General features: G+C 44.1%; 1 pseudogene; it reads left to right on the top strand.

Moving 5' to 3' along the window:
* The first annotated feature begins 37013 nt into the window (after positions 1-37013).
* On the top strand, positions 37014-134104 carry LOC127219828 (spermine synthase-like; annotated as a pseudogene).
* Positions 134105-144179: the final 10075 nt, after the last annotated feature.

Genomic DNA, 144179 nt, shown 5'->3' with positions numbered 1-144179 from the left:
TATCATCTTGGGATGTGTACTTTTTACAATGTATTTTAAGCTAACCTCATTGATGGATTCTCTTCTAATTCTCAGCATTTGTTGGAGAGCACACTGTATGTGACATAGGCTCTTTGTAATTTTTTTATATTATTTTTGTGACCTGACACAAATTTCAAGTTTTATAATGTGTATTCTGGGCCTGAAAAGAATGAATACCAATGCTTTATTGAAGTACAGCTCCACATTTATCTATTACATCAAATCTTTTAATTAATGTGCTTCAGATAACCCATAGCTTTGTGTTTCTTGGTCTGTTTCTGGGGGAGGGCACCAAGTCCTTTCTGTATGATTGGATATTTGCAATATCTCCCTGTAACTCTGCCAATTTTTTGCTTCCCGTGTTTAATACAGGCTATTTGAATTTATAGAACTTCATGATTATTATGTATGTTTGGTGGAGTGTGTTCCCCTTATCAGTGTGTATAATAATGAGTCCATACTGAAGCTTTTGTTTTACACTTTGGCTTCCATTAGCATTGCCAGATTTCCCTTCAAGTTTGTCTAGGATGTTTTCTTTTCTGGTTGTTTACTCTGACTCTCTCTGTCACAGGAAAGTAGCATGCAGCTAGATTTTTAGAAGTCTGATCTGATAGCCTGTCCTGTAATAGCTGACGTCTATTAGTCACACCTCTTGCTGACAGCTAGCATGTCAGACTGTCTTAATTTGTGGTTTGCTTTAGTTCTATGGTTCAAGTCTTTATTAGACTGACAATATTTACTTTTATTCATTTCTCCCCACGTTTCTTGACTTGAAAACTACAAACTGGACTCTTCTAGCTTTGTCAATGAGCTTTGCATTTCTAGCACTTCTGTTTGTGACAAAGTCAAGAGTTAGTCTGCAGATAACTACTTAACATACTGTAGTTAATTTCTCAGTTTTTCTCTTTGATAGGCTGAATTCTAGATGGTGTTGTAATTTAGTAATTATGCAGTAGTGAAGTAGCAATTAAAAATTTAAATTACATTGTGTGTGTGTGTGTGTGTGTGTGTGTGTGTGTGTGTGTGTGTGTGTATAAAGGCCATATGTGTAAAGGTCAGAGATAACTTGTTGCAGTCAGATTTCTATTTCTACCATGTGGGTCCCAGGGATCCAATCAGGTTGTTGGGTTTGCCAATAGGTGCCCTTGCTAGCTGAGCCATCTTGAAGGCCCATGAAATAACATTATTTAGACAATAATTAAGTTTATTGACATAGTCTCCTGATTTCTGTGCTTCACTTTGTTTTTTACGGGTTTTATTTCCAGTTTCTCTTTTCTCCTCGCAAGTTCATTCTTCACTTTTTCTTTCAGTTAATTTCTCAGGATGATGGTCTTTTATGTCTGAAAAAGTCCTGATTTCACTTTCATCATGAGTGATAGTTTAGCTGGGAATGTAATTCTAGGCTTCTGATGATTTCTTCTTAGAAAGACTTCACTGCCTTTTGTCCTATCTTCATTGAAGAGAAGCTTCAATCATTACATTGTTTTGTAGATGATCTGCCTTTATTTTCTATCTAATTTAAAAACAACGTTCCCTCTTTTACATTCTTACATTTAACTATGACACAGTGAAATAGGTAGATTACATTGCCAAACAAGAAGCCACAATGCAAACCAGAGGTCAGGTAGGTTTAGGTTCAGGCTTTCATATCAACTTACTCTCCTGAAAAATTTACTTCAAGAGACCAGCATTCCCCAATAACTTAAGGACTTTTCTTTAGGCTCCACCTCTTTTATAAGCCTTTAATCCCAGCACTCAGGTGGCAGAGGTAGGTGGATCTCTGAGTTCCAGGCCAGCCAGGTCTGCAGACACAGAAAAACCCAGTCTCAAAACAACAAAAACAAAAACCCCACAACCAAACAAAAAAGATTTACTTGTGTTATGTTCTTGAGAGAGAGAGAGAGAGAGAGAGAGAGAGAGAGAGAGAGAGAGAGAGAGGGCACCAGCCAGCCTGAGGAGGCCAGAGGATTCAGATCCTCCCTGGAGCTGGAGTCACAGGTGGTGTGGGCCTGTTGTGAGTACTGAGAACTGAACTCAGTTCCTATGAAAGAGTAGAAAGCACTTGTAACCACTGAGCCATCTCTCCAGCCTCCTAGACTCCACTTCTTAAAGGGTCCACTGAATGCCAAGCTGTTAGTACCTGGCCCTTTAGGAGGCAAGGTATAGTCCTTATTTCCCCTCTCTCTCACATTTGTCTTGTGTAGTCTTTTTAACCTGGCTGCTGAGACTCCTGCTGCCTTGGTGTCTTTAGCTCCTGGAGGAGAAAAAGGAAGAGTGTGGGGCTTGGCTGGTCCGCCCAGACTCTGGCTGGAAGGCTGTATCACCATGCTGCCCACCTTTCTCATGCAACCATGACCCTGACATAGGAACACATCCTGGAGGAGTTGGATTGAGAATCCCTACCTCACACATAGTTATTTTGGTCCCATAGGAAAGGATATAAGCCTCTTCTCCCCACCTCTTGGCTGGCTAGACCTGCAATTCACCCTATCTTTTCTTTTTGTCTTTCTCTGCCATTTCTAGACCAGAAAGACATTTATCTTGCATTTGAAAGTGAGTGCCCCACTATTTATGTTTTATCTGTGAGTACCATGTGTTGGGATCAGAGGGAGCTCTCAGAGCAGGAACGTACAGCAACATCTTGCCTGTAAGGTTCTTTTAGTGTTTAAACTGCACTTAGTTTTTTACAAAAATATTATTGTAAAGAAAACATCCTAGCTAATAAAATAATCTGTCTCTTCAAACTTTTGAGGATTAAGTGGGACTTTCCAAAATGAGTACTGTCTGCAAAGTCTACCACAATCAAAAGCAGCTATTACTGCAGAAGATCCTGTTGCCTGCCTCCCCCCCTCCCCCGCAATGCTCCTGTGTGCTCAAGGTTCAGCTTTCTCCCATGCTCCTGTGCGGGTTTAGCCCCCCCCCCCCCCAACTCGTTTTGTGCTGGATAGTTTCATGTCAACTTGGCAGAGGCTGAAGTTATCTGAGAGGAGGGAACCTCAGCTGGGAAAATTCCACCATGAGATTGGGCTGCGGCAAACTCATAAAGTATCTTTTTCAATTAGTGATCCATGGGAGAGGGCCCAGGCCATGGTGGGTGGAGCCATCCCTGGGCTGGTGGTCCAGGATCTCTAAGAAGGAATGTTGAGCAAGCCATGGAGAGAAAGCCAGTGAGAGCACTTCTCCACGGCTTCTTTTGCATTGGCCTCTGCCTCCAGATCCCTGCACTATTTGAGTTCCTGTGCTGACTTCCTTCCACAATGAACAGCGATGTGGAAGTGGAATAAACTTGTCCCTCCCCAACTCACATTTTGATCACGGTGTTTCCTCAGAGCAGTAGAAAGCACAACTAAAGTCACCCCTGGTCCTCTGGGGTCAGCCTTTCCTCCAGGTGCCTGCACACTCTGTGTTCAGTCCTCCTCCCATGCGCCCCTGTACTGTAGGTTCAGGTTCTTTCCCTCTGGTTCCTGCATATTCTGCATTCAGCCCAGCCCATCTCCTAGAGGACTCCACCGGGCTGCATCTGCTCTGCCTCAGGCCCTTACCTCCATCAGCCCACTAGTTTCTCTTGGTGCCTTTTCTCCCTATGAAGGTTTTCTAAGTTTGACTCTTCATAATTATTTTTGGCTCACTTATTAATAATAATTTGGAAACACAACTCAGCAAGGAGTGCTAAGTCATTGGTGTAAGCCAGCCTGTGATATTTTTGGTATGACCTTGGCGACAAACACTAGACTGTAATCTCTACAGAGGCATGGGTTAAACCTTAGCTCTGCTGCTCACTGACATTAATGTCTCCTTGGGCAAAGGACCTTACTCTCTGAATGATTTTTTTTTTCAATCTATGAATGGAGGTCAGAGTACCTGCCTGATAGGGCTTCTGTTGTAGGATCAAAGACACTGCATCCCAATCTCTCTTGCAGCCATGGTGTCCAAATAATATGAAATGATTATACCAATATACTACAATGTAGTACTAGTCAAATAATTCTAAATATAGTCAGTCCTTGGTATCTTCAGAGGATTGGATCCTGCACTCCCTCATGACACCATAATGTATGGCATCCTTTCTACAAAATGACATTGTATTTGCAAACAACCTTCATGTGTTCTTGCACACATTTTATTCTTATTTTTTAATAAATTTGTTTAATTTAAATTTGAAACAAGCTTGTTTACATGTCAACCCCAGTTCCCACACCCTCCCGTCCTCCCCTGTCCCCCAGCAACCTCCATCCTTTCTGCTCCCTAGGGAGGGTGAGGCCTTCCATGGGGAGTCTTCAAAGTCTGTCATGCCATTTGGAGCAGGGCCAAGGCCCTACCCTATGTGTCTAGGCTGAGGAGGTATCACTCTATGTGGAATGGGCTCCCAAAGTCCATTCCTATAATAGGGATAAATACTGATCCACTACCAGAGGCCCTATAGACTGCTCAGTCTTCCCAACTAACACCACATTCAGGGAATCTGGGTTGGTTCTATGATGGTTTCCCAGTTATCAGACTGGAGTCCATGGGCTCCCCCTTGTTTAGGTCAGCTGATTCTGTGGGTGTTTCCAGCTTGGTCTTAACTTCTTTGCTTATCACTTCTCCATTTCTGCAACTGGATTCCAGGAGTTTGGCTCAGTGTTTAGCTATAGGTATCTGCTTCTGTCTATCAGCTACTAGATAAAGGCTCTAGGATGGCATATAAGGTAGTTATCAATCTCATTATAGGGGAAGATCATTTAAGGTAGCCTCTCCACTGTTGTTTAGATTGTTAGTTGGGCTCATCTCTGTAGATCTCTGGACATTTACCTAGTGCCAGATTTCTCTTAAAACCTATAATTGTCCCCTCTATTGTGGTATCTCTTTTCTTGCTCTCCTCTATTCTTTCCCTGACTCAATCTTCCTGCTCCCTCATGCCCACCTCTCCCCTCCTCTTCCTTCTAACTCCCTCTCCCCTCACCCATGCCCCAAATTTGCATGGGAGATCTTGTCCCTTTCCCCTTCTCCAGGTCTCCCTGAGGGCAGTCCTTGTTTCCTAGCTTTTCTGGTGGTGTGAATTGTAGGCTGGTAATCCTTTGTTCTATGTCTAATATCCATATATGAGTGAGTACATACTGTGTTTGTCTTTTTGTGACTGGGTTACCTCACTCAGGATGTTTTTTTTTTTCTATTTCTATCCATTTGCCTGTGAATTTCAAAATTCCATTGTCCCCCCTTCACCACTGAGTAGTACTCCATTGTGCAAATGTACCACTTTTTCTCCATCCATTCTTCAGTTGAGTTGTATCTAGTTTGCTTCCAAGTTCTGGCTGTTACAAATAATGCTGCTATAAACATAGTTGAACAGATGTCCTTGTTGTATGAATGTACATCTTTTGGGTATATGTCTAAGAGTGGAATTGCAGAATCTTGTAGACTGGATCTCATTCTCCTGAGGAACCACCATACTGATTTCCAAAATGGCTGTATAAGTTTGCACTCCCACCAACAGTGGAGGAGTATACCTCTTTCTTCACATCCTCTCCAGCATAAACTATCATTGGTATTTCTAATTTTAGCCATTCTGACAGGAGTGAGATGGTTTCTCAGTGTTGTTTTGATTTGCTTTCCCTGAGCACATTTCTTAAGTGTCTTTCAGCCATTTTAGATTCCTCTATCAAGAATGCTCTATTTAGTTCTGTACCTCATTTTTTAATTGAATTATTTGGTGTTTTTATAACTAGCTTCTTGAGTTATTTGTATATTTTGGATATCAGCCCTCTGTCAGATGTGGGGTTAGTGAATATCTTTTCCCAGTCTGTGGGCTGTTGTCTTATCTTGTTGTCTGTGTCCTTTGCCTTACAAAAGCTTTTCAATTTCAGGATGTCCAATTTATTAATTGTTGATCTCAGTGTCTGCTACTGATGCTATGTTCAGGAAGCATTCTCCTGTACCAATTCATTCAAAGTACCTCCCACTTTCTCTTCAAAGAGGTCCAGTGTGGCTGGGTTTATGTTGTGGTCTTTGATCCATTTGGACTTAAGTTTTGTGCATGGTAAAAGATATGGATCTATCTGCAGTCTTCTACAAGTCAGCATCCAGTTATGCCAGCAAAATTTGTTGAAGATGCTTTCTTTTTTCCATTGTATAATTTTAGCTTCTTTGTCAAAAATCAGGTGTTCGTAGGTGTGTGGGTTAATGTCAGAGTTTTCAATTTGATTCCATTGCTCTTCCTGTCTATTTTTGCGCCAATACCAAGCTGTTTTCAAGACTATAGCTCAAGTAGAGCTTGAAGTCAGGGATGGTGATGCCTCCAGAAGTTCCTTTATTGTACAGGGTTTTTTTTTTGTTGTTGTTTTTCTATATAAAGTTGAGTATTGTTTTTTCAAGGTCTGTGAAGAATTGTGCTGGTATTTTGATGGGCATTGCAATGAATCTGTAGATTGCTTTTGGAAAGATTTCCATTTTTGCTATGTTGATCTTACCTATCCAAGAGCATGGGAGTTCTTTCCATTTTATGGTATCTTCTTTAATTTCTTTCTTTAAATACTCATTATATAGGTCTTTCACTTGTTTGGTTAGCATTACCCCAAAGTATTTTATGTTGTTTGTGGCTATTGTAAAAGTTGATGTTTCTCTAATTTCTTTCTCAGCCCCTTTATCATATGTATGTAGTAGGAGTACTGATCTTTTTGAGTTAATCTTGTGTCCTGCCTCTTTGCTGAAGGTGTTTATCAGCTGTAGGAGTTCTCTGGCAGAGTTTTTTGGGTCGCTTATGTAAACTATCATATCATCTACAAATAGTGAAAGTTTGACTTCTTCCTTTCCAATTTGTATCCCTTGATCTCCTTTTGTTGTCTTATTGCTCTAGCTAAAAATTCAAGTACAATATTGAAGAGATATGGAGAGAGTAGACACCCTTGTCTTGTTCCTGATTTTAGAGGAATCACATTGAGTTTCTCTTCATTTAGTTTGATGTTGGCTGTTGGTTTGCTGTATATTGCTTTTATTATGTTTAGGTATGTTCCTGTTATCTATGATCTCTCCAATACTTTAATCATGAAGTGGTGTTGGATTTTTTCAAAGGCTTTTTCAGCATCTAGTGAGATGATCATGTGTTTTTTTTTCAGTTTGTTTATATGGTGGATTATACTGATGGATTTTTGTATGTTGAACCATCCCTGCAACCATGGGATGAAGCCTACTTGGCCATGGTTAATGCTTTCTCTGATGTGTTCTTGGATTCCATTTGCCAGTATTTTATTGAGTAGTTTTCCATCAGTGTTCATGAGGGATACTGGTCTGTAGTTCTCTTTCGTAGTTGTGTCTTTGTGTTGCTTGGGTACTAAGGTAACTGTAACCTTGTAAAAAAGAGTTTGGTAATGACCCTTCTGCTTCTATTGTTTTGCATGCATTTTATATTGCTTATAGTACCTAGTGTGATATAAATATTATATAAATAGTTGCATTGTGCTGATTAAAAATAAGAAAAAGCTTGTATTTTTAATACACACAATTTATTTTAGAATATTTTAAATCTATACTTGGTTGATCCATGGTGTGAAGCCCTTGGATATAGAAGGTGACAGGTGTGAAACCCAAGGATGCAGAGGTAGGAGGGTTGGTATGTCCGGTTAGTTTGATTGTTATGACATGGGAAGATGCACTGGAGCCCTCTCCCCTCATCATTTTGGGTAGATGAATGTGTGTGTGTGTGTGTGTGTGAGAGAGAGAGAGAGAGAGAGAGAGGAAGAAAGAGAGAGAGAGATGAAACAAGAAACTAACATCTGAATTTGGACTCTGCCCTCTGAGAGACTGTCATTCACAACCAGAATGCAGAGTTAAATGCTTCTACTGCATGTGCCCGAGTCATTTTTCTCAAAGGACAAGGTCACTGTTGTATTAATAGAAGCAATGATCTTTTGTCATGTGGGAAAAATTATCACCTGCTATGATGCAGTGTGGTTGTGACTTACATAAGCTTGTGAGGCAATTGGCCATGGGACACCTGAATAGAGTTTTCGGGTCCATTATGTTTGGCTGGCTCTTTTATCTCTAAATAGATGTTTCACTTTGAATGGTTTTAGGTTTACAGAAAAGTTGCAACAATATACTCACCCGTGGCCAGTTTCCCTTGGTTACACTCAGCTTTGTGACTCATAAGATTGAGATAGAAAAGTGCCCTTGGAGAAAGACTGAGTCATTAAGGGAGGAATGTTGTGTTTGTTTCCCCCGGTTTATGTGTTAGATTCTTGATTTCCAATGTGATAGAATTAAGAAGTTGTAGACTTAAGAGGTGGAGGCAAATGAGAGATGCTTAGTTTACTGAGGGCATGACCACTAGAAGTGTTAATAATGATCTCATGGAATGACTTAGTCTGTTTGGGAGTCAGTTGTTAGACTCCTTCCCCACTGTCTATCTGGCTATATGATTTTCCCATCATGATGTCATCTGCTGTGTTGTGAACTGTTGAGGTCATCTGTCATGTTGTGAACTGATGGGGCTGTCTGGGCTTGCACTTTCATTCCCAAAAGTACATCTATCTATTTTATAGTTATCTAGTCTTGGGTACATCCCCCCACCAAATGTGGTCTGTCTGTGTAGTAACCCTGACTGTCTGGAACAGGATCAGGCTAGCCTCAAACTCAAAAGACCCACCTGCTTCTGCCTCCCAAGTGCTAGCATTAAAGGCACGTGCCACTACCACCAAGCTGGGCATTTTATTATAGAAACAGAAAATGATTCATACAAGGAACTAGAAGTTGGGAAGACGGAAGGGTAAGGAATATCTCCAGATGCAAAAAGTGTCAACAGACATTGAATTCCCCAAATATCCAGCCCTGTCTCCACCTCACACAGGCAATGGAAAACCCATTTGGAACATACTAGGAGGGGCTTTGCAACACTGGATTTATATTTCTTACTATCTCCATAGCAGGTGGCATAGGAAATACCTATTGCTAAGTGGGATGTTCCCAATTGACACTAAAGTGCACTTAGGAAAAAAAATCTACCTTTAATGCTAAAATCTCAAAGGATATTAATATATGCATTATATGTATAATAATCTACCTTTCAAAGCCCTGCTTTGAGGTATGAATCTGTTACAGGGATTTGCAAATCCTAACAGGGGCAAGCTTACCACCTGGAGCTGTTTCTGTGTATAGTCACAGGACAGCTACATGGAAAAACTAAAGTTTCTTATTAATCTCTCTCTCTCTCTCCCTTTCCCTCTCTCGTGTGTGTGATGTCTATATGTGCACTTATATGTACATGACATGGTAGTCTGAGAAGGTCAGGGGAAAGGTGGGTTCTCTCTAATGTGTTTTTGAAGCACAGATTCTCTGTGCTATGTCCTCTAGGCAACTGGCCCATGAGCTTTCAGCTCATTCTCCTGTCCCCAGGCCTTGCTGCAGGAGTTACAGTGTGTGACACAACATCAGGCTTTCACATTGTTTCTTGGGATCAAACTCAGGCTGTCAAGTTCTTACAACCAGCACTTTGCCCATTGGCCCATCTCTGCGGCCCCTATGGGAAATTTTAACTTGAGAGTAATCATATTTGCTTAGTTAGCATTGTTTTAACCCGCTGTTAAATCCTCTCTGAGATCCTTTCAGACATTGGAGGGATAGGATAAGTAAGGGGTTCCTGAGAGGAAGGTCTGTGTGGGTTCAAGAGCTGGGATCAGATGGGCACCTGGATAGGAACCAGCTGCCCAACAAATGTAGGGCCAGTGAGCAAGCTGCAGCAGTGCTCTTGTGGGGGGTGGAGATGACTGTCACCTCCTAAAAAGCCTTACCTGGGCTGCCCCTGTTTCTCCCAGGATAACAGAGATGTTCTCTGTTAGGCATCTCCACTGGGCTTCAACACTTACAAATCATTCCTTCCTGGGAGCAGCTCAGGTGATTCTCCAAGGCCCTGTTGGCAAGCGACTGACAAGACAATTTGGTCTGACAATTTTGTGAGATGATTTGTCCGCTGAACGAGGCTTGTTTAGGTTTCTGGAAAACTGGATTTGAGGAGGGGAGGGAGCTGAAGGCATCTGGAGGGAGGGAAGGAGTATCTTTCCTGGATGGTCTGAGGGGAGGGTGGTGCAGACCCCCACCCCCAGGAAGCTCTAGGCCTATAGAGATGGGAGGCTGGGAGGTCTGCCATTGTTCTCATAAAGCACCTCTGGGGTTCTCCAGAGGAACAGAGTGGAAAATGAATATATCATAAAAAAGATACTCTTAGATTGGCTTTCAGGATCCAGCCTGGGTATTCAACCCCGGCTATATTCACACTGGAGATGCTGGGAAGCCACTAGCTGCTCACTCCACAGGATAAGATGCCTCCCTCAGTAGCTCCCATATGGCACTGAAGACCTGGAGGGATACTGGGGAGTTTTGGTCTTCAGTCTGTACTGGAATCCAGAGAAGCTAAGTTCTGATGTCAGTGAAAGATGCCTGAAGCACCAGCAGAGCGGCTGCACTCTCCAGCAGTCTACCCCTCGGGCTTCTTTCCATCCAAGTCTCCATTAGAAAGTACTCTCTACTCTGGGGGAAAGGTCATCCTCCCTCAGGGAATCTTTCTAGAAAATTCCCTGGCAGATTTTCTACCAGGCATTTCTCTTATTCGATCCCAGTTAAGTTGTCACAAAGTTTAACCATCACAGTGGGAAGCACCAAGTGTGGCTGCTTTTAACAGAGCCACATGGCTCACCCTGTGGCCCATGGGCTCTGGCTGACAGTGTGCCACTGATCATAGGTCCTTGCTACCACTGGACTGGTGGGAAAGATGAAAGCAGCCTTTGCCCAATTTTTTGTTTGGCATGTGGAAAGGAAAAGTGGCCGGTGTCCTTTCATTTATAAAATTTGTTCTTTGGCAGAATTATACATAAATCTAATGCATTCTGACTCTTCTCAAACCTACCCTACTTCCCCTCCCTCCCATCCTTATCAAGCCCCTTTCCTTCCTAGCTACAAGTCCCTGTAGTGAGATATTCATTTTGTTTGCACCTGTGGCACTGGCCACACCCATTGGGGGGTGGGGACAAGGGCAGATGTTACCTGGGGGAACTAGGTCTGAGGAAAGGGTCCCTGGATCTCTCTCTTGCTTGCAGCATGGGGACAGAAGAGCATCCAGAGGTATCCTTGGGACAAGAAACCTGCTGGTGTTCATCTGTTTCTGTTGTAAGTTACTTCTCCCTGAATAAACATCTTTTCAGCCTATTTGTTTCTCCTGATCCTTATTAAACCACAATAAGTCCCCTTTCCATATTTATGTATTTTTGTTTTGTCTTGTGACACAGTGAGTTTAAACAGGGCTGTCTGTGTGACTATGGGTCTGGGACTTTCCTTGGGAGCCTTGTAGGCAATTACACAAGTTCTAGCAGTGGCTTCCCATGATCAGAGTTTATCAGTGGCTAGCAGTTTGTTGCTGGTGGTGTGTAGGCAAGCATGGTTGCATTAAGCCATTCCTAGAGTAGTGTAAACCGTTGGCAAACAGTGAGTATATTCAAGTGTCCAGTGATTTCTTTTTAGAACTCATGAAACATGTGCATGTGACTCAACTGTGGACCTGGGGAGTGTCCTAGGTGCCACTTCCATCTACTCCACACCTCTGGCTTGCTCATGGGAGTGATGAAGAGCTCACACTATTAAAGGTTCAGTTGAGGCACAGAGAGAAAGTGTGGTTCTGGGGGCAAGCAAGTTAGACTTTATTTCATTTCTGGCTCTTAAGAGTCAAATGAGCCTGTTCCTGGCACAGGCTACCTGCTGTCTCTGAGCTGAAGCTGTTCTGTGGATGGCAATTCTTGCTTGAATTCTCATTAAGGCTGTTATGAGGGCATGACAAGGCTGGAGATGTGGGGATGCTTTGTAATCCCATAGGATGTGAAGTGCAGTGAGGGATGGAACCTGGGGTCCTGCCACTTGTTGTCAACTGTCATGCTCCGTGCCATCGCGTTTTCCTGGTATCCTTGGCTCTCAGCTCCTTGGCAAGGGGACCTGGCAGCTTTGTGTTCACCCTTCTCCTGCCCAAAGGTGCCTCATGTTCACATTCTCAGCACTCCCTGGGCAGAGCAAACCTTTGGCACCTTCTTAGCTCTGCAGATGAGACTTGGTTTCTAAGTGGGTTCCTTCCTGGGACACACTACATTGAAAGCTTGTAAGAGTTTTGTCTTTGCATGTTAGCATGAATAAGAATGATACCTTCCCAGAAAGGTAAACATCTCTTGTTTTCTTCCAGTAAATCAAGGTGGGAGGTGCATTTGTTTAATAGCCCCTGTCCACAGTTAATCCAATTTGGTAAGTGACTTGGGAAAATGCTGACCTGACACTTTGGAAAGTGAACTCCAAGGAAAGGCCTTGGGAGGTAACACATGCAGGACTGTGAGCAAAAGACCCAGAAGTAGATTGCACATGTGGGCCAGGGTGTCCTGTCCATTCCCAGTACAGCATGACTTCACATATGTATGCATTTGCATATACACATGTGCACATGTGGAAGATGGCCTTTCCTTCTGGATCTCAATTTGAATTTCTATCCATATAACCATTGACTGTCTGACTATTAGAACTACAGCTTCGAGGTCCAGAAAGTAATCCTGCCCAAAGTAGTTAATGAACAATGGCTTTGTAGGAACAGGCATACATTTACTTCAAATGATAAGGACTATGGTAGACAGAACTATGTCTTAGTCTTCAGTGAATATGTTACATTATATGCAAGGAAATTTTTGGTTTTCTTTTTTCATATTTATTTATTTGTTTGTTTATGCTGAAATAGGCCTTACCACACTTACACACTTACATTGTCCTAAAAATCAATACATGGCCCAGCCTGGCCTTGAACTCATAATTTTCCTGCTTTAGCTTCCCTAGTGCTGGAATTGTAGATGTTTGCCACCACACCCAGCCAAGAAATTTTTTGAGTTAATGATCTCCAGACAAGAGAATCTTGGGTGGATGATGCAGGTGAGCCCAGTATAGTCACAGGAGTCCCTATAAGAGATGCAGGGGAGGGGCAAGGCAGAGAGAAGTTGTAATGATGGAGGCAGGAGTCTGGGTAATATGCCTTGGAGAGAGAAAGGCAGTCATGAATAGGAATATAAGTAGTCTCTTTAAGAGAGAGACAAGGCAAATTGGGTCCAGCCAACCCCACTACAAGTGGGACATCCTCAGAGGAGACAAGCCCCAAAGACACAGTGATGAGGGTCACCACACCCCAAAGAGATATACAGGTTTTTAAACAAAGTTTAGGGACCCCCAAGAGAAGTATTTGAGCCACGTGGGCTCCTCACAGCCTGGAGCTCTAGATGCAGGCTGACAAGTGCGGAGTGCAGTGGGACTCTTAGCCACATTGATCCCGACACTAAGCTCCTATTAATGGAGTCAGAGGAGGCAATTGCTTTCTTGGCAGCCGCAGGCTGCTGACAGCTCACACAGACCTTACAGCCAGAATTACCCTGATGGCCCTGCAGGAGCAGATGGGGGCATGAAACTTGCATTCCTCAGCCTCTGAGCCCAGTGTGGCTGCCTACTGGCCTGTCATGTGGGCTGTCACTTTTTCTGGCAGACTATTCTATGTTGAGGACCCTCAGCTGGGCCCTTTACATGGACCTAACCTACCTAAAAGGCAGCAGGGACCTGTGGTGTGCTGACTGACCACAACACTCCCTCCCTCCCTTGACAATGTTGCCACTACACTAGCCTTCCTTGGTTTTTGATCTTCATGGCTTGTGTCTGCCCTCTGTACATGGAGGCCCTTGCTGATCTGTTTTGTATACCTTCTAGGTCCTGTCTCCTCAGATTCACTCCAATGGGCCTGGTTTGAGTTTTGACTTGTGATCTTGTACACCTTGTCTGGGGCTCAAAACTACCCCTTTTCTCTTGCAACAAGGTCATCACAGGCAAAGACCCACCCACCCCTCCCATCCCTTAGCTGCACCCTCTCAATCATCAAGGTCTGCCTCTTGTGAATCCATGATGCTTTTTGTCTTTGCTAGTTTCTCTCCATTGATGCTTGGCAGGATGCTCCAACTCATGCCACCCCTCATTTGTGAACCTGGTCCACTAAGGAAGCCCAGGAGATGTCACCATCTGTCTCACTGACTCAGTGACATTCTTATCCAACTACAGACAACTGGAAACTGATTCAGAGTTCATTTCTCATGGGTTGGGCTGCAGAACAGTGGGTGAAGAAGCCAGTATATGAGACCCATTCTTCATTCTGCTGTGTGATGGCGAAGCCCTTTGCTTCATGAGAGCTGATTCTTATAAGGGCTCATTGTTCATGGCTGTGAGGCTCAAGCGGGACAGTAAAGGCTTCTCCATCTGACATTCCCTGCTACTTTGTACATAGTGTGGCCCACCAAAGCCCAGGCTTGTCATGGTTGAATTAATAATCTCTTTGTAAACCATGTTCTAAAATGGTGAATTGGGCACTTGAGCCAGGCTATGAGGCCCACTCTAGCCTCACTAACTGGACAATTGCTTCATGTCACCATTGTGCATTATTCTGTCCTCTTGTATAATTCATGGTCTTTAAAAAAGAAAATTAGGATCTGTCAAGCATCATAGCACAGTGATTCCAGCCCAGGGCATCTCAGAGCTTCATGTCCAGTAATGGCTTAGGGGATGAAGTGTCTATCTATGGCATATTTCATGTGGAAGGTAGCCCTCAGAGAGTCATCTCCCCTCAAATCTCTGGAAGTTGCCTTGAGGTGTGTGAAATGTCCAATGAAATGATGAACTCTCTAGCTTGAGGAATAGGGTCTACTTCTAAAGACACTCTGAGCTCTTGGCCTGTCCATGGAGAAAGACCAAAGAGCAGAAGAGTCTCATAGGCCCCCAGAAGGAAGAACTGAGTGACACACTAACAAGAATTCAGTTACTAAAGTTCCTGTGTCCTCTGTCCCATGATGTCATAATGTCATCCCTCTAACCTTAACAGGAAGGCCCCTCTTATGGATGTAGAAACAGTCTCGGGCTAGCCTGAAATTAATAGATCCTGTTCCCAGAATGTATGGCCTTTCCATGTGTCATGCTATCTGCCCTCTGTTGCAGAAGGTTCTTCCCATCAACCTGGTCCCACAGCTGCATCAGCCTCAAATGAACACATGGATGCTATATTAGTTATAAATCTGTTGGCTGGTGGCTTGAGCTCCTTATTGGCTAGCTCTGTCTTAATTATTAACCCATTTCTATTAATCTATGTATTTCCACATGGTCTTGGCTTACCAGAGAAGGGTCTGGACCTCTTAGTCCTTTGTGGTCTCACATGGTAACTGTCTCTGCCTTCATTTCCCAGAATTCTTCTCATCTTCTAGTCCCACCTATCTCCCTCCCAATAAGAGAAACATATACACAGAAGGCCATCCCTCCCCCCATCAGTCCTCATCCTGTGGTTTTGTTTGCTTGGCATGAAGGCTAACAAGGGTGTATTTGTTATGCATGGACCAGTCACTCAAGCCACCTTTTTGTGGCCATCAGGAGGTGACAAAGCAGGCCCTGTGGAAGCAGTGGCTAAGAGCTGGTGGCTGGGTGTATCCAGCCTTTTGACAATGCAACACAGTGTTGTCATCTACAAGGCTTTCACTCAAAAACTGCATAATTGAGTCACAAATGAGTCACAAAAATAAAAATGAAAAAAATAAGACTTCACAATGTCCTAAGCTTACGATTTTGTGTCTGCATTCATGGCTATTTTTGGTTGCCTGAGTCTGAAGGTTGGACACAAATTTAGTTACATGATGCTCAGCATCCTGGTCAGTGCCTGAGTGGTCCTCAGTGGAGTATCTACTTCCTTTAGCCCACCCATACACATTTTCAAAGTGGCTCCTTGGAAGTCTGCCCATCCTTTTTTTGTTCTCTGCCCACTTTTCAGTCCCATTCTCTCCCTTTGTCTTTCTCCTTCCTTCCCTTCATTGTCTTCCTCCATCTATTTCTCTCTCCTTTCTCCTCTCCTCCCTCCTCCCCTATTTCATGCCCTCAGCTCCTCACCAGCATCATAAGGACCTGGCAGGAGGCAGAGCCAGCCTAGCATGTGGCAGAATAAATGCTGAGCTGTGACAATCTTGTCTGCCTCAGAAAGAGAGGTTTTATGTAGTTTTTGGCATTTACAAATCCTTTGTGAAAAGGTCACTCTGTTCTTGGAATCTTTTATTAATGCTGAAGACTGGCCCCGGAAATGTCATGTCTTTTTACCATGATATTTACTCAAAAAAGTATGACTAAGCATCTGAAATTCTATCAGCAGCTTGACCCCAGCCAGCTGAGGACTCTGTGGGGACAAACAGATGCTGCTGCTTTCCCTGGAATGTGGGTGCTCCCATCTGTGAGAACCCTAGGTGGAGAGGAGGGAAGGACAAGAATGGGTGCTACCTGGGTGTGCACTGCTACTGTCCCCACAGCCCCAGAGGACAAGTAGGGCATCCGCGCTGGAAGGGAACATTGATGAATGCAATTCTATGTCCCTACCTTATGGATGTGGAGACTGATGCTGAGATTGGAAAACACCCACTGCATCAGCTAGCAAGTCAAATGCAAAATGGAGACTGAAGGCTGAGACTCCTGCTCCTGTGATGGTGGGTGGGGTTCTTCACTGCAGTCCAATGTAGCCTTCAGGGGAAGGAACACAGGCCTGAGCCACCCTATTCCTCTATTGCCTCCACTGTCTCCCTGCCTTGCTGCTTGGAGCAGCAGACATCTTTCCTCAGAGCCCTGTTGCCCTTTCAGATGGTCTCAGGGGCTTGGGCAGGGAGGGGTCAAGGTCTATTCCATCATCTTTTGTCTCAGATTGCCACAAGAAATTCAGCAGACTGGGGACTCTGACATCAGTCACTTGTTTCTTCTCTTGCCTCCAGGCTACAGGTCGAAGATTGAACTCCGCACGCCTGGTTGCTGGGCTCTATTCCTGGCTTGCAGATGGATGCTTTTCACTGTGTCCTCATGTGACCTCTTCTTTGTGCTTGTCAGGGTGGGGAGAGGAAGCTCACCCTTTCTAATGTCTCTCCTTATTGCATTCATCCCATCTCAAGAGTGTCACCTTCATGACATCATTTAACCCTGGTAACCCCAAAAGCCCTCATTTCCACCATCGTCACACTGGCTGCCAGGGCTTCAATACATGAGTTTGGGGGGGCACACTTAGCTGTCAGCACTCATCATTTTACAGGGACAAAAGGAGCTGACAAAGAGTGGGAAATGAACAAGTAAACTGTCTGTTGTGTGTCTGAACATTCGTTCTTATCGTTTTGCCTCTAGATGAAGCCTGGGAAGGAAGGAGAATTCAGCTGTGTCTGCTCAGTCCATCAGGGAAACTTTCATCTCGGGGAGGAAGGCAATCCTCAAGCAAGGAGACCAATAGGCAGAGAGCATAGAGAGGAGATTGCTTGTTATTTTAGTATTAATCTCATCTTCAACTTCTCATCTTCTCTGACCCATTTCAATGGTTTGAATGAACCATGAGATCAGAGGTTGAGTCATGACAGCCTCCCCAGCCTGTGGCCATATTTAGTGCTTCGGGCTGAGGGTGTGACTCCTGCATGACTAGTTAGAGCTATAGGGACATGTGCTATGGGAACATTTGCACAGACTCTGAGTTCCTTGTGGACTTGAACTTGGAAGGATGCAGCATCAGTCAGTGGTCATCTAAAGTGACGCAGGTTTATTCTTCATGAGATAAAAGAGTTTAGTCTGCATACCAACAAGCATACCCGGAACCTAGAAGTCTCAAGATACATTTGTCAGCAGTATATTTTAGAGCACCTATATCTAGCCACACCTGCAACAAGACTGTTTCTAAATGTTGTTTATGTAAGCCCACATATTTCTTCTTTTACTTAAGCCAGTTTAAGTCAGATCGTCTGGTCACTTGCAACCTAAGTTGATTAAGGTATGAGGTTAAAGACAAGGAACTGGCCCTACCCTGATACAGGTTGGAGAATGTAGAGGAACTCTTCCTGGGTGCTCCCTCTGCTGGTGGGTGTTGGAAAACCTGTTGGGAACAAAATCTCTGGTGGGTTCCTTGTGACTCACTGGATTGGCAGACTATTGGGCAGGACCTAGCACTGAGACCTAGCTCTGAGACTTCCCTGGCCTCCCTGGGGAAGGGGATGGCCCAGACTGACATTATTCCTGTAAGGTACATTGCTATCCAAAAGTAAAAAATAGCACCAGCACATTACGAGGGTTTTCCCTCGTCCACTAACAGGATGCCAGCTCCATCTGTGGCTCATGTGGTCCATACCACAAGGGAGCACTTGTGGTATGGACCACACACATGTGAGTACAGCCATGAGCAGGGATTCCATGCACTGTTGCACAGAGCCTGCTCCAGGAAGTTTGCTTGTTTACAGAAATCCACTGAGCCTGGGCTACTGTATCTTGGCTTAGAGAAGATGAACAGTAATGAGGGGCCATGGATCTTGGCATGCCATATGCTTTAGGGCTAGTCCAGAAAAGCTCAGTGGCAGCCTGGCCTCTGCTGTTGCAGGTCTCCTTCAGAGACAGGGAATCTTGAGGCCCTGCCTGGTGGGTACTCAGGGGCCTGGAACAAGAAGGCAGGATCCACTGGTAAACGGTATCACCAGCCCTGTCACTGCTCTTCCTGTCTCTGTCTCATTCATGTAGTGAGCAACTCCTCCTTTAGTAAAAAAAAAAATGAGGAACCAGGCCAGGCTGGGTGACTCAGAGGTACTTTCAGACACGTATTGGTTTCTTGGTGTGAAAATAGGCCCAGGGAGGCAGGAAATGTTACACTAATAGGATAAGGGTCTGCCATTATTTCACAGTGAGCTGGACGAGCTGTACTAACAGAATAGCATGTACTTCCCTCATAGGCTAGAACATGACATCTCCAGAAGGAAATCAGTTCTTTGGTGGAAAGAATGACTCTGCCCTTACCTCGTCAGGGGAAGACTGTGGATGGCCTTCTTGGTTGATAGGATGAGCCTGGCATAGAAATGAAGCCTGTTCCTCAGCCAGAGGAGGGAGGGCAAGTTCTGTGACATCTAGCTGCAGTGTAGTAGGGTATGAACTGCTCGATGGACAGTCCAAAGGAAGAATGTAGACACACCCTGAAGATGGGGTCAGACTTACTGGTAGGGCCATGCAGAAAGTACAGAGAGACTGGTGAGAGGGAGAAATAAAACAGAGGAGTGTCTAAGTGAGATCTTATTTCTTTCCCTCTATCCTGTGACATGTTAAGATCAGGCTGCAAGACTAGAGATCCCCACAGTGCTGTACCAGGTGCCCTGGAGGGCTTGCAAATTATGGCTTGCTGGGCTACACTCCAAGGGTCTCACATGAAGCAGGTCTACCATGGAGCCCGAGAAATGGAATGTCTAATAACTGCTAAATGTTGCTAAGGTTGCTGATCAGAGGCACACACTTGGAGAGCTGCTGGCCCTACTGTTGAATGCCCTACTGCTGCTGGCTGCCTGTGGATGCTTGAACACTTTAGGAAAGAGCTGCTCATATGGGCCTTGCAGAGAGTGGCCCGAGAAGATAGAATATTTCCAGGGAGAGTATGGAGGCCTTTTTTCTCTCAAAAAACAGACTGACTACAAAAGACTGATTCCCAAGTCACCTATGACCCCAGGCAGGCAAAGATCCTCCCTTTTGTAGAACATAAAGAAGGACATAAAGCTCGGGTGGTTCATTCCAAGCAAGCCTTGCACCCTGTGCGAGGTTTGTGGAGGGTGCAGCATGTTGAAGTAGGAAGCAGCCCAGGGACATAGCCCTCAGTCTAGGAATTGGTGTCAAAGTTCATGCCTGTTCTGCCTCCCCTGTGCTGTGTGACATTGTGTGGGCAACACTTAATCTGCAGTGCCTCGATCTTCCTATTTATAAAATGGAGCAAAGACCTACTCTATGGTTCACAGAGATTGCTTTGGGAGAATGAGGCCGTGGATTGGAAATTAATATAAATCATGGGCAATGATAAATCATGGCCAATGTGCTCTTTATTATATTCTGGATTGGGTGATTCCTTCCAGGGCCTCCCTCCCAGATACCAGAACCCACAAATGCTCCAGTCTCTTACATAAAATGGAATACTGTTTGCACAGAACATGCAGACATCTTTCTGCATGACTTAAATAAACTCCAGGTAACTTAAATATCCATTGCAATGTAAATCACATGTAAGTAGTTGTTAATACTGTATTGTTTGGGGGGAATGATAGCAAGAAAAACTCTCTACTTGTTCAAGAAACACAATATTTAATTTCTGAATGTCTTAGATCTATGGAGGGATAAATCCAGTACTGTGGATAGAATCCATGCTTTCTGGAGCCCCAGTGGCACAATCAGTAAGCGCATGGTACTTATGCAACATCAGTTTTAGCCAGGGGAGAAAAGGGGGTGTTATGTGGGGGAGCCCTATAGTCCATATGGTATGTTTCTTTTCCTTCTGTCCATATTTTCTGAGAATTCAGATTTTAAAAATAATTGCACCAGGCAAAAGTACCCACTTGAGCTCTATCCTGTGCTGGCCATAACCAGGACTCCCATGAACAAGCAAGATGGGAGTGAGTTCTTGGAGTCTGGGAAATGTTGGCATGTTCTGGGCTCAAACTGTACAAATGTTCCTTCTTTTGAGGTTTGATGTTAATATCATAAGGTTCTGGTCCATGACAGCATCCTCAGAGATCACCCAAGTGTAAGGACAAGTGACCAGCTTTGTGTTAACTCTGTCTTATTGAACCCCTTCTATCTAGTGGGAACTTCAAAGCTTACCTTCAGCTTTAAAGGCAGGCACTGATGTACCCATTTGAGAGATGAGGAGGCTGAGGCCATGGGGTTAAGTTCCTTAATGAGAGTTACAGTCAGTGGGCATCAGGGTCCTTGCTCTTTGAGTGTCTCTCGCTGTTTCCAGACATCAAGCTCTAAACTGTGCTGGGTTGAAGAACCATAGCAAGGAGCTGCTATCACAATATCCCTCCATTGACTTTTAGTACTCAGAACAGTTCTCCTGATCCTTTTATGTTCCTAGTTGAACAAATATCCAGCTACTTGTCTGTATCGACAGCAACAGCATAGCCTATAAGGCCTCATTGGTATCCTGTACCCTGGGTAACAGATCCTCAGACCCAAGTGATCACAGATATCTGAAGGTTAGAGGGAAGAGATTTTTACAAGTCTTCTTGATTTTTTTCTCATTAGTCTACTGCCTGAGAAAAATTCCCAGCTTGTCCCCTCTCTCCACTCCCAACCCAAAGCCACTTTGTTGCGCTGGCATAATTTCTTACAATAACATTAACATATCACTGGAGCTCATTACCTTTGGTGTAATAGTTCCCTATTGAACTGTGTCAGACTAATTATGTCAGTTCCTTTTCATTCCAGTTTAGTGCTTCTCCAGAGAGTCACAGTGCAGCGCTAGTAATAATAATTAAACTGCTGTCTAATGCTCCACTGGATGGCCAAACCAAACATGGAAATTCCTTGCTGAAGATTAGACTCATACAGCCCCACACTTGATGCAATTTGCTATTTTAAAAGCCATTCCCTGGTGGCCATTTCTATGTGACATTGCAGGGCTGGCATTATCGGGAATGAGAGGACAAACCAGAGAAGGAAATAACTTTTCAAGACCTGAAGTAGCCAAGAGGTAGCTCAGGTGCTTTCCAGTGGCCCAGGGAGCCGTGGAGTTCTGATGGGGACCATTTGGAGCCAAGCTCTGCAGCATCAGCCTGTGGAGAGAGGTGGGGGTACAGGAAGAGGCCAGGGTAATGAATCAGGACAAGCCAATATCAAATGCTTAAAGCTCTGTTGCTGGTGTCAGCTGAAAGAGCCCCAGGAAGATGAATGAAAATGAAGTCATTTTCACCTTCCGATAGCAGTCTGGGAAAGCTCTTTGCTGGGGCTTGAGTGGAAGATGCCTTTGCCTTTTTGCATAAAGGAAAGGAATGAACCTTGCACTTTGGCAGGAGCTGTGACAAAGGGTTGATGCTCTTTACCACCCAATGGCATGCAAATCTGTTCTGAGAACCCATCACCCATTATTATGATTCTAATAATAACAGCTGGCATCAAATGAGTGGCTACTTTGTAAGGCATTGACTTGAGCTTTCATTTAAGTCCCAGAAAGAACTTTATGGGAGAGTGTCTCAGAGCCTCATTTTGTAGATAAGAATATGGGGTGTAGAGAGATTAAGTAATTTAAAGTCACTCCTAGAACCTCCATATTTGACTACAAAGGCTAGAATATATAACAAGTCATATTCTCTCATCATTCAACCAAACAATGAGATTAGGATCTTCTGTCCTCCCTCCTTGAGTTGTGTCCTCAGATACTTTGTGAGCATGGTGGACACTACCTCTACCTTCTTGGGTCAAGAATCAACAGATACTATCAGTACAGAATGGACCATTCTGTAAGAAGTGAGGACGGAAGCAAAGAGAACAGTGCATTCGTTCCATCACGGTGGCGTGGTACACACCTGGCTACTTGGGGGTGTGTGTGCAAGGGATGCTGTGATCAGCAAGAACTGCCACTGAGTTGCTTTCCCAGGATCTGAAGTTCACCTTGTAGCAAATGACTAAGGCAGGATATTGGCACCCAATGGATGGTTCTATGCAAATATCCATCGGTGTGAAATTGGCCCTCAAACGGCACACAGTAGAGGCTGGAAGAGTGGTGGAGTTGCATGCCAGTGGAGGCCTACATTGTTGTAAATGGACGGCTAACGGTGGTTCTGGTGGGGACTTGGGAGAAAACATGGAGAGCTGCAGAGAAAGCAGTGGCCTTAGAGTCTATTTGAGGCATCAAGAATGTTGGTAGAAGCATAGATGGTTCTTAGCTTGTTTCATGCTGTGTCACAAAGTACCAGAGACTGGGTAACTTAAAAAGAAAAGAAACTTTGTTGTAGTTCTGGAGGATAAGATGTCCAGTGTCAGGGTTCCAGAATTCAGCAGTGGTTTTCTTGCTGCTTTGTCTCATGGCTGAAGGTGAGAAGGGGTCAAGAAAGAAAGGGCAAGAGAGTGTTGAACTTGAAGTTTTCAACAGGGAACCCACTCCCATGATAACCCCTTCTTCCCACTCAAAAGCATTTGTCCTTTCATGAAAGTGGCATCCCATGGCCCAAACACCTCTCACTAGCACTCCCTCCAGCTAGTGCCACACATGGGTTTCTAACCCATGGACTCTGGGGCACACATTCCTATCAGAGTAGGTGGTACAGGCCGTTCTGATGAGGCCTAGATCGTAATGAGCATGTTATTGACCCGGGAGAACCAGCCAAACTTGTTACCGCTTGTCCAGGAACTTGCGTGAGTTATTCTTGCATCTTAGTGTTTTATGGAAGGGAGAGCTTGTAAGAACACAAATTGGGTGGAAATTTGGCTGAGAAAATACTAAAGCAGATGTTGAAGAAGTGGCTTGGCATCTCCTAACTGCTTATATTCTGAGGCAAGAAGAGACAAACGGGTCAAAGATGGAATTAAATAAATAAATAAATAAACCTGAAAGGAGGCCAAACTTAGAGATTGGGAATTCCTAGGATGAACTGCAAAGGATGAGAAAGTTTTTTTGGGGGGACAGTTTGTGGCCATATATCTGATAAAAAGGTTTGTTAGCCATCCAAGTAGAAGCCAGAGATTATTGTTTAAGAACCATCCATTTGAGACCCCAATGGCACCCCAAACAATATAGGTTGTTGCTATTACTCTTGGTTGCCTAAAATAAGGAGATGAGAAAGCCCTACTGCTGAAAATATTACTTGGAATGCAGAGCTTGAAGTCAACACTGACTGACAGGTAACTTCCTAACTGATAGCTAGCCTACATAGTGTCAGAAGGTGCTGTGCACGCTGCGGGGGAGGAACAGCATAGTCTCACACAGCATACGACCCTGCATACGACAATACTCACCTGCCTGGCAAGATATACCCACTATTGCATATTGGCATGACAGATATGGAGTAACCAGTTACCATGTACCTGGATATTAGGCTTGCTCCCTGGTAGAGATCTCATGCCTGATATGTTAACCTGGTCAAAAGCCCATGATTGGGGAGATTATAGGCTCTAGGGGCAACCTACTGTTGTTATTATTGTAAATAGCCATGCTATCAAACTGTCTTCTAAATATTTCTGCTTTTAACCACTGATTTGTGTTGCCCTCAACTTTGATCTTCTTCTTGCAGTGAGTAATGATTAATGCAGAGTCTCATAGTCAAAGTGCTGACTGTTAGTAATTGTGAGTGCTCAATTGTGGATGGGTCATCTCTATCAATCTCCTTCTAGCCAAAGCTCAGGGAACACGGTGAAGAGTGGATGGGAAGAATGTCAGAGCAGACAGATGAGAAGACCTATGAAATGCCGACTTCTGGACATGTTATGGCTATTGCCCATATCAACTCAACAGCATCTGTGATTACCTGCACAAGATTTTCATAAGATCAAGCCAGTCAAGATGCCAGCATGAGTGGGGCTTGCAGAGAAGTTATTAGCAGTCGATGCTAGCTAAAGAAGGTAAATTTGCTCTTCTTTGGGAACGTGGCCATGCCCCAATGGATGACTCCACACCCATGTGCATACAGGCAACATTAATTGCACATAGAAGGTTATAAATAACAAAAAGGAAGACATGCAGTTGGGCAGGTGATGGGTATGTGGCACTATGGAGAGATGGAGGGAGGTAATAGTAGAGGGATATGATCAAAATTCATTGTATAAATGTATGAATCTTTCAAAGAATAAATAAAAATACTACTTTAAAAAAGAAATCTTATGTAAAGCACTTAGCATAGTGCTGAGTGAGTGTAGTTGTTATGCTTATATTCCAAAATAAACTCACCAAATTTAAAGTATTTTGGAAAAAAAAAAAAGATGCACAAATGGCTAGTCACAGTCAGATGCTTTTCCAGAGAGAATGTTAGAAAGCAAACTAAAAGTTTGGGCTGTTTTATAGTTTGATGAGTTCAGTGGTTGCCAGCAATTATAATAAATTGCTTAAGATCTCAAATACTGGAGTTAGGCTGCATGAGCTAAAGTGTTGCCAAGATGGATGAATAAATCAGTTTGAAAACAACTATCAATTCCTTGAGATATTAAATGCAGAAAAGGGGTAGTTTCACCGTAGAAAGCTCTTTGCATTAAGTGCCATGCCACTGGACAGGGGATCCAGAGACTGAAAGACCATTTCAAAGGAGGGGCCACAGGTGCCGCTGGTCACCACTCTGGCTCCACTGGCTCCAGTGGGCCCCAGTGTGGCATGGGCATCACTTTTCTGGGAGTCACAGGTGACTGACTTTTCATTGAGCATGTGCATATCCATAGGACACAGCATGGCCACAGGGTTGCCTGTCTGAGAATAGAGCTGCTGGGGGCTGTGGGAGTAAAAACCAGGTACAGAACTAGAGAGCTGCTGCCAGGCTGCCATTTAGCAGGACCACAGGAGAGAGGCTGTCTTCAAGAGCCCAAGACAGCAGAGACCTAACATTAGAGTCTAGCCTTCCAAAAAAACACATGCTTGTCTCTCTAAGCTGTGAGAGCTATGGGCTTGTACTAATTCAGCAAAGCTTTAGGAACTGAAACTTTGGGGACAAGCCTCTACCCTGTAAGGCTATGTATGGGGATAGGACCTCCACCAAGTGGGCCAGTGGAAAGTCTGAAGATATTTCCAAGTTGTAAGGTTTTGTATTTGCTTAAGATCCATCACCTTATCCTAGCTATCTATGCTATCTATCACCTATCTATCTACTTACCATCTATCAATGAATCAGTCAATTGTTATAATTTATCTAGCTGATATCACTTTGCTGCCTAGGCTGACTTTGAAGTCATGGCTCAAAGACCCCTTCTTACATGTCATTGCACCGAGCCTTCCCATCCTTTAATGCTTCCCCTTTTGGAACAGGAATCTCCATCCTGCCTGAACCACCATTATACTTTGGAAACACAGATCTTGTTTAAGTTCACAGGCTCACTTGGGTTTTACTTGTATTTGATTTTTATGATAACCAGGTAACACTTAAAACTCCAGTTCTGTTAATTGATGCTGAAATGGGTGCAGACTTTTATCTTTATTTATTTATTTTAATTAATTAATTAATTAATTAATTATCTTTTATTATTTAATTTTTTCTCATTTTTACAAATCAATCCCAGTTCCCTCTCCCTCCCATCCTTCCATGCCCCCTACAGAGCCCCCCATCCCACTCCCCTTCCACTCCCCAGGGAGGGTGAAGCCTTTCATGAAGGATCATCAAAACCTGTCAAGTCATTTTGGAGTACCTCTCCCATGTCTCTAGGCTAAGAGAGTATCCCTTCATGGGGAATGGGCTCCCGAAGTCTGTTCGTGCACTAGGGATACATCCTGGTTCCATTATCAGAGGTCCAATAGACTGCCCAGGCCTCCTAACTGAGACTCACACTCAGGGAGTCTGGGTCGATCTTATACTGGTTTCCCAGCTATCAGTCTGGGGTCTGTGAACTCCCCCTTGTTCAGGTCAACTGTTTCTGTGGGTTTCCCCAACCTGTTCTTGACCCCTTTACTCATCATGTCTCTCTCTCTCTGGGTGCAGACTTTTGGTTCTACTAGGATGCAATATTTTTTTTCACTGAAGAAGGACACACAGTTTGGGGGGTCTGAGGGTGGGATACAATGGGATGTATTGAAATCTTAGGCCCAACATATTATCATCAAGAAGTTTTTGGGGTAGAGGTTAGGTTGTGAGGACAGAACCCTATAAATGGGATTCATGCCCTCATGTGGTTAGGGAGATGGCTCAGTCAGTAAAGTACTTTCTATGCAGTCATGAGGACATGAGTTCAGATCCTTAGCACTAATGTAGAAGAGCATGGCGTGGGTGTGCACACCATGTGCTTGGGGAGACAGGAAGATCCTTGGAACTTGCTGGGTAGCTCAGCTAAGCAAAACTCCAGATTCAATGAAAGACCCTGTCCCCTAGAACCTAAGGTGGAGAGTGACTAAAGATGACTGATTTTGACCTCTGACCTCCACACACATGAGTGCACAAACACATCTGTTCACCTTTGTGTCATGAAGATATACTGAAAGAACAGCCACCTGAAGTGGGAATTGGCTCCTCACCAGTCACTGAATATACAAGACCTTGATTTTAAACTTCCAAGACTTTAAAACTGGGAGAAACAATTGTCTATTGAGTAAAGCTGTCAAGACTTTGGCACTGTGATATAGCAGTTTAGTGTACATGTTAGAGCATCTCAGACACAGCATCAGGGAGGGAACTTTGGAAACAGCATGCTGGGAAATGATGGTCAGTCAGTCAACTGAGAAGTGCTATGCTCTGAGACACTGCTCACTCTGGAGCAGCATCTTCTAGAAAGAGAAAAGGGTATGATAAAATGCAGATTCTTGGATCCCACTGGCCTTTGACAGTGGAAACTGGATTCTCTGCCCATAGTAGCTTTTTCTGGGATATGTTCTTGATAATACTAAATTTACAGGGATTGATTACTTGACAACAGAAAATGTCTTGGGCAATTCTGAACAAATTGCAATTCATATACATACATACATACATACATACATACATACATATCATATAGCTTGTGTACCACCTATGTGTCTGTTGCCTAAAGGGGCCAGAAGAGGATATCAGATATCAGATCCCTTGGAACTGGAGTTATGAAAGGTGGTGAGTTGTGACATGTGGGTACTAGGAACTTAACCTAGGTCCTGTGTAAGAACAACAAGTACTCTTGATTACAGAGCCATATCTCCAGCCTTGAGATTCTTATAATTTAAATACAGGACTTATCAGGGTCTTTCTACAAAGCATTAGCCTTGTAATGTCTTCCCCACACTCTCTTGTGGGGCTGTTTCATTGAGACATTTTTCCCAGGGAGAATGTAAACTAGACCTCCCAATGTCACACCCCCAGCAACTGGGCAGGTAGAGGGGGTGATGGACACACATGGGTGTGAGTAAAGGGAGTGGTGAGGGCTTGGAGGTTTGAGCCTTGGAAGGAGGAGCTTCTGAGAATGAAAATAGAAGGATCCTGGGAGGGAGTGGCTTGGAGGTGATCTTGCAGTCAGTGTCTACTGAGCTCTGAGTAAGGCCTGGGAGGTGACAGAGGCCAGCATAGTGTGCTTGCTTTAGAGTCAGAGCTTCCCCAGGGTGCCCAGGGGTCAGTGAGGTACACAGAGAGGGGCTGGAGATGTCCCTGGGGGCACTGACTCTTGGGCCTCTTTCTCCATCTCTAATGATCACACGGGGAGCCTAGGAATATAGAGTGCCTGGGGATCTTGCTAAGCTGCATGTTCCAACTTAGCCGGTGTGCAGTGTCTCCTGGTTCCTGGAGGTGTCAGCAATGTTGAGCACTGACTAGGACCATAAGGCCTAGGCTGGCCAACCCGAGAGGAGCTCCAGCCAGGTCCTGATTCATGGTAATTGTGTTTTGTTCTGAGCATAACAAAGGACTTATTTTTCTCATGGTAAGGTATGGATTGTGCATGTGGGGGAAGGTGTCTATTCCATCAGAACAAGGGAGAGGAGGGGATATGATTCTGCCTCTGTGTCATCAGATTGTGAGAGTGGCAGAGGGGAGGGGTGTTTCTGTTTTATCACAATGGAGGGGGAAGAAAAACAGCTTGGCCCCTATTTCATGAGAGTAAATTCAGCCCCCTTTCTGGAACAGGGGCATCATAACCTCAGAAATGTGAGGATCTGGGCTCTAGAACCAGACTGGCTGGCTGTTTGATCGTCATCTCTGCTGACCTCTCTCAAGTTGACCCTCTAGCCTTGAAATAGAAAAATGATGGAACATGTTTGAGGCTGGTTAGGGAGATTGTGTGAGTGCATAGGGTGGTGCCTGAAAAGCTCCTCATGCTCTGAGAACTGGCCCTGATGGTTGAGGGCTGGAGCACTTACTCTGTGGGCATGACAGAGCATATCTGGCTACAGAAACATGGGAGAGAACTGAAGAACACCAGCTTCAGTGACACGGCTGGGATTCCAGTTCCAGCCCTGCACATCTGGGGTTCCAGTTCCAGCCCTGCTCCAGTTCTTCATCTACAAAATGGGCGATGATAGCAGAAGTGAAGTTTAGCTAAATATGCAGGGTGTTGATGTGCATAGTTATATAAAACCAACCCAGTAAATGGCAGTGTGAAGATAACAGTCTGGGTCTCTTGCAGAATCACATTTATCTTTTTTTTGGGGGGGTCACCCTTGTTAATATGCTATTTAACAAATAGCTCTCCCTAGGGAAAATACAATAAACATGTAAACAGCTTCTGGGGGGATGAAAACCACATGCAGACACCATTTCATATCCACTTCAGCAACTTGAAACAAAGACCCATACAATGGAAAGCCTTGATAAGAATACAGCACAACAGGTGGCTGTTTGCACAAACACCGTGGCAGTTCTTCGAAACATTGAAGACAGTCCACACGACCTAACGATTCCACACCTGTATGTCTACTCTAGAGAAATAAAAACATATTACCTATAAAGAGATTTAAAAAATTACCGTCTATGTAGTAGGTGCTGCATGCATGTGTTCATGGGGGTAGAATTCAGAAGAGCTGAACAGGTGGAAGTGCCCAAGTGCCCATTATCTAGGGAACAAGTAAGCCAAGTGTGGCATATCCATGCAAGGCAAGCTCATGTGACAATGAAACAGACCTAAGTCCTGATTCAAGCCCTGACACATGAACATCAAACACTGTGATGAGTGAAAGAAATCACACAGAAAACCCCACATGTTATATGATATCATTTTCATGAAAGGTTCAGAACAGGCATGTGTACAGAGATAAAAAGTAGGCTACTGGTTGGTAGTGCTTGGTGGTGGATTTCTGGAACAATGGAGTGAATGCTAATAGGCACAGCCATTCCTTTAGGGAGGGATGGGAACACTCCAAAATTGGATTGTGCTGCTGGCTGCACAGCTCCGCAATAAACCAACGATCAGGGAATTGTGCCCTGAGAAAGGTGAATTTTATGGTAGGTAAATTGGACACCTCCATAAGGCTTTTGAAAGAAACAGAAGAGAGGCACCTTGAAACTCTGAGCAGGATGCATTATTCCCAAGGCTGCCCCAGGAGAAGAGCCTCTCTCTGGCCAGAGGGGCTAGCATTCTCCCCACAAAGTGTGACCTCATACCCTGAGCAGACCTGTTTTCTTTCTCTCATTTGATCTGAGCGAGCATCTCGTACAGCGTTGATCTCTGGGGGCAGAAGTCTAACTTCTTTATTCACAGTCAAAGGCGCAGAATCTGGGTCAGTGGAAAGCTTGCTTTCTCCTGAGGATCCGGGTCAGGGAGCAGGTGTCAGTCCCACAAATGATAAAGGAGGGCACATGCAGGCAGCAGCATATGGGGGTGGGTTGGGGGGAACAGCAGAAACAAGCCATCTGCCTCCTGGCTTGGGACTGGGAAGGTGCTTCTATTCAAAAGCCTGCTCCAGCAAAGGGCCCTGTTAAGGGCGAGCAAGTGAGGTGGGTGAAGCTTCTGGAGAACAGATGCAGAAGCTTTTGTAGGCTTGCAGTTTGGGGAAGTGAAGGGTACTCCATAATGGATAGGCACTGGAAGAGCTCAGATCAGGTCCCTGCTGCCTGAGATTAGCATGGGTCTGGGCTCAGCATTAACTGGCACTGAGCTATCAGGGGCAGAAGAGGAAGGGGGCTGGGTTTTACTTATAATCCCGTTGTCTTAGTTACTTTCAATTGCTGTGACATAACACCATGACCAAGGCAACTTACAAAAGAAAGTGTTTAATTGGAGTTACAGTTTCAGAGGGTTAGAGTCCATGATGGTGGAGCAAAGGAGATTTCACATCTTGATTCCACAAGTATGAAGCAGAGAGAGCTAGCTGGGAAGGGCATGCACCTTGAAAACCTCAAAGCCCACCCCTAGTGACACACCTTCTCTGACAAGCCCATACCTCCTAATCCTTCCCAGATGATTCCACACACTGGGGACCAAGTATTCGAACACATGAGCCTATGCAGGCCATTCTCACTCAAACCGCCACAGAAACCATTCTACAACAGGGCTTTTTTTCTTCCAGAATTATCCATCTCCCCACAACTTCCCCTGAAACACATTTTCAAAGGTTTTTACATTTTTAAATTATGTGTACATATGTGTGTCTGTATAGGGATATGTGCATGTTAGTGCAAGTGTCCACAGAGGCCAGAGAAGGGCATCAGATCCTCTGGCATTGGAGTTACAGATGGTTGTAAGCTACCATCATGGATGCTGGGATCAGAACTGGGATCCTCTGGGAGAGCAATATGTGCTCCTGAGTGCTGAGCCATTTCACCAGCCCTGATAAAACACTTAAAATATTTTATTTTTTAATTTGTGTATGTGTTTGTGTTGCATGCACATGCATGTGTGTGTGTGTGTGTGTGTGTGTGTGTGTGTGTGTGTGTGTGTATACGTACATGTGTGCAGAGGTCAGAAGTCAACTCCAGGCATTTTGCCCAATTTTTCTCCTCCTAAGTGTATAGTGGAGGTTTCTGAGTTTGCCTGCAGAACCAGCCTGCAGAAGAAGAAATGATGCATTTCTGTATACCTTCCTAGCTCCTTTGCCCCTCCCACCTAAGGCATAAGCACTGTGTGGACTGCTTGTATCATGCCTTCCTTGGCATTGCCTGTTTGTATGTTCTGTATGGATGTAATTGGCACCTTTGCTCTTCTGGGTCCAGCTTTTTTGATTCAGTCGTGTGCTTGTGAGGTTCATCCAGGGTGCTATGTGCAGTTGTCCCCTCAATATTGCCATGATGTGACATACTCCATCACTTGAACACATTGCATTCTATTTAGTCATGTGACTCCTGTTAAACATCTGAGTGGCTTCCTGTTCAAGGCCATTATGCTATGTGCAGTGCTGCTACAAGCATTCTGATGTCTGTTGTAGGGTGAACACAGGGTACATTTGTGTTGGAAGTGGAAATCATGAGTCATAAGATCTGCACATGCTTGAGAAGACATTGTTCATCAGTATCCCTGAGTGTCTGGAGAAATTTGAATGACCAACATAGTACGTATGGAAGAGACAAAAAAAAATCAACTCCTCTGTTCCCTGCAAAGAGAGGCATGCGCTGAGTATTGATACATCTTCCCAAACGTTCATGAGTTGAGCTCTGATGAAAAGTGCCTCAGATGTGACTGTATCTGCAGACAAGAACCTATAAGAGGTAGATGATTAATACAAAAGGTGCTCTTAGGGTGGTCTTCCATCCAGTCTGACTGTTGTCCTTATAAAAAGATAAAATTAAAACATACAGAGCCATAAGGTGGACCATAACTGAGGACATTGGGACTTAGGTTTCTGAAAGTCTGTCCTGAAGACTCCCCCCCCCCCCATGGGTGAATGCTCTATATCCTTGACAGTCTGGAAAAGATCTGCCATGCTGTCATCTATTGGCTTAACAACAGCAGCAGCAACAATAACAACAAAATCATAGTCATTGATTTCTCACAGTTCAGGAGTCTAAATGTCCAGGATCAAGGGGCCCTCATCAGGGCCTCTTCTTGGCTTACTGATACCCATATCCTCACTGTGTTCAACATGGAACTATCCTAGCTTGCTTTCTGTTTCTATGGCCAAAAACAACTCAGGGAAGAGAAGGGTTTATTTGGCGTACACATCCCAATCACAGACCATCACCAAGTAAAGCCAAGGCAGGGACTCAAGCAGGAACCTGGAAGCAGGAACTGAAGCAGAGACCAGGGATGCCACTTATCAGCTTGGTCACCATGGCTTGCTCAGCTTGCTTTTGTATACAACACAGGACAACCTACCTGCTTAAGGGTGGCACCAATCACAGTGGGGTGACCCCCCAAACATTAATCATCAATTAAGAAAATACCCCATAGACTTGCCTACAGGGTGATCTGATAGAAGTATTTTCTCAATCAAGGTTCTCTTTTCCCAGGTGACCCCAGCCTAGGTCAAGTTGACAAAAAACTAACCATCACAAGGCAGAAGGGGAGATCCAGCTTTCTGGTGTCTTTTCTTACAGGTTGTTGTATCAGGTACTTTTCTGTTGTGATAACCACCAGGAGCAAAAGCAATTTATGGGCTAAGAGTCTATTAGATGGTGAGGCACAGCAGCAAGGAGCAGTCAGGGTGGCAAGAGCAGGAAGCTGGGAGAGCAAATGAAAGTAGGGTGAATCTATATAGTCTCAAAGTCTGTTGCAAGTGGCATAGCTCCACCAGCAAGGCTATAACACCAAAACATTCCCAAATAGCACAACCAACTAGGAATCAATCCTTCAAACAGCCCAGCCAACAGGAGACATTTCCTATTTAAACCAGTGCAGGTATTGTCTAATAATTACATCTCCTAAGATAAAACTGATCATCTTTAAGGGACATTCTTTTAAGACACAAAGTGTTCTAAAGGGAGGTGAAACATGACATTCTGCATGGAAGTTTGTCAAGCTCAAGAAGCAAGCAACTCAAAGGCTTCAGGAAGTTCCTGAAACTGACCAAATTATAAACTGTAAGGCCTTTCAAGAGCCAGTCTGCTTCCCGGAAGAAGCAGAGATCAGATGAACCACCTGGAGAAGACAATCTTCAAGCTGTTGAGCTGCCTGCAGGTTTTGCAGTGAGTCCCTGGTTTCCAGCTTCCATGAGTTGTCATTCATGCTTTGATGGGCTGTAGTGATACATCTGTCTTCTTGTCATTTCTATTCTTATAAGTATCCTCAATAAAACTCATTGGTTTATCCAGATGCACATTGGTGGTATAGTTCCCTATCTGTGGTGAGTAGACATTTGCTCATAGCTCCTTAGGAATCATATCATGTGGCATGATATAGGGCCCTTCATCCCTTCAGAGCAGGGTCTTGCTTTGATGCAACTCTATCTCCTAAAGAGGATCAGCCTCAAATATCACATGAAGAGTTATCACCTCAGGACTGGAATGGGGGCACAGTAAACACATAGTAGGACTCTCTGAAACAGTCACTTTTGCCAAGCTCTTTATAGTTTACAAGGGCCATTCCTGTATGCTGTCTCACCAGAGATACAGAAGAGCCTATTCAGGAGGGGACTGAGGGTCCAGACATTTGACTTTAAAGCTAGCTCACCATTGTCCGCATCAAACTGTGAAGCTAAATCCATCCATTTTCAAATAACAGGGTACCGGGATTGAGCCTCACATCATTTTCTAGCACAGGGCAGAAGAAGAAAGGAGGCATGGCTGAGTGAAGAATTGCACCCAGACAGACTCTGGCTGAATTGTGCAACTTCCGATGGACCCAGAAAGGACAAGGCCGACCTGGATCCAGGCCAGCACTGGGGCTCTGGGGCTCTTCAGGTTTAAAGACCCTGAAAATATCCTAGCTTTCTTAACTCTGCATCACTAACATCTCCCTGTGCCCTCACAACCTCTCTTCCACTGGATCTCTTCGCCATTTACCGAGTTCTACAGCGCTGCTCCACCCACGCAGGTCCCATTCCAAGAGTGATTGATGATCTCTGGACACACACAGATGGACGCCAAGAGCCATGTCTGCTCCTTCTGTGCGCCTCGGTGGCGGCAGCGACGCGATTTTTCATGTGCATGTTGGCTTCTGAGTCCTCGTCAGGCTCCCGAGCGTAACCAAACCCAGACAGGCTCCGTGAGATGAAAAATAAAGTGCAATGTTTATGATGCCATGAAATGCCTTCTTTTTTCCTCCTAAAAAAGAAACATATTTATTTCTGTGCGTGTATGGGTTTGCGGCGAGTGAGGAAGGATTAAGCCTTTGAAACTGTCGATTTATATCCTTGAGTAATGTGAGGTCTTTGTCTTGCTGGAGAGAGCTTTCCAGTTTGGAAAAGTGAGAGTCAGGCCCTCTGCTCCATCCCGGGTGGGGCAGGAGGACTCATTTGTTAAGTATTTAAGGAGCATCTACTGGCTAAAGCTGGGGCACAGCTCCAATGCTGTTCTGGTGAAGCCAGTAGTCCACAGGGTGAGTGGTTCAGCCTACAGGGAGTGGAGGGAGTTTCCTGAAGAAGGATAGGAGAAGGGATGGTGAAGGATACAGAGGAACCAGTCTGTGGGGACAGGTAGATCCCAGCAGCAGAAGTGGTATCCTCAGGAAGGGAGGTGAGTGGTGTTTGAGTTGTACTCAAGGTATCTAGTTCTGGATTCAAATCCTTGCCTATCTCTTCTATGTGGGTAAGTATAGAATGGGGAGAGAAGCTGTGACCTCCTCAGTGGGGATATGGAAGGGCAATGCTGTTCCGGCAAGGAGTGGGCTGCAATGCTTGTGATGCAGGGAATGCTTGTGAGTCATCCCCTACTTTCGTGAGGCCTGAGTAGGGAAGGAAAGAGAAGACAGAACAGAGTAAGCCAGAGCCTGACAAGGAGGTGCAGTTCCCATCTTTCAGAGCTCATGATGTAGGAAGTTTCGGTCTCAGGGCATAGTCTGATTTCTGCTGAGAGAATCAATTGGGTGGTTCAGGAGATGCTCTCTTGAGAGACATATTCCCAAGAATTCCAGAGTGAGGGAATGTCTCAAAGGGTCATCTGAAGAAGCATGCCCAAATCATAGGGAAGAAATGTAAGAACCCCACAGGCAAGGGAGGGGTGTGTCCAAAGAGCCTTCAGGGCCCCCTGTCAATTGTCCAAAGGAGGATAAGGGGGCAGGCACTGGGCTTTTTCTGAGGAGACCACTTTGAGTAAGGTAGTGGACCCAGGGGAAAGACCAGTGCCCATGCCGAACCTCTGTAAATGGGGCAATTTCCTGAGTTTGATGTTATCTGTCTTTATGGAGTGTGGCTGATGGGGATAAGTGCAAGGATAGAGATGAGTAGGCCACTGCTGGCTATCAAGGGAGGCAGAGGAAGGTGAAAAAGATGAGGATGCCTAGGAACATAGAGCAGGGCAGCCCAACTCAGCAAGGGAATAGGACTAAGTTTATGGAAAAGAACCTATACACTGAGGATGGCCAGGAGTTGGCAGCCAGGAAGGACTCAGGCATAGTGTTCCATGGCAGGAGTGAATGTAGGTACAGGCCTGGACAGTGCAGGCAGCTCCTGAGTGTGATTCTAGGGCAGGAGTGAGGGTTCAGATCAGGAAAAGGAGTCAAGCAGAGAGACTAAGATATGACCTTGGATAGGGTCTGTGAGAGGTGGATATTTTAGCAATCATAGACCCAGATCCAGGGGTGGGCATAAAGAACACACAGCTTCACCTCTCTAAGTAGGTTCCCCTCCTTATGTATAAAGATTCTTGTGAGGACATCCCTTTGTTTGAACATATATTTACTGAGGACCTCCTGAGTGCTGGGATGTCTCAGTTGCATAAAAAGAGACACAAAGACCCCTGACCTCATGGGGACACAGACCAGGATACAGTGAAAAAAAAAATGGAGCATGGAGGCAGCAAGCAGGTATAGGTTGCAGGTCTGGGAAGTTATATGGGATAGTCAGCAAAGAGAAATTACCTACAGAGTCCCTACTTAGCGACAAGTATCATTAGTATATTGGGGTATCTCCTTTTATTCTCTTTTCAAAAGCAGTAGATGTTTTAGCTGCATCCAGAAGAAAAGAAAAACTCTTGATGCCTTGGAACATACAGACAATCAATGCTATTATGTAACAGAAGAATATAGGTCAAGGCAACACTGTTTAGCTCCCATGTTCTCCCCAGTATCAGCTTTTGCAAACCAATCATGAAACAGAGACCTGTGGCAGAACACTAGATACCAGTAATTCTCTGAGTTATCCCCTTGATGTTTACCTTAGTGTTCTGCTACCTGGCTCCATGGCCACTATGCATTTTGGACAAACATTCCACTTAGTAAATAGTTATGCATCACACTCTGAAAACACATACATAATCCCAGCATTTGGGAGGCAGAAAGGCAGGAGAATAAGTAGTTTAACATTATTTTTGGAAGGTGAAAGAATGTGGTTCTTAACATGACCTTCTCACTGGGGTAACATTTGTTCTCTAGGGAGATTTGTTGTCACAGTCCTCATCAGTGGGAAAATAAATCCGGATCTTCCATTTGTAGAGACAGGTTGGGGAGGGAGAAAGATAAGAGTGGCCATTCAAGGTCAGGCTCTGTTGGTGTAGGATACCACAAGGTTCGCTGTGATGCCCTATTTTGTCTTTGATGGGGAAAGGGTTGGAGGCTGTAAGGATTGCTGTGATAAAGTGAGGGAAGGTAAGCTGAGGGGAAGGGGCACTGATCAATCACAAGCTGGAGCTGTGAAGGTCAGTGAGATCTTGGGGACAGGGTCACCAGTACAGGTTTTTGTGTTTTTACAGGACTGGTTTTGGACACAAGATTTCATAATGTAGCTAAGCCTGGCCTGGAACTGTAATTCATGCTGGCCTTGAATTTGAGATCTTGCTGCTTCAGCTTCCATGTGCTGGAATCCCAGGAATGATCAACATTTTTGAGTGTACCATTCAGTGTTACGGTGTATGTTCCCACGGTTGTGTGCCAATCTGCAGACCAGGTTGTCTTTCATAACTGACACTCCATCCCGATAAATATGAATTCCCCACTTGTCCCACAGCCTCTGTCCCTGAGGATGATGTCTCTCAGCATCTCACATAAATGGATCCACAATAGTATTACCTTTTGGCCTGTTTCACTTAGCATAATAAACTCAATATTGATCATCCTTCATTTCATCTTTTGAGACAGAAGCTCATCAGGCTGCCTAGCCAATGAGCCCACTGAACAGTTTACCTCTGCATTCCAAGTGCTGAGGTTACAGATAGGCTGGCTCCATGGTTTCTGGCTTTCTCATAGGTGCTGGGGATCTGAACTCAGGTCTTCACACTTTTGAAAACTGTTCATCCCTACCTTTAATTAAAAAATAAGAGCCCGTGTCTTTTTGTCTCTTATGCCATGTGTCTCCCCCACCACCAGGAGCACTTCTGGTGAAGAGAGGTGTGTAGAATGAGAGTGAGGTGATGGTGGTTTGTTCTTCGTGTGAATTTGGTAGACCCAGGGGCTCTGACTCCCCTGGCTCTGAGTAAAGCTGCGATGTGCCTCTGTTTCTTAGTCCTCCCCAGGGTCTTAGCCTGGGGGGGACCCATGTCTGGTGTCTGTCTTCAAAAAGCCATTATGTCCCAGGATGTTCTGTGTCAAGGACTGTTAGCAATGGGAACTGGTGGCTCCAAAAATGGCCATTTACCACCAAGACTATAAAGTGGACAAAAGGAGATGTGGCAGGTGTTCACACCATCAGATAGGATTCATGTCTGTCTCCAGGAGCATTTGGACACAGCTCCCTCTGCTTTTCTTCCAAACATCTGATGTACTGCTGTTTTTCACTGTCTCTGGTGGACTCTTTGATGAATCCTTTTGCAGCATAAATCCACGGGTATTCTCTATACTGTCACAGCCTGATTATAGAGCAAGCAATGACACAGACCCAGGAAAGGAGACACTTAGCTCCTGGCAGGGACTGGGAACTCCCAGGAGCAAGAGCATCTACCTTACTGAGTGCATTTCCTGCATCTGGACTCCATTATGGCTCATGCAATCAGACCCAAACCCTCATGGTCAGCAAATGGAAGGCCCTAGGGAGTGAGAGCAGACCCAATAGTGAGGTCTAGACAGAACCACCTGGCAAATATAAACAGGAGGCTCTACCATATCACACCAAATTCTGCACTGGGGCACTCCTGTAATAAGAGTAATCAGGGCTTAATGAGCCCTCCACAGGCCAGGTGGTGGTAGTCTAAGCACACTGCATTCATTAACTCAATGTAATCCCCTCAGTAGCCCTGGGATTGTGATAATCTCCACACTGTAGATGAAGTCGTGGAGCCTCAGTGACATTCTATTTTCTAACTTCATGCAGCTAGTTTGTGGTACTTGGGCTGTGAACTTGGGCATGCTGAAACAGGAGTCTGGGCTCATGAATGACTTGCCCTTTGATCCTAAAGCAGGCTGATATGAATTCCAGGAAGATTTGGGAGTGCAAAGTGTAACAAGGAAGACAGAGCTAATGGAAATCACACACACACACACACACACACACACACACACACACACACAAATGGCTAGCTTCAGGATGTCTGCAGCTGGACAGGCATGTTTCGGATTATTTCTATCATTTTACCCTCTAAAGCATTCTTGGGAAATACACCTCAGCCTTGTGCTGGAGTGTGGAGTGATGAGAATTAGGGCTAGTTAGTTCTTTTGTCTTGGTGCCTGGGAGAAGACTGTAGCCTGAAGCACTCTGGGTAAATTTGGTTTGTAAAAGAGGGGGTGAGGTAATCTGCACACAGACTGAGCTGGGGTCGTCAGTTCTGTAATGTCTATGGAAGTGAGCAACAATGAGGTATTTCTGAGTATTGGTACCCCAGCACATAAATGCAGCCTTCTAGCATGGGGCCAGATTTGCCTTCCCTTCAAAAGGTTTGGAATTTTTTTTCCAAATACCTGGTTCTTGCAGACCCTGTTATGGGGACCTTGAGGGCCTCCTTCTGCCCATACCCAGATTCACATCCATAGCTGGCTGCTTGCTCAAACTGATGGAATATTGAATCATGGCTTGAGCCCAGGGTCCAGGAACACTCTGCTCTAGAGGAGGCAGCAGGCAGGCCTGGTCTGGTATTCCTGATGGAGCAGTGTGATTTCTCTGAGCAGAGCTAGCATTGACAGCTTGGGCTTCAGCTCTTTCCCATAAGCTGGCTGTGAAGCCTTCCGTGCACGGCTGATCAAACAAAAACTTCAGCAGGGAATAGCAAGGCAGCTACATGGCAACTGCTTCCATCACAGTGCAGTGGAGGGAATTCTGTATGGTCAGAGACAAAGGTGCATCTCAGAGACTTGTCATGATATTGGGACAAGTCTTTTCCCACCCTGAGAGCCAAATGCTAAGCAAAAATCATATGATTTGAACCTAAAATATCTCCCATAGACTCCCATTGTGGAATGGTTATTTCCCAGGTGGAGATGCTGTTTTGGGAGGCCGAGGAGCCTTTAGCAGGTGGGAAATACATGGCAGATGTGTGTCACTGGACAGCTGGACCCTGGTTTTTACTACTGTGCTACATAGTCCAGTATTGAGCAGCCTCTATCTTATGCTCCATCATCCAGAAATCCTCCATACCTGCCCCACCATAATGGACTGAGACTCTTGAACTGGGAGCTAGAATAAACACTTCCTCCCTTAAACCATTTCTGTCATGTATTTTCTCACCATGACACAAGAAGTAACTGATGCAGAATCTATGGGGGAATGAAGATTAAAGATGATGAATGAACTAGTCTGATGGATGATAACTTCCGGCCACTGCAATGGTGGGGTCATGAGCCAGGAAAAGGGAAAAAGGAAAAAGGATTATCAAGGCAGTTGATGGGGATACTCTGGGAGTAAAACATACCCATGAATCTGAGAGAGGATTTTTAGCTCATCCCATCACAAAGAAATTGGGAAATGATCTCCCAACCTGGTGGCACTTTCTACTTTCCAGATCTATTTCCTTTACTTCTTATTAAATGATTTATTCTTTTTAATTGTGTGTAGGTACATGAGTGTAGGTGCCCGAGGAGGGCAGAAGGGGGCAGGAGGTCTCTTGGAGCTGGGGTTATAGGTGGATGTCAGTCACCTGATATGGGTGCTGGGAACTTAACTCTGGTCCCTACAAGAGAAATAAGAGCTCTTACATGCCCATCTTTCTTTACTCTTATCTCCTTATCTTTTCCCCAGTCGAGGGAGGAGAGCAGGCCCTTTACACAGATGAGGGTTAGGGGAATGCTGAGATTTACCCAGAATTACACACTAAGTTGTGCAAAATGCAGGCTCAAACTCAGCCCCTCATCTGCCTGGAGATCCTTCCCCATGACTCTGCATAGCACTAGACACTGTGTGAGACTTCTGAGCACCCAGTGGGAAGTGGGGAGTCTGCTGGGTTGAATATTAGTGCCTGTAGCTATTTGGTGGCTGAATACAGAGGTCTTTGGGGAACCCTTGTCAGAAGGCTTTTGAATAGGAATTTCCAGGAGATACCACAGTGTTTATCAGACTTCCTGACAACGATGCCAGGAGGGACAACCGATAACATGCTGGCTGGAAGAAGGGAGAAGACCGCAGAACATTTGATATATTCATGGAACAGTGGACTGCCAAGTCATACCAGCTGCAGAACCTTGGGCAAGTTGCTTAATGAAAGCAGATGTTCACTGAATGTCCCCTCCCTCTCCTTTCTTCCCTCTGGGAAAAAAAGGGGATGGCTATCTTTGAGTGTTTAAAGCTTCATTTGACAAAAAGTTGCTGTCTGCACCATAACCTGGTAGCTACCAGCTGAGCCCCGTGGACTGCCAGCCTGGGCCCCTTTCCTAGTTCTGCTGTGGAGTAATTTCCAGAGCTCAGGCAAGTTGTACCCTTGAGTCTCTGCTACAAAACAGATCACAGCAGCACTGAGCCCCCAGGACTGCTGTGGAACTTACTCTGAATGGCAACCAGATGCTCACATGCTGTGAGAGAATCCATTACTCTTGGGGGCCCCAGAATGTAGAATGGGTATCAATGCTGTGATTCACAGTGGGTCAGAGCCTTGCTCCATGTCCTTGAGAGCTGCTCACACCTTTCTCCTGATGAATACATTTTGATTAAACTTTTGTGTTTCCAAGGAGAAAACAGAAACCCTTAAAACAACTTCTACAGTCAGCTCATGTGACTCAGGACAAGACAGACTCATTTTGCGTCCTTTGATTTCTGGCTCACTCACTCCACCTGTAACAACCTTTGAAATTCCCTGCATGCACTGTGCTTTCTGCCTCTTGGCCTTGGGGCCTTTGCCCATGTAGTTTCTCCTGCCTAGAACATTCTTCCCTTCTCCTGATATTTCTCCAGGGATCTTTCAGTTTTCATCTTACATATCAAATTTGCAGTGAAAACTTCCCAGATTCTCCTTGTGAACATAGTCCTTATTCTACTCTGTGTGGCATTATGGACTGAACCCTGGGTCTTAGCCTACCACTGTACCCAGCCCCATACACTCATGACATACTGTTCTCTGTTACAGCACAATCTGATTATTCATGCCATTATTTAACTTGATGTCATTTTGAACCTCATGAGAGCAAGGACAACCCTACCTTACTCACTCACTGTGCAGAGACAGTTCCTTGCTCAGTGTGTGGCTGGTACACAGGAAACATCCATGGGCTAGATGAATTCACTTTCTCAGCACCATAGCTGGACAGGGCTGCCTGGGGAACTGTAAACTGAGTGACTAAACCTGGGACACTTGGATTGAAGAGACACTGAGTGGGCTGTGCCCACTGCTTGACAGCAGCTTTCATTGTCTCAGTCTGCAAAATTTTCAGGACATCAGCCATGACTCACAGGGGCTGAAGTTTGATTCTTTCAGCAGAGGGGAGTGTAGCACTGGAAAAGGGAGAACGGAGAAGAGAGTAGACACACCAACATGGGGAAGGGCTGCTGTAAAAGGGGAAGTATGGGGGGGTGCAACATGAAGGTCTGGCTGAGGCTTCCATGATCCCCAGGTCTCAGATCTCCACCACTATGAGACTTTCCTGTCCTGCCTGCTTTTGTAGAATCTTAGAATATTATTTCAGTCCTTAACAATAAAATGTCCTGGGGTATCAGGCCAGAAATAAAACTAAAAGAGGGTCTAAAGAGAGTGCTGTGGGTGGTCTCCTCAGCATGAGTTTGTAGGTGTGCCCCCACTGAGCACTGAGGTAGCCAGGAATCCTGGGAGCACACAGGGTTATTACCTGCACACTGACAAATACCTGTTCTACCTACCTACTTATGTTTAACATGCCACTGATGATGTCTGCTTCCAGGATTCTTGCCTTTGTACACTCGCTCAGCCTCAGAGGTCCACAGAGCAATTCTGATAGCAAGGTCACTAGAACATGCAGGCCCATATGCCCCTCTCTTGCAGCTAGCAGACTTAAGGTCCCATTGCCAGCCTTAGGCTCACCAGCAATCAAGGGCAGGATCCTGGCAAGTTTCTCCCCTGCCAAGACACAAACCCCTCGGAGGTGTGCCGAGTTATTTTTGAGTCTTCTGTGCACAATCTTATCCCTCATTTCCAGGAATTGCATTGGCACCCGAGGCTCTTGCAAGCTGCAATTTACTAGAACAAATTCAAATCCCTAGTCAGATTCAAAAAGCAATGAAATAAATAGAATTGCATTTTTCATTTTGCGTCAAGACTGGGAGACACGCCCATGCACAACTCCAAGGCATCTTGTTTGTCATCCTTTTAGACAGACTTCCTTTAAAACCAGAACACTGGGGGAAAGAGGCAAACAAAAGCTCTCTTTCCTTCCTGGGCCTTCTGAAGCCAACTGCTCCCCTTGTTTGTTTCTTCAATCTGCAGACTGCTCCTCCCCAAACCTTTCCCCTACTTGTTTTTCTCAGGAAAGAGCAGGAACTGAGCATCTAGAAAAGCAGGCTTCCACGGAAGAGTTGGCTGTGTATTTTCCAGCAAATGGAGAGAGACCTTCCCCCACAGCAGGCCAGAGCACAGAGTCTGTGGCAGAGATGATGCTGAGGGCCTCCTCTGCCTTCTTCCTTTTTTTGCTGTTTCATCATTCTGTGTGCTGACCTCACCTGGACCCGGCCTCATTTCCTCAGGACAGGGTGGATGGTTTTGGGACATCCAGGCTATTATCAGTGTTTCCAGCCTCAGCTCCACCCTGCACTGTACAGCTTCCTTCTACATGGCCAGGAATAAGACTTTTAGCCTTCTTCTAGATCATAGTGGGTCAGGCTCTGGCCATCAGTCAGAACAAGGTGATCACTTTTCTCTTTGAGAAAAATGGGGGTTGGAGGATGACTCTTGTGACATCACAGTCCAACTGAAGATGCTGAAGCCCAGAGAGACTTAGTACCTCACCCAAGGTCACACAACAAATTAGACCCAGTGTCTCGGTTTTCTATTTGCTCCACAAAACCCAAGATTCAAGTGAGCTCTTCTGAGCTGTGTCCTTGGCAGGGGAAGCAGAATGAGATGTCTGGCAGAGCTGAGCTCTGTGGCAGAATGACAAATGGCTCCCTTGTATTGCTAGGAAGTGGGTTCTGGGAACCAGGGCAGCAGGCAGAGCCATTTGTCCACCTCCTAGTCACCAGTGCAGGGAGCGACAAGGAGCAAGCTATGGATTTTGCAACTCATTACTGGCAGGGACTGCCATCGGCAACCAGCACATCAAGCAGGAAGTCTCACTGTTCCTGAGGCTGAGGCTAGGCAAAGAGCATCATTTTCATGGAAGCTGCAACAAGAGCCAGTGTCTCAACCTTGTAATTCCATGCATCTAGATATGTGTAATCTCTTAAGCACTGTAATATGCAGGCTATGGATAGATGAATTCTTGCTCCTAGATGATGAGAGGGTGCTCAACAAGGGCCTGTCAAAGCCTTAAGGCATTTCTACTGTCATCAGAATTCCCTTTCTAGAAATGTACCCTATGGAGACAAAGATGTATGCTGTAGTACTAAATTAGATCCAGTCTTAACAGTCTACCATTAAGATGAAGCGGTAGACTGTAGCGTCTCCATCTGGTAAATTGTGAATCATTAGAAAATCATAGAAAGAATTCCAATGAAAATATAAAATGCTGGCAACAGTGACAGGTGGGAACAGCAAGACACACAGCTGTAGATGCTGTGACCTTCCAGGCGCTAAGATACACTTTCATCTCTGTGACTATGCTTAAAACATAACATTTATACTTTAAATTGTGTGTATTTCTGCATGCATGTGCATGTGAGTGCAGGTGTCCATAACAGCTGGAAGAGGGCGATGGATGTCCTGGAGCTGTTGTGCAGTGTTTGGCATGGTGCTGGGAACTGCACTACAGTGCCATGGGAGACAACTATATGTTATTAGTGAATTAGTGCTCTGTCTAGCCATCCCCTCCCAATGGTTATGCTTTTATCTCTGCTTACTCTTGGAGAGGGGAAGTCAAGAGAGAACATGTCAAATGTGAATAGTGTTTTCTTTCTGAAAGGGAAGCTTTGGGTGAATTAAACAGTTTCCCCAGTTTTTCATGCTGGTCTTTCTGACATCTTTAAATGGATATCTTTTTGTACCATCTCCCTCCCTACCTGCTGGAATCACTTGAGTTTGCATTTTGGTCCTCGAGTACCCAAGCCCTCTGCAATATTGGACTCACTCACTAACCATATTTCATTCCCGTACTCAAGGCTCCATGAAGAAAACCCTGCCCTTCTGTACTTAATTCTTTCTCACACCTACCTCTGCTACTCTACTTAGAGCCTTGTGTTTCACATCCATCTGTCTCCCATTTCTTGGTGCCCCCATAGTGTTCCATGATTGCTCATTATATTCTGGGTAATCAGTCATAGACACAGAGAGGTTCAGGCTATTGTCCAAGGTCACACAGTTAACAAGAGAAACAGAACTGACCCTAGAATTCGGGTCTTCTTTATCCCAAATGTCCATAGGCTTTCTCTGCACTGGCTATCTCCAGTGTGGGATGAATTCAGGATGTTTTATATATTTGAAAGGCTTAAGACAATAGCCCCATTGCTAAAAATGAATGGATATGGCTGGAGGTGACTGAGGGAATGGCATTTAGAAACACATCTGGCTTATCCCTGGCTTTCTCTGGAAAGCTGACCCCTGCCTTGGGCATCCTCTTGGAGGTCAGGGAAGCCCACTTGGGTAAGCAAGTGACAGAACACACTGGCATTGATCCCCATGTGTCATGTGGCCACAGATGCACTCACAATTTCCACCCCAGCTCTGGGGCTTACTTGCTATGTGACCTTGGCCAGTTACTTCATCACTCTCATCCTGATTTCTTATTTGTAAAATGCTTGTGACTATAGTTTCTAGACTCACAGGACCATGGAGAGGACTGATGCAGTCAATCAGTGTAAAGTGCTCACAGTAGCCTCAGGCACACCTCAAGCCTGATACACATGCAGGGACTGCCAGTTTGTCCCATGATGTGGACAAAGGGTCATAGCATTGATCACTGGGAGACTTGACTTTCGTCCTGATCCTGTCTACAACTGTCTCTTCCTCTCATGGTTCCTGGTGTGGGATCTGAGTTGTTGAGGGTTCACCCAGGGGAATTCTGCCCTGTTGCCTCATTGACTGCCAAGGGGCTAAGCATCTTGAGGAGTAGTCATGGGCCCATCCTGCCCTCCAGGGGCCAGCTCTTCTCCATCTGGCAAAGTTCAAAACCCAACTCCAGTGGAACTTTGGGTGAACTGGTTAGACCCCAGTCCTAGAGAGACTTGGTCACTGCACCCTTCAGAGTGATGGTGTGTAAACAAATGTCAGTTGATCCCAGCTGGGGTGCAGGTAGGAGGCAGCCAGAAAGGCTGTAGAGAGGATGTGACATCAAACTAGGAAGGTCCACAGGAAGTGGCCAGAGCTGGGAGAACAACTATCCTCAGAAGACAGTCACCAGGATTGAGGCCATCCACTGAGGGGTGGCCTGAAGGGCAACAGGAGAACTGAGGAGGGACTAACCACAGTTCCTTGGGTCAGCTCTGATGAGGGAGTGGGCAGCAAGAATCACTTTCCCTGGGGGATGGGCTCGAAAGAGCTATCCCTAAACCCTGAGCTGTTCCTGATCAGTCTCCCTGTGGGGCTAGTGGGTGTTTCCTCTATTCCAGCCTCTGGGATTTCCTACCACAGAGAGGAAGCTGGCAAGCCCAGCTGGGGCCAGCTGCAGAATCAGCAGGGGCCTGGAACTGGAATGCAGGCTGGGGATTGTGGAGTGGGGTATCAGGCAGAGCAGTGCCTGGGGCGGCCCCTTCCATGGAGTGTACAGCCAGGCCTCCCTGAGCTTCTCAACTCCACACCATCTGCTCTGTCAGACCCCCTGTTTAAATTCTTCCCGTGTCTCGCCTTGCACAAAATAATTAGCATCCATTTGTTCCTAGTGCTCGCTCTGCGACATTACTCATTGCAGGAGCTTTCAGCGCGGCTCGCAGATGCTCCCATTTCAACCAAGTTGAAAATGGCTTAAGCAGGACTCTGCGGGTCCCACTCACCAGCATCTGGCGCTGGCTTTCCTTTCCTCCCACGCGGTTCTTGGTTGCCTTCTGTGGGGCCCTAAAGATGAGAAGGGAAATGAGGAACTCGGGCAAGAGGAAAATATGGCTTTCTTGGAGCCTTGGATGTTGGAAAGTTAATCTAGAAACGTGTGGCTTGGGGTAGATAGTTAAGGCAGTCGCCACTTGGGCCCTTCCACAGGCACTGGACTTTGGTAAGAAGCATATGGATTGAGTAGTAGAGAAGGAACTTAAGATACTCTATCCACCCCAACTCAGGCATGAAGTCTGCTGTAGAGAAAAGCTTTGCGCCATCTGCATCTGCACGCCCCATCACAGAACAAGCTCCAAGCTGCACGGGTGGCACAGAACACTTGGCTTTTCCAGGGAGCAGAACCTCTTGCTTTCTGAGAACTCAGTTAACTACTCCAGTGAGATTACAGATTCCTGCTAAGCAAGCCAAGGAAGAGCCTCCTGGGTTCTAGCCATGCATCCTGCTCCCTGCTCTACAAAATGATGTCACTTACAAGGTTTTCAATCCCTTAAGCCAGTGGTTCTCAACCTTCCTAATGCTACAGCCCTTTAATACAGTTCCTCCTGTTGTGCTGATGGTCAACCATAAAATTATTTTTATGCTATTTCATAAGTGTAATTTTGCTACTGTTATGAATCATGATATAAATAGCTGTTTTCTGATGGTAACCTGTGAATATGTCGTTGGATCCCCCAAAGGGGTGGAGATCAACAGGTGTAGAACAACTACTCTAAGCTCTTCCTTGTAAGAAGTGTGAATGAGGTCCCACAAGAAACAAGAGCAACAGAGACGGACAGACCCACTTCTTGGCCTCTCTTCATTCATGGGTAAAATATGTAGAAGGCCCGGGTTGGACCCAATGATTTCTAGGAGACTTATCACACCCTGAGTTGTCTCAGTAGGGCTGTGTGCTTTATGCATGTGCTTATCCTCAGAGGGGGCCTAGCATGGAGTGGTACGGGTGGACACTGGGTCACCACCACAGTGTGTGGGGGGTGCAGAGCAGGGGCGGGCACATTGCTGATCTGAATGTGGGGATGACCTGGTTTTATCATTCTGACCTTTTGGGGATTTAAATTTCATTCTCATTTCCAACGATTAGCTGAAATCCCCTCCTTGCCTATTTCACAACCATCCTAGTGGGCATCAAATTACTATTGAAATGCCCTGGGATATAGTGCTGGGACTTCACTTCTCAAAACAAACAAATAGCAACAAAACCCTAAAAAAAAAAAAAAAAAAATACAAACAACAAAAAACTCCATGAAATTCAAAGACTTAATAGTGGTGAAGCCTCACCATTGCTGGCCCATCTCTCACTTCTCTCTAGAGACAGCCCATCATCAACCCCTCCCTTGAGATTATTCACACATCCCATATTTGTGCACAAGCCATGGCATATGAAACCTAAAGACACCTATCTGTAAAATATGGATGCCTTTTATAAAAATTCAACTAACATCCATTCTCTCTTCCTTCCAAGGGCACACCCCCACTCAGGTGGTGTTGGACTTGACGGTGGCTTGCTCTGGCTAACAGGATGTTAGTGATGTGACATGAACAAGGATTTGAGATGTGTTTCCTTGGAGATTCCTCTCTCATGCTTCAGCCTTCACCATGAGAGGAGAAGCAAGCCCCAGGTAGATGAGTGGTCCCAGGAGAATGACAGGCCAGGTCAGAGTTGTTCTAATTTGTTTGTGGGGGTCCCAGGCTGCCCCAAATAACTGTACAATCTTAGTGCCTGATAACAAGAGGTTATTGTTGTATGCCCCTAAGTTTAGAGGTCATTTGTTATGTAGCAATAGCTGACTGCTATAATGTATAAGCTTACTTTAAAAAATTCTTTATGGGAATATTCTGTGAATACTGTTCTGACTCTGATCACTGTTGTGGGACACCTCCTGTCTCCTGTGCTAGAGGGAACCTGCATTCCAGCAGGGGCTGCTGACTCGTCCCTCAGTCTCAGAACCACAGTGTTTGCTCCCTTTTCCAGGAACAAGAAGCCCATGTGTATGTACTATGGGCTCTCAGACAAGACACTAAAACTGATTCACAGGGTGAGAAAATGATTCACTTGTCAAATCCCCTTCCATCCAGGAGGAAGCTGGGGGTAGGTGCACATAGATTTTTAAGGCTCCTACACAGTTGTTAATTTCCATTTTCACAGAGGTGTTCAGAGCCACCAGTGGGCAGCAGTGTCTATCTTACTCCATATTCATATTTAAATTAGCTGAATTGCTCTTAAATTATCAAAGTTTCCATGCATGCATTGCATAGTTGAGATCTTAGAGTATGTACACATTATAGAATGCTAAATTGGGCTAATTAACATATGAATTCTCTTGCATACTTCCAACTGTGGTGAGGGCACCAAAAAGATCTACATTCTTAGTCATTTTCAAAGTACAGGACAGTGCCATTAATCAGTCATCATTTTATACAATGGAACTTTGATTTTATTTTTTCCCTCCTACCTAGCATGAAGTTTTACATCCTTTGGTCAGCATCTCCCTGGGTGGGCTTCCATAATAATTCATTTTTACTAGTTAATTTTGTTTTGAGAATAATGATCTTGGTTTTCAGTTTGGGGAGAAAGATCAAATAACTGAATTTATTTCAGTAAAAACAAAAGTCTTAGTCAGATCCATTAATTTACCAAAGAAAGAAAGAACACCAACCAACCAAAAAGGTCTACACTTTATCCTCAACTCAGCCCACATGAATATTTTGTATGAGCACTACAGTTACTGAAATAAGAAACTTCGCTGGTTACTAGTGACTAGACTTTATTCAATTTTTCCAGTTCCCACTAATGTCTAACTTCTGGTCTGGGATCTAACTTGGAATCCTGTTTTGATAGTCACATATGTTTAGTCTTCTCCAGTTTCTGACAGTTCCTAAACCTTTGCCTTTCTAGAATCTTCTGAAGATCATGGAGAAACTTGTAAAACACTGCTTCATTTAGACTAGTCTGTTCTCTCAGGCTAACTCTGGAAGCTGTGCTTAGTCTTTCTCTCTGCATCCAGTAGGGGTGTTTGTGATGTAAGTGTGTCTCAGGAGATCTTGTCAGGGCTGCAGCAAGGCAAAGGCTTCAGTAGGCAGAGACCATCTTGTTCTCTGATGGCTGTCAGATTTCCCATCCCTGTCTCCTGGAGAAGATTGGCCATCCTCAGCTTGTGGTATTCCTGGCCCAAACTCTGCAGTGTCCTCTGTGGGAGTCAGTCCTCTGCTATGAAGACTTGGCTCATTGCTATTGGTCCTGAATGGCAACCCAGCTAGACTCTGGTTAACTTTAATTCAGTTGCTTTTTGAGAGGCATTGACTGGTACTGGTTCAGACTGAAACAGCTCTTTAGTTCCTAGTTCCCTGTGGGAAGCCTTTGAGGTTAGAATATACAGACATAACAGGCAGGTGGGAGTTACTGTCATCCTTGATGCAAGCATCTCTACCACTCTTCTTTCTATCCCAAAGAGATTCTCCCGACTGATGCTGCTCACCATCTGCTGCCAAACCATCCCTACACTTGCCTTTCTTTCCTTTATGTTCAAGAAAATGTGCTGTGAAATTCCAACCTGTCATTCCCCATGATCGGAAGAAACATATTCTGGCCTCTTCCCCATTCAGACTCTGGGCTCATGAAGACCTCAGGGGTTTGGATTGGCTGACAGCTCCATCCCAGGCAGCCTATGTTAGCCTAGGTCTTGGATAATATCATCCCGAGGAAAAAAGCCAATTACTGTGAGCTATGACTAATTAAGTACCACAGAGGGCGAAATCTCAGAAGCAAACGCCTAGCTCTCCCTAGGGTGTGTGTAATGAGATGGTGGCTGAGACAGTGGCTCCCCAGGGAATGCTTTTGACAATTTTAAGGCCTGAAATGGATCCTAACATGCAGTTCACCAAGGCTGGATTCCAACATCACCTTTGCGAACTTCTATCTTACCCTATGGCCTAATTTCATATGCTATCAAAGTGACAGATGAAGATTAAAAAAATAAATTTTTTTTTAATGAGTCAGTCTCTCATCTTTCTCTTTTGTGTATAAAGTCCTGATTCAAGCACCAAAAATACACAGAAGACTTTGAGGAGATTCAGCAAGAAGGTCTGTCTGGGAAGTAAGCAAATAGGTATAGAAATACTATCGAGTGAGCTGTTAGCCCAGCAGATGTTTACTGTGGACAGTGAAACCTCAGTCTCTACCCTTCTGCATGGGCACTCAAGTCCCTTAAATGCAATGGCTTCATACTGACACAGATGACTTCTACAGTTCCCCATGTGTCTTAAATCCTCTAGATGACTTTCAGTATCTACTATGAGTGCCAGCCATTGCAGTTACCCCCGTGGGACAGGATTGACTAGGCTGTGCACACCATTCTTGCCATCTCGGTGCTGGTCAGTGAGTGAGCATTCCAGATAATAAGGATGGTCAGGGCTTAAAGTAAGGCAGATGGGCCTCATCCCATCGTGGCAGGGAAACAGAACTTCCAAGCTAATCTGGAGAATCCTTCACAGATGTGTTCAGAGATTGCAAATCCCATCAAGTTGATAATCAGAATCACCTGCTACATATGTCATCTCTAAATGTATATACACAGGCATATGCATGTAAAACCTGGAGTCCACATGTGAGGAAGACACATGACAATTGTCTCTATAAGTTTGTATTTTATGACTGAGGGAACGGAGGCACTGAGAAGTCAGCAGCTTTCATGATGCTGGACAGGGTGTGAATCTGGGCTTTCTGAATCAGAATTCTGTCCTCATCACCACAACACACACACACACACACACACACACACACACACACACACACATGACACATACATACACACAATACACACATACAGACAATACACATAATATATACACAATACGTAAACATAAATACACACACACAAAATACACATGGACACACACACACAGTGTTAAAATCCCAATGAGAATAAGACCACTACTACAATTTTTGAACCAAATTTGAATCAAGCTTTATTAAATACTGGCCATGTCCATGGATTCCCAGAGTATGGCAGTGAATTACATTAGTCAGGGACTTATAAAAGCAAAACTCACACGGCTATGTATTTCCCAACCTTCGTCCAATCATGGACAAGCATACATCCTGAGATACTTCCTGCCTACATGTGATTCTGTACAGCAGATGTGTGTCCTGTCCTTATTCCGGCATGAACACCGTTCCATTTTCAGGACAGAGATGGCCAGATTGCAGCATTGACAAGAACAGAGTAAAACCTTTCAGCAGGACTCACCTTAATGGAATCCTCAGTGGGCTCAGGGTACTCTGTCTCTCTAGATAACTCCCAGCACTACTCTTTTTGCAAACCCTTTGTTTCACCTGTGCCGTCTCTCTATGGCTCATAAACCAAACTGAGCCAGTTTGTTTGATATTCTTTAAATACAAATGACCCTCTCTGAATAACAAAGAGGATGAGCCCTTCAGAGGAATTTATGATTCCCCTCTTGTGCACCTAGCTTCTAAGCGGGACACTCCCCAGGAAGGGACTTCTTCTCAACTTCTCCCCTGGCAGACAGGCTGTCTGCTCAGCAAGCAAAGCAAACCAGCTTCGTTTTTTTTTTTTTTTCAAGCCCTTGAGTTACATATCTCACTCAGGCTCTGACCTCTGTTGCATTGGTGTAAATCCCTTTAGTAGTAAGAGCCTTGGCAACAAGCATTTTCAGGGATGTGAGGAACACTTCTTTCTAGACCCAATGAAACAAACAAAACACAAATAACCATCCTATATGAATCTTGGAGAATTTAAGTATTGGACCTGCACTTGCTGGTGTTCACTTTCTGTTTCTCTAGTCGTCATTGTGAGGAGTGACCCTGATGCTGCTCCTTCACAAACACAGCTAATAGTAAACAAGAAATTCCAGTCCAATGAGGTGACTATCAGCTGATGAGCTGCAGGCCACATCTAGTCTGTCATATTTGATTAATTTTATATCTTCCTCCATTGCGGCTCACCCTCATCTCAAAAGTGTCCTTCACACGAGACATAGGAGGAAACAGAGAGGGGAGACCAAGCAAGGGACAAACAGTACATTCAAGAATACATGAATGTCCCCAAAAGGGGGCTGGTGGGAATTTACATTATTCCCAGAGTGACAATGTGGCCACAGATGCAAGTTCACTGCTGTTGCGGTGGCTGAGGTACCCCAGTTACTTTACATACTGTCAATCAGCAGAGTGATGGGAAAGTGCTGACCCACTTAGCAGTTCTATGGGCAGGTGACAGCCTGTGTTGGAGCTGGTACAATCTGGCTGGAGGGATCGCGTCTCTAGGCTGGCTGTGTGGGGCTCTGAGATCTCAATGTGGGTGACCTTGGAACTGAAGGTGACAGATGCAGTTCTCTGGCTACTTAAATAGGTCAAGGCAAACTTCATCTCTATCTGGTGCACTTGAATTCTGGGTCCCTTCTCTCTAGGCATGTGATGTCCTCTTGTTCCTGTTTGCCTCCTATTGGAACCCTGAGGCTCTCTCTAACACAATAAGTATTCACTGAGCAGTGTGGTAGGAACCTCCTGTTTGTGTAATATTTGGCTGAATTCTGGCTTGAGTTGTAGCTCCATGGTGTATGTGTGTGTGTGTGTGTGTGTGTGTGTGTGTGTGTGTGTGTGTGTGTGTGTGTGAGAGAGAGAGAGAGAGAGAGGGGGGGGGTAATGGTAAACATGGGTGACTGCTGAGGCTGTATTCAGGTTATGGTCCCAGATGGAGCCCTGAATCTAGTCACAACTGAGCCTGGATGGTGGTCTCAAACTGAGTTCTGATCCTGGGCCCCATGTTAGCTGCTTTCCTTATTGCTATAACCAAACACCTGACAAGAACAGCTTAGGAGAAGGGTTCATGTTGGTTAGTGGTGTGTAGGTTCAGTCTCTCATGGTGGGGAAGGCATGGTGGTGGGAACGGTTTACTTTATTTAGTGGCTGCAGAAACAAAAGGCTGCTTGGTCACATCTTAGAGGATTAGGCAGTACAGTCTGGGCAGGAAGTAGAGTCAGTGTGTAAAGCTCAAGGCCTGGCTCCTCAGAGAGCCACTTCCTCCAGCTAGGCCCTGCTTTTCAAAGGCTCTATAGTCTTTTTAAATGGTGTCAAGAAGGGGATGCTCAAGTGTTTGAATGTAGGAACCGGTGGTGGGGTGGGATTTGGGGGTTGGGGGACATACTTCAATCAAATCCAATCATGGTTTCAGATTGAGTACTGATCATGGTCTCAGACTAACAGTTATCCCAGGATAACACTGTGACAGATTTCAGGGTTGGCTTGCTTAGGTTACCCTCGCTTCTGTAGTCACAGGTTAGGCCTGGGCAGGATGTGAGGAGGGGAGGAAGTAGAATAAAGGCACCTCACACGTGAACAAAGACAGTACCAATTAGAGCAGCTTGTATCTTCCGGTTTCAAACTCAGAAAAAGCCAGTGCGGTTTGAGGCAGAGCTTAATGAGGTTTCCAAAGCTGCGCTTTATTTCCTTCAGCTTGTAGAGGTTATTGTGTTTTGCAGGAAAATTAACTGGCAATTAAATTTCTGAAAAAGTGTTTGAAACTCCTGCAAGCTGTGCCTCATTGTTTTGCAAGATTGGGTACACAATGTAATATTTCCATCTGCAAATTAATTTTCCCTCACAGCTTCTGTTATAACTGCAATGTCATTTACTTAGTCATTCATTCAGCACCTAATTCGGTACACATTTACTGTGTACCTAGTGTGAAGTGGGCAGTCTGAGGCATGCAGACTCGGGTCAGACAAAGTCCCTGCTCCCTAGGCAAGCTCTGTCTAAAGGAAGGAAGGATTTTTCTCAGAACTAAAGCTGCAGGAGGCAGAATGCAATGACTCCATTTTAAGGAGCAGGATGGGACTCCAGACTTCCAGATGAGGAAGGGTAACTCCTAATTTTGTTGCAGTGAACTAAGAATAGGAAAGAATGTTGAAGGTAATAGGTACTAACATTTATTGAGTGCCCACTGTTTGCTGGACTAGGTGGTGGGAATTTGTATACAGGTTGTCTTATCACTCAATCTTCAGGACAGCCCTGTGAGGTAAGGTTATAGTCCCATTTATAGAAGAGGAAACTAAGGTTTACACTGTCTGTGTACTTGTAGCCAGCAAGATGAAACATTTCCCAATAAATATATCAATTCTTAGAAATTACTGAGTTTTTTATTTTATTTATGTATTTGTTTGTCTGTGCTGCTGAAAGTGAATCTGGGGCCTCTTGGATCCTAGGGAAGCAAACATTCTACTGTTGACCTACATCCCCAGCTCTGGACATGCTGATTTTGTGGATTATTTACTGCCCCCATTGCTATGACAAAAAGAGGGGGAAAGGAGACTATTTTGTTTAATGCTGGGTACATTCCATCACAGCAAGGAAGGTATGGTGGCAGGATCGTCTCTGGTCAATCATCTCAGTCAGGAACCAGCAAGGTAGATGCAGGCATTCTTTGCTTCTTTTCTTCTTATTCAGTCCCAGAACCATAGCCTTCATCTAAGTCTGGTCTGTTGTCCCTCCTCAGGGAAGTTTTCTGGAAGCATTCTCACAGACAAACACAGACAGAGCTGTTTCCTAAGTGACCCTATTCTACTCCAGCTGACAATGAAGATGGGTCATTGCGTTTTCTAAGGATGACTTCTTCAGTGTATGGTCTGTTGACTTTCTGCTTCCTATCTGTACAATGGAATTTCCTGGAGAAAATCTAGGGAGGTCTCTTTGAAGACACATATGACATCAAGTGGGCTTCATAGCCCCATGTGCCTGGGATTAGGAAAGATGGCTCTGCTCTCATTTCTTGAGTGCTTTTGCCATGTGTCTATTGTTACTTTCTATACACTTGCACATGATTCCAACAAGGTAGGTATTTCTGTTTTCCCATTTTAACAAAAAGGAAGTTAACAGAAATGACATGACTATTAGTATGCTGAGACCGTAGTTCTGTTTCAGCCAACTTTCTGTTGTCAAGAGAAAAACAAGCTGAGGTAGTCAATTGAAAGGAGGAAGGATTTACTCTGGCTCACAATTCCAGGTCACACTCCATCACTGAGGAAGTGAGGGCAAGAACTAAAGCAGGAACTTGAAGCAGAAACCATGGAGGAATGAAGCTTGCTGGGTTACTCAGGCTCATGTTTTCCCATACAGCCTGAGACTATCTGCCAAAGGAATGGGGCTGCCCACTGTGGACTTGGCCCTCCTATATCAATCAGTGATCAAAACGTTCATCCATAGACACACTCACAGGCTAGTCTTATCTGGGCAATACCTCTTTTGGGTGTGTGAGGTAGACAGTTAAAGTTTAAGATTTTAACTTTGGAGTATTATTTGTCATTTTTAAAAAAACATCAAACACATACAACTATTTACCTACAAAAAGAGACAAAGCTTATGTAGACACAAAGACGTCTATATAAATATTCATAGTGATTTTGTGGTTAATAGAAAAAACTTAACTCAGGCAGAATACCCAACAGATGGATGCATAAAGTAAGTTGTGGTCCATCCATGCATTAGAAGGCTAGTCAGCAACAAAAAGGAACACACTACTGGTAAATATGGTGATTTGGATGAATCTCTTGTCAACCCAAAGGTAACAACCAAGAAGAGAGCAGGTGTCTTTCAATTCATCCATACAAAATGATAAGAAATGTAAACCAGTTCACAACAATATAATGCAGACCAGTGGTTTCATGGGCTAAATGGTGCCAGGATGTGGCAAGAGTAAGAAAAAGATTACAGATAGTGGGGAGGAGTTCTTAGTGATGAGTTTGTTTACCCTCTGAATATGTTTGTCCAGTGTACTTCAAATCACGAACTTATATGCATTTTAGTGTATGGTATGGCAATTATTTCTCTAAAAGTCACTTTAAAATCAAACAAAGGAATTTTTACTGTGGTAAAATATATAAAGCAATTATTATATATATTTATTTATTTTTCTTATTTTACATATGGATCCCAATTCCCTCTCCCTCCCTTCCATGCCCCCTGACTCTCCTCCCATCCCACTCTATAGGGAGGGTGATGCTTTCCAGGAGGGATCATCAAAATCTGTCATTTGGAGTAGGGACTAGGTCCTTTCCCCTGCCTCTAGGCTAAGGGAATGTCCCTCCATGGGGAATGTGCTCCCAAAGTCCTTTCATGCACCAGGAATACATCCTGGTTTCACTGTCAGAGGTCCCTTAGACTGCCCAGGCCTTCTAACTGAGACCCACGTTCAGGGGGTCTGAGTCAGTACAATGCTGGTTTCCCAGCTATCAATCTGGGGGTTCATGAGCTCCTCCTTGTTCAGCTGTCTCTGTGGGTCTCTGTAGCTTGGTTTTGACTCCTTTTCTTATTACTCCTCCCTTTCTGCAACTGGATTCCAGGAGTTCGGCTCAGTGTTTAGCTCTGAGTGTCTGCTTCTGTTTCCATCATCTACTAGATGAGGGCTCTATGATGACATATAAGTTAGTTATCAATCTCATTATCGAGGAAGGGCATTTAGGATACCTTTCCACAGTTGCTCAGATTATTAGTTGGGGTCATCCTTGTAGGTTTTAGATATTTCTCTATAATCAGTTTTCTCTTAAAACATATAATGGCTCCCTCTATTATGGTATCTCTCTCTCTCTCTCTCTCTCTCTCTCTCTCTCTCTCTCTCTCTTGTTCTCTTTTATTTGTTCCCCAACTCATTCATCCTGGTCTTACATGTTCTCCTCTCCCCTTCTCTCCCCTTCTCTTTCTCCTAATTCCCTCTCCCCTCACTCCCCTCCCACCCCCCCTCCCCCCTCCCCCCTGCTCCCAATATGCTCAGGAGATCTTGTTCCTTTCCCCTTCTGTGAGGGACCTTGTATGACTCTCTTAGGTTCCTCCTTGTATCCTAGTTTCTCTGGCAGTGTGAATTATATATAGGCTGGTGATCCTTACAAAGCAATTATTTCATTTTAGCCATTTTCAGGTGTGCAGTTCTCTGACATTAAGAAGACTTAAATTGTTGTACAAATGTCATTATTTCTAGAACTTTCCTCATCTTGCCATTGGAAACTTGGTCTGACAAAGGACATTTTTCCTAAGTAGTGACAGAAAGGGTGGCTGTGGGGAAGCCTGGACACAGCTCAAATGCTGAAAGACAGCACTTCGGGACATTTAAAAAGTCCTTGAAACAAAAACTGCTGTCCCTAGAGGGATGCAGCTCCAGGGACACGGGGTGGGGGTGGGGGGAGGAACAGAAGGAGGTGAGTCTCTTCTGTGGCCAGCCAGCTCAAAATCTCCAGCTGCAGACATTTGCATATTACCCTGGCCAGTAGGATTCACTAGCTCTTGGAAAATGAAATAAGCTTGGTCCACCCCTCTCCATCTGCAGCTCTTAAAAGCCAAGGGTTCACCAGGTCCTGGAGAATCCCTAAGGTCTAATTCCTCTGTCTTTATCTGCCAGCAGCCTCTGGCCAGCAGGGATGGGAACTCCAGTCTGCTTTCATTTCCATTAAAGAGTATCCCCAGCAGTGGATTTTGAGTGCTGTGACTTTGCAGAGTCTTGCAGACTCCTAGGCCTTCCCTCATGTCCCTGTCCTTTCCCCTTCTCTTTTCCTTTGGTGGGTGATAGTGGTGGGGAGGAGGGGGAGAGAGAGGAGGAAGAGAAGTTAACAGCCCCATCTCGTCGAAGCTAATAGTTATTGCAGGTGAAGTAGGAACTCACTTAAGGCTTCAGAATTGATATAAAGGTTACTTTGAATTGAAGAGATTTGATAGTAAACAAATCAGGATAAAAAACCTTTTCAGTCTTTCCTTTTTTTGCCTAAAAGCAGCAATTTTGGTTGGGGAGGGGATAAAGGTCATCATAAGCTACCCCTTTCCATATGGGCTTTATGACCCTGAAGAAGATGGGAAGACCACTTGTACCTGAAAAGTTACTGTCAGAGATTTTCTACCTCCTGTTAATAGTCCTAAACAACCCACTTGTCTTTTCTCCCAAGATCTATTGCATTTCATACAAATCTCACCTCCCATTTGAGTTACACCCCACAGAACCCGCCCAAGCTCATGTCTGTCACACAGATAAACAACTCCCTTCTCCCTGTAACTTTGTTCAGCCAGGGTAATACACAAAGCTCCAAGTAAGAACCACAAGAACAGAGGGAGGTTTCTTTTTTCTTTGTTTTTTTTTTCTCTTCATATACCTTAAATTCAGCCTTAAATCTCCATCTCTGAATCCTCAGTTTCTATACCTGGTAGGATTTTCTATGAAGGTTTCCTAGGCCAACCATAAATTCATAACTAGTTGCTAAGGAAAAAAGATTTCTGTTAACTCTGTAGGTACACAAAAACCTCTGTAGGAGGTAGGGCAAGGGAGACACAAAGGGACATGTATTTTTAGGCTAGCTACTATCCATTAACTATCTGGGCTTAAGGAAAGCTATTCCTTAGGGGAAAGTACAGAAAAGAAATCTCAGAGCTTTTGTCAAAATATTTGGCCACCAAAAATTTTCCTGTTTGCTGTAACAAAGACGAACACATGGCTGCCACAGCATCTGTTCTTCCTCAAGTAACAGGCTTAACTGGTTTGCACAGAAGTCTGGGGATAAGAAACTTTCAGAACTTTCCTGGTAACCAATTTAAGATGGTACAATATGCACATGCTTCAGCCTCCTCCTACTGACCTGACTCTGAGAAATAGTTCCTAGAAGCTTCCAGAACATTCTGGAAGGAGGAAGAGATGCTGTCTACAAGAACCTTGAGAAGTTCCTTAGTTTGAGCTGGGGAAATACTATAAAGCAATGTCAATGTCTGGTGTCAAAAGGATGGCTAAGCCTGGGCATTGTAACATGAGGTGACAGCCATAAAGCTCTATAGGGGATTGATGGGAGGTGCCATTCCTTTGTAGGTATTATAGGAAGGTACTGTATTCCAAGAGGAAGAAACCAGTGTGACTGTTCAGATCAGAGAGGCAGGAGAGTGTCTGGGGTGGTTGAAGACCCAACATAACCAGAGAGCCCTGTGCCCAGAAATGCAGCCAATGCCTCTCCTCAAAGTGTCACCACTATTGCATCCTCAAGAGAGAAGCTGGGACACTGCCTTCCTACATGTGTTTGTAGAGTATGTTGCACATGGCTGCCACAGAGCTCTTTGCACAGGTGTGATAACAACTAGAAGGCAGCAATGTTTGAGGTCGAATGAACATTTGAAAGCACACACAGAAAGTCTTTGAAGATGGTGAGTTATAAGCCTCAGAAGGGCGTGGACTTTATGATCTGAAGAATCAGCCTGATGCCTAGTGTTATGACTTTGCTATGCAATGCCCCCAGCCGTGTTGATCACGAGGCAGCATTATCTCAGGAGCCTGTGGAAAATGTAGGAGGTACAGTTTTGCTGGAGGAAGTAGGAAATGGCTTTTGAAGGTTAAGCTGGCCCCAGGTTTGGGCTTGCTTGATCAGTTTCCTATTGCCTCTGGGTGAAATAGCCCAGTTAGAAAACCACAAACAGCATGAGTGGTCACATGACTGCCTGGAGTGGGAGTGGCCAGCCTTACAGTGAAAGAGGTAAAATGGTATTACCAGTGGTGGGCATGGGGTGGGGCAGGGACTGTGAAGTTAGTGTTTATGAATGCAGAGTTTCAGCTTGGGGGACAGCAAAGCTCTAGGGGTGGATGTGATGATGAGGTCAGGGTCAGGACAAGCGTGAGTATTCCAAAGGCCACTGACATATGTGTTCAACCTGGATAAGATGATAAAATTTCATGCCACGTGCATTTTAGCACAAATGGGAATCTGAGGTAACCAAGGAAACTACAGCTGTGTCTTTATAGCTGGGTCTCTAAAAGGTTGAAATTCCCCTTGTGGCTAGAAATTCTCTCGAAGCTTCAATTAGGTTCTTCCTGCTGTATCAGAAACTCACATGCCTGGATATTTTCCCAGGGATCATGTGTTCACCAACAAATGTCTTGATAAGTAGGGGAGGGAAAAACACAGGGACATCTTGGTCCAGAGCAGGAATAGTAGAGTGGGATGAGTTGAAGATGGTACCCAAGGGAAGGAGCTTAACAATGGCTTCCCAAGAGGGAAAGGACCATAAGAAACTTAAAAATACATAGCACAGAAGCCAAGAAGCTGCCCTCCCTCCTCTGGCCAGTCCACCTGACTGTCTCTGGAGAGGGCAATCACTGTGTTCTCCTTTTGCTAAACAGAGATCTAAGCGGACCATGTGTTTTTCAGCTGAGTTCCTTAACTTGGTCAAGGACCAAGGAAAAAGCCTTTGCCTGGTAATAGCACACACCCTTTTCTTCTTGTTTCTCTTTTGGTGGAATGTAACATGAAAAACAAATGACTCAGAGACAAATACTAGGGTTCAAACTCCAAGCTAAAGTTAAGAAAAGCAAAGCAGGCAGGCACTAACTCTCACTCTACCTCAGACTGAAAGGGCTAACCCATGAGCTCTTCGCCAAACTGCTGCCTCTCCTCAGCATAACTGGAGAATCCTGAGACTTCAGTGTCTTCCTATTCTCAATGCAACTGAAGAATGAATGACTGATACTGACTACTGAAGGCTCTGCTCCTATGTTTTATGCCCATCTGGTGCTGGTATTAAAGACGTGTGATTACAGGTGCTGAGATCATTTTTTGTGTGAGCTATTTCTCTTTAGGACTGGATCAATCTTGTGTACATCTGGGTGGCCTTGGACTCACAGAAATCTGTTTACCTCTTAATTCTGAATCCTAAGATTAAAGGTGTGTACTCCTACCTTCTGGCTGCTAGGATTAGAGGTGTGTGCCTGATTTCTATGGCTTGTGGCTGACTTTGCTTTCTGAATCCTCAGGCAAGCTTTAATAAATCATGAATAATATATCACCACAACGGAACTTCCAGAAATTTGGTTAATATTTCTACAAATAGTTATGTCTTTTCCTCAGAAGAAAGGAGAGTGGTCAAATGCCCACAAGCCACTGGGCTCCTAAAAACGAAACTTCCCCTAGTATTTTCTGCAACTTTCAGGGGGAAAATACAGGAAAAGGTATTTAATTAGAAGAGTAAGACTGAGCAGAGAGGCAACCCAATTAAATTTGGGAGAGATGTCAGTGAATGTGAGGGAAGGTGAGGATAAACACAGGGTGAGGAGAAAGAAGAATACAAGGGGAAGATGGTTTCAAAATTTATTGATGTCAACTTGAACTTGTATCATACTAGGAAAAATGTAAGTTTAAGTAGCCATGCTGAAAAGCTAACAATAAGGAATGGGAGAATAAATATAAAATGAAATTTCAAAGAGACAAAGTCAAGTTCAAACAATCCTACCAAAGCCAGAAAGGAAACAATAAAACAAATGAACAAACAAACAAAACAAACACACAAAAATAAAATCATAAGAAGGCATCCAAAAAAAAAAAAACCAAACAAGACAAAACAAAACAAAAACAAAAATCCAGAAAATCTTGGAGTGTCTCAGTAGCCATAATAATTTAGAATGACTTATCTGCAATCTTGGATTGCAGAAAAGCCTCACACTATCCAAATATTTGGATAGTTGTTGACATGATACAACCTTAAAACAAAATGGCAAATAATGATGGAAATAAAAATAAGACAAATGTATGTACACACATGCAAATAAAAAGTAAAATAAACCTAAAAGCATTAAAATCAACATCTAGCAGAGTGTAACCGTAAAATGCTTTCTTTGCTTGTTTGTTTTAGAGACAGGGTACCCCCATGAAGCACTGGCTGTGCTGAAATTTGATATTTTGATTAGCATAGACATAGTTACAAAGTGGGTGGTTAAGGGTTTGTTCAAGTATATCATGTACTCTGACCATATTTCCTCTCTTCTCTCTTTTCCTCCTGCTTGTCACTTTTTATTTCCTAAACACACATAATATGCCTATGAATCTGTCTGTCTGTCTGTCTGTCTGTCTCTGTCTCTGTCTCTCTCTCTCTCTCTCTCTCTCTCTCTCTCTCTGTGTGTGTGTATTAAATCTAGGTTTCATATTTGAGAGAAAACATTGTTCTTTCTAGGTCTATGATTTCATATATTATGATGGTCTCCTAATACCTAGGTTTCATATTTGAGAGAAAACATGACAATTGTCTTTCTAGTTTATTTCATAAGATGATCTTAGTTTGTGTTCGGTTGTAATTTTCAGCACAACAGAGAGTGAATTGGGGCACAGTCTACAGTCAGAAGGACTCTAGGAATGTATAATCATGGCGGTGGATCACTGTAAGTGTCAACTTTGGGTGTCAGCTTGAATGCCTAGAATGCAGGAAAGCACAGTTCTGTGTATGTCTCAAAGGATGTCTCCAGGCGAGACTGGTATGGGAACCAGAGTAGACCAGGGAAGGGAAGGCTGCCCTCAAAGTAGGCAGGCACCCTCCAGTTGGCTGAAGGCTAAGGAAGAGGAACATGTCTGTCTCCTGCAGCTGGATACTCTCCTCTTCTTCCTTTCCATGGACATCACAGCCCTAGTCCCTGCAGCCCTTACACTCTAGGACTTCTCCAGTGGCCCTGTGGGCCTGGTCTGACAGTTAGTTATACCATCTGCTCCCTGGATTTGGAGGCTTCTGGATTGGACAGGGAATCTAGTTTGCAGACAACCTGCAAGATGATTCCTGGGACTCTCCTATCTCCACAATTGCAAAGCCTACTAGGCTCCTCTTTTATATTTACATAGTGTTTCCCATTAGCTCTATCTGCCAGGAGAACATTCCTACATCCATGATGCATCAGTAACACAGGCGTGACACACTGGAACAAAGCCATAGAAACCACATGGAGTAGTGCTTGAGTCTCCATGGTAAAGATGATAGAAATGCTGAGAGAGAAATGTGTGTGTGTGTGGGGTGGGGGGAGGGAAGGGCAGAACTTCAAGCTTCTTTCGCAAGTAGACATATCAAAGATACAAAAAGTAATTAAGGAAATGTTAGTGAATAAAAAAGGCTTGATTTTGTAGCTTTGTGCCTAACAGAGAATAATAGTTTTCCATCACACTGCTTGCAATTACATTTTAGATTAAAAATCAACTCATCTTGGACCACAAAGGAAATCACAATAAATTCTAAAGGGCAGAAATGGGGCCTTTTCATACACTGCAATAGAGTTGGATATTAAGAACAAAAAGACAACTGAAGCATCTCACCTACTTGAAAGTTTCAGAAAACACATACACACATTTTGAACTGAAGGGTAAATTATAATAGAAATTAAAAATCCTTTTATATATTGATAAAAATATAAACAGAACAAGAAAATCTACAAGTTATAGAAAGAATATTCTAAGGAAAGCTTTGTAACCATAAATACTTTCTATAAGAATAAAAGAGAGCTTGCTTTAAAATTATCTTTCGGCTCAAAAAAGCAAGAAAAACTACAAAATAAAATTCTAATCCTTATTTTAAAGTAATCTTTTAAAGCTAGATACGGTAGCAAACTTCCTTCATCTTGTGAAGAATCTATTCTAGATGCCTTGGAAATCTCACCTTTAGCACCTTCTAAGTACAGGAATAAGGATGCAAACCTCTGCCACTCAACACACTCTGCTTGGCCCCTCGTCCAGCAATTCTCAGATCAGGTTGTCTATTTGAAAGTTTTAAAATGATGGTGGTGTGGGGACTCTGCTCTTGTCCCCATCCATGTGAATCATAATTCATGTGGTGTTGGCCTGGCCATCAGTGCTTCACAGAGCACTCTAGGAGAACAGAATTAAAAAAAAAAAAGCCTGCTGGAGCAAACTAGACAAGAAAAAACAGTAGCTAGAGGCTAAACTCCTCTCTCCTACCCTCCCCTTCTTTTTGATTTTCCTATCATCTTTCTGCCTACTAGCTACCTATCATTTGACTATTTACCCACGTATTATCAATCAATAAATCAATCTATCATCTATCTATCCATTATCTATCAATCATTTATCATCTGTCTGTACCCACTTTGTCATCTGCCTAACTCATCATTTATACCTTGTGTCTGTCTGTCTGTCTGTCTGCCTTCCTATCTATCTATCTATCTATCTATCTATCTATCTATCTATCTATCTTTCCATCATCTATCATTCATCATCTGTCTATAGCCACTTCATCTGTCATGTATCTCTCTGTATAGCAACAACACAACTCAGAAGGTTGGACCTTCATGTCTATTTGTCCCTGGTCAATATTGTCTGGACCTAACTCTGCTTAGTGACCCCAATCAGACACGATTGTAAATCCTACTGTGTCTTCTCTCAATTTCATGGACAATACCTTAAAGCTGCTAGAATTCCTGGACAAGGATGGTGGCAGACACTGCCCTGAATTCTACCTGTGTTGGCAGGCTTGCCCCTTTGTTGGTGAGTCCCTAGTGTTAATTTTGGAAAGTCGTCTGTTTCTCAATGAAAACTTGTAACTATTGTGATCTGAGATACCTGGCAGTTGGGTAATTGGAAGTTTCAACCCTGGGAAGATCTGAATATTGGCATTCTCAGACCCCAGAGAGCATCTTCTTCAGTGATGCATACTAAATTCATTCCTGTTTTGCAGGACTTTCATAAAAATGGCAAAACGGGACTTATTCTGACTTTCTAGAATTTTCTTTATCGCTTTCTAAATTGAAAAACTGACCTAGAGTTGACACACCAAGAGAGAGGACCCAGCTTTCCAGCCTATAGAATCTAACTCCTCAACAGCTGCTTGCTACTGTTAGCTGTTTCTCTGCTAAAGGCTGCACCTGTTGGGATGAGCCCCTTTCTGTCTCTGTCTTTCTCTATGTGTTTGCTGTGCTTTATCTGTGGTATATGAGCTTTCTACTTATCCATGTGTAATTGATTTATCTGTTTGTAATTGGAAGACACAAGAAGATCACCAAGATCCTGTTAACACTGAGGTCACAAGCCAGTGCATTTCAGCAGAGTTGGCTTGGCCTCTGGTACAGAGTTAGCAGACCTGGCCTCCAACCTCACCCCCATTTCAGGGGATATTCAGGCTCGAAAAGGCTGTCTTACATGGACAAAATGGGTATCTAATATTGTGATATTTAATTGCAATATATAATTGTCAGGATTGTACCATCATCCACCACTGTGTAATTGTAACATAGTGTGGCACTTTGGAATGTTTAGTATTAAATGTAGAAGTGAGAGCAAAAGTACTGAGTGTAAAAGTAAGGACATGCTAATTTAACACTTGTGAAATGCCAAGTATGGAGCTTGACATTAAAAGCTCACACTTAGAGTGCCAGAGCTAAGTTTGTAACAGTGCTTAAGACAGATCGCAGGTCCTGGCACATGCTATGCAAACACTGGACCACTGAGTGACATCTCCAGCCCTACAAAGTTTTTGAACGCAGTTCTTTGTACTCTAAGCCCTGAACTCTTTGCATAGAAGCTCTTTGTGAAAATTAGTTTTTTGTTAGCTTGTCACAAGCTAGAGTTATTTGGGAAGAGGAACCTCAATTGAGAAAATGCCTCTATCATATTGGCCTGTAGGTGAGTCTATAGGGCATTTTTTTGGTAATGATTGATGAGGGAGGATGAAGCTCACCCAGAGCAGTGTCACCCGTGAACAGGTAGCTCTGAGTCATATAAGAAAGTAGGCTGAGCTTTCTGTCAGTAAGCAGTGTATGCTTACTGTCTCTGCTTTAGTCCCTGCATCATTGGATTCCTGCCCTGGTTTCCCTAGTAGAAGCAAACCCTGCCTTCCTTTTAGCTGCCTTTGATCAAGATATTCACTGGAGTAACAGAAGGAAACTCGAACACTTTTCATGCACTCAGAGACCACATAGTTGCCTGTCTCTGTTTCTAGACTTCTGTTTCTTTTTGCCCAGGTCAAGACCTTTCAATTGTATAGTGAGCACTAACACCCCATCTCCTCTCCCACTCCCTTACTAGACAGAACATTTTGCAGTAAATGAAAGAGCACATGAACCTGACTTAGCCAGAAGGAGGGTGCAGTGCCAAGAGGCTTTGACAATGACATTTGAAACCATGTGTCTCCTACCTGGCCAGACAGACTGTCTCAGAACCCTGGGAGGAAGATGTAACATAGGCAGTTACTTGGTGGGGTAGAAATTAAGTATAATTCATTAAAACACAATATTTAGGTATAATAATTCTGCAAGAGCAGCTTTGAATAATTGAAGATGCATTTAATCGACTCTATTACTCTGGTGTGAATACTAAGAGTGAGGCAACAGCAATTTTTAAAGTTGAGCAAATACTGATTCGTATGTTTTCAGCATGGAAGATGCATAAGGCCATCTCAAGCATCTCTGGCTTCTTCATTATTCTATGCCAGTTTCTACCCAACATGTACCATTCTTGCTGTAGAAGATCCTACAGCAATAGGCTTGGGGTATCCATGTCATGTCCATACAATTTCTGGACTATCAGCTTCATACTAATTTAATTATGTCCAACACAAAGGATTACTTAATCTTTCAAAGTAGAAGTTCACATTTCTGAATCCTGTGACAAGTCCAAAATAAGTATTGCATTCTTTTTATTTCTGAGACTAGGGCTGGCCCTCGGTCCAATCCCATTAATCAAGAGCTTTGTGTGACTTGCTTACTAAATGGTGACTTATTTCATCTTATAGGTTACAGCCCACAACTGAGGGAAGTCAGGAGAGAAATTCAAGCAGGAACTTGAAGTCAGAACTGATTGCTATTCCACACACTATTACCTCCAACCAAGAAACACAACACAGCCCAGGAAGAATGACAGAAACCACGGAGGATGCTCAGGTCCACCTGTCCAAGGAATGGTGTTACCCATGGTGGGTTGGGCCCATATCAATCAATCAAGACAATCCCCTGTAGACATGAGCACAATCTGATCTGGGATATCACTGAATTAAGAATCTATTCTCAGGTGAGTTTAGATGTATGAGGTCAAGAGTTAAAGCTAACTAGGACAAGGGCAAGAGTCATAGCATCTTCGGGTGTCAAGTCTCTAGCCCTCAAGATCCAAGTCCAGCAACTAAAAAGTAGGGAGGAAAGATGGCCCTGTTCCAAGTTGGCACACTTTTCTTTATTCACTTTGTCCAGGCCTCATCAGAGTCATGTCAGATACACTAGACAGAAGGTAACCATCCCTCCACTTCACTCAAACTCCTATGGCAGGTCCTTTGCTCTCAGAGGCCAAAACTGTGAGGTTCTCTGAGGGCTCCAAAGGCTCCTTTGTCCCTCTCAGGGTGTCGCACAGGAAGGAACAGCTGTCATGACATCAATCCAGAATTGGATCTGGAGTCATGTGACCCACTTCTGTTATGGGCTATCTACAACCGCTGTCAGTCAGGATTACACTTGACTGTCATTTCCTGTCCTAATGCTTGAAATTCTCCAATACACCTGTTTATTCAATTAATTTTATTTCTTATCTACTCTCCCCTGCCAGATTGCAAGCTCTATAGGGTCAGCCATTTTATTATTTTGTTTGCTAATGAATGACCAATATTTGCCATTTTTTTTTGTGGTGCAAGTGGGAGGCATTGATGGGTGCCAGTCTATACTCCTGACCCATCATCACTCATTCTCCTCTCCTCTGCTGCATTAGACAGAGTGTGGAAGGTCACAGACATGAGGGTTAACTCTGAAATCTTAGGGGTTTACTGCAAATAGAATTTGTTATCCATTCTTGGTATGTCTCCAACCATTCAGTAGTGGGGGTGGGGGTGTGCACGGTCTTCATTTGCAGTGGTGATGGTCACTGCACTGGCTTTTCTATGCTTTAGCCCACAGGGACGCAAGTCATGTCTGCTCATAACTTGCACTCACATGGTAAGCTGCCTTGCAGCAGGGAGAGCCAGAGGGAGTGTGAGAAGTAGATGGAATGTGAACATAACCTCTCTGTCTCTTCCATACCCTCTCAGGCCCTTTCATGTTTGTAGAAAACATACACAGCACAACGATGGTTTGGCTAGCAGTACAATGTTTATACTCTGATAGTCCTGTAAGATTCTGATGGATCTGAGGCTGGTAAAGTACCTGCCTACTATATCAATTTGCTTTCTGTTACTATGATAAATACCACAGCCAAAAGCAGCCTAGGAAGGGAAGAGTTAAATTGCCTGACACTTCCAAGCCACAGCCCATCAGCAAGGGGAACTGAGGCACAAGCCCAAGGCAGGAACTGAAGTGGACACTAAGGAGGAGTGCTACTTACTGGCTTGCTTCCAGGCTCACATTCAGTTTAGCCACCTTCGTTTTATAAAAACCAGGGTCACCTGCCCAGGGGTGGCACCACCCAAAGTGAACTGGGCCATCTTATCAGCCATCGATCAAGAAAATACTACACAGACTAGCTGCAGTGGTGTGAAGGAGGATGTCTCCCATAGGCTCTTATGTTTGAATACTTGGTCCCCAGTTGACAGAACTGTTTGGCAACGATTAGCTGGTGTGACCTTACCACAAGAGGTGTGTCACAGGGGGTGAACTCTGAGGTTTCAAATGCTCATCCAGTTTTCAGTGTCTCGTTCTTGTGGATCTAGCACCATGCCTGCCTGCCCGCTGACATGTTCTCTGCCATGATGGTCATGATGTACTCTAACCCTCTAGAACTCTGAGCCCCAAATTAAACACTTTGTTTTGTTAGTTGGTCATGGTGTCTTGGTGTAGCAATAGAAAAGTGACTAAGATATTTGCCCACAAGTCAATCTGATGGAGGCAATTCCTTATTTGAGAACCCCTCCCCTCTTCCCAGGTGACTCTCATTTTGTCAAGGTGACAAAAACTAGTCAGCACATTTACTAACATGCACAAAGCTCTGGGTTCGATCCTAGCATTACACCAAACAGGACATGGTGGTGTTCACCTACAATCCTGGTATCTGGGAGGTGAAGTGAGGAGGATCAGAAGTTCAAGGTCATGCATGGCTCTACAGTGAGTTTGAGACTTACCTGGATTACATTAGATCCTGTTTCAAAACAACAAAAAATGATTATAACGGATCTGGAAAATTCCTATTGTCTAACAACAGGAGACCATTATAGTCAAATTCCTCACTTTTTGTGGTGACACTGGGTAAATAAATTTGCTGTGTTGCAAGCTATACAAACAATATAGCACAGAACATCACATACAGCATGTGGTAATTGATGATAATGATGAATGACTGCATTGAGCAAATGTCCTTACTATACTACACTTTTTTATTTTAGAGAGTGGCTCTGAGTGGCTCTGCTCATTGGAAAATGATACTATGAGAAAGTGTGCTGAGTCACACCAGAAGCAGCACTTAATTTTACACACACACACACACACACACACACACACACACACACACACACACACGGAGAGAGAGATAAAGACAGAGACAGAGAGAGACGAGAAAGAGAAGCATGAACCCTATAGCCTAAATGTACATTTTAGATACACATTTTGATGACTTCATGATGTCATAATGATAGGCCAAACAGTGTACCTCTCAGCATGTACCCTCCATCACAAGCAATGCTCATACTCACTTAACACTCATTTACATACATGACACTCACTCAAGCCTACCAGCACTCTTACCCATAGCCACCCAGATTCAGATCCAACTCCTGTGGATCTGTGCAGTATCTAGCTATGCTCTTTTATCTCCCTATCCACCAGGCTCACCCAGACCTCTCAGGTCTAGTCAAACACTTGTTATTGCAGTTTTTCTTTTTTTTTTTTTCAAACTAAATGGCCGTTTGATACATAGAGACCTTCCTGGGTAGAGTACTGCATATTTTGGGATATAAGGAAGCCTTTTGGTATGTCAGAAACTGTTTTAGACTCCATGCACTAGCAGCTTTATCTGTATTAATTATTGATTGTAGAAACACTTTGCATTTAAAGAGCTGCACATCTGTGCCCACTAGAAGCATTGACATGCATTGCTATGTCAGCATGCCATTCTCTTTAGTCATTATGCAGGTTGCAGAGAGTGCTGGGGCACATACAGTTTCAAAGGTCCTCTGTAATAATGCTGTGGCCTGGAAGCTGGAGCTCCTGAGGTAAAGGAGTGTGAATGAGCACAGGAACAACATCCAGGGTTTTTTTCTTTCCTCTCCCCATTGGTAGCAGACAGAAACCGGGCGAGTGGCGTGAATTCAATGCCTTAGTCTCATAGGAGCTGCGTCTGTCTGGAAGCCTCAGTAAAACTGCACTTCAATTTGGCTGCATTGTATGCTCTCTTCCATGGACAAACCCCCATTTGCAGCATAGACATTAGCTTGCAACAAACAGGAACAGATATCTAGAGAACGTAATCCATTATCTGCCCCGATGTGGTCTGCTCACCTCCAGGATTTCATTTCACATGTGAAGGTCCCTCAAGATGCTAATATTATGTCAAGAATTTTCTGAAGTTGAAAAGGGATCATGAGGGAGCTCCATCAGAGGCATCTGGGTAACAGGGTGAAGAGAACAAACCCCGAGCTCCTGCACCTCTCTCCTGCCCTCTCTCCTCCGACTGTGACAGTCCCAGACCATCTCAAGGACATTCAGCCTGGGTCTGTCTCTACCAAGAGCAGTGAAAGTTCACTGTAGCAGTCATAGATGCTTCCTAGCTGTCTCAGAGTCTTCAGTCTACCTAAGCCTACTTTTTCCTTCCAGGCCAAGTTAAACTGGTTGAAGCCTGCACACCTAGTGGCCTGTGAATGCTCCCTGTGATTGAGTGTCACCCTCTCCCCTGAGATTTCCCTTACACTTGGATGCAGACTCACTGAGAATTATTTTTACCTAACATTAAGCACATATGAGTGAAAATGCCACCAAGTTGTGATGTCAGAAATGAGCACATCATCTACAGGTGAGTGCAGCCTGCTCTTCAAAGCTCTACCAACTAATTCTGGACACTGTCCCTTCCACTGGTGTTTCCACATTCACTGCTCCAACTTAGGGGCAGCCTCCCAGCATTCCTCTCACAGGTTCTTACATGCTTCTGTGTACAGACAGCTGGGAGCTGTCTCTCTGTCCAGTTTGACCCCTTCTACAGTGCTCACCCTCAACCATGCAGATGTGTCCCAGGATGCCCAGTGGATGCCTGAAGCTGTGCGTCATAGGAGACCCTACAATACTGTGCCTTATTCTGCTGCAAACCTCCCTGCAAACCTCCCTGAAACAAAACCTGGGATCAGGCATACAAACTTGGCTGTGCTACACAGATGCTGTACCATTGATCCAGATACCCAGCCTCATGAAGCTTAAGTTTATCAATTAGACACAGAACATGATAGAAGACAATGAGCACTAATAAAACTGAGCAATTATAACAGTGTACTATAAATCAAAGCCACTGACAGCTTACACTGTTTGCTTTATGATCAGTCCATTTAAGATCTCTGATCTACTGAAACCATGGGAAGTGAGGCCGTAGATCAGGGAAGAGCACTGCACATCTTGCCTTCTTGCATAGAATTCCTTTGGTAGTCGAATCTCTAAGATGTATTTTATTTTGTGTGTACAAGTCTTTTGCCTGCATATATGTGAACCATACATGCATGCAATGCCTGTGGAGCCCAGAAGAGGTCATCGTATCTGCTGGAACTGGAATTTTGATCCCCTGAGATAGATGGTTTTGAGTCTGACTACCATGTGGATGCTGGGAATCGAATGTGGGTTCTCTGGAAGAACTGCCAGTGCTTTTAACAGCTGAGCTATCTCTAATCCCAGTGTTTGGGTCTCTGACAAACTTGTTTCCAGCTGTGGCCATGTATGTCTCCTTTCATACCATCTACATGTGTAATTTCCATGGATTTGGCACTAGCACCACCTTTTGATCAGAGAGTCACTCCTTGCCATGGGAAGGGGCTGTTAGAAGGTCAGTACCTCTTGAACTTGACTGGGGCTGCTGATTTCTGGATCATCCTCTTACACCTCTGTGTTCTGTCATTCACCATCCTGAGATTGCCTCTTTGGATATCACCTGAACTAACTAGGCTTCACCCCACATGTCTGCGGAACCCCAGTGGGACAAGGTTGTGTGTGTGAAACACAGTTTGCTAAGGGTTTAAGATGGTGTGGGCAAGACTCCTTTGAGAGCAAGCAACCCATGTGCAGGAATCCCATGGTCAGGCCTGAGGTCAGGATCTAAGACTCCAGGCTCCAATGCATGCTCCACCCCAACATATACTATACAGAGCAATGCATTTCTGTGGGAGTCCAGACCTTTCGGCTGGTGCTCCAAGAGTTAAAGCCAAACGCACCATGACCTTGAACTTCTGATGAGGATAGAGCCCCCATTTTCATTCCCACACTGGCAACCTGACTTCACAAAACTACAGCATGTGTGGGAGGTTGCTGGCAGAGGGAGAGTCATGGACCCAGAGAAAGAGCTGGCTGGGTGGTCTAAGGAAGCAAGCTGAAGTAGGTGGGTGAGGGGATGGAACCCAGGGATGGTGGGAGCCTACAAAGCTAGACAGGGATTTCCCTTGGAAGCTGTGACTTTGTGGCCTGACTGCAGTGTGGGGTCTGCCTGGCCACAGCCAAGCGCTGAATCAGGACAGTCACCCAGGCTCTCACCTTAAAGGGAACGCCTCTCTGACCCCATGGGGGACTGAAACACTCCTGATGGCAAAGGAAATAATTTTTCTAAGCTAGCAGATGGCTTGTGTCTGCTGCCAAAGGATTCCCAGTCCCGTTTGCAACTCCCCTAGGATTCTACTGATGTTCCCAAGAGCTCCTGTGAAATTCTCAGATAATCCTCAAAATAAAATTAATTCTGATACATTTCTTTCTAGAAATGATAAGTGCCAGACAGATTTGTGTGGAGAAACATTGGTTACAGAAGGAAGTCATGAAATGAAGACAGCACCTCACCCCTCTGCTCCTGGAGGAGCAAGTGGATCCCCACATTTATCTGTGAGGACCTGAAGGTGCCATCACTGCTCTTGTGGGGGATGTCCCAGATCCTAGATTCCTTAGAGACAGTGTTGGTCCCTGCTGCTGCTGAGAGATGCACTCCACAGATCACAGTCATGGGACATCAATACCCTCACCTCCCTCCCCTCTCTTCCTCCCAGCTTTCTGCTGGCTCCTGTCACTGTCATCTGCTTGAGGTTAATAGAACCCTCTGTCCTCTCTCTGCTTTTCTCTTGAGTTCTTTCCCAGGTCCTCCCTTCCTACCCATTTAGCTTTCTCTAGCCTCCATACTACCCCCTTTCCCTTCATCTGTTTTTATAAGCTGTTGTCTTCCTTTCTCTCCTGCCATTTTACATCTTAGAAAACCCTGTCTGGCAGACCAGAAAGAAACATATGAAGCCTCTAGGCAAATTCTAACAGTCCTTCAGAAAGCACATCCCTCATCTCCATCATTTAACTTCTGTCTTGATTGAGACTTTCGTAGTTTTCTCTATTCTGTTCTCTCATCTTACCCTGCACCCTCTTCTTCACTCCCTTCCTCAGGGGACAGTGGGGTAGGGCAGGGTGGCTCACATCATGGCAGCCAAGAACCAGAGGTGAGCTTTGTACAAGCTGGTTTTCTCCCCCGCCTCACACTTCATTCTCCTCAGGTGCACAGCCTGTGGGGCGGTGTCTTCCATGTTAGGGGTGTGTCTTCCCTTCATAGTTAAATACCTCTGACCCAGGTGTGTGCTTCACTAATGCCCTAGGGGACCCTCAACCCAATCAAGTTGTCAGTGAAGGTTAATCAGTGTGAGTGTCACAGTCTCTGGCTTTCTGGAACATGCCTATTTCAGACCACCACCATGAAGCAGTGGCGCACATTGTGTGAAAGCTGCGGGCACGGTGGAGGAGTACTGAATGATGATACTGTAGCACAAACTTCAGTTTGACTATTGGACACTTTATAAAGGAAGTTTCTGTTTAAAACTTTGCATTCTTTTAATTTTGGGACTTTTCTGGACTTAAAAAAAACCCCAACCTTTATGAGACCATATAAAATAGTTCCATAAACCCTTTGCCCAGATTTCTTAATTGGTAACATCAGACAGGAACAAGTGCCATTTTAGGAACAGGCAGTTAACATTCATGCAGTACTACTTTCTAAACTATAGACCTTTCCAGAATTTCCTGCTGGTCCCATTAATGTCTTTGCTATGGCCTAGAGTCCAGTTCAGGATGCTGTGTGACATTTCATTGTCACAGTTCCTTGGTTTTATTTAATTATCCCTGGTTTGTCTTATATGCCCTAACACTTTAAAAGACGATTCCTTTACTAGTCAGTTTTCTGCCTCTACAATGAGGCACTTGAAGTAATTAACTTATGAATAGGAGAGGTTTACTTGGACTCACAGTGTGGGAGCTTTCAGCCTATGATTGGCAGCTTCCATTGCTTTGGATCTATGTGGAGGCAGCATGTCTTAGCAGGAGCACATAGAAGGGGTTACTAACCTCATGAGCCAGGAACCAAAAGGGAAAAAAGATAAGGATTTGTGTCCTTTCAAAGGCACACCCACAGTATATAAGGTCTCACTATGTAGCTCAAGCTGGATTTGAACTTGGACTCCTCCTTGACTCTGCCTCCTGAGATCTGGGATTATAGGAGGATGCTATCATACCCTGCAGTGGGAAGCTAACTATAGTCTGTCTCAAAGTCTTGTTGGTCTGATCTTTTTTCATGATTAATCCAAATTATGTGTTTTGGGCACAAATATCACCAAAGTGACATTATGCCTTTCACAGCACTTATCAGGAGACACAGGCGGCAAGCTGTCCTTTGGGAATATTAATCATTGGTATGCCATGCCACTGAGCTCCTTCATTCTGACATTTAATCTAGAGCCTGTGTGAGGAGGCTGAGGTTCTATATGCTTCCTGGGCTTGTCGGCTTATTTCAGTATCCATAGGTGAATCTTGATTGAAGAGTTATTCACAAGGTTTTTGCCATTTCCTGTTTTGTTTCTAAAGGAAATCTTTCCCTTTCCTCCATTTATCTATGCATTTATTGTACAGGTGGAGTAGACTTTATCTGAAATGCTTGAAGGCAGAATGCTGGGGTTTAATTTCCCTTAGGCTCAGAAATATTTGTGCTATGTATAATGAGAGATCCTAAAGTAAAGACCCAAGTCTATTCACCCATTTTTTGGTATTTCATTCAAATCTTATATATACCACTTGATGGTCATTGTACATGATGTTTTGGTGTCCTTGTGTGTGAAGTCTGACCTGTCACATGATGTCAGGCATGAATGTTCCACTTGTGGCCATCAATGTTAACACTCATAGTGTTTCAGAGGTTGAATGTTCAAATTAGGGATACTCGATTTATGTAAATACAACCCCAGTAATGCTTTTTTTTCCCTATGAGCAGTGGTTCTCAACCTGTAAGATGTGACTTCTTTGGGAGGAGGGGTTGAACAATACTTATACAGGGGTCACTAAAGACCATTGGAAAACACAAACAGGTTCATGTTCTGATAAATCCTTGTAGTTTGGGGCAATTTGAACAGCTTCTTGGTTAACAGTATAGACACTCCCTGCAGGGTCTCCATCTGCAACATTCCATGTGACTTCGGCTCCTCCTGCCCCTGTCTCCTGAGAGCTCAGATTATACGAGTGTGCCACCATACCCTCCAGTGCCCAAATGACTTGTCTGTGCTAGTACAGCCTTAACTTAGTACATGTGAGTACCTTAGAATTGGACTGCAGTGGTGTTCAAATGCCTTCAACATTCCTCAGAAGTTTGAACTTCTGAAGTCAGGAAACAAAATAAATCAACCTCTTCCTTTCAGGGCTCTTGTGAATGCAGCAACATATACAACAGCCAGCATACAGTAGGATCTCAGGCAATTTTGTCAGTGCTTGCATCTGCTCTTGCCCCATCACCTTAGGCCGTGCTTTACTGTGCATTGGGCCTTAAAGGAGACTCTGATCTTCCAGATCTCAGCGTCTCAAATTTAGAACCCCAGTGATTGCCTGAGAGGAAAACAAATCCCAGTTGCCAGAGGAGATGAACAGCTCAGCCATTTGCTAAAGCAAATATTAGTTCAGCAGTGTCCTGGGGGAGGGCAAGTGGCTCCAGGAGCTGTTTATGTTCTGCAGCCCTACTGGAGCTGATGGAGCTTTGGAGACAGGAATGCTGTTCTGAGACGGTCCTCACTACTGTCTCCTGTAGAGAGATATCCAACCTGCCCACACCTGTTACACTGGCCACGCCCATTGGTGCTTGGAGACAGGTGTGGGTGACTGTGGAGTCTAGGTCTAGATCCTGACCAGGATGCTTTCTCTTACTTCCGGGTCAGAGTCAGGGAGGATTGGAGGAGATCTTTGCAGTGGGAACCAGCTGTAGTCGTCTGTTTCTTGTGTAAGTGAATTCTCCCTGATTAAACCTCAATCAGCATGTATTGTGTCCCAGAATCTTAATACCTGCATTATCTTGTGTGGGATACAGAATTTTCACGGGGTCTGTGGATTTAGGTTTCACCCAGCCAGTGGTCATGTTGGGCCCTGATGTCACTCCTTCTAGAGTCCATCCTCTCCTCGGCTAATGGCCTCTTGGGCAAAGAACACCCCCACCTCAACTGCTGACTTTGAACATGCTGTCCTACTGTGCTTGCAGGAGACTGCTGAACCTTGCCAAATCAGGGTAAGACAGCTTTTCTACCTCCCTGCTTCTTGTTGGTCAGTCAGATACTCCAGGCCTTAGCCAAGCTGGTTGTCCTTACATTGCTGTGAGACTTTGGGGTCCAGGTAGCATACTGTTTCTGTCTTTGCTGCATCTTGTGGAAGCTGCTCACCTGCACTTCGTACCTAACCTAGTATTGTTATCTTCCTTCTCAGGTCTTTGATGAGGTTGAAGATTAGACTGTCACAATTATTGTTCTCTCTCTTCCTATTTAGAAATATTAGGTACAATACTTAACCTTCTAGTTTAGGACAACTCCATAGTAATCTCTGTTATGCCTTCACCCTAGGACTGGATATGTAGTTCTTGTTATTTGTTCTTGTTACCTCACTGGCAATAGACCTTAAGTGTGTATGTTCTTATTTTTCCTTCTCCTAGAGCATATTTGATATTTACTGTCCTTGTATATAGTTATGTATCAAGCCTAAATCTTTTCTTTAGACTAAAAGGGAAATTGTAGTGAGATATCCAACCCACCCACACCTGTTGTACTGACCACGCCCATTGGGGTGTGGGGACAGGTGTGGGTGTGACCGTGGAGTCTAGGTCTGAATCCTGACTCAGATGATCTCTCTTACTTCCAGGTGGAAGACAGGGAGGACTGGAGGAGATCCTTGCAGCGGGAACCTGAGGCAGTCATCTGTTTCTTGTGTAAGTGAATTCTCTCTGATTAAACCTTAATCAGCCTGCATTATGTCCCAGAATCTTATTACCCACATTATTCTCCCATTCCTTCTTTGCCCACATTTACCTCCTCTCTGCCCCTGTGTATCTTTGGGTAGGACCATCCACACCTTGGGGCATACCTGGTCTCCTTTGGTCTTGGCTTAGAGATGGATTCCCCAATCAGATGGACTGTTAATTCAGGTAAACCCTTAGAGTGGCAGGATGGGAACTGAACCCTATGTATAGGTGTTTAGGGAACACTAGTCCAGGGTTTGTGAGCCCCCATACTACCAACATTAAAAAATATTTATTTTAAAATTTTATTTTATGTGCATGTATGTGCCTGCATGTATGCCTGTGTATCATGTATTTGCAGGTGCCTTCTGATGCCAGAGAGAGCATTAGATTCCCTGGAGCTGGAGTTACAGGTGTTTGTGGGCTATATGCTATGGGTGCTGGCAACTAAACCTGGGTCCTCTGCAAGATCAACAATGCTATTAACCTCTGAGCCATCTCTCCAGGCACACTATTGACAACTTGACTGAAATTTTCCTGTAGTGAAAGGCTGTCACACAGTAGGTATGGCAGCTAAAATTGTTCATTGTTCAGACCCTGGCTCTTGGGCTTCTGAAACATTGTATAGGCCAGAGACCACTAGAACAAGAGAGGACTCCATCTTTTCTTTGACCAAAGACATGTCTGTCAATCACCTCTACTCTATCAAGGAACTGATGGCCTTCTGGATGCTGGCCTTGGTCATGGTCTTGCTCTCTGCTGTTTCTAGCAGCAACATAGAACACGAGGCACAGCTGGTAACAGAGATTCTTGGCTGCTCTTGAAGGTGGGGGGGGTCTTAGCTATGACTCGGCTGCTACTACAGCTCTTGACAAAATCCCTTCAGGTCCTGAAAGGCATCTCTCCTCAGTTTAGGTTTTACATGTTTATCTGCTCAAGGTTGCCCTTCCTTTCTTCCCTGAGAGTCCCTGAGCAAAGGTTCTGTAACATCTGCTCCTGCCTGTGATCTCTCTCACCACCCTGGACATGGTTTGGGGATACTTCCTACTCTCCATATTGCTACTGAGGTCTGACCAGAGCCATTTCCAGGTCAAGGCTATAGACATGCAGAGTACCTGTAGACAGGGTGGAGAGGATTGGCATGCCTTGGGTTCACTGAAAGAGGAAGTCAGTTCCTTCTGACATGACCAGCTCCATCCACATCTGAGATTCTAGGGCTGATACCTAGTCATACATCACCCTTCAAGGTGGCTTGCTTTGCTTCTGAATTCTAATGGCTGTTCCAGGAAGCATCATGTCCCCTCAATTTGTCCTATTAATAGAGGGAAGACAGCTGATTAATAGGTATCTAAACCTGGACCATGTCTCACAGATCGGATAGGTGTTTCCTTGATAGGGCTGACAACTAAGTAGGAAAGTCAAAGGAAATACAGCAAATCTGAAAGGACCAGAACCTAAGCCCATAACTGGAGGTGAAGTGGAGGCAGGGGCGCTCCCCCAGTCCTGCAGCCTTCTTCTCCATTCAGCTCTGACTTGGGGTTCACCCTCAATGACCTGGACTGTTCCTGTTGGTTCACTAATGTCTCCCTGTTTTCATCTTCCTTTAATCAGCCTCTGTAGGAACAGCAGGGCAATTTTTCTGGAATGTTCACATGATTGTATCACAGCTTAGCTGGGATCTCATTAAGGTTTATCTTGGTGTTATCTGTAATCATGAAACACTGAAAACTGTTGGGAAATGGCAAAATAATGGTGGTGCATAGGGGGGAGACATCCAGCATCATTAAAACTCACGAGAAAATGCTCGAAATGCAATGAAATACGGTTCGCATTATTTGGCAAGATACATATGTATGTATTAATGTAATTTTAGATTGGAAATTACATATATGTATATATGTACATACATACACTTCACAAATTGTGTGTGATTTTAAACTTTATGGTATCCGAGACTATCTTGCTTACTTTTCATTTCCAAGTCTAGTAGAGTACCTAGTATATAGTAGATGGTCACTATAAGGCTTGATAAGGGAAATCAAGTATTTTAAAAATATTATCCAAATCTTGTTCACAAACATTCTGTTTAGCACTGTGCTGAAAGGAGATGCTGAGACACAGACCCGAGTTCCCTTGTGTACCTGGGGTGGGGTGATCTCAGGTAGAGCTGAGGAAGGGAAACAGAGTGGGAGAGGAATAAAAGCAAGTATGGCACCTAGAGAGTTTCCAAGGGGCAGCAGCTGTGTCCTCCTGGGAGCTCCAGGAAACCATGTCGGACATTAAATTTTGCAACAGAGGAATGAGGAGGTCTGGGATTCACACTGAAGCTCCTTCCACCATGTATGAGGGCAGCACAAGGGGGTTGAGTCCTCAGAAGCTAAAGAAGACAAAGCTGTGGACAGGAGGAGTCAAGAGGATTCACAGCCTCTGCCATCAGGTTCTGGAGGGTAAGCAATAAAAATGGCAATAATATGTACTACAGGACACTACTTTCCAATACATCAAATAGAGGCAAGTCATTCTTGACATTGGGGCTTTTTTTTTTTTTTTTTTTGTTAGCTTGTTGTGTCTAGTAGAGTCATTGTTGTCCTATTATAGGGTAACTCATTTAGACTCATTTAACATAAGTATATGTTTATATTTCAGGAAGATTCTACAGCAGTAGTTTTGAATATGGCTTCACCAGAAAGCCTTTAGTGTAGTTATCCCTCTGTTACCCTGCTCTCCTAACCCCCACCATATTTAACCCTTCCAGCTCTATCCTCCCTCTCTTTCCCATTCTACCATTATACTTACCTCAACAGACTCCCATTACTATTGATTGTCACTAATTTCCTGACCTCTGTGTTCTAAATGAGACACACAGATTTGAAGATTCACAAATGAGAGAAAATGTGATGTTTGTCTTTCTGGGTCTGGGTTACCTTAATCAGAATGTTTCCAGCTCCATCCATTTATCTGTAAATTTCATTTTTCTTAACCTCTGATCGATATTCCATTGTATAAATGAATCATGTTTTTGATCATTTATCCATCCACTGATGGGTATCTAGTCTGTTTCTGTCTCCTGGCAATTGTGGATTGAGCAGCAATGAACTTGAATTAGCAAAAGTCCCTGAAGGGGAGGTAGAGTCTTTCGGGTTTACCCCCAACAGTGGAAGATCTATGTCTAGCTTTTTGATGAACATCCACACTCATTTCCAAAGTTGCTGAACCAGTGTGCACTCCCACTAGCAATGATTAAGTGTCCACTTTCCTCCACACAGGACAGCATTTTTCAAAGTTTTTTTTTTTTTTTTTTTTTTTTTTTAACCTTAGTCATTTTGACATGGGCAAGATGAAATCTCAAAGTTGTTTTAATTTGCATTTTCCTGATTCCTAAGAATGTTGAACATTTTTAAAGAAATATTTCTCTGCTATTTATACCACATTTTTGAGGACCCTTGTTTAGCTCCAAAGCCTATTTTTTTGTTTGTTTGTTGTTGTTGTTTTGATGTTTAGTTTTCTTTGAGCTTTTTGTATATTCTAGATACCAACCCTCTGTCTAATGAGTAGCTAGTAAAGCCCTTTTCCTTTTCTGTAAGCCCTCTTCACTAGAACAACAGTGTGCTTTGCTGTAAGAAGTTTTAGGTTTATGTGGTTGCATTTGTTAATTGGTGGTCTTCATGCCAAATGGTCAAGAACCTCAGCCTGAGACCTGACACCCTGAACCTGATAGAGGAGGAAGCAGGGACTTGGTAAAACTCACAGACACAAGGAATGGCCTTCTGAGCAGGACCCTAGCAGAGCTCAAGTCTTTATTTGTACAAAACTCCTCCATCCTCTGTGGAAATAGATATCTAGAACCTTGAGGTTGGCCCCATTTGATAGAATTACAGGCTGACTCAAGCTGAAACTGGGCCACATCCTCTGTCATACACAGAAGTGGTACATGCCACCTGGGGACACTGGGAACTCTCTGGATAGTCATATGCCTCTACATTCTTTGGCTTTAGTGAGTGACTTCATCTCTAACCTTTATTTTTTCATTTGTAACCGGGGCTGATAACAGTGCTTTTCTCGTTTGGCCTAAGGATTGCCAGTAACTTTGAATGCAGGAACTAATGCCATACCCGGCAGGTAACAACCTTTCCATACATGTTAACTGCTGTTAAAATAATGGCACTGCTGTTGTTTACTGTTACCAGAGAGCAAATGGCTGCTTCCTGGCAAAGGGCCTCAGCTATCAGGGCTATTGCTGAGGACCAATTGCTAAAGTCAGTAATATTGCCAAATCAAAACAAACCTAGGAACATCCCTAATTCCATCTCGGCAGAAACAGCTGCCTGCAAACACACTTGGAAATTGATATACCAGACATTTCTGTCCCAGTCTGAAGCTTTGGTGACTACAGGAGGGGTCTCAGGACATGGTTCCTAGGAACGAGGTTTCAGGGACTCTGTTGTAACCAACCATCCCAGTTTAAAAAAAAAAAAAAATCTTAGCCCTGAAAGCTCATTGTCCCAGGAGAACTCTATTCTCCAGGCAACCAGGATGGCCAGTCATCCTGTCCGGCTGTGGCATGGGTGTGGTAGCCTGCTCACTTCCAAGCTGCAACTCCCTAGAGAGACCCACTAAGAAACATGGGTTGATAGCACTGTTGTAGGGTCAGTTCTGCTTCTAGCATTTTGTCTGTTTTGAGTACCAAGGGTGTGGTACTTCTTAGTGTGAACTGTGCAACTCTACATGCCCTCCATCATTCCCTGGTGATGTTCCTGGGGAGTCCAGCATGTCCTGGGGACACCACCACTCACAAGTAGATAGAGCCTTTACCTAAAAATGCCCAAAGAGGTGCTTTGCCCACTCCAGGATTGCAGGTCTCCGATGACTCAACATCCATAATCAGGGGGTGAGAAACATCCCCTGCTGCTTCAGAGCATGAGAGAGAGGCAGGGAGGCTCAGTCTGAGCCTGAGTCCCTGATGGAGACTCAGCCTGACTCTGATTTCCCCAATGGAGACTAAGTTTGGGTCCCTCACCCCAGACAGGGACTCACCTCTCATTGGCCACAGGATGAACACTGATTCAAATCTGACCTTTGACTCTTATCAAAGACTGAGAATCTAATCACTGATTGAACCTTGACTTTTGACCCTAGGCAGCTGCTGCCAGCTGGCCATGGCCTTTGCCTGCCTGTCTTCATCTTCCAAGAACAGATACCACAGCTCTGTGTTCAGGCACCAGCTCAGCCTCTTTCCGAAGTGTCTGTCCATGTCCCAGTTACCAGTAAATTGCTAACACTTGAAGCAACTCTCTCTGCATATTAATATGGCCAAGCACACACCCGTAAGATAACCTGGACCCACTGTCTGCCTGCCAGTGTTATTTGCTCTGCAGAACCAGGTAATTTCCTTTCTGGACTTTAGTGGGAAGTTGAAAAGCAGTGTCAGCTTCTTCTGCTCTTAATTAGGACTGGGCTCCCTTCAGTAAATCACCCATCATTATCAATGATCTTATAATTTTATGTTCCAGAATTAGAGATTGATGATTAAAGAGGAAGTCAAGAGGCTGAGGTGCAGGTGCGACCTCCGGAGACCTAGGAATTCTTTTAATCTCCGTAATTCATTCCACAATGACCTTTCCTATGGTTTTCCTGAGACACCCTGAATTGTAACATCCCCTTCTTTTACCCTTGACTAGTGGCATGTGTGGCAATGGCGCATCCTCTGGCTACTGGGGAGCACTGTGGTGTCTTGTCTGGGAACTGGGGATCTACTCAAAGATGAAGCACAAGGGTTTCCTTCTATCTTCCTTGCTTCCTTGTTCTGCAGAGTCTGTGGTGGCATCAGACCCCACTGTTGGAGGATAGATCATGAGGCTATATACAAATCAGGCTGGGACAGTAGACATTTGGGCAATACCAGGCTTCTGAACCCTTGCATATTACACCACTAGTGGCTCATCTGCATCTATGTTGTTTCTTCTCTCGGTAGAGTGGTAAGGGAAGTATCTCTCTGCTTTCAGGGGTATCTTGGGGCTCAGCCCCAAGAGTGGCCATAAATAAGCAGTACCCTGTGTGGTTTGAGTGATTCTCTGCCCTGTGGGGACCCCAGGAGAAGGGAAGAGCTCCTACTTGCAGCTGCTCAGCCAGAGAGGGCAACAGTGAATTAGCCAGTGTTCAGCATCACACCTAGATGGAATGACCACACACTGGGTGAGTTACAGATTAGCACTGGGCACTCACCATGTATCTGAAAGACAAGGGTCACCAAAAACACTCAAGACTTTCCATTTTATTATACTGTTACTGAAGGTCATATTTGTGTATTCCTCTCCCCTCCCTGCCCCTTTATGCTAGTTTCCTTTGTTTCCCTAGACAATTGGCTCTTTATTTCCATTATCTATACATATGTGATTTTTTTGGATCCATAAAGTATAGGACCCATGGATGAGAGAAAATATCTTTTGTAGACTGACTTCACTTATTTCTTGTTACATCAAATATTCTTGAAAAAGTAAAAAGAATTTCTAATAGAAACATCTTTGTCTATATTGAATTCATCACCAGAGAGCTTTCTCTTCTTTCTTCCTTTCTTCCTTTCTTCCTTTCTTCCTTTCTTCCTTCCTTCCTTTCTTTCCTTCCTTCCTTTCTTCTTTCTCATTCATTCCTTTTCTCTCCTTCTTTCCCTTTCCTTTTTCCTTCTTTCCTTTCTCTCTCTCTTTTCTTTCTTTCCCCTTTCTTTTTTCTTCCCTTCCTCTCTCCCTTTCTTCCCTCCCTCCCTCCCTCTCTTCTTTCCTCTTTTTCTTTGTTAGACTTAGTTTTAATTGTGTGTATGGGTTGGAGTATGCACATGTGAGTGCCCGTGTCTTGGAGGCCAGAAGAGGACATTGTATCCCTGGAGCTGAGGTTATAGGCAGTTGTGAACCTTTGGAAATGGGTGCTAGGAACTGAACTCAGATCCTCTGTAAGAGCATTATGTGTTCTTAACCCCTGAGCCATCTCTCCAGCTCCCAGAGAACTTTCCAGATGGAGGCTGCTGGCTTGTCCAAGTCTGTGACAGGGAGTGTTCCACCCCACTGGTTACAAGCCTCCATTTAATAGCAGGGGCCATTCCACTCCTCAAGTGGTAGACAACAGGCATCTCATCTTGGCTCTGCTTTCTAGCACTTCCTGCTGCTAACTTAAGCCTTGTGTAGTCTAGTCTCTATTCATCACTCTTCCCAGGAGATGGAGTGGTCAGAACATTGAAGCTAGAATTTAGAGATCTGAGTTGTCACCCTAGTTGATCCACTAATTAAATGGCTCAAGACAAGTGACAAAGCCAAGTATGAACTTTCATTGCCTGGTGTCATTCTGTTTCCATCTGTAGGATGTTGGGACATCCCAAGACCTAGGAGAGCACAGGTCAGGGCTCCTGGCTCCTGGGTGGTTTAGAGGTTCTAAAGTCATTTCCTCTGTGTAAAGAACCCAACAAGCTGAAGTATGAAATTTATTGCAGTTCCTTTTTCTAAAATGCTGTAGCCTGTGGCTGGGAACTCTGGACATAACTCAGAGTGCATTAGAACTCAGGGAATGGCCCTTCTTCCCCAGAGAATCACATCATCAATTCTGGAAGGATGCTCTCTCCTGGATAACAAATTTAAATCAGCAGCATCCTACGGCAGTCCACATTGGTTTTAGACCTATAGAATGTTAAGCAAATTGAGGCATTGACCCATCCTATCTCTGATACATACAACTAAAACACAAGTAGCTCCAGACTGACAATTGGTCCCTGGCTGTCCGGCCCACAATGAATGGCAGGAGGATGAAGCCACTGAACTGTCTAAGTTAAGGTGAAGGGTAGACCCCTTAGCCTTAGCCCCTATCCTCTCATCTGGGGCTCAGCCCTTGCTCCACTACAGACTCAGCTCCTATGAAGTGTTTAGATAGTCCAGAGTCGAGGCTGGTAAGAACTAAAAACCCAGACACCGAATAGAGAGCCCAGGCAGGTGGGCAGGGTCCTCAGATACCAGTAGAGGAGCCCTGAGCCCAGCTAGAGGAGATCTCAAAGTGTCACTCACGTCCTTGCTAGAGGATGCAGAATCAGGAGTCTCTTTGCTGGTACTCTTGGGGCTTGTGCAGGGATTCCCATCAGGGTATTTTTGCCATGCCATGGTCCCATGGCTGTGACCCCTACTCAGCAGCCCCATCTTCAGTCTGAAGCCAGCATGTAGGTCTCCTAAAACTCCAGGTCTTTTTAGTTTGGTCTGATCTCAAATTCTTTGCAGGTGCCTGGAAGATGCTTGTCACATGATCCTAGTCTATTTCTGTTTTGATCTCCCCTCATTGTGTTCTGGTGAGTGAAGGCACTGCTGGCAGCACGGAGCAGGCACCAGGTAAGACATAACTGCCTGGCTGGATAAATGGATTGACGTGAACATGAAATAACAAAGCCATGGTGAATCTGATACATGGATGATGCAGACATTGGCTTATGGGTTCATTTTGACAATGACCAACTTGCCTTGCACCCCAGGGTTCCCTCTCTGCCCTTCAGTGTCCTCTACTGGTACCTTTCTATCTGAGGATCCTGCCCACCTGCCTGGGCTCTCTATTCAGTGTCTGGGTTTTTAGTTCTTACCAGCCTTGACTCTGGACTATCTTGTACCAATTCATTTAGGGGAGCCTGTCACAGTCAAAGTCAGGGAGGGGCACATGTGGCTTAGGGCTAGTTCAGGGGATACAGACAGAGACACGCTGAACTGTCAGATCAGTCAAGCCAGCACCCATACTGCAGCCTTCATTCAACTCTCCAGGAGATGGGCTCTGTGCTGCAGATTGCCTGCTTTGCTTTTTATGAACCCCTAATCTGAGCTAGAGCATGCCTGGCAGAGTTTCTGGAAGTCAATAGGTGAGTAGCAAACGAAAGGAGCCAGGGTAGAGATAATGCCCAACACCACACACTGATTTGGAGGTAATTAAAGTGGGTCTTTAAAGCCCAGATTTGGGAAGGACCCTGGTGGAAACAGAAAGCTGTGGGATGCACGCTTCTGCTGGGGTGTACTGCTGTGATGGGGCATGGCGTCTCCTGAATACCCGCTGAGGGGGCACAAGGATCCCACTCCTGGCCATGCATTCCTCTCCCACAAATGTGACAGCAGGGCTTTAGGGATCTTGCCTTCCCTTTCCCAGAGACTTTTCTAGTCCTAGGTACTAGGTGTCCCCGGCAGATGCATCTCTTACCTGCTCACTTCTCTGACTCTCCTTAAAATGCTCCCATCTGACCTCAGGCCTGGCTCTCACAGCCACTGCTGGGATCTCATGAATCCTCCCTATGTGAGGGATTTGAGGGAACCAGGAACATTCTGTGAGATTGCTCCTATGGTTGAGCATCTGAAGATCCCTCAGCACCCCTTAGGCAAAGCCAGAGGTACTCAGCAACTCGATCTCCCACCGTCTCCCACCCTGAGCTTCCTTTATTTTTACTTTCTTTTATTGGAGTAAAGTTGCAGCACATAAAATTATCCTTTATCTATTCTAAAGCACATGATTTTGGGGGCATCTCATACTTTCCCAGTGTGTGTAGCCACCACCCATCACCTCTGTTAATTTCCAAGACAGTTTCATCAAAAGAAATCTGATCTTTCTCTATTATTCCCTCCCTAATCTTTCTGCACTTGGAGACTTTTCTATTCTGGGCATTTCATGTAGACAGGATCACATGATGTGGTATTATAACCTGTTTCTTTCACTGACCATGATGTTTGCATGGCTCATCCATGTTGGTTTTTAACTATATTCATACTTCATTCATTTTCAAGGCCAAATAATAGTTCATTGCATGGGCATATTGATTTTGCTCATCCATTCATCAGTCCACAGATACTTGGGTGCTCCTAACCTTGGCTATTGTGGACAATGTTGGGCTACTCTTTGGAGCATCATGTTTAACTGTTTGGTTTGAACCAAAGAGAACTGCTGGGGGCATACAGTGGATGCTAACCTCCCAAGGATTTATCTGGAGCCTGGGCCTAGATCCTCTGGACCTGCTGGTCCTGTCTTCTCTCATGCAGTGCACACTGTGCCTTTCAACTATCAAAGTGTCCTTCCATCAGTTTTACCCACTCTTCTGACAGAAGATGCTGCCCCCTCTTCTGTGCTCTGTGGTTGCTGATGCTGCAACTCTGCTAAAGCACTGGAGCCCCTTACCTGTTTGCTCTCCCCTCCAATCCAAACTGGTCGTAACTTGAGTATGGGGACTGAATCTGGTTTGTGTCTGCTTCCCTTGTACCTAGATTATTGTTTCTGGTTGTTTCCATGGAGAATGAATGAATGTGTAGGGTCTGACATTCACATCTCCGAACCTTCAATATGCAGTTTTCAGGATATTGTGGCTGAGCTGCTGAGGGTGTGGAGTGTCCCCACAGAAGCTGCTTTGGCTTCTGAGCAGTTCAAGCATTTGTTTTCCTTGTTCTCAGTGTGCACTAGCCGCTGTCAGCTCCAGGCTGCCATTGTCACGCTTCATTAGAACTGCTTTGTTGCTATGTGCAGCGGTAGTCACTGTTGCTAGGCTGGCTTTTGTTTCATATATATATATATATATATATATATATATATATATATATATATACACACACACACACACACACACACACACACACACACATACATCTCCATCCCCCTGGCAAATAATCAGAGTCCAATTAATTCTGAATTTCTCATTGTTTGCTCCAGCTGTCAGGCTCCTCGTAAGAGCAAGGAACGACTGTTCAGTGTTTTCCTTCTAATGAACTGTGAGAGTCAGCAGGTCACTTCTGACTCTGAGGAGTGAGAAGGGGAAAGCAGGACAGTGAGGGAGACACAAAGAAACACAGAGACTGGAGGAAGGAAGAGAGGAAGACAGAGAAAGCCAGGGCAGAAACAAACGTCGAAAGACAAGAAGACTTAGAGTCACAGTCATAGAGAGACACACACAAGACACAGAAACATGCATGCAACACCCCCTCACTCAAACATCCACCACAACACACTCAACTCCTTACACACTCAAACACCCCTCACAACACACTCAACACACAATATATGAACCCCCACTCAAACACACCCCCACACGTGTGCCAGTACTAAAAACAGACTGAGTTTCGCAGAGACACAAAAGGTAGGAAACACGACTGTGGCAGGGAGACAGGGAAAGACACAAAGAGAAGGTGACAAATATTGGATGACTGAAGGACACCCATGAGAGTCTGTGCAGCTGTGATGTGTGTGTATTGGAGACTCTGTGATAGTATAATGGACCCACACTCTTGAGGCCCCACACCCGAGGCTACGGTAGAAACACACATTGTCTTAATTTCTTCACCCCTCACAGCCTCTCTCTGCCACAGCAGCTGGGGGTGTTCTTGCAGAGCACTAAGGCAGAGGCTCAGCAGAAAACAAAAGTGGGTTTTAACCCCAGGTTCTGAGCCTCCTACGTTTACACACTCCCTAGGAGACCTGCTCCTCAATGCCAATTCTGCCGCTTAGGCTCCTCACCCCCTCTGCCAGCTCCATCAGGTTGAAGTGAAGATTCTAGGTCCCCACACAAATCCATCTCTCCCAGCCCTCTGCTCTCACACTCAGCCAAGCTCCCCAGGCCAGGCCAGCACAGTGACACTCATGATTTCCTTGCCCGCTATTTTTCTAGGGGACAGGTCACCATTCTTTGGAAGGCTTTACATGTCAAGATGTAAGTCACCATAAGCAGAGAGAGAGAGGAGCAGAGTTAGTGTCTTTGTCTTGTCTCATGATGGCACAGCTGTACTGGGTTCAATCAAGGGAACAAGGGCATCTTGAAGCCAATGTCATATGATACCCTGTCCATTTCCAGGGCAGCTATGACTGGGTGGGGCACTGTGGGTGTCAAGGACAAGAGGGACAAGATGGCTTCTTGCTTCATATCTCTGGCCCAGGCTAACTTGGTCTTGCCATCATCATCCAGCAACTGAAGCTTCGCACAGAGCTGTCTGACATGTGATGTGTCTTTCTTACAGATAGGTCTGCTAGCCTCCCCCACGAAGCCATCTATGTTACTTATTTATTCCCATTGCTGAATCTTTGGGATCTGGTATATAGTAGGTGCCTAATAAATGCCTGCTGTTGTCTCTTGAATTCTGGACTAGTCTTTACTGGCACTGGTAGGGAGGGGCATTTTACAGAAGTCTGGCAACCTCCACAGTCTCTTTGGAGAATGCTACAGAAGGTGTAGTGATCTTTGAGCTGCAACCTTTCATCTGCATTCTAGAAAGATGGCTCTGGCAGCTGCATGGAGGTCAGACCAGGGAAGTGATGCTGGAAACAGAGGCCAGAGCTGTAAGGATAGGGTACTACCCCACACCTAGTGGCGTTACACAGAGATCTGCAAAATTGCTGTCAAAATGGAAAAACACTGTGAACTTTAACAGCACTGTCAAGTTCACAAACTTTCTTCTTCCCTTTTCTTCAACTAAATAGCTTGCTTGCTTGGCTGATTTTTCCAAACTCCCAGGGCACCCCTGAAGTCGGTCAATGTGGCATTATTGTCAGTTGGGGAACAGTAAACCTTTGAAAAACGCCTTTTGCATTCTGGATTTACGGCAAGCGTTTGAACTTGGTGAGTCTTGAGCAGCACTTGGAAACACAGTGTTTTGATTTTCCCAATAACTTCCTGAGGATCATTGGAAATGAGAATTCAAGAGCCCAGATGGATTTTCCCCACAGGTCACATACTTGTCGAGATGCGTGATTTATTTGAGTCCTTCAACACAGAATTATGGAGCAGGCAAATGTGTGCATTCAGCTGTCCTGAGAAGGCTTGGTCCTGTGGATGATGGGTGCACTCACATCCCAACACCAAAGTGTGGGCAAGAGCCATACCCAGCACACAGTTGTCCTCTGGAGGCTCAAGACTTCACACTTTGGACTGAACTGTTTCTATTTCTGCCTTCCACTGTTCACCAATGGATGGAGTTAAGCCAGACCATTCACCTTCAAGCACACTTCAAACCTTGTATAATTTTTTGGATTTGAGGTTTAGCTATCAGTGCCTTGAATTAATTCAAACTTTGCTTGTCTGTTTCCCAGAGCTGGCTCCTGGGAACTCAGTGTAGGTGGTATGTCAGTCATTTTCCTTGTCACTATGACAAAAGACCTGACAGAATCAACTTCAGGGAGAGGAGGTTTATTTTGGCTCATGATTTTGGAGGGATTTCAGTCCATGACAACAGGAACATAGGCTATTTACATCAGAGCAGACCTGTGAGGATAGGGGACCAGGGACAGGCATATCCGTCAAAGGCTACTCCTACCTTTTGACCTCTTTCCACCAGATAAGCTCCAGGGAACAAGAGTTCAAAATGTAAGCCCATACAAGACACATTACTTTGAACTAATGTCTTAGAGCAGGTTTATGGTAAGTAAGGTTTGGGCTGGTATAGAGGAGATGGAAAGGATCAACTTATCAACTTTCTCTTTCACTCTTATGTAGTTGCTCTCCGCCCATCCCCCCCATGGAACCCTGCCACTCAGCTTCCAAATAAATACACAGAAACTGGAAACTTATTCTTATTTATGAATGCCCAGCCCTAGTTAGGCTCATTCCTAGCTGGCTTTTCTTCTGACAATGGTCTGTCAGATATTCTAGGGGCCTGCGTAAGCTGTGATGCAGGATGCTCAGACCACTACCCAATTAAGAGAGCAAGGACTCTTCTGCACACCAAAAGCCACACCCTAAAGCTGGTACCTCAAATCTATAGGTGACACAAGATTCCGCCACAGTACCTACTATCCAATGAGCACTTAACCCTTTCAGAATTCCAATCAGGCATTATCTATCCTATGAGGGATGAAGAAAATGAGTCTGAGAAACTTGTTTGATGACTTGTCTAAGGCCACACAACTATAAGTGACAGAACCAGGATCTCCCTGCTAAACTAGCCCTAAAACTAACTTTTGTTTTTTCAATTTCTTTCCAATCCTTCAGTCTCTTCCTTTATTGGACAAGTTCTTACCAAGTACTCTTTAAGCTGGTTATCCCCTTGCCTTAGTCTGATTCCAGTGTCTGCGATTACAAACAGGCAACGTCTACCTGGTCACTTTCTTAATTTTATCACAGAACCAGAAGCCCAGAGGACAGCAACATTTTCCCCAAAGTCATGCAGTTTTGCAGCAGAATCAGGCTGTAAAGCCAGCTACAGTTAACCATGACTCCACAGCCACGGCCACTGAAGGAACATTTTTTTCCCCACTTTGGCAACTGCAGGTCAAAAAGAACCCAAAGGTTGAAACTCCAAGTTCTCTTAAAGGTTGCCTAAGACCTTAAGGCACAGGCATCACTACAACTGGATTCTATTGGTCAAAGCAATTCATTAGTGAGGTGAGCTTGGACTCCTGAGGGAGAAATAGACTCCGCCTCATGTGGCACCGCAGCGCCCCCTGGTGGAAGAACACAGAGGAGCTGTTGGGACCATCTAGGAAAACTCTAAGCACCCTTATTTCTCAGCCCAGTGCTTTTGCAGCTTCCTGCGCAGATGGCAACCTTTCATTTCTCTTTAGCTCATGTCTAAAGTCCTTTTATTTTGCCATACAGTTCCAGTTTACCTTGGCACAGATATGCCCCCCCACCCGGGCACCCCGAGAAGACAGCAATTGCAGGCATCTAGCCGGGAGACCACAAAGCACCACAGCTCACTGCGGCTCCCTTTCCTACTCCCTGGGGCATGGGCAAACTGGTCCAAGAACCTGGATATGTTTGAGGTGCTCCTTGTGTTCCTGTTCTTAACAGGCTGGTTGGGAGAGCCTTATATATTCCGATTCTTCTTCTGGGTCAAGCCAGCCTCACCTCATAGGTCTGGTTCTTGATGTCCTGTCCTACCAAGGACCTCTGCAAAGAAGTTGGATTTCCTGGCACACTTCTAAGTTCTGAAGTGACCGAACTCCCAGCTAAGAGAAGCTTCACTCAGAAGCACGAGGGACGGGGCTAAGAGGCCAGGTCACTGAGAAAGCTGTGTAAATCTTGGTTTCCTTGTTTCTAAGTCTGAAAGGGGACTTGGCAGGAGAATGGCTTGCGGTACAGCAGCCACCTTGGACCGGGTGAAGCCTTTACTAAGTGCTTTCATCAGAGCGTCCCCTTGATGGGCTCTGAGCGCCTGTGACCTTCTGCAACTCAGGCCTTCTGTACTCCGCCCAGTTGTCACACAGAGAGACTGCAGGTGGGGATTTAAGATTTTGTTGCCTTTGTCGCTGTGGGTGTGACCCAGATGATCACATTTTGCTATTTCTTAAGGGAAAACGTCACAGACAGTAAATAAATAATTGAGGAACTGCTGTGTCCAAAGTCCCAGGCACGCTGACTACCCTGTGGGAATTTTTCCAAGCTGTGCTGTGAATAGCACCATGCTCAACAGCCACCATCCTGTGGCATTCTTATCCTGCCAGCTCAGCTGTCCAACATATTGGTAGGACCTGTAAGCCATGACTCCGTCTCAGGAGGCATGAAAGGAAGGCACTAAACTGTGAGGTGAAAGGAAGCAGAATGACAGATGCCTAGGAGAATTAATGAGCCAGACACAGAATCAAGGGTGTAGGGAAAAAAGGAGGGCCTTGGATGGGAAGGAATCCACTCATTATGTGCTGACATCCAGGTGGGCACTGTGTGTGTGTGTGTGTACGTGCATGCATGCATGTGATATATATATACATATATATATATGTTGCATATATATGTATATATACATATATATATGTTGCATATATATGTATATATATATATGTTGCATGTACATGCAAGTGCACATGCTCCTATGTACAAACAGAGTTCAAGGGAGGATGTCAGACATCTTCCTCTATTACCCCCCCAATACACACACACACCTTATTGAAGCTCCCAATTTTGACTTGGCTGACTGGTCTGAAGTGGCAAAAAATCTATATTTAAGGGGAGAAGCTACATCCAGAAGAGTGGGGGGCAGGGCTGAATGTCCAGGGTCACTGAGAGTTTGGCTAGCAAGATCTTGGGATTCACTTGCCTCTGTCCCAGTGTTGGAGTTACAGACACTCACAGCCATTTATTTTTCTTTAAATGTAAGTGCTGGAGATTCAAACTCAGGTCCTCATGCTTGCTCAGGAAGTATTCTTACCCACTGGGCCATCTCCCTAGCCTTGTTCATTTGCTTACTATCCACCGATACCTTGAGTTAATACATATTGTTCCCGCAGAACAGTTGAGAAAATGGAGGCTTGGGGTCTCGGCTGTTGAAGATTTGAGGAACAAGGGTTTGAGATGAATGCCTGCAGCACCAGTGAGCTTCACACTCACAGGGTTTCTGGTAGAGCAGGAGGTACAGGGAGCCTTTGCCGATTGCATTCATCTGCTGTGCAAGTCAGTGTTCAAAACCCTATTTGGAGGTAAGATTTTTTCCTTGCTGTTTTACAAATAAGAACATAAATTGCTGAAAGTCACATAACCTGTAGCTCACAGGCAGGATCTGAACTAGGGTTTCTATGACTCAAAGTTTCCCACGAGGTCCTTTCAGTTGCATTGTGATTACTCCTGTGTGGGTGGCTTTAGATTGGATACCAACCTGAGGAGAAAGAAATGGTGGAGAATGTTCTGAGATTTAAGACTTGGTAGGGGGTCCTTACTCAGAGAGAGGAAAATCAGGATGGGGTAGGGCAGGTTTGGTCTCAGCAGACAGTTAGTCACTTTCCATTCTGCTGGAGTTCAGAGATAACAGAATCTTCAGGGTTGTCCCTAGCTTAGAACAATGGGAGCAGAAACCAGGAAGGAAGCAGAGGAAAGGCTTGGAAGAGAGCAGGCTAGATGGGGGATGAGGAAGTAGGGGAGTGGTGGGGAGAGGTAAACAGAGACACTGATTGATCAGGCTTCATGGGGAGAAGGGAGGCTCCTAGGAGGTTGATGTTGGGGCAGGAAGGAAGACAGCAATAGGGAGGTCAAGGGCAGGAGAGGTGTGGGCAGGAAGTGGTCTAGCTGCTGAGCTGGGAGGAGGAGGAATAGTGGAGGCTTTGTGGTTGCCCCCTGGTGGTTGAGAACCAAGTGGTGGCTTGGGGAGCTGGATACAGAAATGGGCTGCAGATGCCTGGAGCAAGGTTGTGTGGGAGCCTCCTGCATGCATTGTCCCTGAGCTCTTGAACCAGGATTCTATAGACAACACCCTTTATGTGGCAAGTTATTTTTGCTGTGAAGCCACGTGGTTGTACCAGGTAATTATAGGGTAAAAGGAATTAAGAAAGACATAATTTCTCTCCATCAAAGCCTGTCTGTTTTACATCTCCACCTCACTCTGGCAGGCAGCCTTCCTGCCTTTGCAGGTGCCACTTTGATTTCAGTCACGTAGGAAAGGAATTTGAAACACTTTCAAAGCGATTAAAGAGAAGAAGCTATTGGAATATGGCTAAATGCAATAATCACATTAACTGTTTATGGCCATCGGGCTTTCAGAACCAAAGTCCTTGGGTTAGCCTGCGGAGGGCTGTGTTGCTGAGAATGGCAGCAGAAGGGGCAATGGTAACTCAGGGCCAGGTGGAGAGAGGGGCAGGTGGAGGATGGCTCAGGGCCGGTGCAGCAGAAGGTGGAGGAGCAGGTGGGGGACAGCCTAGGGCAGGTGCAGTGGCAGCAGAGGAGTACACTGGGGACAGCCAAAGGACAGATGTGTGGGGGGGAGGCAGCTAATAGGAATGCTATCATGACCTCAGCTTCAGTGTGTTGAACCCTTACCAGTCAGGCACCCAGAGTGCTGGCCTCTGTCCTTGCAAAACCCCTGGCTATTTTTACTCTGGCAGTAAAAACAGAAAACTCCAGGCACTCCTAAGGGGTGAAATACTGGGTTATGGGGTTAGTCCTGCCCACATGCCAAGCCACGGGCTGGGGCTCCAGCCTCACTTATTATGCTTATTTACTATGGCACCAAAAGTATGTTAAATGTGTTGTTTTTTTATTTTGTTTTGTTTTCATATCTAGCAGTTTGATCTCTGGTTCTAAACCTGGACTGTGTGTGTCAGGAAAACAGTGGCAAATTGCTTCTCAAAGTCTCCAGGACCCAAAGGAATGGCTTATGCCCTTCCATGGGGTGCAGCTCAGAGGCCTTCAAGAAGGCAAAATTCATAGGCACTAAATGCTCTCAGGTTGAAAAATGGAAATCGCTCAAGGGATGAGGAGCCCAGCAGCCAAGACCATGAAGAGGTCCAGTTACGGTGTGTTTTCATCTCTCCTTGATGGGACCCTGCTGTGACCATGGCAACAGCGTCTCCCTCCTAAGCACTGCTGAGCTCTGGCTCACACAGGTCCCAGGTCATGCCTCTTGTCTTCTCCACTTTACTCTTGTAGGAACAGGGGACAATTTGTATTAGAGTGTAACCCAAAGAAGAAAACCAACACAGGATACAAACTGACAGGGTTGTTGCCTGATCCTGATCTGTGTGGCTTTAGGGGCTGGTAAGGCAAGCCTCCAATCATCAGGAGGGGAAAGATGGAACTTGTCAGCATGGATAAAAACTGGCAGAATTTCTTCTTCTTTATGGAAAGTTCTGAGCTTTTTTTCCGTATAAGGTTTTCAACAGATAGAACAACGTGTTATCTAAAACTGACTCCCTTACATAAAGCCAACTGATCATGGACTTTAATCACTTCTACAAAATACCTTCACAACAACATACAGATTATTGTTTTATAGCTGGGTGCTATAGCCTGGCCAAGTTGACATACACAACTAGCTGCCATCACTTATCCTCTCCCTGTTGCTATCTCACGAGCTAATGAGGCACTTGAATGGGGACAGGAGGTATGGGCTGGAGCAAAAGAAGAGATAAGATAGCAGGAATGATCACACTGACTGGCGGTCTGGACAGTAGTTTCCGCTGGCATCAGCTCAGACTGTATCTGACCTTTATCATGAATTTCTCAGAGCTTTTTGCACTCCTGATACCATGCATTCTGCTGGGCTGCACTACATAGCACATGGGTCTAAGACTCGCTGGCTTGGAACCAGAATTTATTATCACAGTCATGGGCCTGCAGGTTGATTAGAGTTTGGCTGACTTGGACCCTGCTTGGCTGCTGGGGCTGTTTGAGACTATGGCTCCAGCTGACCATGGCTCCAGGTTGTGGATTTGGTTCATAGTTGTTTCTGTGTCCAAATCTCTGGTCCAAACCTAGGTTCAAAACTGCCCAAGCAGATTCTTTACATGATGGGTCCCTACAACACAGGAGGGGAGAAATCTCAGCATCATATAAAGATGTTTGCAGTTTTGTTCAGCTCACCTACATCTCACTGGTATAGGATACCCCACACACACATACACACACTGCAATGGCCAAAGACTGTCACTGGTCTTGGTTGAAGTAATTTTGATCACATAATGTTCCCCTTAACCTCTGGACAGTGTAGCTCAGTAATTAGAATGTCCAGAGGGATCACGAGAGTCAACTCTCTTACCAGTGGCTACAGGCAGGCTGTGACTATATTTTCCCGTCATAAAGCAAGGATTGGGCCTATAACTCAACATATTGCATGAAGCCTGTCTCTCTTAGGTATTTACTCTCCATGGACCATCTAGAGCCTCCTCTTTGGCCTCTGATTCCAGCTATGTCCATTATACATATTCTGGGTTCCTGTTGCCCCTCCAGGAAGCCTCTAGGGTAGTTTTTGCTAAGACCGCTCTGGGCTACCTCTCCTCAGATTCCTAAAGTACTTTCACCAGCAATTCAGCCCACCCTTTACTACTTTGACACATTCATGAGTCAAAAGCCAGTCTATTATGTCCTTAAGCCCCACGGGGATTTATAGCAATCAGGATTGAGTCCCCTTTCTCTAAGAGCCCCCATCCCTCTCCCAAGAGATCCCTTGGGTCTCCATGCCTAGCTGAGCTCCATTCATGCAAAAAGGCTTAGTTGCCAAGTTTGGGATAATTGGGATTTTATTTTCTCCATCTAGTCATAATCACTTTTCTCTTTCTCAGTCAAGCATGTCCCCTGTGCTGCCTGGGTTTTTGCTGGACATCACATTTGTGTTTAGAGAGACATTTCCTGTCAGCTTCTTTGTGCTTCTCTGAGCTGGCTGCCATGGGAGCTGCTCATTATAGTTGCTTATTATCTCAGACTCTCTTCAGCTACTCAGGTCAGTTTATTCTCCTGTATAAGGACCAGACTGTTGGTTTCTTTGAGCTTCAGATCTAGAGATAGAGACACAATCCACAAAAGAATGGTAAGATCAGGATAAGAAGTCACGGCTGGTGCCCAAAGGCATGGTTTATACCAAGTCCCATGAAGGATCACTTTGGGCAATCACGGGGTGAATGTGAGCACTGATTACATCTGCAGGTACCAGCCAAATGAAATGAAGTGTAACTGTGTAATGTTAGGCAAATTTAAAGGATTGTTATTTCTACTGGGTAAGATTGCTACTTCCCAGCATAAGACAATAACCTCTGAGGTCAAATCCAAATTGCCTGTTTTATGCTTCTGTGGGTCTCAGTATAATACAAGAAAGCTCTCGATGGAGGAAGCAGGTCCCATGGACAGTCATCTGTGCCTCTTCACTGTTGCTATGACCCCTCTGAGTGGTGGTCCAGCCTGGCTCTGCTGTGGACTTAGTCTGTCATCTATGACTGGAGGGAGCTGGTCACCCCCAGGAGAAGGAGCGAGGGCTCACATGGATCCCCAGTCCAGCTCTGATGTCAGAGGGTTCTTTGGCTCTGCAGGTTCTTCTGGACTCCCAGGGGCCACACTGGACATGACCTCATCTTTCTCTGGCTGGTTTCCACATCCTTCACATCCCATGTGGATTAACTCATCTTTGAAGTTATCATGATGCAGTAGTTGCTTTTCTCACAGCTGCTTGATACTCGGTTACCTGTTTGCTGTTACTCTTGCCACATGGGGTGGCAATGAATTGTTTGTTCCTTTTTCCTGCTTCCAAGCTGTGAGTAACTCCGGTCTTGGCTATAATTGATTCCCAAGACCCCTGATGCACAGCAGAAGACCAACCCATGCCAGAGGAAGTGCTGGAGGCAGAAAAGAAAGAAACCAACACCCCACTTCCTACCCAACAGCATCCAAGTGACCTGTCCTGGATGTCTCCACATGAGACTAGGATACAGCTTGTCACAATATTCTATAAAGAAGCTGAGTAATAACTGATTTCCAAAGACAGCCTTGTTCCAGGGCTCCATGGAGATCTTTCCCGTGTGCAGATGGTGCTCTACTTACCTGGTGGCAAGCAGAGTTCACTGAGAGCTGACTAGCCCCTGGAAGGAACTGGATTGATGGCAGGAAAGAACTGTCAAGCATCTCAGCAATGAGTTGACTCCCCATAAGAAATAAATGTCCATTCCCAGGGCAGCAGGGTTACACACCACCACTCAAACGCCCATCCCAGGGGTGGTAGAGATATTCACCACTGCTCCAACATCCATCCTGAGGGCAGCCAGTGTACACGGTATCATTTAAAGATCCATCCCGGGGCAGTCAGGGTACAGGCCACTGTTCAAAGGGCAGGGCTTGGGCTAGCGAGAGCTGGCTCGGACAGCCATGGTTCTGGGAATGGTTGAAGGCTGGAATCATGTCCTCAGTTGTCATGTCATTGTGTGACATTGAACAGTTCCTTTCCCTCTCTAGAACTCAGTTTCCATGTGCGTATAGTATAGCATTTAAGTGTTACCCAGGATAAGATTACAATTTGGTAATTTTTAAGCTTTTTTTTTTTATTATAATAAGGAAGACCATGAAAAAGCTACTTTTCCTAAAAAAGCAGACTTGTCATAGTTCTACTTCATAGATCTGTTGTGAATATTAAATGATTCCACACACATATATTTTCACACACACACACTTTCTGAGATGTAACAAGTGCAGTGTAAAATATCTATTACATCTTCATCATCATTACTGTGCTAGCACATCAGTCTCAAATGTGTCTGTGGACTGAAGTAGGCATGTGAGAGAAACTTCCAGAATGTGGTCAAACTGAGAGCCAGGTGTCTGTGTTACGTATCTGCAACTGGTCAATATTTATCTTGGGGGATGTTTGTCTCTCCTCCTGAAACAATATTTTTGCTATTCTTTTTAGTATTAGAACATCATTCTTAAATGGAACATTAAGTTAAGGTGATTGCCCCATCTGGCAAAACAAGAGGCTACCTAGAGTCCGTATGACATACTCAGATGTCACTTAGGCCACTTGCTCATTCTTTGCATCCCTTACTGATGATGACAAAGATGACATGAGGAAGTTCCTAGTACAGGACAAGTGAACTTACCAAGGTCATACAGCTGTCCCTACCTCCTGGAGCTCTAGAAGTAGGTGCTGGCCCTTGCCTAGGTTTAGATGACTGTTTTTCCCCTACCTTCCCAGGGAGAGAAAGTTATGGTGTTTTTAACTGAATTTCTCCAATGTAGCACCAGAGGCAATGGTAAAAGTTTAGTTCAATTTCATGAAAGCCTTACTACACATGTTATTAAGGAAAACATCCAGCCCACCACCATAGCCATCTCTCCCATGCCCACCCACATCTTTTTTGTACCTATGAGGTCCAGACCAGACATAATGAAAAGTCTTCATCTGGGTCACCTCATCCTTTTCTCAAAAGTGCAAGGGTCATGTTACGGAAGGAAAAACTGACAGTTGGAGAGATATGCAGTGTCTTGGCTAGGGTTTCTTAAGAAGCTGGAGTTTATCTCCAAAGTGAGGCTGCTGATCCTACAGGATGCTGCCATTGTGTTCCGGCCATTCCCAGGGCTGATAATAAGTTATTAACTCAGACCCCCAGTGGTGCCTCCTAGAGAGTAGTATGCTCTGGCTTCCCTCTTCTCTCTGACTCTCAGCATAGCACCTGGCTCATAGTGCCCACTGAGTGCCTACTGACTGATGTGTGGGCTTGTGAATTTGTCTAGAATCACCCAGGAAAGCTTGTTAAATACCCAGAATGCATTGCCTGCCTCAACTCCAAGATACTAGTTCAGGACTTCTGGGGGGGGGGATCTGTCTGTCTGTGTCTTCCATTCTTTCTCTTCTCCTTCCCCCTTCCTCTGTCCCTCTCCCTCCTTCCCTTCTTTCCTGTCCTAGGATTCTAACCCATAGCCTATATATGCTGGGCAGATCTTCTACCACTAAGCAATGCCTCCAGCCCCCAAAGTTTGGTGTGGGGAGGGGAAGATGTTTGGTTGTGTTGCTCAGGTTATGGTCAAGCTTGCATGTGCTGGTATTAAAGGTGGGTACCGGCACTCCCTCTAAAACCTGCCTTTAAACCAAGTACCTAGTAACTTTTGCTGCTCATCCATGCCCTTCCTCCTACCCCATCCACGCCCCCCCCCAAAAAAAAACAAAACAAAACTGCCTCCAGGAAAGTGGACTCTGCTCATCACCAGGGCAGAAGACTTGGTATTTTATTCTATACACAGTGGGGAACCACCCAGAGGATGTGAGGAGGGGGTAGGAAGTAGTCTGGGGCTGTGCTTTATAAAATTTGCCCAGTGACTCCGCCCCTCCCCACGGCCCTTTGGGTCAACAAGACTGATTTTGAAAGAGGGATTCTTGACAGACATCACTGAGCTGCAGCTGTGGCAGGCCTGCTCCTTTTCAGTCTTTGCTGCCTCTCTGACAGCAGGCAGGCCATTAGGGGCTCCCTGGCCTTCCGTGATGGCTTGTTAGCACATTTAAGCCCTTTGTAGGAGGCTCTCCTCTGTGTAATTGGGCCTTCACTCTGCTGCGCTTCCTGCCATAGTGCTTGTTAGCTGTCAGGCGAAGCCATGGATTTGTGGAGTAGCCAGCGAACCTTATTTTTTATAGCCAACCCTGCTGGGTGAGGGACCCATGGAAACACAGGGGCATGCCTTATTGAGGAGGAAGAGGGAAAGGAGGAAGAGGAAGAGAAGGAGGAGGAGGGAAGTGTGGCTCAACTTGGGGGCGGGCAAAGTGACAGAATGGGGATCTCACCTGAGGTCTGTCCAAAGCTCAAGTCAGTGTGGTTCATGCTCAGGACAGCAGCGACCCCAGGGAATGATCAGCTGCTTTCAGCCCTGTTGCTCCTTCCTTGGAGGGTTTCTTCAAGGCTTATTTGGATAGTATGGAGGCATGAAGATAGTAACTCCATAGAAGGAAGCCAGCACATGGCCTCCCCTCTTGTGTCCTGTGATGTGTCCCAGAGGCTATCCTGTAAAAGGAAATACTGCCCATGGTTCCTTGCTGAACAGCTTGTTTGTTGGGTTGGACCAATGTAACATCTATGGAAAACTGAAGCTGTTTTGGGTGACTCTAGATTTCACTGGGTTACTCACCTGACTTCCTCCTTCTGCCCTTCCAGCTCCATGATGGCACCATCTTCTCGGTATCTGGGATGTCACTCCAACCCACAATTCTTGGAGAAGGCTGTTAGATTTGGGGCTGTTCCTTCACTTCATCTAAGTTGAGTTCTGTGTCCTGCCACCATCCGACTGACAGAGCTTCTGTTCTCTGGGCTTTGCCACCTGGAGCAAGGCATCTTTCCACTGATACTAGCTTGCTCTGACCTTGGGACAATATAGGAGTGGAGTGAAGGCTGAAAAGGAAGGGGTAATACAGTAAGAGGTTGCAAAGAGAAACTGAAGGTCTATCCTCCTCACTGGGTCCCATAGGGATGCCAAGGAGGGTCTATGTGGTACCCCAACTTTCAGGAGACCCGGGAATCCTTTCGACTAAGGAAGGCCTGGAGCAAAACTGCTGGAGGAAACATTCAATTGGCATTTACAGTGGTAAAATGGCATTTCTATTCAGACAAACCATAGGCTACTTGGAGACCTTTTATGTGCAGAACGTTCCCTTGGAATCTAGAGGCACAATATGAGCAATTAAGGCCACCGTGACAAGTGAGAGAACTGAGAGGTCTGTGGAAGGAGATGCCAGGGGAAGGTGTGTCTGCGAGCTGGGAGGGCTCTTAAGAGAGAACAGACTCACCCACCCTGAGAGAACATTCTGGAGAGGGACTCGTGGAGGTCACAGTAGGAAAGATTCAGAAAGTTCTTAGTACAGAAGGTAGGAGTACATTCCCCATGGGGTGTAGTATCATCTGCTTCTGGGAGAAGTAGGGACCAGAGGAAGCTATCTACCCCCAGCTCCCTTGGGCATGGCTATCTCTGGGGCATGGGATCAGACTGCTTCTGGAGACATGGGAGCTTCTATTGGAAGACCCAGGCCAGGAGCTGATGCACAGGATTAACTTGGCCAAAGAGGACTGAGGTTTATAAAGGAAGATGCTTCACCTTCGGCATGGTCTGCGGTCTCACAAATGTACTATTAACTGTTCAAGGGGAAACGTGTTGATCTCTATCCAACTCTGTTTCTACTGTCAATTATATTCTCTGCACCAAAATTACCAATGGCATAGATTCTCCTGGCTGGGATGGATCATGGCAGATTCAGGGTGTTCTTTGTTCCCCAGAATGAATTCTATTTTCACTAGGCCAAAGGCAAAGTCATTGTCTATGATTGGATCCTAATTTTCTATTGATTTCTTTGAAGCCAAAGATGTCAGGAGGATGAGGTGTTCATCCCTATGTGGGCACAAAGAAGGTAACCAGATCATGAATATGGGCACTGATATTCCTACATACTACTCCAGGGTTCTCAAGGCCTGTGGCCCCTGGCATTTGGGTCCTTGAGCACACTGATGGCCTATTTGTGGTTCTCTTAGTTTAATAGGATATCATAACATATTTGAGTACAGATGTGGTGTACACATCTATGATTTAGAACACACCTTAGCAATTAAGACCAGGAGGGAGGTGTGGTTCCTGACTCCTATTTTGGCCAGTTACTCCTGTAAGAGACCATTGGAGACATTAGTCTCCCAGAAGCCTCGCTGCCTTCACTCACCCTTAGGCCCGGCTGCCACAGATACTAAATGTCTGCTGGCTTGGTCCTCTGAGTGTCTGTGCCCCCTGCCAAAGGACCGAGGAGAGTGCCCCTTTCCTTTCTTATCTTCTGGAAAGTACTGCCAATTCTCTTGTTTTCTTAATTTGTGCAACCCTCTCTACTTGCCTGTGAAGAGCTCCTCAGAAACACCCTCCTCATTACAATGTTAAATTAAAATTTAGTAGATGAGGCACATAGCAGAATAAACTTTCAATTAAAATATACACAGTGCGTTGTGTGCAGAGAAAGTAGAGAGAACTCCCCGAGTCGTTGCAGTGAATGTGCTGGAGATTTCATTTTGCTATGACATCTCCTTGGAATTACACTGCTAATTGATCACATTGTGTCTCTCTGTTATTTAAACTTTCAATAAAACGGAGATTAATGGAAGGTGTGATCCTCCCGGGCAGAACAAATATTCCCATTGCTCATGTCAGGTACAGAAATGAAAGCACTCGGCTAACAGCATTTTTGCATTCCATCTGAGCACAGGAAGTTAATCATGAGAGATTCAGTGATTCCTTAATTGCTTGAGTGAAGAAAAAATTTCCTACCCCATTTCTCACCCCAAATAGCTGCCCTTGTCAGAGTGGAGTGAAGTGGCCAACCCAGAGGCAGACCCAGGCTTCAGAGCCCTGTGTGGTTGGTGCCTGTGTTCAAGGACATCCACCATACTGTCTGAGAGCCAGTGTGCAAATCAAAAGGGACTGGAACTGGGACGTCCCATGAGCCAAAGGCACTCTAAACCAAACTGTGATTATGATAAGGGTGGAAGTGAAGTATTGAGGGGCAGGAAAAAAATGTCTTTGCTTTGTGGCTTGAGACTCCTAGGTGGGAGAAATATATGCCACATCAAGAAGCCAGTTAGATAGCAACTGTTTATAAACTAGTGATCATTGGCGGGCTCCTTGGGTGTACTATGCTTCAGTTTTCCTTACTGTTCTTGAGTAATAATTGTCAATGTTTCTAGGATCAATGTGGCTTGACTTGGAGACTGATATGACACTCTCGAGTAGGGCTCTGTTCCTCCCCCTGCCTTGCAAGCATTGGCTAGCAGCATTATTATGTTTCCAGCTGACACTCTTTTCTATGATGCCTATGGCAAGTTCAAAGTCTCTAGAGCATACCTTTTGGAATTAGTCCATAGGATGTTGATTCCCAACCACTGCATCTCTGTAGCGATGGTGATACCTGCCTCCAGTGCTGTTTTATTACAGCGTGGAGGAACAAACGATGCAGGGGAACTATGATGTCTGGGCTTCCTGCTTTATCCCAGGTTCTGTGGAACCAGCCCACCTCCCTCACTTCTAAAGTAGTTAGTTCACAGCTCCCTAACCAGGAGCTTGCTCAGGGGCAGTGGTGGCATGTGCTGGAGGGGAGATGTTCACAATACAGTTGATCAGGAAGCAGAGTGTGAGGCAGGAAGCACCAAGGCTCAAAGAACCCTGTCAGCCACCAATGATCACCTTCTTGTTGAAGGCCAGCCTTCTGAAATTTCTACGACCTTGCCAAACACCACCAGCAGCTGGGACCAAGTGCTCAAAACAGAAGCTTGATTCAATCCATAGCATCCCTTATCTACCACAGTGGTTGGAGGTACAGCAACTGGACTATAAAGCCAAATAGGAGGGTCCCACCATGGTGCCAAGTCATTCCAGCAGAGTCACATCTGCAGATCTTGGCTGGTACAAAGCCCAAGTGGAGCCAAAGTCTCTAGGACATGGATTTTGATTAGTGTATGGATCACCTGGCCTTGTGTTCATCCAGCCTCATGGGGTATTTAGCAATGGCTACATGTAGGGTAAGGTAGGACAGGGTCATAGAAACCATGAATATTTCTGACACATCTTAAAACTTCCCTAAGTGGAGTGTAAGCGGTATAGCGTTGGTCAGTGCTAACTGCTGGCTCTCAGGAAGGGTGGGCTGAGAGTCCTGATGTCAATGTTTCCTACTTCTGTAGTGTAACCAGGTGTAAGTTACCAATAAGCTTGGAAGTGTTCTGACCATTTAGAAGTTGTCAATAATTGGAAGACACAAATATATCAGTTAAAAATAGTAAGATGACATGGAAGAGCTTCAAAACCTTCAGACTTGCCTTTTTCTCCTTTAGCATGGCCTCCCTCAAGGTCTAAGCAGCAAGGCATTCTGGGTTCACTGCCTCAGAGAAGGTACATGGGGTGGGGTTGAGGGAGTGGGAAGAAAACATATTCTGAATTATCGCCCCAGATTTTATGTTCTTAACCAATGTTATTAGATGGAACTGAACGCTCTTTGGGATTCTTAGACACAAATGTTGTAAGACTGGGAGGTTGAGAGGAATAGCCACCACCTCATCTCTAGAACAGTCATCTATCTCTAGGTTGTAGGTGATGGAAAAGCAAAAACATTGAAGAAAGGCTGAGTTCTGTGTTCCAGGTAGAGTAACCTGGCCCCTGCCTTCTAGACAGACCTGCAGAAGCATTGGGGCACAGGAACAAAGATGGCCATTCCCTTGGGGAAGCCTAGGACATGCCCAAGTAAGTTACAGATAAGGTAAATGAGAAGTCTGAAGACCTGGAAAAGCCTGATATGTGGTACTTATGAGGAGCAGAGAGCATGATGGGAATCACAGGGATGCTGCATAGCCACGTCACATCTTGCTGCACAGGGATGTGATTATGGTGAGAATGAAAGGGGCAGGCCTCTGGCTTGTCTGCCTGACACCATTCTCGCAGACTACGAAGGTGGAAACTAAATAAAATTACAAAGAAATTAAGTTAGCCATGGTTGTTAGGCCCTAGTTTATAGGGTGTGATTGGAATTACAAACCTCTGCTGTAGAACATTTTCCTGTAAAGGATCAGATGTCGTGTATCTTAGGTGGTGACGACCTTAGACAGTCAGTGATACTGATTCCTCCTCTCCTTCCATTTGAAAAATGTGAAGAGGCAAGTATGGTGGTGCAGGTCTATAGATCCAGCCCCTAGGAGACAGAAGTGGGAGGATCAGAGTTCAAGGTCATCTTCAACTACATAGCATGTTAAGGTTCAGCCTGTGCAACATGGGTTCCTGTCTTTAAAAAGAAAGAGAATGAAGAGAAGGAAAAGGAGGTGAAGGAGGAGGAGGCCTGGCCCCTTGGGCCTGCTATTGCAGCATGAATCAGCTCTTTGCAGCTCTCTCTGGGACAGAGAGATAAACAATGTGTTCTGTGACTTGACGTTTCTCAATTTAGGGTACCTGGCTCCTCCCTGCTTCCTGTCATGTATGCTATATTGGACTAAACCACATAATGTGACATGCCACCCCTAAAAGGCTACAAAAGGACTTTTCATTTGCTCTGAAGGCTCCACTGAGATTCTTCAGTGGGACTGCTGAAGAGACACTCTGAAGGCTGATTTCCCAAGAGGCTCCTCTCTGTCTCTGTCTCTCTCTTCCTCTCTCTCTCCTCTAGGCTGCAGAGTGTAGAGAGAAGCTTCTCCTTCCACATAAGGCTCCATTGGGCTTAGGTCTTTTACTGTTTCTAATATTCTCCTCTTTCCATACCTTGAGGCCCTTTTATTCTAATAAACCTCACAGAAGGAAGTTGTATGTCAGTTTCCTTTGTGAACTATTCTGGAGAGTTTTATGTCAACTTGATACAAACTGAAGTCATTTGAGAGGAGGAAATCTCAGTTGGGAAAATGTCTCCATAAGACTGAGCTGTGGGCAAGCCTGTGGGGCATTTTCCTAATTGGTGATTGATGGAAAAGGACCCAGCCCATTGTGGGTGATGCCATCCCTGGGATGGTGGTCCTGAGTTCTGTAAGCAGGCTGGGCAAGCCATGATGGGCAAGGCACTAAGTAATACCCCTCCAAAGCCCCTACATCAGCTCCTGTCTCCAGGTTCCTGACCTATTTGAGTTCCCATCCTGGCTTCCTTAGATAATGAACAGCAGTGTGGAAGTATAAGCCAAATAAACTCTGTTTCATCATGGTAATACTTATCCCACCTAAGACATGGCCCAACTGCTATTCATCTTTTTCTCTAGGGAGATGGGGAGAAAAATGTAAATATAAAGAGCACCTTAGCTCACAAATTTGGCCCAGTGGCCATTCATTTCATCTCTTTGTGAGAAGCAGCTGCTGTCAGATCCTGACCTCTTCTCTCCAAGGCTCTAGACCACTAGGTTTCTGTCTCCATAAAACTTTCTCTAGGCAACAGCAACTTTCTTGAATTTTACTAAGCCAGGGGCATTTTGTGCGATGAGAGCCAGTTAGCACAAAATGCATTTCCTTCCCAGGGGCAAATATTCTTTCCCTGGCCTGAGGCCACAAATGAACTTTACACCTGACTGTCAAATATTTCCCCATACTCTTACAGTACTAGGGATGGAGGGTGGGGCTTGGACATGCTAGGCTAGCGCTCTACTACTGAGCTGCATCTGCCCAAACTGTAGAACAAACTGCATGGCAGGAGACCTGAAGTCCTTCTGCCTTTGGTCAACACAGGGGCACTGTCCTTCACCTCTAGAGGGCTTCTAAGCAAATACAGTGGGTTCACAATTTCAAGAGCAAAGCCAAAAATTACAGCCATCTCACACAAGAGGAAAGAGGGAATTTTATTGCCTTCAGGGCACAGCTTCCAAAGATGGCATGCTTTCCTTGGTAAGAGAAAAAGAGAGGAGTTTATTAGGGGAGGTCTATGTATATTTGTATGGAGGAAGCACTTTGGGGAGGGTGTTTTCTACATGTGCTCAATTTAAGATGCATACCGTTGAGCATGCTTGGTTAGGGTCAGAATCTGAAATAAAGTATGGTGGAAAGGAATAGCTCCCACATAAGTCAGAATGATGTGAAGGCACTGGAGAGATCCTCAACTGCAACAGGAACTTGCTGGTCACTTCTGGCTTTCATTGTCTTGACAGTTGACAGCTTTGATGAGCTGAGAAAGCAAAGCATGAGGCAGCCTGGCTTTTGGCAGAGATGAAACAGAAACTCCAGCAGGCTAACCTTTTCCCCACCCCCACCAACCCCATCCCACTGCACCCCACCCCACCCCAGAAGCCTCAGCCTGCTAGTTGTCCCTGTCATCAGAAACAGTCCTCAAGCTTCCTATTTATGACCAAGGGAAAGGGCACCCACGAGGGAGGAAGAGCTAAAATAAAGATTACGAACAAACCAAGTCTTCTCCACACTCCCCTGTATCAACTTAGCATCCTTTCTTTGTTTATTCCTGCCTTTGAGGGACCATCTTTTGGGATGTAGGAAACTGATAGTTCATTATGTGGCTGGGCTATGACCAGAGATACCCCTAGGATGCCCTAAATGACTTCAGGGTAGCTAGAATTAGAAATGCCATTGGGGAACAACCTGCCCAGGCATTTCCTTTGTCAATTGACTTTTTTTTTTTTTTGTATTTGATATTGAAAGGCAGCCCATGGTCCTAGATGAAGACATAGAGGAGGAAGTGCCATGCCAGTATGAAGCCAGTGTGAGACCCTGCTGTCTTTGGCAAGCACTCAGTCAGCCTCTCTGAGAAAAGGTTCCAGGCTGGGCACTGAACCCACCTTTGAGAGGGGATGGCACTAGTCAAGCTGCTCACCAGTGTGGACACTGGGGTGGCCTTAATGTCACCAGGTTTTCTCTGCAAACAGTACTAAGGGTTAGGGGACATCCAGGACTTGGATCCCAAGGGTTCAGGCTTCCCAGTGCTGGGTGAACCTCAGAGTCTTAGATGCTTATATTGTCAGAGGGTCAGAGAGTTGCAGGAAGTCACAGGCTGAGCCCTGTCCTTGGCCTCTGTCTGGACTTTGACTTCAGCCACTGATATGACCCTGATCTATCCACAGGCAGAGAGTTTGCTGTTGTACTTTAAGACCCAGTGAGCCCTTTGCACTGGGTAACAAATGCAAAAGTGCACAGGTAACTTCTGGTGTCCATGTTTTGTGCTGTGAACATAACTCAGAGCTGGTTCTCCTGTCAGAAAGGGGTCAAGCTAGGAAGTATGGGTCGTGTGTGTGTGTGTGTGTGTGTGTGTGTGTGTGTGTGTGTGTGTGTGTGTCTGTCTGTCTGTGTCTGTGTCACAAAAGAAGGTGATGTGGGGTAATGGCAAACTCTCTCCTTCTTTGGTGTCAAAACCATCCAACTTCAGGCTACAGAAGAAATCACCAGTCAATCCACAAGTGCTGTGGAATAATCCTTTTATACACTGATTTGTCACCTGGATTGTCTTAATAAAAAACTGACTGACCAGTAGCTAGGCAGGAAATATAGGTAGGACTGCTAAAGCCAGAGAGGATTCAGGGAAGAAGGACCCAGTCATGGGATTGAGAGGACTCACCAGAATCTTCAGAGGGAACAGGGCGTGCTAGAGGACAAGTAAAGCTACAAGCCACATGGCAGAAGGTAGATTAATAGAAATGGGTTAATGTAAATTTTAAGAGCTATTTAGTAATGAGTCTGAGTTATTGGCCTAGCGTTTATAATTAATATTAAGATTGTGTGGTTATTTGGAAGTGGGCTGGTGGGACAGAAAAACACCTACAAATAAGCAATCACCAAATCCTCAGCCCATGTGTCCTTAACTCCTGTGTGTTGGAGCCTCAATTCCATCTTTTCAGGAACATGGATGGTCAACTGGGAGCTTGGCCCTTGAGGATTCATGGTGAAGTTGGGTGAGGTCGTATGGGTTGCAAACATGCTGAGGAGTCTATGATCCTCTGCTGGTGCTCCAGGGGGTGATCTGAAGATTCAGCCAGAGCAGGCAGTGAAGGCTGCAGGTCATAATAGCTGAGCACTCAAGTGGATAAGCTTATATGACACCACTGAGCCCTGCTTATCCACAGCTTTTGCAGACACCAGTGGCAAGGGACTCTGGAGCATGCTAGTGGAGTCTCAGAAACATTTATGTGAACAGTGTGCCTTCAGTTTCCTAGGAGCCAACATTCCTTTCCACCTTATCCATCTGCAAGAGCTTGCTTGTAAGGGCATTCTATTTAAAGGGTTACTTCCTTGCCCTCTAAACTCTGTTGATGATGATATTCCTCCCTTAGTGATTGTTAAAATAGACCTGACAACTCTCCTTTTAAAAGCCTTTGCCTTTGGTGAGTTCAAGCTGGACATGGAGTAAGTCTCATTTTTTAATCTTTGTTCTCTCTACAGTTCTGCCCTTTATCTTGGTACACATGTAAGTACATGTGTGTGCATGCCCCTCTCTCTCTCTCTCTCTCTCTCTCTCTCTTTCTCTCTCTTCTTCCACTTTCTCTCTTGATGCAACATACAAATGCTTCTATATTCCCTTTGCCTAGGGTTTCTTGAGCTACTTGAGCATCATTACTCTGGGCCTGGTCAACCTCTGTCTTTCTGATCAGGAGTGATGTTCTCCAGGCCTCAGTGTAGGAGACCCACAGAAAAGCAGGGTAAAGTAGCATATGTCTGTAGCTCTTGAGGATAGAAGAGACAGTCTGATCACTGAATCTCACTGCTCAGCCAGTCTAATCAAATCAGTGATCTCCAGGGTCAGTGAAGACATTCTGTCTTAAAAAATAAAGTGGAGAGTACTGAGGAAGAAACATAGTGTTGATCTCTGATGTGCGTGCGCGCACGCTCGCGCGCGCACACACACACACACACACACACACACACACGAATATACTACATGCACATATCAAAAATAAATTAAATTCCTTTAACTACTTTGGTGTGTTTGTACATAACAGAGGGAAGTCTGTAAGGTTATCCAGCAGAATGATAACATCAATAACTTGGGGAGTGAGATGCAACATTGATGGGCAGGGGCTAGTGAGATGGCTCAGTGGTTAAAATGACTACCATGCAAGCTTCAGAACCTGAGTTCATTCCCTGGATCCTACCCTGGAAGGAGAGACCAGACTCCTGAAAGTTGTCCTCTTATCTCCACATGGCACACCTGCCTGCCCCTACCACAGAATACATACATACATGTACAAACATAATTAAATAAAAAGTTGAACAGATGGGTGAGGAAAGTTTATCAGCTTTTCTTTATGAATCTCTGCATTCTTCAGTTTATTGTAACTAGAAAAAAAATCCAACTAAAGGGAAAATGTTGCCTCTGTTGTAAAGTCTTAAATTCTCATCTAAGGGTGATGCAGCTTGTGTCCTCTGTCTTCTGGGGATACAGATACAGGGGGGCATAGAGTCAACAATTCTAAAATACCCTTAGAAAATTTCTGTTTATCACAATTTACATTGTACTTTTCAGTGAAACATAAGGAAATTTCATGCTCTGTGGCAGACTGTGCACTTGAGAACTTGCTTCTCAATCCTCTTTTTAAAACTTTTACAAATTTGTCAATTTGGGACAAAAAAATGCTTACAGGTTTGAATTATGGCTGACACTGAGTGCATGTATGAGTCATATGTATGTGTTTGCTCTGTAAACTGCTTTTCTGTGTCATTGAGTTTTTCTATTTATTGGTAAATACTGCTTCCTTTATCTATGTTGTCAAATTTATGTGCAGCCCAGCTTGGATGTCTGCACCAATTTATATTTTTAATTTTGAGGGTCAGTATTGCTAGCAATTTTGTTCTTTCAAAACCAGGTTCCTTGTTTCATTGTTTTTTTTCTGTGTTGTTTTTCTGTTTATAACTTATTGATTTTTGTTTTTCTGGTTATATTATCCTCCCTCCTCCTTGACTTGAGTTTATTCTGCTGTTTTTCCCCTTGGCTCTTGAAGTGGAGGTTTAGATGTCAATCTGAGACTTCTATGCACACATTTAGAACTGTAAATTTCTTGCGGGCAGTGTCAGTGTCTTCATGAGTTAGTGTATGGTAGTTTCATCTTCATTTATTTTTTTCTTCTTTTGAGATTTCTTCTTTCACAACATGTTTTTAAAGATGTGCATTGTTTAGGTTTCTAGTGTTCAGGAATCTTCCAGCTATTTTTATTGCACTGATTTCTAGTTTGATTCCATTGCACTCAGAAAACATTATGTGTATGATTTCAGTTCTCTGAAATTTGTTGAGGTTTGCTTTATGACCCATGATATGGTCTACCTTGTTATATGTTCCATGAGAATTTGAAAGGAATGTGTATTTTGCATTTTGAGTGCAATGTCCTATAAATGTTGATTAGTTCCTGTTGGTTAATAGTTTTCATTTAGTCTACATTCTTTCTGATTTTCTCTTAGTTTATTTATGAGTTGTAGAGACTAGAGTATCAAAGTCTTCAAATATAACTGTGTAATTCAAGGCCAGTGGATAAAGTTGCCTGTCGCCAACTCTGATGACCTGAGTTTAATCCCTGGTACCCATGTGATGGGAGAAGAGAACAGAATCCATAGAGTCATCTTCTGATGTTCACACATGTGCCATGGCATTCATGCTTGTGATCACACACACACACACACACACACACAGGACAAAATAAAATCTATATGCTTCACTGGTTTGTTTCTATAGTTTTTGCTTCATATAATCTTTCAATTTATTCTTTGAGAATTTCATAGATGTACACAATTTATTTTGATCATATTCCCTCATTCCTCACACCTGACACTCTCTAACTTCTGGGCCATCCCTCCCCAATTGTTCCTCTCCCAATTTTACCTCATTTTCTCCAACTTTCCTTTTCTCCTCCTCTTTACCTTCTCTCTCTTCATTCCCCACCCCATCACCCACTTCCTCCTTCTTTTATAATCTACTTAGTCCAGTTAATGCTGCCCAAATGTACATGGGCCATTCCCTGGCACATGGAAACCTATCAATACTCACATTCTAAAGGAAACTGACTCCCCATATCCCAGAAACTATTGCCTGTTACTCTAGATCTTCAGCCAAATTCTGAGCCCTTTACCTCCATGCTGAAATGCTGACTGACTTGATTTTTTCCAAGTCTTGGAAGGTCAACCACAGCTTCTGGGTTTACAAATCTTGAGCCTCAGTTTTTAAATATTTAGAAATATCTCTTATTGTGCCATGCTGTCCCCTTGATCTCATCATTTTCTTTGTTCTGGAATCTAGTTTATCTACAGTTAATTCAGACACTCTTAATTACTATTGGATCATATTTGAATGATTTGATTTTTGCACTATTTTACTTTTAATTTTCTGACATCATATTTGAAGTTATTTTGGGGGAGTGGGTGGGGGAAAGAATGCAGTTGGGCCAAGTTTTAAAATCTACTTTGAAATTTGTCTTCTGAGTGGATGGCTTAGTGTTTCTATTGCTGTGATAAAACACCATGACCAAAAGCAATTTGGGGAGGAAAGGGTTTATCTTAACTTACAGTTCCATATCACAGTCCATCACTCAGGGTAGGATTTCAAGGCAGGAATCTGGAAGTAGGAATGGGTGCAGAGGCCTTGAAGGAATGCTGCTTATTGCTCCACATGGCTTGCTAAGCCTCCTTTGTTTTATACTCCAAGACCACTTGCTCAAGGGTGGTACCACCCACAATGGTCTGAGCCCTCCTACATCAATCATTAATTAAAATACCCCACAGATTTGCCTATAGGCAAGCTTCTGAAGGCATATTATCAATTAAGATTGCCTCATGTCTAGGTCTGTGTCAAATAGACAAAAGCTAGCCAACCCAATGTTTTATATTATTCATATTTAGTGTAATTATTGGTATATTGGGATTTACATGTCATTTTCTATTTTCTGTGTGCACTCTGCTTTAAATTTTTAAAACTTTTCATTCTTCTGCCTTCCCAAATCAGCTTTCATATTTTTCTACAGTGTTCCTAAAGGTCACTTGTACTAGGCCTACAATTATGGGCAAACAATTCTTCTCTTTGGGCATTTGAAGCCCTCAATGTTATTTCCTCTAGTTTCCATGGTTTCTGCTGCAAACTCTGCTGTCATTCATACTATTTTCCCTTGTGCTCAGTGTCTTTTTTTTCAAGATTCTTGTTTGCATTTAATTTTCAGAGTATGGTTTTATTGTGTGTTTGTATGGATTTCTTTAGATTTGTTCTGTTAAGTTTTTTTATAGTTTTTGAATTTGTAAGTATGTGTCTTTTGCCAAATTCAGGTATTTTAGCCATTTTGGAATAATTTTTGAATACCTTATTGTTCCTGTTCTTCTGGGACTATGCTGATATGAACTTTAGGCCTTTTGAGATGTACAGCCATCTCATGGCTGTACAGCTGTACATGACCATAAGGTCTAGTTTTTTTGAGTCATATATTATCTTCATTGTTCATATGAATAATGTATAATATTTTCCACTTAAGCCCACAAGTTCTTTCCTGTATTTCCTCCATCTTGCCATTAGCTGATCCATTGAGACTTTTATTGTAAGTATTGTGTTTTTTATTCTAAAATTTCCATCTGACTATTATTATGTAACTTTTCAGTTTATTCCGTGGAACTTTCTTTGTTAAAACTACTTTGTTCAGTTTGCACTGCATTTGTAATTACTCATTGATTACAACTGATTTAAAAACTGTCATGTATATTCTACCCATGTTGTAGTCTGTTTTAGTTTCCCAGCACTGTGGTAACAAAGTTCCACCCACTTAGGTAGCTAGAAGCCTACAGTGGAGGGGTCAGAATTGTTTCTTCTAGGATCTGGCCTAAGCTTCTCATCTAGTGTTGGATGACAATGGACAGTTCTTAGCATTCCTTGGATTATAGATTGATCACTCCATGATATTCACTCCATGATAAACCTGTTCTTACATGAGGGCTTTAAATCACCTGGAGTTGGAGTTAATGGCAGTTGTGAGGCAACTGACGTGTGTAATAAGAACAAACTTAGTTTCTTGAGAAAAAAGAAGGTGTTCTTAACCACTAAGCACTTCTCCAGCCCATCTCTTTCTTTAAGCAGGGAAAACAGTTAAAATTGACATCTCTCTCATGACCTTTCCACAATTAATTATATCTGCAAAGACCCAACTTGGAAATAGATGCACAGAGTGTGGTACTTGGAACTAGAATTTCAATGTATCTTTCAGATTGACATGGTTCAATCCCTAAGAAATTTTATTATCTGATTTTCATTCAGGTTGAGATGTTCCCACTTCCTACTATGATGACTAACCTTCTTGAAGTCTGGGAAGCTTAGATATTATGCTATGGGATTGAGCTGGCTAATTTTTTTGTCAACTTGACATAAGGTAGAGTCATTTAGGAAAGGGGAAACTCAACTGAGGAAATTGCTACCCTCAGATTGGCCTGTAGGCATGCTTGTGGTATAGTTTATCTTGATTGATGGTTAGTGTGGGAGAGCCTATCTCACTGGGAGCCACAGTTACCCTTTGATCTTGGGTGGTATAAGAAAAGTGTAGCTGGATTAATCAAGGAAATAACATTCCTCCACGGTCTATTCTTCAGTTCCTGACTCTGGGTTCCTATCTTGATTCCTGTCTTTACTTTCCTTCATGATGGAGTGTAAGCTGTAAGATGAAAAACACTTTCTTTACCAAGTTGCTTTTGGTCATGGTTTCTACCACAGCAATGGCAAGATAACTATAACAGGCAACACCTTAGTTCATTTGGTATTGCTATTAAGAGAATAGCACACCCTGGGGAATTACAAAATAGTTTTAATTTCACAAATAAAACTTAAGAAGCTGAGAAGTCCAAGATCAAAGGGCCAGTGTGTGATGAGGGCCTTCTTGTTAAGAGAGAGAGGGAGTTTAAAACAGAAGAGAGGATGTGGAGAAAGAAGCAGGTTATGAAGGTTATTTTATGAGCCCATTCCTTTGTTAATGGCATAATTCATACTCCACCTCATTGTCTAGCACTGCTCAGTAGGTCTCACCTCCTAACACCACTGTGTGGAGATCAAGCTTCCAGCACATTTTGGGAGGCCTCATTCAAACCTCAGCAGCCTCTGATCATCATTGGGCTTCTGTTTTATCTGCCTTCCTCTGCATACTGCCTCATTACTGCTGTGTGGGCACAGAATTCCAGGTTCCATGCTTCGTTCCCATCAAATCAGAATTGGTGCAGCTCTCTATTGCTGGTGGTAAGTAGGATTTCTTAGGCTTCTGCTGATAGCACAATAGCTCTTCGTGTAGAGGGCACAGGGCATGCACATGTGCCTCATTTGGTTTTCATGAAGTTTGCAGGAACATCATAGGGTTGTGTGTCCTTTGTTATTCCTGGTGTATTTTGCACATTTTGGTTCTCCATTAATTTTTCTGTGATACTATATCACTGGGGAGGGAAACCCTTATTGCTTGATGGGATGGAAGTCTTGGGGATCCATGGAGCATTTGCTGATGTGCACAGGGTAGAGACCATTGTATTTTAGGTGATATTTTTGCTTAGTAAAGGTTTTTTATCAATGTGTTCTCTTTCCGATTGGTGTTTAGGTGACCAGATGCATGTGATCAAAGAGAACTCAAGGGTTTACTACTGTGTCATCTTATGGGCCTTGTGTCTTCTCTCTGCCTTCCAGACTCTGTGTGTGTGTGTGTGTGTGTGTGTGTGTGTGTGTGTGTGTGTGTGTGTGTAGCTCCCAGGTATTTTATATTTTAGTTGCATATATTGAGGGGAATGAGCAAAAGCAAACCTATTTCATCTCATTGGAAGCAGAATTCCCTGGTAGATGTTTCGTAGTCTATTATTATAGTAAGTTATGTAAGGATTTTTGCTGGTGTTGAATGATCCTTGTATTGTTAGAATAACTCCTAGCCATACATGCTGATGTCTTTTAATGCACAAATAAGTTTAATTTGCTAATGTTTTATTTAAAATTGCTGTATCTGTATTCCTAAGTGAGCTGGCTTATAGATCCTTGGTGCAACTGTGTGCAGGCCATGCTGTGTGCACAGGCATGCCTGGCACATCTGCACACTGCACACTGCAATTTTCAGTGGTTTATGTAACTAGAGAAGCTTTCCACATTCCCCTATGCTATGGGAGAGTTTAGCCACTAGGAAGCATTCAAACTGAATACCAAATAGCTTTCCCTGTGTAGCCTTTGACCTTGGTCCTGTTTCGGCACATCTTCTGGGCAATCAGTTTCTCCTCTGCCTTCTCTATCGTCCTAGATTCTTGCTTTACATTCAGTCATGTTTGAAATATTTATTTTCTAGGGGAAAAATCATTATTTCAAATTTACTTGTAAGTAGTATTCACTAGTAACCTTCAGTCTCTTTTTAGGCACATTTACTTTTTGAAATATTGAGTATTTGTGTTTCCATTCTTTGATTCTTTGCAAGCTTTCCAGAAGCTTGTATATTTTATTAGAATTTTCAAATAACCAGTTTTAGCTTATCCAGTTCCATAGACATTTTAAATGTATTCTTGTTTGCTTTATACCACAAAGATTCAATCTTCCGTTCCACCTTTTAAAACATTCCACAGTTTATTATCTAACTTACTGAAGTGAAAGCTGGGCTTATTCATCTCCATTCTTTCCTTTAGTAGCAACAGTGTTTGGGGCGATCAGTCTTTCTTTGAGGTGAGCTTTGTTCCTCGTTTTATATGATTTTTATATGTAGTTATGTTTGTGTCTTTTTTATTCCTTAAAAATTTCTTATGATGAAATGAAATAAATCATGTGTACTCCCCATTTCTCCATTCCAACTCCTCAACCCAATACCCTTTCTCCTAAATTCCTGCCTTTTTCTTCTTCTTTTGGATAACCTACTAAGTCCAGTTGTAGCTGTTCATATGTGTGTGGGTGTGAGGTGATCCTCTAGATCAGCAACTCTTAACCTTCTTAACCCTGTGACCCTTTAATACAGTTCCTTGTGTTGTAATGACCCTCAACCATAAGTTTAATTCTGTTGCTACTTCACAACTGCATCATAAATTTGTTACTGTTATGAATTGTAATGAATTTTTTTTTGAAAGAGAGGTTTGACAAAGGGTTTGCGACCCACAGGTTGAGAACCACTGTTCTAGACTATGGGCGCCCTATCAGTGGTCCCACAGAGAAGAATGATTCTCCTTCCCCAGCAGTTATCCACTACCAATAGCTCCTTAGTGAGGCAGTGGGTTTTGGAGATCATCTCCCCCATCCATGCCGGGACTTAGGTAGGCTTGATCTTGGGCAGGTAATGCACATTACATAAGCACAGTTGTTATGAGTTCATGGGTTTAATAACCAGGTCATGGACTGAAGACAGAGCACAGCACTTCTTCCCATTTTCCAGTTCTTACATGCTGTCTGGTCCCTCTTTGGTGATGTTTCCTGAGCCTTGCCGGTGTTGTAGGATTAATAAAGACCCATTTAGGGTTGGCACTCTGTCTCTCCTCTGCTCCTTGATCAGTTGTGTACCTCAGTGTTGACTGCTATGGAAAGAAACTTCTCAGAGTTCCATGTGTCCCCACACCTTGTGTCTTTCATTTTTAAATGCTTTGTACATTTGATTTTTACTTACCATTGGATAGTGCTTTTAAACTTTTTGTTGGGGCTGGGCAGATAGATAACTCATTGGAAGGTGCTTGCCCCACAAATGTAAGGACAGGAGTTTTGATCCCCAGAGCTCTCAGAAAAAGCCAATCAGGCAGGGCAGCTGGCTGTAAACCCATCACTCAGGAGACAGAGGCAGGGGATTCCCGGCACACATAGATAAACTTGGGCACATATTCATGCACACACATCACACATATATATGTGCCCATACACATGAAAATAGGAACACATTCATACCATATACGTACATACACTTATAAAATAAAACAAAATAAAATGTTTGTGCTTAGTTCTTTATATTATACCTTTGTTAAGTAAGGAATACCTCACTCCAGATCATTCTGTGGTTTCGAAGTTTACAGACATTTCTTTATGATTATATCTTAGAAGGCTTATATAAATATACAATGCCTTTCTTTTATCAGCTTCTATCAATATCTGTTGAGTTGTATTTGTTAATTATGACCATGATCAGATTCTGTCTCCTTGTGAATATAATTGGTGTAATAAAGAGGGGCATTTTTTAATGCATCCAACCTGCCTACCTTCCCATTTTTATTTTTCTGTCTCTTCTATATTTTAACTCTGCGTTTTGGACATGGCAGTTAATTCTCATCCATGGCATCCCGCCTAGCCCCTAGTGCAACCATCAGCTGAAAAATGTATTTTATTTTTCTCCTGTCATTTTAATGCGATTTTGTCAGGAAGTGGAGGTACCTATGAATATTCAACCAGCCATCTCCAACCTCAATCGCTGTCTTTTTTGTTTCACTCATAAACACAAACCTCATCTTTCAGTTTCCATCACAGGAAGACTGAATAGTGAGGTTATTTTTCTATACACAAAGTTCAAAGAGTCTTGAAAGCAGTTTTATGGTTGCCCCTGTGCAAAATCTGTGTCCTAAAACATGCCATTTCCATCCAAGACTAAAACGGCATTGCCTGAAGTTATTCTCAGATTTCCAAACGTCTGTCTACCTTCAGTCGCTCTCCTTACCACAGGCCTTCCATATGGACACAGGTGGGCTCTTCCTAAAAAGATCACATCATTCTGTGCGCCTGCTTAGCTGCACATGCGCTTTGCTCCCTGCTGACTGGAGAACCGCATCCAAATCCTTGGCTGAGCATTTCTAGCTCAAGCCTTCCTGACCCTCATTTGTCACTTTATTCCTCTCTATGCTCCCTTCCCAGGCCTTTTCCTGATCTCTGCAGGAACTAAGGCACATTTACCATTCCTCTCCCACCCTGTGCCCTGCTGCCTTTGGGGTCCAATGCTCCCTTCCCTCATGTCTGCCTGGTTGACACATGACTTATCTTTCAAGGCTAGATCACACATCTGTTTCTCTGACACCTTACAGGACTAATCCTGGGGAGACCAGTAGCGTCTATGTCCTGTCCTTTGGCCCTTCTGTAAGCTTCATCACTGTTTAGCTTCTATTGGCCAGAGAACCATGTGGGTCAGGCTCACCCACTGGCTTCTGTGCTTCTTTATAAACCAGAAACTCTTGGCTCATCTCTATGTTTCCAAGGCTGCCAAAAGAGTTCCACACATATGTTTGTTTGTTTGTTTTCAGCTTGACAAAAGACAGGATCATCTGGGAAGAGGAAACCTCAGTTGAGAAAATGCCTTCCATCAGACTGGCCTATTGGCAAGTCTGTGGAGCTCTTTGTTGAATAATGATTGACGTGTGAAAGGTTAACCCACTGAAGATGGCATCACCTCCAGGCACATGTTTCTTGGATGTTTTAAAAAAGAAGCTGAGCCAGCCATGGGTCAAGCCAGTGAGAAGCATTCCTCCATGGTCTCAACTTAAGTTCCTGTTCTAGGGATCCTGTTTTGAGATCCTACCCTAGATTCTCTAAATAGCAGACTAGATACGATTAAGTAAGTCCTTTTCTCCAAAATCTGCTTTTTTCTTTTCTTTCTTCTTTCTTTCTTTCTTTCTTCTTTTCTTTTCTTTTTCTTTTTCTTTCTTTCTTTTTTTTTTTTTTGTGTGTCTTAATCATAGTAATAGAAGACTAGAACAAGATGGAAAATGCTGCAAAAGATGTGGCCAAATGGTATCAGAGACTAGGATGGGGAAGGGAGGCAGCAGCTGGAAGAAGTTAAGAAAATAGGGAGGTAGTCATGGATTAAAACCCCCAAACTTCTAGTTCTGAGCTCAAAGTAAGAACAGCTCCATTATTATTCAAATAAATGTGTCTGGCAGCAATCTGACCAAGTTTTCCTACCTACCTCTGAGGGACAGCTCAGTGGTAATTGGATGGCTCTGAGCTTCTCCCTCTTCAGATACTTGGGGCTTATTGGCAGTCTATGGGCTGCTGAGCAAGTAGCTACATTATAATCAATTTTTACCAGCCTATATTATATTTAAGAATAATAAGTTCCATCTAACTTAAACAATATGGCTAGCAATAGTAAATGACACAATGGTGAGTTTAGGAAGGCTGGGTCATCTAAGCTCTTTCATTTTCTCTTGGATTTCTACCAGCACCCAGGTGCCCATGGGTTCTGTCAGGCCCTACCTATGTGATGTTCAAATTCCTAAGTCTTCCTCCTCTAAGAAGATAGTGGAAGAGCTTGTTTCAAAGGACTCAGTGAAGGTCAGGCACACACACATGCAAGGTATTTAGCACAGCTCTTGACCATGGTAGCCAGCACCCGATAGGCATTCGATGTGGCAAAGTGGTGGGCAGGGCTGTTGTGGTCATGTGCCCAAGTGACCCTGGAAGCCAGGGGTAGAGCTGATGCAGATAGCAGCTACTTAGAATTCTTTCCAAAACCCAGCTTGTTGATGCAGTGTTAAATTAAGGCCCATTAATTCACTGTGAAAACAAGCTTTCAAAGAGGCCTGGAATTTGCAGCTTCTCCTCCTGAATTAATGCCGCGTGGCACCACTTTATTTTAAGAATAATAAATGCTAGCTGTACGGTGGAGAAACCCCTGCTGCTGTGTTGGCGGGGTGGCCAGGCAGGGTGGCTGCTCGGTCTGTCTGCTCCCTGGCTGGAAGCCGCAGAGCGTTTTCCTGGCAGTGACTCAGCCCAAGGCTATGGCCCCAGCACTCTGTGTGGGTGTGAAGTGGGTACAGATGCCATGCTGTGATGAGCAGGTTGTTGAGATAAGACTGACACAGCCATCTCAGTTGGGGAGTATATGTGCAGCAGCCTTGGAAATATCCATGGTGACAGAAGGGAGCAGAGCAAACTGGCTGGGAGTATCTGAACAGACAGAGGGGCTGCCCTTGACTGGCCAGGATCAGAGGTCTGTCTGCGGGTGGAGTTGGGAGTGATGCTGGGTAGGTGACCTGCTCCACCTTCTCAATAGCTCTGTGCTTTGCTGTTGAACCTCAGGTCTCACAGGCAATGTCATAACAGCACACACCCAAGCAGGAACAACAGTAGGAGTGAAGACAGGCTTTGCTTGTTGTTCTAGGGTCATTTGACAATGAGCAAGTGATACTAGAAGACTTCCTAGTTACAAAGCTTCCCACTCTTAGTTCTTTTGTTTGTTTATGGAGGAAGTGCCCTCAACTCGTGTGTGGGTGTGTGGAAGCTAGAAGTTGACTTTCAGTGTCTTTCTCTATAGGGTTCTTCTGCTTTATTTTTTGAAATAGAGTCTTATCATTGAACCTAAAGCTTGGTGTTTTGGCTAGTTTGGCTGGGAAGCAAGCCCCTGGAATCTTCCTCCCTTCACTTCCCCCATACTGGGGCTATAGATGCTTGGCTTATATGTAGATGCTGGGGCTCTGGACTTGGGTCTTCATGCTTGCCCAGCAAGCACTCACTGAGACATTTTTTCAGCCCCCAATAGTGACTTCTAAAAAGCTCACTTTGAGTAGTGTATCTCTACAGCCAAAAGAAACTTGGGAAATTGTTTAGTTCAATCAATTGCCAAGTTAAAGAAAAGTGTAGAATTTGCTTTATTGGTATCCAAGTTACACATGTGCATAACCCAAAGAGCCCAATACATTATACATTTGTTATTGTTTATATAGAAACTCTCCGGGCCAGCAAGATGGCTCGGCAATAAAAGCACTTGCTGCCAAGACTGACTGGACTGAGTTCAATCCCTGGAACCTACATAGTAGAGCCAGATAACCAACTGCTACAAGTTGTGCTCTGATCTCCACATGTACAGCATGGCACGGGTGCCTCCATCATCCTCTACCCACATAAATAAATGCAATAAAACATTTTAATCCTCCTTTTTGTTCATTTCCAGAGCCATTCTATTTGGCCTTTACATATAATTGATAGGTTAGCTCTGTACAGTCTACAGGTTGGGACCCATCTTCCCTTCATTATGGTTCCTTCTGTTTGGGAATTCATATCCAGCATTTCCACACACACACACACACCCTTAATTACTTCTCCTCTATCCATATCCATTCTAAAACTCTAATCGTTGGTATCTTAGTGTTTGCAACTTCCAATTCCTTGCCTGTTTTTGTGGTCACTGGCCATTTATAAATAGGCAGTAGTTTTTTACTTACCCACTCTGGGAACTATCTCCTGGGGATGATGGGATCTTAGCCCTTTCACCTCCCCTGATACCTTTCTCTTTCCAACAGACTGTGACTTCTCTGAACTCACTCTGGGCCCCGCCTTGGGTTTGGAATGCTCCAAAGACTCCTGTATAGTGCCACTGAGGAAGGTGGAACCTGTAAGATGTGGAGCCTGGTGAACACCTTCAGGGAACTGGGAGTGTGCTTTTGAAGGCGGTCTTGAGGCCTGATTGATACAGCTTCCTCTCTTACTGCCTCTAAGTTTGTCTTTTGATCATGCTTGCTCTAGTTTCTGTCTTTCACATTAAAGTTTTACTCACATGCCTGGGGGCAGGATACAGTTGTTGATTTCTGTTGAAGTTGAAAGCTGCCTGCTCAGTGAGTTATACTTTTGGATAGAGCTAGTGACAGGTAGGTTTTGGGGTGGCTGGTATTGAGGAATTCTAGAGTTAGTATCCTAAGGCTTTTCCTTGTGGGGTTGCAGATAATCTAGAAAAGATATCTCCATGTCTCACATGGCAGTCTAGGAGATGGAGGGAGAGAAGATGGCTGGGGGGTGGGGGAGAGGGTTACATACCAAGTATTGTTGTGCCTACTGGGTTTCCTCAACTTCCAAGGAAGTAACTCCTGACTGCAAAAGCAAAAGGTTTTTATTGCTAAGAAGCGAACCAGCTGGGACCTCACTCATCAGAAGAGTAAGGTGCCCGCTTACTATTGTGAAGCGTTTTTTTAAAAGGAAAGGGAGATTTAAGACTGCTAGTCTCAGCCCATAAGGTTTTCAAGGTTACAGAGATTTCATAGAGGACAAAGTTTTTACAAGGTGGGATTGTTTAGTGCACCTAAAAGGTTAGGGGTTTTTCTTTCTCTAGGACCAGTAGGCTCAGTGGCCTTGTCATTAAGATAATGGGGAGCATGGAGAATGTGTTCTCCAGTCAGGGAGTCATCTGTATCTATTGGCAGAAGCACTTGTTCTTTGTAGTTTTCCCTTCTTGCTATGAGTCCCATATCTTTTAGTTATTAATTTTCCCTCACAGTATATGATTTGTTTACCTCACTGTTTCTGTGCTCAAATTATTTGCTCTTGTGTTTTGAGTGGAAAATGCCCATCGTGGGCTCACAGTGTTTGAACATTTGGTTTCCAGCTGGCAGTACTTTTGGGGAAGGCTATGGAACCTTCAGAAAGTAGAACCTCACTGCAGGGATTACTGGTGAGGTGTCTTCATGTTTTAAAGTCAGGCCCAGATCCTACATCGAGGCAATGCGCCCAGCTACCTCAGGCTCCTGGAGCCATGCTTTCCCTATCATAACCGACTTCACCCCCATCGAACTGCAAGTCAAGATAAACTCTTCCTCCTTTAGGTTCCTTCTTCTCAGGTATTCTGTCCCAGTGATGAGAAGTTGGCTAGTGCACCTACCACAGGGAAAGAAAAGCAAGAAAGGGTTATTTTAGCTCATGGTTGCAGAAGGAATTGTCCATGTTTGCTTGCCCAGGTACTCAGGCAGAACACCATGACAGTGAGAATGTGTGGCTGAGGAAGTTATTCATGACCTACAGAAAGAAGAGGAAGAGGAGAGGGGAGAGCAGAGATCCATATCCACTGGTATTTCATGTTCAGACTGTAATTGTGTGTCATCTCTCACTAATACTCCCTGCTCCCACCTGTCCTTGGGGGGGGAGTGGCTCTACTCCCCCCACCTTCTTAATTTCTCCAGTGACTAGTCTTTTCAAAGACTGAGCCTTCAGTTTTCTGCAGGGAAGAGCAGTGAGACCCGGGATCTCGCTTCATAAATAGACAAACGTGCCCTTGTTTTCTCTGCATTTTAATCTCCGTTTACAGAGTTATAATTTGGTGGTAGCAGGTAGTCAGAGCTATACACTAGGTTGCTTTTTAACATTCCTTACTGTTGATTTTCAGTCTCCAAATCTTTGTTTCAGTTAAGTCCTCTCATTTACTAAAATGCTATAGAATTATCCCTGAAAAGGAAATATTTTTACTGCCCAAGCGGGGTTTAAGAAGGAGCAGAACTGAGCACATGTGTTTCACTTTCCACCTTTAGAAAGCGTCCTGTATTAGTCATTTTCCTTGTCTCTGTGCCCAGTACCTGGCCAGGAGCAGATGAAGGAAGAAGTGGCTTATTTGGGCTCATAGTTAGAGGGGGTCCAGTCCATCACAGGGGCTGCGGAAGAACTTGGCTGCAAACATGGTGGCAGGAGCCTGCAGCAGGGACTCTTCCATCACATCGTGGCAGAACAGGAAGCAGCCAGGAGACAGGAAGTGAGGCCACTTTAGAAAGCCTGCAGGTCTAATACCATGTCAGTGATCCATTATCTCCAGTGAGGTTCTGCCTCCTGAAGGTTCTGCAAACTTCTGTCAGTGTCAAACATGAGGCTAAGGGCAGCAATCCACATTCAAACCACAGCACATGTGTAATACATGTTTACTGTAGAAACATTAGGAACATAGTGAAGAGAAAGGGAGGCACAGTCAGGACAACAATTCCACAAGACCATTAGTATTGCTGAAGTTGGTCCTTGTCTCTTCAGACACATATATGTGCACACATGCACATGCACACACACAGAGATCTAATAATAATGATGGTGAATAAAAAATGTAAAAATTGGGCCAGCAAGATGTCTCATTGGGTTAAAGTGCTTGCTGTTTAAGCCTGGTTATTTTAATTTTATCCATTTTTTACCCCAGAACCCATTTTAAAGGTAGATGGGAAAAAAATCAATTATAGAAAGTTATCATTCGACCTCAACATATGTGCTATGACACATGTACTCACACATATGTTATACACACAAATAATGCACACACAATAACAATAAATATAGAAAAGGAAGCTTCTTTTAATATTTCATGCTTGTGGGTTGCATTTATAAGCATATAATTTCTCATTATCTATCTATGCAATAATTGGGAATCAATAAATATTATTTTAACCCATTTTCACTTAATATTATAAAACCCTATCCAAGTTACAGAACCTGTTTCTAAAGCAACTCTGATACTTCCTTTTTGTTTATGACAGGTAGCTTTATCCAGATGTAATTATCAACTATTTGGTTTAATGTATTTTATTTTATATGTGTGGATGCTTTGCCTGCATATATGTCTCTGTACCACATGCATGCCTAGTGTCCTGGGATGCCAGAAGAGGGGATCTGAGCCCCTATAACTGCAGTTACATATGGCCATGAGCATTCATATGGATGCTAGAATCAAAGCCAGGTTGTTTTGGAAGAAGAGCTGAAGGGACTCTAGCCAGCTTGAGCAGGGCTCTGGCAGGCCTTGCCCTTCTCCCCTATTTCCTCTGCCTTGCTAAAAACCATTAGATTACATTCTTTTGTAACTGTATTTTTAAATTTATTCTCTGTGTCTTTTATATTATGCTTCTCTATCCCATTCATTTCCCCATTCCTTTTGATCCACCCTCTTCCTTGAAGCCCCTAACCCAAAAATAAATTTTAAGAGGAAAAAAAAAGGAAAAATCAGTCTTGTCATGGAAGCTGTAGTGTGATGCAGTGTGTCATACAATAAACCCTTTTATCCATATATCTTTACTTGCAAGTGTTCATTGCAAAGTCATTGGTCTGGTTTGAGGCCTCTGGTTTCTGCTACACTACTAATGCTGGGCCCTCAATGGGACTCCTCTTGATTATCCTATTTTGCCCTGTGTGGTGGAGATCCTGCAGCTTTGGATCTGCAGGGGACCAGTCCCTTTATGTGCTCTAGCAGATCACAGATAGTGTGGATGTTGGGGTGGGCCAACTCATAACCCAGGTTCTGGGTCTAGATTACATTTTATTTTTTTGTTTTGTTTTTCCAGACAGGATTTCTCTGTATTGTTTTGGAGCTTATCCTGGAACTAGCTCTGTAGACCAGGCTGGCCTCAAACTCTCAGAGATCCACCTGCCTCTGCCTCCCGAGTTCTGTGATTAAAGGCATGAGCTACCAATGCACCTAACATGGAGTTTTTCTTTTTACCTTTATAAACTGCCATTTTTCTAGAGGCCGCATCTGTTTCCTCTCTAACCAGAGGCAGTCCTTTGTCCTTCTGAAAAAAAATCCCTCCCTCCTTTCCCTTTGTCCCTTTCCCATCTCCCTTGTGCCCTGTCTCCTGTCATTGTCTCATATTCCTTGCCTTTGTCCTTCTGGGGCAAATAAATCTCCTGTGTGCTAAGAGCTTGGTCTTGGGGTGTCTTTTGCCAATGTCAGTTTCTTCAGTAGCCAATGCTTTTAATTGCTGAGCCATCTGTCCATCTCTGGCTGTTTGGGTTTTGCTCACCAATTTGGGGGTAATCACTCTAAGAGCTGTGATGAACAAATGTATTCCCAAATCTCTCCCCATCCTTTGTTACTTCCTTAGAATAAATTCTTAAGATCACTGTCCCGGGGTGATTCTACCATAATTCTTTTAATTTTCATTCTCAGGTGTCTGTCTGAGAAATCACATGTAGCTCACCACCAGTGGAGCAGAGACTCGCTTACCTGCCCTAAGGTCAGCCTTAGGTTTTAGAATGCCTCCCATCCCAGCAGCCCAGGCTGGGTGCTGCTCCTTCCTTGATTTGTACTTGCTGGGTTACTGCCCAGCCTGAGCACCTCTTCCTATTCCTTGGCTGTGTATATTTCTTCTTTTTTGAACAGACTTCACAGCAGGCTTAAGATTTATAGTTATATTCAGTTGTGCAGAAGGTAACTGTCTTTTGTTTTTTATTACCAAACTTAATTTGCTCCTGAATTTCCTCCATTTGCAACTCAGCAGAAACAAACCTATGTTTAACCCACAATAAATTCTTCCTGTGTGGTCACTTCCGGGTGAAGGCAGTCAAGGTCTTTTTTCCTAACATCCTTTTGTCTGTCTGCTCCTCTTTAGTGCTTTGGTCTTTGAAGGGTGCCTTTGGTGGCATCTGCTGATGCTCCTGCCCCTGCTGTCTACATCCCTCCCCAACTCACAGGTTGGAATCTAGACTAGGGCACAGGTACCTGAGACCCTTTGAGATGTCCACACACTGTAGACTCTGTCACACACCTGCTCTGTATATGCTATCCCATTGGCCTTCTAGGGGGATGACAAGGCTGTGAATGGGATACACACAGACCCTTTCTCTCTTAGCATTATGAAGGGGCAAGGGGCTTGAATCCCTTACTCCTGGCTCTTCTTCTAAGAGAATTTAATTTCCTGTTGAGAGGGAAAAGCTGCTCTCACAAGGGTCCTGCATCTTTCCTACTCTGTGATCTTACCCAGCCAGGATTTGATTCTTTTTGTGGCTCTTGCAAAGGAAATTGTTTTTTGGCAAACCAAAAAGAACTTTAACTCTTATTACAGGAAAATCTTTCAAAGCTAACTTTAGAGAATGGAGATCTGAGCAATAACCTTTCATTTCTCCCTAAACCAGGTAGTTTGTGCCCTGGGGTGTTCATAAGAATTAATCTGAGAGCTGTAAAATTCCTGAGTCCCAGGCAGCACCCCAGAAGGCCATGGGCATCTAGGTGGCTGTAATGTCACTGGGTTAGAGGATTCACTGGGTAACTCCCTCTTTATCCAGTGACAACCCACCTAACCTCAACAATGGTTGCTTTAAGGCAGTGGTTCTCAACCTCCCAAATGTTGCGACCTTTTAGTTCCTCATATTGTGGTGACCCCCAACCATAAAATTATTTCATTGCTACTTCATAACTGTAATTTTGCTACTGTTATGAATTGTAATGTAAGTATCTGATGGATATTTGATATTCAACTTCTGTGAAAGGGTTGTTTGACCCCCAAAGAGGTTGAGACCCACAGGTTGAGAATCACTGCTTTAAGTGTTCTGGCACCTGGGGTGGGGGAAGCTGTACACCTGCACTTCGGCCATTGAGTCCAGAGACTCCCAGCTGCATGTGGATTTCTCCTCAGAGGCTTGCCAAGCTGGAGATGGGGACTCTGCTTTTGGAGTCCTGCCGGGGGAGGGAAAGGGAAAACAAGATGCTGCCCCAGGTCTTCATTAGCCAGTGTGGGCAGGAAAGGACTTCCTCTACTGCTGCGGTTTGTCAAGGATCAATATGTTGCAGCATATGTTTTACAGCTTCCTGAGGTCTCTGATAGATCTCTGGAGACTCCTTTATTTGTCTTTTTTACCCCCAAGGTTATGATGCCAACTGTTTCCCTCCATGTACAGATGCATCCAGGCAAGAGCTCATTTCCATTCCAAACTGGCTCCAGAGGGTGGAGGTGTCTAGGAGAAACCTGGTTCATTCTTCAGGATGAGGTTGGCAGGGCAGGACAGGCAGTGGGTGGTGTCCCTTCTGCCCATACACTCAGGACACAGAAAAAGGAACCTCTATCCCAAACTCCAGAGAGTGCTTTGGCTTCTTTCCTCACAGATACACAGTATAGCTTTCAATGTGCAACACATTTGGATGGAAGGAATTGGGCTCAAATCCTGCCTGCAGGACACTCCTCAGGTAGCAGAGACTATTAGCCAGCACTCATTGCACACCAGATGCAGGGATGTAGATGCCTTCAACTTATTCAACTCCTCCCAGGAGCTTGACCCTTTAAGACTCTCTGTTCCTCCAGGAAACTGAGGAGAGACTGTCTTTCTTGTTGATGTGTGGTTCAGGACCAGGGTCATCTCAGTCAGTAGACCAGTATCAACAAAGACCTAAGAGGAAAGACAACATCAGACTGATCCCAGGCCACTGACTCCTCACCCAGAGCCTCTTCTTGATGACTGTGGTCTCCTGGATTTAAATTCAACAATAACAACAATTCCAGGCAAGTTAATGGTGACTCAGGAAATCTTTGTTTTCTCCTCAGTCTGGCTGCTGAGGAAGTGGTCATCTCCCCAACATAACTTCAAGGTTTTTAAAAAATGGATCTGTTTAGAGAGGTCCTTTGAATCTATCTCCATTTAGGAAATGTTGTTATCCCATGGTACCCTCTGATCTGTGGTCCCCTAATTGTCCTGTTCCTGACCTATAAGAAGGACTCATAGAGCTCTGGACTGTGGAACACAGAGAAGCCCTCCTGGGCCAGTAACCCTGGGTAAAACTGGAAGCCATAATGTGACCTTGTCCCCATTTGCTATGCTTTCCTTGGTGGTAAATCAACTTTCTGAAATATAGGCACTAACTGTGGTGATGACGTCTGTCAGATAACATATGACAATAAAGAAATGGACTGTGTCTTGTTGGTCCTGGGGTGTGTCAGGGGTGACTTGGGCTATAATAATGAGGAAGCGCCAAGCCACTCGTGGAGGGTTTCACAGTTGGAAGAAGATAAACAAACATCAGGCAACCAAACAGGAAATGTTCATCTCTGAGTCTGGCTGGTTTCAGGGAGACAAACAACTCAACTGAGCTTTTATGAGGCTAAGAACTTGGAGAGATGGCGTGTTTTTGTCTTAGTAACCCAGTGGGCCATCCTTAAGTCCACTTAAATTCTTTGGAAAAGGGTGGTTCTTAGCTGTAAGGTTTTCTTTGTTATTATATGTTTTGTTTTTTTTTAAAGAAAGGGTGGGAGTTTTTATTGCTGATTTACTAAAGTGTAGAGCTTAGGGAAATGTCAATAACATCATGTCAAGATTTCTGCACACGGAGGCCTGAAGAAGCAAGTGGCTGCTGAGGGAAGGTGGGGTCCTTAAAGTTCCAATTCCATAGACATCATGTGTTGAGTTACATATTAATAAAGATCAATACAAACCACAGAGTTTCCTCAGGATGCCATTATGAGCACTTTCTGGCCAGCCTGATCCCACAGCTGCATCAGCCCCAAATAACATGTAGAGACACTGTATTAAATATAAAACTGTTGGTTGGTTACTAGCATTTCTTATTGGATAGCTCTGTCTTAAATACTGCAGCCAGGATTTCTGCCTCTTCATAGGATTCTCATGGTATTACAGAGTCTCCAACCAGCAGGAAGCAGTTGGGAAAGAATGATGCCCAAATTCCCAAATATTGTCTATAAATGTTTGTTTTCATTTAAGTGGGATTGGTTATAAATGGCTAACAACCAATCTCTTTTTTAAGGTAAAAGAGGATTATGGTATAGAAATGAACATTTTGTGTTGGAATGGATTTTCAGTTCTTGATACAAATTTAAGGTCAATGTTATTATATGTATATTTCTCCTCTTGTTTAGGTATTGTGTTTGCATAGCTCATTTGAAAAATGTAATCTATAATTAAGTAAAGATTGTAGATAGTTACCTATGATAGTCAAAGCTTATAGTTAGATTGGTTAGGTTTTCTAGATATATAGAGATGTATTTCAAATGCATAGGCCTTCTTCAAACCTTTCAAAGACCCACAGAATATGGCATTTAAAATGGTTAGGCTTTTTTTTTTTTTTTTTTTTTTTTTTTGACAGTGAGGCAAAACTGCTTCTGTCAACACCAACTGTGTTAGAAGGGAAGATGGACATTGAAGAAACTCGTTATAGAGTTTACTTCCAATATGGCAAGACTAGCCATTTGGGCAAGATACTGCTCTTTATGCTCTATAAAATGGACATATAGGACCCACAGGAAAATGACTGTGAAACAAAATGGACATTGCTGCAGGGTTCCTGCTTCATGGAAGACTCTGTCAGACATTCTACAGGACGTGGAGAAAAGTGACTGACAAACTGCCAATACAGGTGGACAGTTTAAATTTTCCTGCTTTGCTGAAGAGTCTTTCAGACACACAATTGGCTATGGGCCAGAGATGGAGTGACTGACCAGGCAGCAAGTTGTCTTTGTCAATTCTAGAGTTCATATATTATCCTTCTGTGGTCTTTGATGGAATTGAAGACAGATAGTTATGGTTATAGTTTTCCTTTGTTAGGATTAAAGATGTTACATTTAAAACTTTAGACTCACAAATGTAGGATAAATGATAGAACATTTTCTTTAATTCCTGATTATGTTAATAGACTAAATATTGTTAACTATTTGATAACCGTTTTGTTATATCTCATTTTACTATGTTAAAGTTAAAGCTCTTCTTTTTATTTAGACAGAAAAGAGGAAATTATAGGAGATGTCATTCTCTTTTTGGTTAATGAATAAAGCACTGTTGGGGCCTCACCCTGCCCAGCCCACTCCCTGCCGACCCACAGTCTGACACACATCATGGTCCCTCAGTTTCCCGAGGTCGCCTCCCCAGGCATGGCACAGGGCCCAACAACACTCTGGCACCAGCAAGGCAAAGCACACTCAACTTCACACTTGGCGCCAAAGCTGATGGTGAGGCCATTCTGAAAGGCCTTCAGTCCATTTTTCAGAAACAGGGGTTGGCAGAATCAGGGTACACCTGGCAGGACCAGGGCGATTTAGCAACCTACACAAACAAAAATGGCAGCTTTGCCAATTTGAGGATTTATCCCCATTGATTGGTGTTGCTGGACCTTCAGAGTCATGACAGTGATGCGCAAGACAAACAAGAAACTGACATCCTTTTGAACAAAATAGAAGAAAAAAATGAAAGAAATGAATCAGGACAGTACTGGGTGAGTAAAGTATTTACCACCCAGAGTTTGAGGAGGGGTCATTGACAGATCTTGGCCTACTGCTGATGGACACCTGGTTGAATACCGCATAGGTGAAGTGGTGTATGATGAAGATTCACCTTATCAGAACATCAAAATTCTACACTCAAAGCAGTTTGGAAATATTCTCATCCTCAGTGGTGATGTTAATTTGGCAAAGAGTGACTTGGTGTACACCCGAGCCACCATGGGCAGTGGAAAAGAAGATTACACTGTACTGACTCTGGGAGGTGGAGATGGGGGCATATTGTGTGATATTGTCAAACTGAACCAAAGATGGTCACCATAGTAAAGACTGACCAAATGGTAATTGATGGATGTAAGAAATACATGCGAAGAACATGTAGAGATGTCTTAGACAATCTTAAAGGAGACTGCTATCAGGTTCTCAAAGAAGACTCTATTCCAATACTGAAGAGGTACGCCAAAGAAGGGAGAGAGTTTGATTATGTGGTTAATGATTTGACAGCTATCCAATTTCTCCATCTCCAGAAGAAGATCCCACACGGGAGTTTCTCAGACTGATTCTTGACCTGTCAATGAAAGTTATGAAACAAAGATGGGAAATACTGCATACAGGGGAATTGTGTCAATTTGACTGAAGCCCCGTTGCTCTATGAAGAACAGCTGGGGTGCCTATATTGCCTTGCGGAATTCTCAAAAGAAATTGTCTGTGTCCCTTCATACTTGGAATTGTGGGTATTTTACACTGTTTGGAAGAAAGCTAAGCCTTAAAGGTTAGCATCCCCTGAATGCCGTGTGCTGCAAGCAAGCCACCTTTCTGACTTCCATATGCCCTATTTGCCATCAACTGAGTCAGGCAACTGGTCATGAATTCCTTCAAGTGTTTCTATTTTGTTTTTAATTTTAAAAAGCCAAAGGGAAAATGTATATTTTTATGAGCTAGGGTGTTAATTTTTGAAAGTCAGCTGAAGGACAATTAGACAGCCCAGCAAAGACTTCAGAATACACTGACCCCCTAGAATGTGATTTCAGTTTCTTTGTTTTCTCTGTATGGGGTTTGGGTTTTAGTTTTTGTTTCAGTAGACTTTAATTTGGACATGTGGAGAAATGGACATCATTGTTTTGATCTGGAGAGAAGTTCCTGATAGTGTTTCTCCTCCCACCCCCAAATTGACTAAGATATTAAAATTTGGTGCTTTAAAAAGACTTAAGTGACTAGCAGTGCTTCAATTAATGTTACAAAAGAGAAAAACTAAAGCACTGTTGGCCTATAGGAAAGCAAGATAGGTGGGAGTAGGAGACAAGGAGGATTCTGAGAGATGTAGTGGAGAGGAGTCAAGATGTAGGACCTGAGAGAAATAAGAGGTCCGGACCCTTTCTCCAGTAAGATAAGACCACGTGGAAACACTTAGATTGATAGAAATGGGTTACTATTTAAGACAGAGCTAGCCAATTAGAAGCTGTGTCCATTGGCCAACAGCTTTATAATAGACTCTCTGTGTGTTATTTTGGGACTGACGTGTCTCTGGGACCAGGCTGGCAGGAAAATGCTCATAACAAAAAATGACCTTATTTATATTGTATATAGTATAAAAGCATGAGTTTTCCACATCAGAAATTTTAATTGCAATAAACATAATATCATTAGTAATTGGTATGCAAGTCAATAATGGATCAGAGGGTAAAGAGTGGAGGTCACAGTGAAGGCCCCTGCAGTCACTCTGTAGCACTATCATGCTTTACTTCATAGCTGAGATTTGCTGCAGGTTGGGCTTCTTGGATGTTAGTCTATAGACTTTATGGGTAAAACCACCTGTATGCTTGCTAAAATGCAGATTCTTGGGCCCCATCCAGGAGCTGTTGAATCAAAATCTATGCTTCAGGAAGGACTATCAATCTAAATGTTGGTCCAGTTCTCTAGACCTTGGTGGGTGGAGTCATAGAAGTTCTTCCTATCAACAGGATGAAGTCAGTGAGACTGAAAAAAATATGTAAGGACCAAGAGTGAAAGAAGGCATTTCTAATATGTGGAACATAGTGTATGAGGGCCTGGAGGCAGGAAGGAACCTAGGACACTGGTAGACCAGACAGAAGTCCTGGTGGCTGCAGAGAAGCTGGCAGGGAAGCAGCAAGAGCTCCACAAGGCCAAACATTGCCTGGAAGATTTCCCTGGGCATTTTGAACTCATTCTTACAGATGTACAGATGCAGGTAGTCAATGTGAGCTTGAGTTGGGATGAGTAGAAATGAGGTTGCACTTTGTCACTGGTCCATCACATTCCAAGTGTTCAAACCTCTACCTGCATCTCACTGATATGGCAGCAAGTCAAAGAGGACCACCACCCACACAGACACTTTATCAGGAATCCTATCCCTGGCCCTCACCTAGACACTTGAACCTTGACCAAATCCACCCCTTCCCCCTCTCCACTCTGGCCATTAACTGAGATTGAATAAACTTTCTCTTCCTTGGATATTAAGTATGTACAACCCAGACTTTCTGTCCCATTTCTTTCCTCTCACCTATCCCCATTTGACCACCCTAAATCCCCAGATCCTCCTCTGGTTCTCCTTTGAAACTATCCTTAGCACTCACAGTCCATGATCCCTAGGCTCTGGTCTTATCCTTTGTGCTGCCATCTGACTCAACCTCCCATTCCTGTCCAGCTAGAACATTCTTGCCTCCAAATTTCTCCAGACAGCACTTACTCTTGACCAACACCTCCCTGACTTCAACAACATATCTTCCATGTCCCAACTCAAGGCTGCTGCTGTTCTGGAAGTGTTCCTTGACCTTGAACTTCCCAGCTTAGCTTAGTGCTTCTGCATTGTGCTCTGCAGCCCATTCCTGAAGCTCTGCTGTGGGTGCTAATCACCTTTAACTTCAACTATCAACTCTCTGTCTTTCAGTGAGACCCTGGATCCTCCTTACTGGCCACAGGTAGGTCTTCTTGTGTTGTGGCATTCAGTAGAGCAACTGTCACAGAAAGTTCTGGGTGTCATTATCAATTAAGCAAGACTGGCTCCCCTATTTCCCCAGGAATCCTGGGGTAAGAAAGCTGGTGACAAGGTTAACATGGCAGTTCCTGGCTGGTGGCCATTTCTTTCTGGAATATTCTTACCCCAGCTCCTTACCATGCACCCCACCCCCTGCCTCTTCATCTTCTTTCCTTTAGCTTTAATGCTTGTGAGACTATCCAAGATAATTAAGGGAGAGAAGTTTTACTCTGTTTATGGGGCTATGATCAAAGATTTTAATTAACCTACCTTGTTTTAAGCCCTTAAAAGTTCATTCCCCAGGGTTGCCCATTTGATGATGGAATTAATGCCTCTAGGCTGAGTGACGGATAGGAAAGCTTCAACAAGAAGCATTTTGTGATTGTCTCATTAACCCTTCCCAAGATGGATGGATTTCAGCTCAACTTCAGGGTCTCTTCTAATCTGATCTGTCCACAGATGAATAGTGTGCTTGAAATGATGGTAAGAACCCTATTATGGGAGCCATGCAAGCAGATGTTAGATGAGAAGGGAAGTTAAATATGTTAGTCATTTGCATCGCTGATGGGGCAACGGTGCCTTTAAGGACATGCCAGCTCTAGGATTCATTGTCTCTGTCCCATGAAATGTCAGGAGAAGCAGGGTGACCTAACTCACAGACATAGCATCCTGGGGCTATGGTTTGAGGTTGCTTGTGTGTATGTGTATGTGTGTGTGTGGGTTTGTGTGTAGCTGCATAGGTGCATGTTTATGTGTATTCACGTTCACTTGTGTGTACACAGGCATTGAAGCCAGATAACAGCCTTGTGTATTATTCTTTAATCACCGTAGTTCCTATTGTTTGGAGAGACTGATTCTAAATTTGCCAAACAGAATAGACTGGCTGGCCAAGCCCAAGGAGCTCTAGAAATCCCCTTGGCTCTGCCATCTCAGTGCTAAGATTACAAACATGTGTCACTTATCTAGATTTTTATGTGGATTCTAAGGAGTGAATTGGGATTCTTTTGCTTGTAAAACAAGCAAGTACTTCATTGAGAGAGTGATCTCCATATATATATATGTATATATACATGTATATATATGTATATGTATATACATATATACATATATATGTGTGTGTGTAGGTCTATCTATATATATTATTCATATATGAGTAATATATAGATTTATCTATAGACTATATAGATATACATATGTATATTAACACGGTCTTCTTATATAGCCCAAACTCACCTTGGACTCATAATTCTAATGCCTCAGCCCCCTGACAACTGGGATAGACATGTGGCACCACACTGAATCTGTCCCTCCAACAATAAGACACAGACTGAAGGCAGCAATGCCATGGAGTTAGTACCTCTGCAGAAATCATCTTCATATTAGGACCCACTGTCAAATATTTGTGTGCAGAGATGTTGCATCACAGCATCTAATAGAACCTGTAGACCCTGTCCAGCCTGTTTCAGACGTCCTGGGCTGCTTGTCCTGAGCAAGAACACACCACCCACCACTTTAACAGCTCTTCCAGAGCCACCTTCCACTATTTTAAGGCACCAGCATGTCACTTACATGAGTGACAACCTCAGTGAGACAATCCCATGCCATTGGGGGAAAAAGAGAGAGTATGCCTGGGGCAGGTGGGTGAGGTAGGACAAGAAGGGTAGGATGTCACTGGCTAGGATCTGCTGGACTTACTACTTCTCAATTGATGGTGACTAATACCATTTCCTCCATCCTACAGATGAAGAAATCATGGTTCCTTGACCTATGGCTCTCCAAGCCCCATGGGATGAAAGCCACAGTAGTTTCTGGATTTTCCTGTACTGGACTCTTACCTATTCTTTCCCTAAATCCTACATTTTTCTCTCATCTACAAGGACCTGTCCTTTCCTTCCATGCTGTCCTTCACAGTTAGGTTGAAATATTGGGGTCCAGCATTGTCCCCTTCCACAAATCCCACTTGCATTTTCATTTGCTTAGTTTTAGACTTTGAAGATAAGGTCTCTCAGGCTTTACTGTGCAGCCCAGGCTGTCCTAAAACTTCTCATTCTCCTATCTAAGTTTCTTGAGTGTAAAATTTATAAGCCTGTGCTACCATGCCTGGTTTCTATGGTACCCTCATTTTACCAGTCTGGCCTTACAAAATAACTGTTGCAATGCCCAACTAGCCCTTCATCCTGTAGACTGATGCTGTTTCAAAATGGGGGGGGCATATTTAATTATTCTCTGTCTTGGGCCTCAGTCAGCAGGGACTGGACATTCTACACAAACATGTTAATTGAAATAAATGAGTGAATGTATTACTTGGGGTCTGAGAAGATAAATAATACTTTTCTGAGAAGTCCTTATTATCTGGAAGGTGGCTAGGAGGAGTCAGGGTGAATGCTCTCATAGGCTCTTGACTTTTGGAAGGATGTGCATGTATGATTATGATTTAACACATGCATTTAACAAATAAAGAAACAAGTGACATTTTCTTTCCTCTCCCACTGGAATCACCTACAGAACAATGAACCAGATTGCCACTGGCTTGATATACTTCTTGTAAGAGTCAATCTCAGCTAACCCACTTGGTGCCCTAAGAGTGGAAACAAGCCATGCATCCCAATTATGTCCAAATGTCTGCAGTGACTCAGAGGAAGGAACAATATTTCTGCTGAGAAATTTCCTAGGAGAGGTTTGCCATGGGTGTAAGACCTGAACCCCCTTCCAACCTGTCTCGAGAGGAAGACAGCTGTGATCTGGAGAGTAGAAGCCATCTATCTGCATATCCAGAAACAGGGTGTAAGGTTCCACTTTCCCCAAGCTGCAGACAAATTCAGAAAAACAAGAGGCACAGGCTCCGTGTTGAAAAGACACAATGCATTCAGTGTTTGATGGACCAAGTGTGTCTTACTTCTGGGAGTTGTTGGGGACATGGCTTCTTATTATAGAGTCCGTGTTAGCAGTTTTTGCTGTGTTGAGAGAATATCACAGATTATCATGGCTTAGAAAGGCCATATGAGGGTTCACTCAGGGATGAGTCCCCTCTCTGCTTCTCTTTCATTGTTATATGGCCCTGGCTGGGTTTTTTAATCTCTCTGAAGCTCAATCTTTTCCTCTCTGGTGTAGGAATGGGGTAGTTCCAACCTCCAAGCTGTAGGGATGAAAACAGCTGATACACAGCTTCAGTACCATGCAGAGGGCATAGTGAGTTCTTAGTTAATTATCTCTGTCACCATTGCTGTCCTGAACTCTGACTTCTGTGGCTAAAGAAAGCTACCCAGAGATGTACACAGTCAAATCCAACTTTGGAGGCACATGCATTTCCATGGCTGGGAATGAACATTGCATTCCCCCATTGCTCTGAGTCTTTAAGAGGGAAGGGGTGGAATTGCATGCAAATGCTTAGGTTCAGTAAAAAATGGCTTTGGTAGCTCCCAGAAGGAAAGCCTTGGGAACCTGAAGCAGAGTCTCACAACTTATGTGCAGTAGAACTATTAGGGAAATTGGTGGAAGTGCAGTTTCCCCAGTCCATTGGTAGTTGGATGAGGTGATAACATCCACATTTAAAATCCCTTAGTCATTTTGATGTAATTGACCCCATCCTGTTACAGCTGAGTTCTTGTCTATGATTTGACACCCTCAGTGGATCAACTTCAGGAACATCTGGTTTCTAGCTGGTTTTCCTGGTATCTTTACTCCAACCACAGCTTAGCCTTGACCATGAGCATGAGATGAGCACTTTGTTCATTAATGAAGACAGAGGCAGAGCCCTGATACTGGTCTCAGACAGAATCTAATCCTGGCCATGATGGGTCTTCTGGCACTGCAGGTATCTGCCCCTATGAATTTAACCAATTGCATATCAAAACCATTTTTATAAAGAACATTTTGGTCTTTATTCCTTAAATAATAATATAGCATTTACATTGTATTACAATTTATGAGTATCTCAGAGATGAGCTGAAGTATTTGGAAAGATGCGTGGGTGAAGTGTAAATATTATGCCATTCTATACAAGGACTATATGTACACATAGATTTTGGTACCTGCAGGATGTGTGTCAGGTGTCAAGGAACCAATCTCTAGAGCATATTGAGGGACAACTGGACTTTTCTCCATTTCTTGCTGTGTACTGACCTCTGCCAATAACCAAGGCCTAAACCTTGGTCATAATCACAGATCAATCTCTGATCATACATGCAGACTAATTCTTATCTTTGGACCTTTTCAAGCCCATACTCTGCCATCTGACTAAACTGGAAAGGGACAAACAAGGGGAAATATACATCTATATCTCCCTCCTCTGTGGCTAGAGATTCAGTTGAGCACACACATCCCCATGGGTGGGCTCTTGTAATGGTTAGGTAAGCCTTGGAAAGATGAAGACTTGAGGAAGGCTGCTTTAGCTTTCAGCACCAAGCTGTTTAGTGTGCATCAAGCTTCCCCATTCCCCCAGTGCCTTTCCAGATCATTGCCTCTCTGATTAGTCCTTCAGAATAAAGCCACAGGTTCTTATATGGAGAGTGAATGAAGATTCCAGAGATGTCCCCAGTGCCAGTGCCCTGGCCTCCCCTGAGTGCTGGCTCTGTCACAGCTTCTGAGGTATCACAGGAGTGATAGCTCCGTCATGGTACACCAGCCGGCTGAGTGCTGGGAAGAGGGGGAGTTTCTATTTTTGATTGTTACCTTTATTTCAAACAAGAATGAAGTGGCCTCATTGACCAAAATAGGAATGACTTAAAAGACAGAGATGCTAGAGAACCATTCTGAGACAGTGACTACTGTACACTATTTTCAGTTGCTATAACAAAACACTACAGGTTGAATAATTTATAAGGAAATAAGTGGACATGAGCTTGTGATCCTGGATGCCTTGAAATCCAAGAGCATTGTGTAATTTTCTGGTAAGGGCCTTCTTGGGGCTTCACAATATGTCAGAAAAGAAAACAGAACAAACTTGAAGAAACTGAATTTACTTTTGAAACAACTGGTTCCCATAAGACTTTACTCCATTAAGAGCAGCTGGGATCTTACTGGGCTAGTATAACACAGGGATGGCAGGGTCAAGTAGTCTATGGAGTCCTGTGACAGTAGCCAGGATTCTCAGGCCATTTGGTGTGTATAAAGGACACTCGAAGTACGTGAGATTCGGGTGACCTTGGATTTGGTGTGGCCCTTCCCCTTTTGAAATTGTACTTCAGATTACAAAATGTGTTTATTTTTACACATCTTTTCTCCACCTCCTTCCCTTTCATCTATTATAGTGCTATTGTAAAACACATAAAATAATTCAGAATCATTTTTTTTTTTTAGGACAAAGGCCCACTTTTTTTTTTTAAAGGATTTGTTTTATTTTTTTAATTATATGTTTGGGTGTCTGTGTGTGGGTATGTGCACATGATTGCAGTACTCAGGGCATCAGATCTGGGTCTTGAGTTACAAGGAGTTATGGGGTGTTTCGTGTATGTGCTAGGAACTGATCTAAGTTCTAGAAAAGCAGAAAGTGGTCTTAATGGCTGAGCCATCTCTCCAGTCCCCCAAAACCTATTTTAAACATCAAATTGTATTCTTTTATGTTTTCAGGTAAAAATAATTATTTAATATCCATTGGTTAAGAAAACATCCAATAAAAACTGCATCTGGGAACATCTATATAACTATATTCTCTACAGGCATTACGTCAGTTACAGTCTTAAGAGTTCCCTAAGATTTAAGTAGCACAGCACAAATCATGGTCTATTAAAACTTCCAGACATGAGTCAAGTTTTACTGCTTATTAATGAAGGATTTAGCATGGACAGCAAAGGGAGTGAGCTGTCCAAATGTCCTGGGAGAGAGATTTACCTCCCCTGGCAGGCTGAGCATCTGTCTTCCTTGCCTCCACGTTGCATGGCTAGACAGTTCTTACAGTCTGACTTCACAATGGCCATAAAGAAATTGGCTTCCTCTCAGCTGCGGGGTTAAATCTGTGGCATGGATAATTTGGAATCACCATCAGACATGACTCATTAATCAAAAACACCGGGTCATATATCTGAGATGTAAGGGAATCACGAATTGATCTGTGTTATTAATTGGATATACCAAGCAACAAGGCTATGTCCCTGACAAGGAGTCCATTCACCACAAGATGTCAGCTCTCAGAGACCAAAGGTCTAGCCTTCCCTCAAATCTCTGACAATGACCAGCAAGTCCTTCAAAATGCTGAACACTTGGTTCACTTCAGTCTCAGTTTGGGGCAAAACATTTCTTTCTTGCATGGTGTTATCATTTTTCTGCTCATTACTTATTCTCTCTTCTCGATGGGTAACTGATATCAAAAGGTTGGTGTACATGTTCCTAATATCCTGGAAAACACACACACACACCAAACAAACAAAAAAATCATACTACATAAATTACTATTTTTCAATTTGATTTTCTTTGATGTTGTGTCTTGTACATTCTTCTGTCAATCCATGAAGATCTATTGCATGATTTCAATGTGTGTAGACAACTCCATGTTGTCATAGTTTATTTCCTACTACTTTTTTTTTTATTCCTATGTAAAACATCCCAAAGCCCCACAGTTTTGCTCTCACAACCTACAATAATGGTGTATGCTCATCTTTGTGTGAGCCCCAGTTTTTGCTCAGGCAGTGAAATTGCTGGGATAGTGGGGATGCAAATTTTCACATTGGTCGATGGTGCTTAATGGGCTCTGAATGATCTCACAAGTTCACAGCTTCCAGCAAGTACCTGAAAGCTTCCATTTCCCTGAATCTGTGCTAACATTTGTTACTATCAATCTTCTTAACTCTGGCGATATAATGAGTGGGAAAAATAAAATCTTTTTATTCTTTTAATTTCCATTTCCCTGATTGGTAGAAGTAGTTCATTTTTATATGATTATTGACATTTGTACTTTTTTCAGTGAAAATTCAATTCAAATCATCTGCAGATTTTTATTGAGCTGTGTTTATCTCATTGACTTGTAGAACATATTGACAGATTCTGATAGTAACTTCTGTTTGTGTTAAGTATATTATGTAGAACATCTCCTAATTGTTGCTTGGACTTTAACTTCGCATTTGAGCTGTAATTTTTTTCAATAAAACTTAAACATTTTTTGTAAGACTAAAAATATGAATCATGTATGCTGTGGCTTTTGGATAAAATGCCTTATCATAGAAAACTCGTTCTAACTTGAAGATTTTAGAATCCTTTGGTAGTTTTACATCAAATCTTCTCTACTATCTCATCTTATTGTTGGCATTTTTATGTAGCAGGAATTTATTTTGGATATAATACCTGTTATAAATAATTTTTTCAATATGCAATTTCCATTTTACTCATTAGTTCTTTGAGAACTTCATACAACAAATTTTATTTTGATCATATCCACCCCTTCCCCTAGCTCCTTGTACATCCCTTTCCCTACTCACCCAATTAACCTCATGTCCTTTATCACTGTAAACTCCCTGAGACCAATTAGTGCTGCCTATATAGTCTTAGGAATGTGGGACCCTAATAAAACATGGCCCAGTTACCAGTGGCCATGTTGTTAAAGAAAACAAATTCTCCTTCTCCCAGTGCCTCTCTCAGGGCCTCTTGATTGCCAATAGCTCCTCAGCTAGGGGATGGGACATCTTGGGCCACTACCCCTCTCCATGATGGAGTTATCTTTAAACTATGTACTGAGTAGCTCTTTCTTTGTTAGACATTTGAAGTGCTGTCATGACAGCAGGAAATAGTCTAATACTAATTATGAGTGCATTATCAAATTAGCTCAACTAAAACATGTAGATCATCTCTGCTCCCTTAGTACAATTATTGCTGTCACTACAGGTGAAACTCTCATATGGGTAAAACTGTGTTTCCCCCTCTGTGATGGTTTAAATGAGAATATCTCCTA

The sequence above is a fragment of the Phodopus roborovskii genome, unplaced genomic scaffold (genome assembly GCF_943737965.1).
Source record: "Phodopus roborovskii unplaced genomic scaffold, PHOROB, whole genome shotgun sequence".
In the NCBI taxonomy this organism is placed as follows: domain Eukaryota; kingdom Metazoa; phylum Chordata; class Mammalia; order Rodentia; family Cricetidae; genus Phodopus; species Phodopus roborovskii.
Note: the sequence above shows the minus strand (reverse complement) of the source record. Positions and strands in the feature narration are given on the sequence as shown.